Raw genomic sequence first — 125,097 nt, 5'->3', positions numbered from 1 at the left:
GGGCCAGGCATGAAAAAAGGCCTTCCGTTGAGCAATTTTGCTTTCCTTCCGTTTTCATGCCTTCAGACAAAAATGATGCCTCTAAATTCAATGTTCTGTCTCTTGATCCCACAGAGAAGTTAACTGTCAAGAACATTTCCTTCTCCTTACAGCCGCTCGAAACTTTCCCAGCTGTAGCAGGGCCTGGGCTTCTATTGCTTTTTATTTATTTATTTATTTATTTATTTTTAACGTTTATTTATTTTTGAGACAGAGAGAGACAGAGCATGAACGGGGGAGGGTCACAGAGAGAGGGAGACACAGAATCTGAAACAGGCTCCAGGCTCTGAGCCGTCAGCACAGAGCCCAACGCGGGGCTCGAACCCACGGACCGTGAGATCATGACCTGAGCCGAAGTCGGACGCTTAACCGACCGAGCCACCCAGGCGCCCCTTCTATTGCTTTTTAATTTCAGCATGGACATCACAAGGCTAGTGGTGAAACACACCCGACTATTGGGAGAGTAAAATGTTTCATTTTTCAAAGAACTGCACCTGAGGCACTGCTATTGTCATCTTGCTTCGCCAGGGATTTTCTGAGGCCTCCTGCTTTCGCCTTAGGGAACACAGATAAAACTTTAAAATTCGGGCTTTTTTTCTTTTCTTCTGGTTCCAAGAGGCCCGGCATTTGGAAGCCGAAATTAGCGCGGGTGCCATCTATGGCCACCACCAGGATCTCACATTACTTTCAGCCTGTCCCACTCATTCTGTGTCTCCATTTCCTGAAGGAACTTGAGGATACTGGAGCTTGTCCTTTCCTTGATGACGGCTGTCTTGGCCTCCAAGGAGAATGTTTTTTTTTGGCAAAAACTCTCAGAATTTTCTACCTCGCCCAGGTCACCTTTCTTCTTAGCAGAGCTCCTTAAGGAGATCCATCTACATGAACATAAGGGAAGGGAAGCAAAAATAATGTAAAAACAGGAAGGGGGACAAAACATAAGAGACTCTTAAAAATAGAGAACAGACAGAGGGTTGCTGCAGGGGCTGTGGGGGGGGGGGGCGATGGGCTAAAGGGGTAAGGGGCATTAAGAAATCCACTCCTGAAATCATTGTTGTGCCATATGCTAACTAACTTGGATGTAAATTAAAAAAGTAAATAAATTATTTAAAAAAGAAAAAAGAGTAACAGCCAACAGAAAGTGCCCCAGGTGCGTAATGTTTTCCACTTGGCACTTGTTCCCATGATCCCTAACTGTCTCACTAACAACACCAAATTCTAGCAAGGACATGGAATAAGAGGCACCCTCATTCATTGCTGCTGGGAATGAAAATGGTACAATGACTGTGGAAGGCAACATGGCAATTTCTTACAAAATGAAACATGCTCTTACCATATTACCATATGATCCAGCAATCATACTCCTTGGTATTTATCCAAATGAGTTGAAAACCTATGTCCCTGAAGAAACTTGCTCACTGATGTTTATGGCAACTTTATACATAATTATCAAAACCTAGAAGCAACCAAGATATCCTTCAGTGGGTGTTATGGACGGAGTGTTTATGCTCCCAAATTAGTATGTTGAAGCCCCAACCACCCATATGTTGGTTTTAGGAGGTGGGGGTCTTTGGGAGGTAATTAGGTTTTGACGAAGTTATGAGAGTCGAGTCCCCATAATGGAATTAGTATCCTTATAAGAGGAAGAGACACCAGAACTTTCTTTTTCCATCATGTGAGGATACAGCCAAAGATGGGCATCTGCAAGTCAAGAAGCAGACCCTCACAATGTACAAAGAACCAGATCCACTGACGCCTTGATTTTGGACTTCTCAGCCTCCAGAACTGTGAGAGATAAGTATTTTTTGCCTAAGGCCCCCAATCATGGTATTTTGTTGTAGCACCACAAGCTGACTGAGACAGTAGGTGAATGGATAAATAAACTATGGTACATCTTAAAAAAAAAAAAAAAAAAAAAAAGGAGGGGCGCCTGGGTGGCGCGGTCGGTTAAGCGTCCGACTTCAGCCAGGTCACGATCTCAAGGTCCGTGAGTTCGACCCCGCGTCGGGCTCTGGGCTGATGGCTCAGAGCCTGGAGCCTGTTTCTGATTCTGTGTCTCCCTCTCTCTCTGCCCCTCCCCCGTTCATGCTCTGTCTCTCTCTGTCCCAAAAATAAATAAACGTTGAAAAAAAAAATTAAAAAAAAAAAAAAAAAGGAGATAAATCTGCAAAAGAGTCAAGGGAAGTGAAAGCAAAAAGAGTTTGGGTACGTGGTGAAGAAATTCCTCCACATTTAACACCTCTTCCCCCCTACTCTCCTGTCTTAACTAAGACTTGGCTGTCTCTCATGGATGCTTCTGTTCTGTGGCCCTGCCCGGGGGAGGCTGTTCATAATCCCACATTTCATGTTCAAGCCAAGGATCTTCTTCATTTGCCTACACCAGCTTTCACCTTCCTCATTTTCAGGCTTTGCTGTCACACATTGAAGCCTTGGTGACGTCAGTACTTGTCCAGAGTCTTCCTCTCAGCCTTAAGCCCTGACAGTGTCACTCAATGTTCCCACCTCTATTTGTCCTTGTATAGCTTTTTAACTACCTCATTCTGGAAGGGCCCAGACTATATCCTTCGTATTCTTTGTTGCACGTTTTTACAACCTGCTACTTGGCCGTGGTTATTAAACAGGTATTGAATGAGAGCGATTGAGCTGATTATTATCTTATATTTGTCTCCTAAAGTAGAGATATCTAGCAAATTGGGGTAGACTAGTAATCTTCAAGCTGGGGTACCCTACTTTAGAGGTACACAGTTACACATAGCTTAAAGGAAATAAATGTCCAGATTCTCATATTCCACATATGCTTTTCTAAATTTATTTGCCTAAGACCAGCCTGTGATGGAAAAGTGTGTCAAAACCTCTAGGATATCAAGGATACTTGAAACACGGTGCCAGCACTAAGAGAGTGAGTGACTTTAACTGAATGGCCAGTCATTTTGCAAATCAAGTGGTTTCTGAATTTTTGTCCTCTGATTATTAATTTTTTGGTAATAGGTGGTTATGTGATTTTTTAAAACATATAACTTAAAAGGAATTTGAGGATTGAGTAACATTGTTAAAACAGAAGACGTTCATTCTTTTTTTTTTTTTTTTTTTACCAACTAACTTACCTGAAAATATTTTGTCAGCCCTCACAAATAAAAATGAAAATAGACATAGTAGTGATGCTGAATCTAGTAGCTTTAAGTAATATTTATTCTTGAATGCATGAACTAATTGGAAAAATTCATCTATAAAATGCATTCCCAATCATATATTTTTATCTTTGATATTTGTCCAGATTTATAATTTACGTCTATTACAATCAAGAGGAAACACATAAAAATTGTATTAATATCTAAACTCAGAAATAAATTTTTATCACTTGGAATTTTGTGGTTACAAAAATATTTAAGTAATATATACATTTTTGTTGCAGAATAATACACTAAAATAATGTATTAAATGCTTCCAAGCATAAACATACATGAGGATAAAGTTCTGTGGGGGAGTGAAGTAAAAATACAGGTTAAAGAGAAAAAAGAATTTTGTAGAATTTTTAACTTTAAAAATATCTTGTCTTTTAAAAACGTTTGATAGTGGGTGTCAAATTGCTTTGGCATTTAGGTTCCGTGGGATACATCTGAAAGAGTAAAGTACCAGTTTTATTTTAAATGTCAATATTATAATGTGTTGCAAGTTATATCACTTGCAACTGTTTAAATTGAAAGAATTTCTTTGACAGTCTTAAATGTCAATTAAAAAATGTGTCAGAGGGTATGTAGTTTTCCCAAATCCTTTCAGGATGCTCGTGAGTAAAGTGTTCAGGGGCACTGGGCCCTAAGCACATGGACCTCATGGGCATCTTCTTTGACTTTGGTATGAATGGTACCCCCCTTGCTGGTACCCCCAATATTGACTCTTGGAAGTTACTATTCAAATGGGATGAAGAGTTTACCCCTACAAATCTTAGAGGAGAAATAGCCAAAGTGAAGATTTCCCCTTTGCCTTTATTCACACACACACATCTTCACACGCGTTCTGAAATCTGACCGGTTAGGGCAGCACTGCCTCTCTCCCCAAAAAAGTGATCTCTCAGTTGTCAGCGGAGACAGAGAGGGGTTTGGTACAGCTCCCAAATGATACTGTGAAACTACGGAATAAAGTAAGTTAACCTGGGTCTGACAAATTGGGATCTGCTTATAGTATTGAGCTGTGGCACGTGTGAGTGCTTAAGCCACGTTCACCATTTGAACACTTGCCACTGAGCTATAATAATGCTCAGAAACTGCTACATGATTTCTGTATCCTCCCCCAAGAATGTGGGAGACTTCCCAGAATTTTTCCTATTTGGAGTTACACTGGGTGCATTTATCTTGATGTTTACTGTTTAATATATTGAATTTTCTGATATTTTGGGATTGAATGCTTTAAAAGTGGGTAAATGCCCAAGGGACTCATAGGCATTATTGTTTGGTTAATAAGTAATAAATGAATATTTAAAGTTTGCTAGGGATCTTTAAAATCAACGATTATGGCACACCCCATGACTCTGGACACTCTGCTGTGCTGTGGATTTAGAACAACCAGAAGGAATCAGAAGTGAGATTCCTTCTGAGGATGGATGTTGCTTATGCACAAATTAACTCTATTAGCAGTATAAAAAAGGAATGTAACTACAGATGCTTCAGAGACTAAAAAGGTAAGGAGAATGTCATGATAATGAATTTGAAAACAGATAAAATGTGCCAACTTTCAAGAAATATAAATTAGGGGAGTGTTGTCAGCAAGATGGTGGACTAGAGTTCCCAGCCCTCATTGTGTGCATGAGTCATAGTAACAATTTAAAGAATAAATAATTCTAAACACAAACAACTGCTTCTGAAGATACAAAAGAAGGAATATTATTCTACTTATTTTATGAAAATAGCAAAACTTTATTTATTTATTTAGAGAGACAGTGTGCAGTGGGGAGGGGCACAGGTAGAGGGAGGGAGGGGGAGAGAGAGAGAGAGAGAGAGAATCTTAAGCAGGCTCCATTCCAGTGCAGAGCCTGATGTGGGGCTTGATCTCTGAACTGTGAGATCATGACCTAAGCCAACATCAGTAGTTGGACGCTTAACCAACGGAGCCACCCAGGTACCCCTGAAAATAGTATAACTTTGATGCTAAAACTTCTTGAGGATGATAGCAGAATTGTACATTACAGGTGGATCTTGTTAATGAAGAGTTGCAAAACTCATAATCAAATTAGCAGCAGTCTGAATCTAACTATCTTTACAGACAAGACACTACCTCCAGAAAACTGGATTTCCTCCTCAAAAGGAAGGTATTTCAAGATAAGGAGTCTATTAATGTAATTCAATATATTAAAAGATTAACAGAGAAAATACGTATACTTATTAAAAGTCTTTAGCAATGAGGAGTAAAAGGGAACTTGCTTAACATGAAAAACTTAAGGTCATTTACAAATAACCTACGGCAAACATAATCAATTTTGAATTATGAATTACTAAAGGTCTTGAAATCAGGAATAATTCAGAGAATGCTGCTGTCACTACTTTTTTTCAACATGTCCTAAGTTCGTAACGTGAGAAATGGAAATAAAAATTTAAATAGTTGGAAAGGAAGAATGAAAAATGTCATCATTTGTGGATGACCTGAAGATTTCAGTAGCGACCCGTCTTCCTTTCAGCTTTAAGCCCTGACGCCATCACTCAATGTTCCCACCTCTATGTGTCCTTGTATAGCTTTTTAACTATCTCTTCTGGAAGGGATCCATTACATTGTTCTTATTCTTTGTTGCACATGTTTACAATATGCTACTTAACAGTTATTAAAGTTATTAAATGAGATCAATTGAACTTGATGACCTTGTATTTGTCTCCCAAATGAAGTGGGGTAAACTACTAATCTTCAAGCTGGGGTACCCTACCTCAGAGGTACACAGTTACAGAGAGCTTAAACGAAACAAAGTTCTAGATTCTTAATTTCCACGTATTCTTTCCTAAAACCCCCAAACAACCTATAATTTATAAAATAGACATAACTAAAATTTCTCTATTTTTAAAATCTGGATTATAATGTTGACTGGTTTTTTTTTGTAATGAAAATTAAACAGGATTCTGTGTATTATTTTCCCAACAGTGAAGTTGGGAACTTTCTCAGCTTCCAGGAGGCAGGCTCATGAAGGAATTCTGCTAATCTTAGGAACGTTCACAAGACCTTGGTCGGAAGAGGAGCCGTGGGTGAAAACAGCCTTCGTTCTGCTGGCACACATTACCTGCAGAAGCTTCTGGGGTGTAAGGGGAACAACGGTTGCAGGGCGGAATTCTGACACAGAAGCACACTTTACAGGTAGCAATCACTGTTGTTAATCAAATTCTTAGCAGTTAGTGCTTGGCAGCACTGGTGGCTGGTCTGGTTTTCTCACCAGACCAGTCCTGTGGCAGAGGTATCTGCAACGCCCTTGGAAGCTGAAACTTCATCTCCAGCCCTTCTAGGGGTTCTTAGGAGCCAGCTGACAGTTTGTATGAAGTAACTTTTCTGCTGAAATTAGCCTTAGGTGAGGCCACTTTGCAGTAAGTACCCCCCTAGCAAAACTTACTTTTACCTCTCTGTCTTTACCACACATGCTCATTTTATATAGTTGTGCTAATTGCGTTTAGACAGCATTGAATTTATACATCTTTTGCTTGTCTTAGGTTTTTATTTAAATTCTAGTATAGTGTAATGTTGGTTTCAGGAGTAGAATTTGGTGATCCATTGCTTACATACAGCACCCAGTGCTCCACGTGAGGGCCGTCCTTAATGGCCCATTCCCCACCCACCTCCCCTCCAGCAACTCAGTTTGTTCTCTATAGTTGCTTCCCTCTCTTTCTTTCCCCTTCCCCTATGTTCATCTGTTTTGTTTCTTTCCTTTTTAAAAAATGTTTCTTTATTTGTTTTTTGAAAGAGAGAGAGAGGGAGAGAGGGAATAAGCTGGAGCGGGGCAGAGAGAGAGGGGCAGCACAGAGCATATGTGGGGCTCAAAACCACAAACCACCAGATTATGATCTGAGCTGAAGTCAGACGCTTAACCGACTGAGCCACCCAGGTGCCCCCATGTGTTTTGCTTCTCAAATTCCACATATGAGTGAAATCATATGGTACTTGTCTTCCTCTGACTGATTTATTTCACTTAGTGTCATGCACTCTGGCTCCAGCCACATTGTTGCCTATGGCAAGATTTCATTCTTTCTGATGGTTGAGTAATATTCCATTGCACACATTTGCAACATCTTCTTTATCCATTCATCAGTCGATGGACATTTGGGCTCTTTCCATAATTTGGCTGTGATTGATAGTGCTGCTATAAGCAGCAGGGTACATGTGCCCTTTCACATCAGTATTAAAAATGATTATAGATTCACAGGAAGTTGCAGAGATAGTACAGAGATCTCATATACCTTTTATCCACTTTCTTCCAATGGTTGCATCTTACAGAATAATAGTACAGTATCAAAACTAGGATATTGCCACTGACACAAGGTGTGTGTAGAGCTCTTTGACATTTTATCACAGGAGTCAGACCCATTAACAATCACCACAATCAAGCTGCCGTACGTTTCCCTCACCACAAAGATCTCTGTCCACCCCTTTGTAGTCACGTCCCCTCCTCTTGTCCCACCATCCCTAAGTCTTGGCAATCACTAATTTGTTCTCCATCGCTACAACTTTGTAATTTTACACCTCCAGCCTTTAAAATAACTTTCTTATTTACAGGTAAGGTAAAAGAAAAATTTTAAAGTAAATTATAGGAAGAATCGTAAGATGAATAAAGTCTTCAGTTTCACACAGCTTTAATCCATTATAGCATGGAATGTATGTGAGACTATCTTGTTCATTTCCAGAGACAATCCTTTTTTTTTTTTATATCTAATAACAGACATATTGAGGAACCAATTGGTACTGCAAAGCATTTTTTTTTTTTTTCCAGTGAGTCACCTGTAGATTCTCATGAAATGTGTTTCACATGAACTTCTGGACGTTGCTTCTCTTGGCTTCTACTTCTCCATTTTCTCACCTTCTGCCTTCTTCACAGCACCCTGGTGTCTAAGGGTGTACATCATTCTTTCTGGTCAAAGTTGAGTGAATCCTTGTTTTTGAGATTTGATCCACTCATTTGTTTCATTATTCTGGGAAGATTTTCCTGATTATTAATGAGGTTGAACACCATTCTATAAGTCTGCAGGCCATTTGTATATCTTTTTTTTTTTTTTTTGGTGTGATTTATCTGCTCAAACGTATTTTTCATTTTCTATCTAGTTGTATTTTTTTTTCTATTGATTTACAAGAATTATTTACATATTCTGGATAAAACTCCCTTTTTGTTATATTTGCTGTAATATCTTCCACCTTATGTGGATTTGCTTTATTTTTTAATAACTTTTTAAAGTTTATTTATTATTACTGTCTTTTAATAATCTCTACACCCAACATTGGACTCAAGCTCACAACCCCAAGATCAAGAATTGCATGCTCCTCCCATTGAGCCAGCCAGGTACTCCTCTTTGTAAATTTTTTTTATTTGAAGTATTTATAGACTCTGAAGAAGTTGCAAAAATAGTACAGAGAGGTCCCATGTACCCAATTACACAGCTTTTTATTTTTCTTGACTCTATGTGTTGGTATCTGAACATTAGAAAACACAGCCTCCTCTCCCATTCTTCATGTTCTGGCCTGGTATAGAAGCCCCTCACTAATCAGCCTGGTTAGAGATTCTGGGGACCTCTCAAATTTTTTCTGTATATGCATCTTCTGTGACGTGTGTGTGTAGGTTCCCAGTATAAGACGTAGGGCTTGATAATTGTCATCAACCTATGACATGGTTCCATTAACATGGGGTAATTGGTGGGTGATTTTTGCTCATTTACTCATTTGTTTAACTGCAAGAACAGTACCAATTTCTCCACCTCTCCGTTATTCTCACATTTCTGAGTAATAAAAGGGATCTCAATTGTTTAATTTTTATTTTACTAGTACTTTTTAATTAAACACTTCATTTTATATTTATTTTGTTTAAGAGAGAGAGAGAGAAAGCATGAGCAGGGGAAAGTGTCAGGGGGGAGAAGGAGAGAGAGAATCTTAAGTAGACTTCATGCTCAGTGCAGAGTCAGATGTGGGGCTCTAGCCATGACCTTGGGATCATGGCTTGAGCTGAAATCAAGAGTCAGAAGCTCAACTGACTGAGCCACCCAGACACCCTAAGGGATTTCAATTGTTTTAGAAGCTTGTGATATATATGGCACTAGGAAGGAGGTACTAATACTTTATCTAAGACATAGGTTTTTAATCTTTGTTTTCTTCCCCTCTAGAATTCCTCTCTGATGTCACTATGATATATTCTTCATAAAATGTATCATGTAAGGATGTTGGTGGGTCAGGTTGCAGCTATGATGGCAGAGATAAAAGAGAAAGGAATACATTTTGGGGGATGTAAGCTCAAGAAAGTGTGAGACTAATTTCTCTTCCATGAAAAGTATCGAAACTTTCATTGTGAGTTTTCATATTAATTTCAGCAGTCCCTGTAGATGTCTCCACTGCGGCTGATGCTCACACTGCTATGCCAGCCATTGTCCACATTTTGAAGGGATGTCTTTATGTGGCTGCTGGATCATCTAGGTCCCACACTTTCACAGTGGACTATGTCGAGGTGGGAGAAGGCATGAGAAATGCCCTGTGTTCTTTTTGCTTCCTACTTTCGTTTGGTTTTCCATAGCAACAAGAAAGAAAGTAGAGGGACCACAAAATATATACTTCTTGGCTACCACCTTGACTTACTTTTTCCTTTAGCATGGAATATGTCTGGTTTCATCTTTAATAGAAGTTATACTGCAAATACCAAAAAAGTGCTATCATTGGCCATGTACCTGCTTGTGGGAGAATTTCCTAAGAAATGGAAAATGACTTTATACTGGGTATTCCCCGGGGGAAATAAAATACAGACCAGATAATTTTGAGGGTCTTTGAGGGTATATTGGGAATATTTAATTCTCTTGAGGGTCAGGGTTCAGGTCTGCCTTCCAGGTTAGCTTATCCCTTCCTTCCTACCACCGTATTGATTTATTACAATCATTTGTTTTTCTGAGACTATTCCAGGCCCCATTGTTAAATATGTCACATCTTAAATATAAGTTTAGTCTCACACCAGCGTTTTGAAGTAGTAAATTTTGAAGAAGTAGAAATCGATGTACAGAGATAGTGTGCCACTCTTTTAAGCACATGGTGTACATGGCCAAGAGCTGTTTTGTATTTATGAAATCTAAGTCCCAAGGAGGCTTTTACCAATATTGCTTTATATTATTTCAATGTCTGGGCACAGTGTGGCACATGACCAAGAATCTGTGTTGGACTGCAAGTGGCTGAAAATATGGCCTCCTGTCTCCCACCCCAGGATGACTATCTTGTTTTGTATAAGTTTGGAAAGCTGTTTAATAAACCTTGGGATCTTTCTCATTCTAAAGCTTGCAGTTCATCTTAGGCTTCTGGTATGGGTTGCATAGACCATAGTCTCTTGGAGAGGAGTTGATCCTCTCACAAGTACTAGGCTCTGGATGTTCTAACCCTAGATTCCCTGGACTCCTGTGAATTCAGTGGCATTGGGCTTTGTTGTTCCCCTGGCAGCAAATAAGGAAGTCACATTCTGTAAGTTTCTATGGAAATGTCAGCAATATATTTCTTCCTTTCTGTTTTTTTTAATGTGTGTTATAGATTTATTTGCATGGATTGCCTCACTACTGGAGGACATTTGGTGAAGTCATGGAGCTGGCTCATCATATGCCTACATTGGCCTTTCCACTTTTGGCTTTGTTGGGCTACAGTGTGCCTGCATTTCATCTCACCTGATTGCCTACCTTGTCTTCATGCTATCCTCAACAAATTTCTCTGCATTCAAGTAAAGCTACATCAGAATTGGAGTTTGTTTCTTCTTATGAAAGTATCCAGATTTGCTTGTTCTGGACACTTCATATATATGGGATTGTGCAATGCATACTAAAACCCACCAAACTATACATTTAAAACAGGTGAATTTTATGGCATATAAACTGGATCTCGATAAAGCTACTAAACAAATCTATCCAGATAAGAATGGGGAAATCTCAGGAAGCAACCGGAGTTAGGGTGCACTTTGGAAATTTAAAATAATAAATATGGAATGTATGCATTAAGTAGTATAATCTGGGTTTCAAAATAAGTGCTAAAAGCACAAAAGACACTAGGGTCCCAGGCAATAGGTAGTTCAATTCTAGCAGAAACTGTACTTTTCTTTCTGGCTGCTTAATTATTTAATCAATTTAACCAAGCTCGCCAATTCTTTTCTTGAAGACAAATCATCAAGGAAGTGAAAGAATACAGGTAACCCAGTGGCAGCACATCAGCTGGATGTTGGGTAAGTAGACTAATATTTATTACTAAGAGGCAGAGATCTTATCTAGAGAATAAATATATCATAGATATGTACTAGAATAGCTGGATATCCAGATTTATGATTTCTTATATTAAATAAACCCAGAATCTATAGATTTATGAGCATAGATTTCTGGAAATGTCTACATAAACTATACATCTCATTTGATCATTTCACATATAAAATTTTATTTTAATCTTACTCCAACTTTAGGAAATGGTAAATTTTTTAAATGAGGAAATGTAAGTAGAGACAGTGAGTAAACAGACACATGGGAGTAGGGTGCTATGGTCTAAATGTTTGTGTCTTCCTCAAAAGTTATACATTGAAACATAACTGTAGGTGATGGTTGGTGTTAGGGGGTTGGGTATTTGGGAGATGGTAGGCCAATGGGGCAGAGCCCTCATAAATGGAATTGGTACTCTTATTGAAGGAACCCCAGAGAGATATCTCATTCTATCTACCATGTAAGAACACAGCAAGAAGTCAGTGGTCTGCAACCCAGAAGAGGGCCTTCACCAGAACAGAGGGACCCCTCCACAACAATGCCGGCATACCGATCCTGAACTTCCAGCCTCCAGAACTGTGAAAAATAAATGTTTGTTGTTTACAAGCTACCAAGTATATGGTATTTTGTGACAGCAGTCCAAAGGGACTAAGACCAAGAGTAAAAGGCTGTATTTGAAATAAAGGGACCTATAACCATGAAGAAATTTGCCAACATTACTTTATATTGTTTCAGTGTCTGGGTTAGTATCTTGACATCTTCATCAAAAATTTGAATCAAGGAGTGCCTGAGTGGCTCAGTCGGTTAAACGTCCAACACTTGATTTCGGCTCAGGTCGTGATCTCGTGGTTTCACGAGTTCGAGCCTGACATCGAGCTCTGAGCTGACAGTGTGGATCCTATTTGGGATTCTCTCTCTCTGCCCCTCCCTCACTCATGCTGTCTCTGTCTCTCTCAAAAATAAATAAATTTAAGAAAAATTTGAATCAAACAGACTAGAGCTGAAAAATTGATTCCTTTCCTTTTTCAGAGAAAGGCTGTCTTACTTTGTTGTGTATTTTAGGAAAACTTAATATATCCTGGGATACTTCCCATTGTAAATTTTATCCATTGTAGGCTTCCATCCAGAGTTGTTTGAACCAAATTCTTTTGAACAGGAGTTGATCCTCACACCAGTGCTATACTGCAGATCTTAAACCCCAGATCCCTTTGCATTAGACAGTTTTTCTCCTGTTACAGATATCAAATAGGAAGTCACCTTCTGCAACCTGGTATGAAACTCTACAAACACTATCATTTTTTTCTTTTATAGGTTTTGGGAGGAAAAGCTCATAATAGTGGTTTATATCTGGGCACGTAACTAATCTTGAATCATTCACATGCACAGATTGGCCCATACTTAGCTGTAATGAGCCCTGTTTCAACCCACGGATTGTCTCCCCATTCCTTCACATCTTGTATTGACAATGGTTTATCTCCTTTCACATAAAGAATAATCACTAGCAATGTGAGAATTGGAGGGTTTTTTTCCCTTATAAAACTCTATATTTTTCCATATGTGGAAAGGAGGAAGCACAGAGAAAAATAGCTGTAAGGGCTGCATTTTGGAAACTTACAGTAATCCCAAGCAGGCTTTGCACTTTCAGTGCAGAGCCCAACCTGGGGCTCAATCCCACTTAATCTCAAACCATGAGATTAAGACCTGAGCCAAAAAAAAGTTGGACGCTCAACCCACTGAGCCACCCAGGCACTCCCACTTTCTTAATGATATATTATGCTTTCACTGTATTTCTTTGGCCCATAATTAGGCTTTTTTGTTTGTTTGCGTTTTGTTAGAAAGACAGGAGCTCTGATTTCCCACTTTTTGAGAGACTCACATTGGTTTACATTCCTTTAAATAAAGTACCAGCTACAGTATGTATTCTGTAATTTACACATGAATTTGTAGCACAAATTTCTTTACTTATTGGGATTATAAAAAAATGAAAACAAATTATAAGACGGTGTCACAGAAGTAGATAATTTATTCTACTTGACATCATGATATGAGCCACTCATTATTTGAAGGTTGAAAGCTCATCAAATTTACAGCTTCTTGTGATTAGGGTCATACATCTTTGGAGACCATCATAGAAATTCCCCCTACCACAACTTTGAAATCGTAGAAGCTATTCGTTTCCAAAAGTAAACTGCCCAAATTCTGACTGGAATTTCCTCAAATCTATCCACCAACTTGGAAAGAACTCGCATCTTACAATATTGTATCTTCTAGGCTGTTTACATGGTTTCTCCCTTCCAATTGTTTGTAGTAATTTCTGTGCATAAGTCTTGAACATCTTCCCTTAAATGGTTGTTTGAGTATTTGATTTTATTAATGGTATTATAAAGGGTATCATGTAAGCATTTCTAGTTTTTTGTTGTTAGTACAAATACAATTGATTTTTCTATAGTGTCCTGTGTCCAGTACAATGATACATTTGTTTTTTGACTCTGATAAAATATTGGTAGAGTTTCTGGTTTGCTTTATAAATTGTATGATATCTATGAGTGATAATTTTACCAATTTTTTTGCATCGCTTGAGATAATCATATGGTTTTCTTCCTTTGCTCTGCTAATCAGATGCTCAACACTGATGATTTTCTAGCATTAATTCTATATTGTATTCCTAAAATAAATGCTATTTGGCTGCCTTGTGTTTATTTATTTATAACTGGATTTAAGTTGGCAATACATTATTTAGGACTTTTGCACTTATGGTCATGATAATGATTATCTAGCAATTTATTCTATTATCTTTTCAGGATTTGACTTTTGGTATCAAGGATATACTGTTTTCGTATATTCCCAGCCATAATTGAATTCCTAGTCCTACTCAGGGAAGAGGGTTAACTCTGATGAGGCTGATTTATGTGGTTTTCTAATATATACATATGTTCCCTAAAATTAACATGAAATTATTGTTTACTTGGAACTTGATGCAGCATAGACTTTCAGCTGCACAGACATGTTCTGGAGCTTCCCAAATAATTAGGAATTACTGTTGCCTCAAAAATTGTTTCTCTTAGTGAAGTCTTCAATTCTTGCTCGAATCTTTTGCTCAGGATCAACAGTGATGACAGAGAAAAGGTACCAGAATATCTGACGGCACCTAAGACAGTTTTTGAAAAAAGGTTGGCAGGGTACCGAGTAAACAATCTGGATCCTTCAGCAAATAAGCTGATCAACACTGACAGGGTATGTGTGAGGGTGGAAGAAGTTCTAAGAAGAACACTTCTTAACCTTTCCAGGGTAAGCATGGCACTATATCAGATGGATGTTGACACGGAGTCAGAGAGAGTCTTAGAGTATAGTTGTCTCTAAGCTTCCAAGAAAGAAGCTTTAGAATTCTCTAAATACTGTGCTAACTGTAAAAATTGTGTAAGTAAAACAGTGTTAGCAGAGTTTGAAGTGAGGTAAGGGATAATGAGATATATGGATAAACTGAATATGAAAAAAATATTCAGAGACATGTACAATAGGAATAGAAAGACTTTCAAACTTAGAACAGGGAAAGAAAAAATGATAAAGGAGAAAGAAATAGTGCCATATTCCCAGAAAGAAAGAGCAAAGGGAAAAAAGGGATAATACTTAGAAATATCACTCTAATTGTTTAGCTTTTGGAAGAGTCTCTGTTAATTTGTTTTGCATTTCCAGGCTTGGAATGGCCACTCAAAATTAGTGCTTTGTATGTATGAATTAATTTAGAGAAAACAGTGTCTTCATAAGACTCAATTTTCCTGTTCATTTATATGATTTATCCTTCACTTTATTTTTCATAGTTACTGCATAGACGTTTTGAACATGTTTTAAAAGATGTATTACTAATTTCTTGGTTATATAACTCTTATGAATGGTATCATTAAAAATTCAAATGGATTTTTGCTGGTACAGATAAATGCAATTGATTTTTATTTATTAAATTTTTTAAATTTCTATTTATTTTTTTAGAGAGAGAGAGAGCATGAGCGAGGGAGGGGCAGAGAGACAGAGGGAGACACAGAATCTGAAGCAGGCTCCGGGCTCCAAGCTGTCAGCACAGATCCCGATGCAGGGCTTGAACTCACAAACCATGAGGTCATGACCTGAGCTGAAGTCAGACGCTCAACTGACTGAGCCACCCAGGCGCTCCTGCAATTGATTTTTATATATTCACCTGATACCTTGGAAATGGCTAGAGTTGATTTTTAGTTCTCATTGTTTTTCTGTAGTTTCTTTTAGATGTTCTCTGAACAGAATTATGCCACTGGTAAATAATTAACTACAGTTTCATATTTTCTTTCTATTCCTTTCCTCTTCATTTCATTTCTTGTGTGATTGCCCTCATTGGATCTCTAGCACAATAATAATATAAATAGTGTCCATCTTTATCTCTGGAGAACACTTTCAATATTTGAACCTTTAGTATGACATTTGCTACTGTTTAAGGCGATTCTATTTATATTTGTCTAAAAATGAAAAAAATAACAAATGGGTATTGAATTTTATCAGATTTTTTTTTTTTTGCATCAGTTGAGATAATCATGATTTTCTTCCTTTGTTCTGCTAACTGGATGACTAACTTTGGTAGACAGAATCATGGGTGCACAAAGATATCCATATCCTAATCCCTTCAACCTGTATTTGTTAGATTACACGGAGAAGTGGGAGTAGTGTTGCAGATGGAATTAAAGTTACTAATCATACGAATATAAAAATATGTAGATTATACCGAATTATCTGGCATGGCCTGATTTAATCAACAAGGGTCCTTCAGATGTGGAAGAGGGAGGCAAAATGAGAAAGACTTGAGCAGCCATCAGTGGCTTTGAGGATGGAAAGAGGCCAATCCAAAAAATGTGAGCAGACTCTAGAAATTGAAAAAGAACAGGAAATTGATTTTCCTCTTTCAGAACTTTCAGAAGGAATGAAACCCTGTCCATATGTTGATAATAGTTTCCAGAGACCCATTTTGGACTTCTGAAATCCCAAACTATAAGATAATATGTCTGTGTTGTTTTAAGTCACTGTTTATGGTAATTTGTTGCGAAGAAAATGGAAACTAATGTACTGACATTGATTTTCAAAGGTTGCTTTTTAAAAAACGTTTCTTTATTTTTGAGAGGTGGGAGGGGCAGAGAGAGAGGGAGACACAGAATCTGAAGCAGGCTCCAGGCTCTGAGCTGTCAGCACAGAACCTGATGATAGGCTCAAACCCATGAACCGTGAGATCATGACCTGAGCCAAAATCGGATGCTCAACCCAGTGAGCCACCCAGGCTCCCTTGATTGATTTCCAAATATTAACCTTGTCTTGTACTCCCAGAAAAAACTGAATTTTGTGATGTCTAATGTTTTGTATTTGTTACAGGAATTGCTTTGGTAATTTATTATTTATAACTTTTGCTTTTATGGTCATGATAATGATGATTTTGTAATTTTTCTTTCTTGTAATACCTTTTTCAGGCTTTGGCATCAGGGATATCCTGGCATCATAAAATTAGATTAAAAATCTTTCATTGGGTTTTCAACATTTGGGAAGAATCTGGCGAAGGTTGGTGTTTTCTTCCCTAAATTTTAGGTAGAAAGTCTTGGTGAAGCCATATGGGACTGCAGTTTTCTTATTGGGAAGATGGAATATTGTGAATTCAGTTTATCTAATAGATAAATGACAGTTCAAATCCATTGTTTCTTCTAGATAGACCTTTCTCTGTCTGGCCCCCTGAGTGGTCTTTGAGCAACAATGCCCTTATGATTCCTAGATGTCTTCTAGTTTAATGGGAAGAATTTGTGACACAGATTATGAAATCCTTCAAGAGCCTAAGGATCTAGCACAGGGGTACTATGACATGCTGGGTTTCTGAGGTCTTAGCAAAGCATCCTTTTTAGTCTCATTTCCATTTATACTTTACGATGTGCAACTAAAATAAATACTGATGATACTTTTGACATTTTGCCTGGAAATCTCCTTAGACAGATTTAACACTTCATTAAGTACATTTTTATATTCTTCATTACTCCAGGCAAGGGTTTCTTCACTTTTATGCTACTATATAGCAAAGTTTCCCTGTGCTCCAGTTTTTAATAACATTTTCCTCAGTTTCCTTTAAGTCCTCACCAACAAGCTGTAGTCTTGTCAGGTGTTGGCTAACTATCACCTCCAATCTCTTATGTTTTCTGAAACCTAGTGTCATACGTTTTAGGTTTTTGGTATCACAGCATCCCATTTCTGGTACCAAAATCCATATTTGATCATTTATTTCTGCATTAAAAAAAACACTGCAAAATACTAAGATATTATACAACAACCACTTCTGTATGCTTAAAGAATATGCAGGGGAGGCGTTTGGCTAAGGCACAAAAGAGATGTCTTCTCTCTTTCTCACTCTGGGGCTACACTTGGGCCATGTGAGTGGCTGAAGGCTGAAATCATTTGGAGGCTCTTCCAAACTTACTTCTTTTACTTCGTCCAGGATGATATTAAGAATTGGTTTCGGTAAGACTGTGGCCCATAATGCCTACACATGAACTTTTCTTCCATCTTGGACTCCTCTGTATGGTGGCCTTAGGGTAGGTAACACAGTGGAGATGGTTTGCCTTCTTAGATTCAACAGCTCATTAGGTATATTTCTTTACCACTAATTACTTTAGTGTATATTTCTACAGAACCATAATATAGTTTTTCATTTTAGTAACTTCAACAGTGATGCAATACTTTTATCTCTTCTAAAAAAATCACCCAATATCAGTATTTGACCCAATAAGATCCCTTATAAAATTGTATTCCTCTAGTAAATGATCCAGTCTAAGATTGTCTATTTCATTTCATTGTTATCTTAGTCTCCTTTATTATGGGCATTTTTTTTGACTTAAAAACATCTTTTTTGACATTGGTAAATGGAAGAATATATCTCTCTTCCCATTTTTGAAAAAGTATGAATTTCCTCACTAGGGTTTTAAAAAAATCATTCCTCATAATTAGATACAGGTTATACATTCCCCACCAGAGTACTCTGTAGGGGATATTGTGTCCTATTCAAGGTAAATGATGAACTCTTATGGGGCTAATTGATGTGGATTTCCAAAGCCTATATGTTGTCTACTAACACAATGAAATTAATCCAGAGTGAAGGCTTGATGCAGTACACACTTCTGGTTGAAAGAGGTGTTCTTGACGTTTTGGTATGAACTGATATCACCCCAGAATCTGTCCTTCTCATCAAAGTCTGTAAATTGTTTTTTAGACAATGGTGCCATATAGATGAACAGTAATGCCAGATAAAAGTTATCACAATGTCCAGGAAATTTGAGCAGGTTTTTGAATAAATAGTTGCCAGTGTGCAAAGTCAACATCCGGCAAGTGTGATGATCCAAACCTCATGTAAATGTTAGGATAGAGGCAGGTAAGCAGGAAGAAGGAGGCTTGATGCTATCTCAAGGTTAGCTTGGCACCATATTCAGAATGATACTGCCCTAAAACGTCAGGAGGGAAACTGTATAAATATGAGTGTTGTCAGATGTCCAGGAGGGTAGTGGGATGATCAAAGATTGAAGGATTAAGTGTGAGGGTTGAGGGGGGTGAGGAGGAGGAAAAAGGAGCCTCCTTTAAAGTATTCCAGGGTGTACCTGCCAAAGGTATTCAGAAAGGTGTTTCCCTACGATGTCTGGCAGGACACTTTCAAAGTGTCATTGTTTTCAGATTTCCAGGAAGGGCCTTTTGGATGCCTAGAATGTTGCACACCCAGTAACATTTAGGTAAAATAAAGGCAATTTGGTAGTGTTGTTTGGATGGGGTCAAAGGATGGTGGGAGCTACAGATTAATGGAAAATGACAAAGACATTCGGATTAGAAAGACATGTAGGCAGAAACAAGAAGAGCTTTGAAAATGGAAAGAATGGAAAAAACAAGAAAGACAGGAGTAACAACGAAGTATTCCTAGAAAGAGATAAAAATAAAGTGATAAATTTGGGAACGATCACTCCTCTGAATTTAGCTTCATAGGGGAGCATTCAGTGGTTTGCCCTGGGCTTTCCAGCATGGAGCAGCCATTCAGACTTGGAGGGAGGACCATGGGACAATGGTAGGAACTGGTATAAAACAGTAAGTGGGCTGATCCTGGAATGGGAAATGAAGGAGAAATAGGTGAAGATGTGGAAGTTCCTTTCGTTAATTAGGAAAAGCCAATGATGGGGAGAATTTGTGCTTAGCAGAGATCTTTCCTGTTAGCAAAATAATGAACAAAGACACATGGAAATTCTGGAAAAAACTTCCCTGGATTTTCATTACAGGAATTACCTGTGAGGTGTTGACGTACAGCTGAGTAAGGACTAGGCTTCACTTGTGCGTGCAGAGCTTGTGTCTTCCCACGTATGTCTGTTGCTTTTTGTATAGCTCTGTGTATACCCAGATTTATTTGATTATAGAGATTGGAGACAATTAATTACATTGTAGCTAAACATCATTGGAATTCTGTCATGGTTAATTTTGTTTATGGGATTCCTACCTGCCTAATGCTTCCTTGTCTATTTTAGATCCTAACTCACACGCAGTGCTTCAGGTTCTGCTTTCTGAGATGTCATCCACATCCACTGTCTTTTTGTTTCAGAGTATATCCCTCCCTGATATGTGAAGAAAAGCCCTCTCTGTTTGATTTATGCTTATTCTATAAATTTGTATTGCATTCATTGATGCATTTTTAACTCACATCTTTCAGGAGCTTACTAACTGCTTGGCACTCTTGGACGTCCTATGGAATAGTGTTGAACAAAGTAACCTTTGTTCCCTTAGGTCATATTGATTGAGAGAGGAGGCAGAAAACCAGCAAGGAGCAAATCAAGTGACAAGAAAATACCAGGTAGCGATAAATATTATAATGGGAATAGAATCATGTTATCTGACTGTAAGTTGAGGGGTATTTTAGTTCGAAGCCATCATAGACTTCCCTGAAGAGGCGATATTGAAAGTTGTTATTTAATGTTAATAGTGAAGGAGAGGAGTCACATGTATTGCAAAGAGTAGACACACACTGTGTCTGTATATGGTGCTTGGCCACACATTCAGATTTCTAATGCTAGAGAGTCTCTGTGCCCTCTGTGTGTCTCTCAGATCTTTGAAGCAGAAGAGGACAAGATCTTAACTTTGGTCCAAAGACCAAATCCTGCTGGGTCTCCATCACTCTGGGACTTCTTTTGAGCCCTGATCAGTCTGTGCCTTGTTAACTTTTATTTTTGTTGAGACTCCGTTGTGTGTCCTTGCCCATCACAGCCTGTGACTGCTGCAGGGATTCCCACTTCATGAGTGGTGTAGTTTGAGGGGTGAGGCATCTGGTTTTGGACTGAGTTCTTGATGCTTCTCTCTAGGGTCTGTCTTCAGGTTGAGGTGGCTTTTCTAATTTCATCTCAAGCCTGTCTCCCTTTCAAATATGCTCCAAAGTAGAGTGTACCCTGGTGACTGAAGCCAGGTTTGTGATCATTGGGCAAATCCAGGGATTAGAGCGCTGTGACCTCTAAATGCAGGAGTACTAAGGTGTCACAAATTTAAGATGACCCCATTACATATTTCTCAAATAGTTTCATATAAAAATTATAATTTTTTAAAAGTTTTTTTAAAGTTTATTTATTTATTTTGAGAGAAAGAGGATGGGTGCATTGATTTAATGGCTGCATTAATTAACCAACGTTAGTTTCATTTTCTATTGTCTCTCTCTTTGACTTTGGATTTTTCCACAAGAAATGCTTCAATCCAGAGAGATCATATCAGTGTTGCTTCACTGTGCGTGAGTGTCAGATGACAGTATCTGCATGTACACGAGGGAGGCCATCTGTGGAGGAATGTACAGCCTGACCTAGGTGGATGGATCTGAGAGCAGGCTGCCATAGGAATCCTAGGGCTGAGCAAGCTGTAGGCGTCCAACTTTTAATGTGTATGAAAGGAGCACTGCACGGTGAATAATCCCCCTAGGCTGGGTGTAGGGCTCCTCTGGCTTCTCAGCGAAGCTGGTAAGCATGGTGCCACTTGATCCTGTTATAAAGTGAGAGGAAGCCTGGAAGCAGGGTTCTTTTCTGGAAGATTTTAAAATGGGAAAGACTTGACCTGAAACCTGTGTCATAATCAAGGGACTAAAATGATCTTTCCAAAGGACCTCTGGCTGTGCTCTTGACTCCCCAGTGGTCTCTGTGAATATCAACATTGCCTGGCATTAACTAGCCCAGATTCTGATCTGGCAGTTCCTGATTGGTGCCCTCTGCCTATATAAGGTCAGGATGTGGAATGCTGAAGGCAGCGTCCTACCTTCTCCTGAGCTCCACGCTTTCTTATCTGTGCTCCCTGCTAATCAATTCACCAGCATGAAGCTCTTGGCGTTGCTGGTACTGGTGGCCGTTTCCACCTTCCTGGTTTCAGGCCATAAGTAAAGATTCTTACCTGAAAAGAAGGTCTGGGGCAAGAGTCCATCAACGTATATGCTCTGTGTGGGTGTGGGTTTGGAGGAGCTTAGAATGGTGGCCCCCACGTCCTCCACCTCACTGCCCTGTTCCATCCCCATTTTGACTGACCCCTCAAGATAGAGTGGACTCTCCCTTTAGGCTTTGGCAATCCAGTCAGGTCTTTGCTCAGTTTTAACCTTGGTGTTCAACGTCATTGTGAGTGTTTTAACATATGTTCAAGCATGTAATCAACAACAACAAAAACACCAAAAAAGAAAGTAATCAGAGTTTTATTTCAGGAGGGCAAAAAATGGTGATGTATTATGTCTTCTGTGGAGTTTTGTGGGTATTATGTTATCTGTGCATCTTTTTGCCCTCAACACAAGTAGAGAAGCCTAAGGTTCTTCAGTTATGGAAGCTTGCAATATTGTCTGTATTCTCTCTTGCCTCTATGTCCTATGCTGGTGTCCAACTCGTACCTATTTTTCTTTTTCTCTTACAGAGACAACCGATGATACATCTGAGGGTGCTACTGGTAAGTTTGTGTTTGCACTTCATGTCCTTCCTGTCATGACTATTTTCCATCCCTGTCTTGTGTCAGGAAGCCACAGAGGACAGAATATAGAGACTCAAAACAGGCGCCTGGGAAAGCCATGTTCCTCCTGTAAAGTTCATTGTGAACATAGAAAATCTGCTTATTTCTTATATGTCTTTAGACAATAAAAGTCTCTGGAAAGGACCAATACAAATTGTCAATTAATTATTAATTGTTCTCTAGGAAAAAATGTTAGGGAATGTGGTCTGAATTTGTGGTCTGGGAATTTGGGAGTTGCATGTAATGTCTTCCTGATTACCATAAATGGAAGGGGTATGCCATTGTGTAGTAGAGGGATTAATTAGTTTCATGATGCAGGAGACAGTGTAATTCCCAAAGGTGATGTAGAAATGAGGACAATAGGACCACATGGGAGTGTGGAATAGAGATTGAGGAATGTAGGGTGAAGTAGAAGAATGGCCTTACACTTTGTTCTTTGTAACTGCATGTATGTCTTATTCCCAAGCCGATGTGGGTTTTTTTCTCTGATCTGGAACTCAAATTTGTGGAAGAAATATCCTATTGTTTCTTGGGCTTCTTGCACAATGTCCTGTATGTCCTGTGCCATGTGTGTTGTGCTCATGCATACATGGGGAAGATTTCTCTTTTTGCCCTCCTCATTTGGGGATGGATTTGTTTTGTTTGGTAATAAGGGCATCGAGTGTGGTCAGACCTCATACACTGTGCCATATGTCCTACTTGCAAAGCCAGGGCCAATTAAAAAAAAATCCTCATTTGTGATTAAGTACCAAGACATTATGGTTCCAGTGTGGGTGTGGAGATAGAACTATCTACCTGTTGGGGTAAGGGTAACTCACAAATGTGGGGTCTGACTCTGGCTATTTGTAGGAGCTCTGGTGTAAGGTGTGGAGAGTGATGATTATCATCAATCTTGTCACATTTCCTTTGAACGTGAGGTGATTCATGGGGCATTTGCTCACATTTACTATAGCCAGAATACTACCAATGTCTCCTAGTAGGTCTAATGTGGTCTCTTAAATACTTCCGTAGTAGATAGAGTCCAACTGGAACAACAGGTGAGATAAATATAATCCAATTTGAGGCCTGAACTTGAGAGAAGAGATTGTACGTTATTCATAGAAAGGAGATACTATTGCTCTAATCTGAGATGCATAATCTTATTCTGTTTTTATTTCTTGATACATGATCTTCTTCTTCTTTTCTCCTGTACAGTTTATTCCACTACTCACACTGATTCATGTTGCAGTGGACACCAATCAGATCAAGTTAGCCCATAGAGGGCACCAGAAAGTCAGTCCACTAGAGGTTTCTTCTTGCCTCTGAGCCATGATCCCTGTGAATAGGAACACATATGCATTTGGTAACTTGTGCTTACCCCTCGGAGAAAGTATTTGCTTGTCTCTTAGTCTCATAGTCTTGTAGGCAAACCCCAAATTCTTTGTCCCACCAAAGGCAGGTCTAGGAAGAATGAGGCCAAAGGAAAGTGGGTAGCTAGGCTAAAAGCAGGACAAAACTGTTGACAATAGCAGAGCTGAATTCATGATGAGGAGGATACATCCAGGCTCTAGTGGGACAAATTTTGTTTCTGAGGAAGAGTCAAGTGTCTCAGATGGATCTTTTCCTTCTTCTTTTTTTTTTTTTTTTAAAGTTTATTTATTTAGAAAGAGAGAGACATAGGAAGTGTGAGAGGAGGAGAGGCAGAGAGAGGGGGAGAGAGGGAATCACAAGCAGGGCTCTGCATTCTCAGCGTGGAGCTCAGGTGGGACTCCAACTCACGAACTGTGAGATCATGACCTGAGCTGGAAGCAGAGCCGAAACCAAGAATTGGTCGTTTAATCTACCAAACCACCAAGATGCCCCTGGATATTTTCCTTCTAATTTCAGGTCCTGTTGAGGAATCCACAACCGATGATGCTGACACCAGTGCAGCTCCTGACAGCACAAATGCTGCTCAAACCACTACTTGGAGTAAGCCACTTATTATAGATGATACTTTCTTTTGGGGGCTTCTGGATTCCTTGGTTCCCTGTGATGCTGGCACATTCTACTTTGGGGTCAGGAAGGAGAAGCCATGAGAAAGCTCTGTTTTCATCATTCTCTAATTGTTCCTGGTTTTACAAATCAAGTCAACAGATATATCTCAGAGGAGCCCTTGTTTACTAATATTACCTGCATGTTCTTGAAGTGTTGGCTTTAATAGGGATATTTGTCTTTAGTAGAAAAGTATGGGAAGATAGGGGGTCGGGTGGCTGTTTACGTTTGTTTTTTATAGAAAAGTGTTTGTTTCTTTTCTTTTTTCTTTTTTTAACTTTATTTTTTTTATTTTTAAAAATTTACATCCAAATTAGTTAGTATATAGTGAAGCAATGATTTCAGTAGATTCCTTAATGCCCCTTACCCATTTAGCCCATCCTCCCTCCCACAACCCCTCCAGCAACCCTCAGTTTGTTCTCCATATTTATGAGTCTCTTTTGTTTTGTCCCCCTCTCTGTTTTTATATTATTTTTGTTTCCCTTCCCTTATGTTCATCTGTTTTGTCTCTTAATGTCCTCATATGAGTGAAGTCATATGATTTTTGTCTTTCTCTGACTAATTTCACTCAGCACAATACCCTCCAGTTCCATCCATGTAGTTGCAAATGGCAAGATTTCATTCTTTTTGATTGCCAAGTAATACTCCATTGTATATATATATATATATACCATATTTCTTTATCCATTCATCCATTGATGGAGATTTGGGCTCTTTCCATACTTTGGCTATTGTTGACAGTGTTGCTATAAACATGGGGGTGCATGTGTCCCTTCAAAACAGCACACCTGTATCCCTTGGATAAATGCCTGGTAGTGCAATTGCTGGGTCGTACGATAGTTCTATTTTTAGTTTTTTGAGGAACCTCCATACTGTTTTCCAGAGTGGCTGCACCAACTTGCATTGCCACCAACAATGCAAAAGAGATCCTCTTTCTCTGCATCCTCATCAACATCTGTTGTTGCCTGAGTTGTTAATGTTAGCCATTCTGACAGGTGTAAGGTGGCGTGTCATTGTGGTTTTGATTTGTATTTGCCTGATGATGAGTGATGTTGAGCATTTTTTTGTGTGTTGGTTGGCCATCTGGATGCCTTCTTTGGAGAAGTGTCTATTCATGTCTTTTTCCCATTTCTTCACTGGATTCTTTGTTTTTTGGGTGTTGAGTTTGATAAGTTCTTTGTAGATTTTGGATACTAACCCTTTATCTGATATGTCACTTGCAAATATCTTCTATTCTGTCCGTTGGCTTTTAGTTTTGCTGATTGTTCCTTCGCTGTGCAGAAGCTTTTTATTTTGATGAGGTCCCAGTAGTTCATTTTTGCTTTTGTTTCCCTTGCCTTTGGAGACAGGTTGAGTAAGAAATTGCTGCGGGCAAGATCAAAGAGGTTTTGCCTGCTTTCTCCTTGAGGATTTTGATGGCTTCCTGTCTTACATTGAGGTCTTTCATCCACTTTGAGTTTATTTTTGTGTATGGAGTAAGAAAGTGGTCCAGGTTCATTCTTCTGCATGTCGTTGTCCAGTTTTCCCAGCACCACTTGCTGAAGAGACTGTCTTTATTCCATTGTATATTCTTTCCTGCTTTGTCAAAGATTAGTTGCCCATATGTTTGTGGGTCCATTTCTGGGTTCTCTATTCTATTGCATTGATCTGAGTGTCTGTTTTCTGTCTTTTATTTTTTTTTAAGTTTATTTATTTTGAGAGAGAGAGAGAGAGAGAGAGTGAGAGAGAGAACGCAAGTGGGGAGGGGCAGAGAAAAAGAGAAAGAGAGAGAGAATCCCAGCAGGCTCCACATGGTTAGTGCAGAGCCTGATGTGGGGTTTGAACTCATGAACCATGAGATCATGACCTGAGCCGAAGTTGAATGCCTAAGCTCTGAGCCACCCAGGAGCCCCAGTTTTTGTTTCTTTTAAAAGTCTTTTCTAAAGGTAGACAACAGCTTTAAATGAGGTCTCCTTTGGTAGATGCTTTTAAACATTATTCAGGGTATCTCTGGTTATTTGGAAATCCATTGAGGACCAAGATAGTATAGTCTCTTATTCCTGGTTCATCTTTCCTATACTACTTTCACGTATCATCGATTATGAGATTTGTTGACTGTGAACATATGCAAGGTATTGTGGTGTAAAACTCAGCCTGGGCAGCTGAATGGATTATGTGACTGACTTTTGATTTCAGCTCAGGTCATGATCACATGAATTGTTAGATCAAGCCCTGCATTGGTCTCTATGCTGACAGCGTGGGGCCTGCTTGGGATTCTCTCACTCTGCCCCAATCCTGCTCATTTGCTCTCTCCTTCTCTCTCAAAATAAGTAAATAAACTAAAAAAAGAACTCACATAGAAATGTAATTTAAATCGTAGAGTCATTCTACTAAGGAAACACTGTAAAGATGAAGAAATGGAAAAGTTCCAATGAAAGACTTTCCCCTGAACAGATGGGAGAGGTTGCATGTGTACTTGAGGAAACTTTTTCAAACATTCCTTTATAGCCTTTCGGTGTCGGGGCCATTGCTTGGCACCTTGCACAACGGTGAGTAGTGGGCAGTGCATGGAGGAGAAAATGAGTATATATCCCTGGTGAGAAGGTGGCAGAGTTGCTCTGTTGAATTATCGAGGGAGAACTAGTACCTGTGGACCTACTTCCTGGGCTCTCTAGACTTCGAGCTTATGTGGGCTCCCAACCAGGCCTGCAAACCCCATTTGTGGGGGATGAACATCTCATGGCCATTTGACTCCATGGAATTCAGTGCCATTTGACATTTGTTGGTTTCCTTTCAGATTCCCCAAATGAAGCCACATTCTTCATCCTTTTTGAAACCTGCTTGACGATATATTTTATTCTCTTGCAGGCCTTCTGGAATTTATTAAGCGTATTTTGAAGCTATGATTGTGAGATGAAGTCTCCTGGATGTCCTGCATGTGATCCTGCTGGGCTCGGCCAGAATGTCCTTTCATTTGATTTACTCCAACCACGTACCATGCCTATCATGTCTCTCCTATCTCTAATCAGTTTGTTTGTTTTCAAATAAAATTAACATTGAGCAACATCAAAAATAGTATATTTTTTTTTTTAATTTTTTTTTTCAACGTTTATTTTTGGGACAGAGAGAGACAGAGCATGAACGGGGGAGGGGCAGAGAGAGAGGGAGACACAGAATCGGAAACAGGCTCCAGGCTCTGAGCCATCAGCCCAGAGCCCGACGCGGGGCTCGAACTCACGGACCGCGAGATCGTGACCTGGCTGAAGTCGGACGCCAACCGACTGCGCCACCCAGGCGCCCCAAAAATAGTATATTTTTAAGATGTTGGGAAGTGGTTGTCCCATGCTTTCATCAGTCCTTAGTGACAGATACCTGGAATTTTATTTAGTCCTTCCTGTGTCATTGTGAAATGGACTTTGTGTATGTCTACCCAATTTTTACACATAAGGCCCTCTTCTCGGGTGCATCAGTAGAGACTAGAGGTTTCTGTAACATGAATGCACTAATCAACATTTACTAGGCTTGAATATCCATTTTTGATTCCACCAAACTCTACTATTAACTGAGCCATAATTCTTCTCTTATCTGCAATGATGTAGCAGGTGAGAAACAGGAAAGCAGCCCTGCCATGTGGGAAGTGACCTGGCGGCATCAGGTTTGCAGTTCTTAGGGGCTGAGCTGGGTTGAGAGCCAGGACATGGTGTTATCTTGTTGGACACAAAGAAAGTTTCAGAAGACCAACAGCACACGAGGGCACTTAGTGTCTGTGATGAAAAGAGGCAAAAAGTAAGATCACTTCCCAGTTACGTTTCAGTACAGACAAAAGCAATATTAGTGTGCCAAACCCACAGTAGCACATGTCTCTTTTTCCTAGATAATGAATGACTGCTGCTTCATTACCAATCACTGCTTTTGCTTTTGCCTCATTAAGTCTCTTCTTCTAGAAAAGGTTTCCTAAGACACCCAATCCTAGCATACTTACGCTCCCTGACCTCATCCAGCCCAGGGCAGAGGCCTGCTTCCCCACAACATCCCCTCAATCACCTAACACAAGCCCAATTCCTTTTTAAGTGTTTCCCAACACCCTTGAACTGAAGCACCACTTTGCAATTCCCCTTGGTGTGTGCCCTTCCTCACTGTAGTGACAATGAACCCAAACTTCTCAGCTACAGCTGTGCTCCTGGCGGTTTTTGGCTGGAGGGCTTTGATACTTGAGCGCATAACTGGGATGGATATTGTGTATGAATGAATCACGGTGTCTTCATCCTTTCCGCTGTGGACATCTATCTAGTTTTAACCTGCAGCCCAGTTTTGATATGCTTGTAAATGGGAACATTTACTTATTTAATTTTTTTTAATGAATATAATTTATTGTCAAATTGGCTTGCATACAACACCCAGTGGCTTACATACAACACCCAACAAGTGCCCTCCTCAATGCCCATCACCCATATTCCCCTCTCCCCCACCTCCCATAAACCCTCAGTTTGTTCTCTGTATTTAAGCGTCTCTTGCGGTTTGCCCTCCTCCCTCTCTGTTGTAACTATTTATTCCCCCTTCTCTTCCCCCGTGGTCCTCTGTTCAGTTTCTCAAGATCCACATATGAGTGAAAACATGTGATGTCTGTCCTTCTCTGACTGACTTATTTCACTCAGCATAATATCTTCCAGTTCCATCCACATTGCTGCAAATGGCATGATTTCATTCTTTCTCATTGCCAAGTACTATTCTAAATGGGAAACTTTACACTCTCCTCGTTCTCATAGCAGTACTCTTAGCAGTGCTGAATTCAAGAAGAACAATGTGGCACTACTCCTAAAAGGAAATGATTGAGTTTGGTATATGACCCCCACTAAAACTTTTCTATTTTTTACTTTTTAAATGTTTATTTATTTTTGAGAGAGACAGAGACAGAACACAAGTGGGTTAGGGGCAGAGAGAGAGGGAGACACAGAATCCAAAGCAGGCTCTAGGCTCTGAGCTGTCAGGACAGAGCCCGACGCGGAGCTTGACCTCACAAGCTGTGAGATCATGACCTGAGCCGAAGTAGGACACTCAACCAACTGAGCCACCCAGGAGTGCCCCGTAAACTTTTGCATTTTTTAAAGATGATTCTGGTATGTCAATGGATAAGAGGTGAATAAGAGTATCCAAGATAAATAGGTGTTCCCTGATTGTTTGAGCTGGACTCTATGTGATTAGGAAATGTGATAGGCCAAGGGCACCTGGGTGGCTCAGTCAGTTACGGAAATGTGATAGGCCAAGAGGGATGGATAGACCTTTATAGACTTAGCTAACACCTTCTTTTTCATAATAGTTTGAGTCACATTTTTACAATCGTGTATTTTCATAGATTAGGTATCAATGTACATTCCCTTTATATCCACGGTATGTTAGCCATAATTTAAATTGCCATAATTTAAATAGCCATAATTAAATTGCCATAATTTAGTTAGACAAGATTTGGAGTTAATGACCATTGGGGGAAAATTAGCACACATTGTGATTATTCCTTCCTCAGATGAATAAACTACAAAGAATGAAAACCTGTAGTATCTGTAGAACAAGTGGAGGGTAGTTGAAACTGCCAGCTAATAGTCCCGGCCAAGTCCCATCTGCAAAATTCCTGAGAATTATGTCAGTTGGAGCAACAGAGATACTGGTCAGTATTTGCAACACACTGTCATGATTTTCAGATCATGCTAATCAGCAGGAAGTTCAGAGACTATTAGGAGTAGTTTGATTATGGAAAAATCATATTCCTCATGTAAAAATCCTGTTAGCCTCTTCTCACAAAGTCAACAGAGAGGTATCTGAATTTCAGCAGACCCTGAGCCGAAACTGTTAATGGATTGACTGAGAGTTGGCCTGAGGTAGTCCCTATAGGCCGATAGGTGGTGACAATTTATATGACAGGAGTTTCTGCCATCATACAAATGCTGGAATCTGGAATTTGGGGCTGAAATCAAGTAGGATTCCTTGGCAAAGTTGTCTTGGGTTTTGGATTTGAGAATTACTTGAGGCAGATTCTTCTCCTAGACTATTTGAAAACATAGTTGCTAGCTTGTCAGTGGTGTTTGATAAAACAAGACCCTGCACTGAAGAGCAGCAGGTAGTTCTGTGGGCATAAATATGGTTTTGTGTTGTATCCTGACTGATGTCAGGCAGTCAAATGTGTGATGGGCATCATGGGAAAGTTCTCTCATAGAGTGGTAATTTATTTTTAGGAGCACTCTAGCAGAAGAAATTCTGGGAAATTTCCATACAACATAAATGGTTTGTGTTGCCATTCTTTGGGTGGAAAATAGAAGTGTAAGGACATGACCTCATTCCTGAGTGGTTTGGGGCCAGAAGGATGGATGGATTGCCAAAGGGAGTTCTTGAGTTGAGGATCATGCTATTTGGAAATCAGTACCCAGCAGGCTGTGTGGATACTGTAACCCTGATGAAAGGGAGCAAGGTTAAGTTGGCCCAGTGAGTAGAGTTCAAAGGTCTTCAGCAGTGGACAAAGTGTTAGGCTCCTGTTCTAGAGAAGCATTTAGATATCCCAGTCTGTTGAGGTGCAGCCAACAGGTGTGAGTCTTGTCAGGCAGATGGCTTTAGGCAACTAAGAAGAAAAGCTACTTGTATGATGCACTCAGATAACAAAATGTGTTTGGGAATTTAAAGAGGAATTACAATCGTGAGGAAATGAAACAAACAAACAAACAAAAATGTTGGCTCAGAAAAGGATTGAAATGCTGACATAGCTCCCTAGATATACCTGGGTCCTCAAAGGAGAGGAAGAGGAAGCTCAGGTCAGGCACACCCCCTCCCCCCCGCCGTGAGCTAGAAAAGACACATTCCCCTTGAATTCAACAAAGGGAAATGATGTAAAGAAACAAAAATGCCTCCAATAATTACGGGAAAGAATTGGCTTAATAACAGCTGTGGGTGAAATTAGTTGATATGGGCAAGTGAATCACACTGAAGCTCTGCTGGTAGCTCCAGGTTTCTGTAATGGGTGTAAGTACGGTATTAACTGGGCACCTGTTCTTCTCTGGGATTTGTTTATCTTGTAAAGGAGCGATTAAATGGAGATGCCATTACAATTTGGAACACCCAATTCTTCATCACTTTGGGCCACAGGAATATATTTCCTCTCAAGTTACAAATCGTACTGCTATTAGGGACTTCTATTTAATGGACAGAGATGGTAAATGAAACATAACATTTTTGATGAAATCCAGGTTTTCAATTTTCTTTTTCTTGTTAGGGCTCATTTTGGTTTTCTTTCTATGAAATGTTAGCATTCCCTACATTGAAAAAGGTATACTTTTAGGTCTTTTTTTTTTTTAAATATGAAATTTATTGTCAAATTGGTTTCCATAAAACACCTAGTGTTCATCCCAACAGGTGCCTCAATACCCATCACCCACCCACTCCTCCCTCCCACCCCCCATCAACCCTCAGATTGTTCTCAGTTTTCAAGAGTCTCTTATGGTTTGGCTCCCTGACTCTCTAACTGTTTTTTTTTTTCTTCTTCCCCTCCCCCATGGTCTTCTGTTAAGTTTCTCAGGATCCACATAAGAGTAAAAACATATGGTATCTGTCTTTCTTTCTGTGTGACTTATTTCACTTAGCATCACGCTCTCCAGTTCCATCCACGTTGCTACAAAAGGCCATATTTCATTCTTTCTCATTGCCACGTAGTATTCCATTGTGTATATAAACCACAATTTCTTTATCCATTCATCAGTTGATGGACACGATATACTTTTAGGTCTTATTTTTCTTCTCTTTTTAAAAATAGTGTTTATTTATTTCTGAGAGAGAGAGAGAGAGAGAGAGCGCATGAGTGGGGAAGGGACAGAGAGAGAGGGAGACATAGAGTCTGAAGCAGGCTCCAGACTCCAAGCTGTCAGCACCGATGCAGGGTTCAAACTCACAAACTGTGAAATCATGACCTGAACTGACGTCTGACATTTAGCTGACCGAGCCACCCAAGTGCCCTTAGGTCTTCTTCTAGATGATTTATAATGTTAAGTTTTATGATCAAGTGTTTGATTTTTGTTTATGGTATGAGGTATGAATCGTGTTTTTTTTTAATCGTACAGGTATTTGTATTTTTTCCCAGCATAATTTGTTGAAAGACTTCTTTCTTCTATTGAGTAGTCTTAGCATTTTAGTCCCAAACAAAATAACTGTATATGAATGAATCAATTTTTATACTCTCTGTTTCACTCCATGGACCCATTTTTCTGTCTCTAAGTCAGTATCTCAGTGATTTGATTAATTTAGTTGGAAAAGTTTTTATATAGGTGGTGTGATTTTCTAACTTTGTTGTTTCCCAAGATGGTTTTGGCTATCTGTGAGTTTTTACTTTGTCATGTACATTTTGGAATCTGTCATTTTTTACAAAAAAGCCTGCCAAAACATTGATTGAGAATGAATTGAAGATATAAACTGATATCCTGATGTTGTTGCTCTTTGTAAGCCACGAATACTGTATATACATCTACATTTATTTCTATAGATCATTTTCCATCATCAATGTTTTGTAGTTTTCACTATCGAGGTCTGGCCCCCTTTTGGATAAATTTATTCGTAAATAAATACATATTTTGGTGCTGTTTTAGATAGTGTTGTAAAATGTTCATTTTTCAGTTGATCATTGCTAACACATGGAAAATAAAATTGATCTTTCTATATTAACTTTCTGTCTGTGATGTTAAATTACTTATGTTTTCTAGCAGATGTTTTTTGCCTGTGTGTGTGGTTGTACGTGTGCATCACCACATCATCTTCAAGTAAAGTCAGTGTTTCATCATTTCTGACCTTTTCACATGTCGTTTTCTGCTTCTCTCACCTGTTGGACTGCATAGGAACTTCTTAAAGATATCAGTTGGAGGGGATGAGAGCAGAGATCTTTAGCAATTTCTGATCCCTGATAGTAGGAGAAAGCATTCAGGGCCTCTCCATTGTACATATTATTAGTGGTAGCCTTTTGTAGATGCCATTTAGCCGATGAAGAAATTTCTTCAGTTTGGAGTTTACTGAGAGTTTTATCTCTCTCTCTCTCTCTCTCTTTATTTATTTATTTATTTATTTATTTATTTCGACCCTACCTGGAAGTTCTTTCTTCAGCGGTTCCCTTCACTCGACTCCTATAACTTTCTACTTTTTTTTTTTCCTTTTCTTCTCCTTTTTTCTTTTTCTAATTCTTAAGTTAGTTAACCTTTGTGATGAGTGGTGCCTTTAAGGCTTGCGTCCCAGCAGGTCTCGCTGTCCCCACTGCGGTAGCTTCCCAGTGGTTTCTAGTAGCTCCTTCTTTCCTTCTCCCCGCTGGTAGCTCCCAGCCAGTTCCATCAGTCCAGGGTGTTGTTTCTCAGTCCAGTGTGTTGTTTCCTGCCTGCAGGTGGCTTCCTGTTGCGGTTCAGCATGTCTCTGCTATGCAGTGGGCCACGTGCATAGTTTCTCCACCGAGATCTGAATTTTCAGCCTCAGAATCCTTCGTTCTCATTTATTCGTTCCTTGTGTACTCGGCTCCATCCTTAGCGGTATTGGCTGTTCTCTGTATCTGCTATTCCTGAATTCCCCTAAATTCTCTTTTATATTCCAAACTTTGTATATCTTTACAGTTCCGTTTCTAAATGTTCCTCATATGTCAATAAATAAGCTTTCTCTGTTCTATTTTCTGTATGCTTTACGCCTCCTGAATGGACCCTGACAGCTACAATTATCTTAAAAATGTTCATCTAAGGAAGGAGAGGAATCAATTCGGCCTGAAGATCTGTTATTGACAGAGCAGCTGTAATCATACGTGCTCACCACTAGAGGGGGATGCTTAATTACTTTTTACGGAACCAGTGGTTCCGCTTGTGTCTTGTGCCAGTCACAGAGTAACCACAGTTCGTTGCTAGTTCCTTGTTATCACTTGTGAGTGATTTTTTTCTAAGTTTATTTATTTATTTTGAGCGAGTCAGAGACAGGGCAAGCAGGGGAGGGGCAGGGAGAGAGACAGAGAAAGAGAGAGAGCTCCGCCATGCAGAACCCCAGATGGGCTGGAACTCATGAAACTGTGAGATCATGACCCTAGCCTAAACCAAGGGTGGGACGCTTAACCGACTTTGCTACCCTCAGAGATAAAATCCTGATGCCTCGTTGATAGCGTTTTTGGCCGAGTGGATTCTATGCACTTCCCGCCCTTGATTTGTAGCCACATGTGTTCTGACTCCAACCACCTACAAGGCTGTCACGTGTGGAAGGCCAGGTAACCCGCAAGGGGTCGGCAATTATGAAGACTTCGGATTCTGCTGCAAGATTGTAGGCCTTAGATGGTTGAGAACAGAGGAATTCCAACACAGGATTAACATTTTCATGATAATTTTTCTTGTTAAATTGGCTAACTTGTTTTTTCTTGTTAATAAATTATATTTATTTATTTATTGGCATTCCTCCACCCTTTATTCTTTTTTCTTTAATTGTCATGTTTGCTAACATACAGTGTCATTATGTATGTTACAGTACATGCAGTTGGCTAACATACAGGGTTACGTATGTTACAGTAACACACAGTTGGCTTCAGGAGTAGATTCTCGTGATTCATCACCTGCATACAACACCCAGTGCTCATCCCAACAAGTGCCCTTCTCAATGTTCATCTCCCATTTTCTCCACCCTCCCAAACCCCCACCCCCATCAACCCTCAGTTTGTTCTCTGTACTTAAGAGTCTCTTATGGTTTGCCTCCCTCTCTGTATCTTATTTTTCCTTCCCTTCCCATATGGTCATCTGTTAAGTTTCTCAAATTCTACATATGAGTAAAATCATATGATATCTGTCTTTCTCTGACTGACTTATTTCACTTAGCATAATACACTCCAGTTCCATCCACGTTGCTGCAAATGGCAGTATTTCATTCTTTTTCATCTAATTATGGCTAACTTCTTGAGGAAGGAGCTTGGGGAGACAGTGTATGTGCAAAGACAAAGTTTAGAAAGCTATTTCAGGCCACTCATGATGCTGACCCTGTTCCGGGAGAACAATGCAGGTGATGAGAAGCTGTCTGTTTCTGGATATATTTTGAAAGTGGAGCTTAAGGATTGCTGACAAGTTGGATACGGCTTGTGAAAGAACAGAGGAGTCAGGCATCATTTTGAAGGTTTGTACTTGAGCAACTGGAACATTAATGAAGGGAGCAAATCTTCACAGAACTGTATGTGTATTATGTACATTTAGGTAGAAGTTGATGTAGGCAGAAGAATGGCCTCCACGGTGGCTTCAGGCCCAATCCCCAAGAGGGTCAGTTATGATGAGATAACACACTGAAGAATATGTTGTGTTATATGACAAAAGCGTCTTTACAATAATGAAGGTTATTATACTTGATCTTGAAATAGGGAGATTACCCTGGATTATCCAGCTGAGCTCAATGTAATCACATGAGCCCCAAAGAACAAAAGAGGAAGACAGAGGTGGAAGGCAGAAATATTTGAGTCACAGAAATGGTTCAAAGTGCCTTTGTAGATTTGACAGGAAGGAGACCATTTGAGCAGGAAGTAAATTCTTCAACAACCCACATGACCTTGGAGGCAGGTTCTTCCCCAGGATCTCCAGAAAAGAGCAGAATTCCTCCTGCCTTGGTGGTTGCCTTGCAAGGCACTAAGCAGAGAATCCAGTTGAGCTAATTAGTGCCTTGAATTCTGATGCACAGAAATTGTGAGACGTGTATTGTTTTAATATGGTAATTTTGTGGTAATTTGTCACCATAGCAAGGGAACACTATCATATGAGGAAACTCAGAAGCAAGTGTTGCATGCATACAACTCTTAGCCAAGTGTCCTCTGGGCGGTGAGGTTTTCCCCAAGTACTTTTATTTCCTATTTCAGGCTCTGTTTGCTTCCCACTTATTGTCTGCATAGCTGGGGAAACGGACCTACTCACAAGAAAGTTATTCTGTTCCAGCTTTGGGTTAGTCATTTTTAAATAGCTGTGGCCAAACCTTTGTGGATTTGGTCCAGTCAATTTGTTGGTTGCCTGCCCATCAGCCCCTCCAGTGAACTGACAACTGCACTGTGCCTTTCTTGAACTACTCACGTTCTCCTTTCATGGCAGGTGACGGTCAAGTTTCTGCTCTCTCTCAGAACTTGATCCTCAATTTCGACCATTTCGGCCTTGTTTTCGGATTCTGTTGATCCCTTCTCTGGATCATTCTTTCTGTCAACACCTACCATTCAGTCTCTCAGCTGAATGCCTGCTCAGTACCAGGGTGTGGGGTCATACAGTGACATCCTCCTTGACCCACTGAAGTGAAACTGTCTGGTCATGCCTTCTCTATCTAATTGGGAGTCCTGCCTCGATGGGATTCAGGCCTATTCACTGACAAACAGGAAAAAGGTCTCTTAGACTCATATCTTTTGATGATGTAATTCTTCCTCTAGGATTTTGAGGGGTAGCTCTCCAAGCCTTCCCTGAAAACCTCCAAGGTGGCATGAAAGTGAAAACATAGTTCACCTTTAGGAGACCTCATTGTGTGGTGCCCACTTATAGACTGAACCCCACTGATCCACGCCTACCCTTGTGTAATCCCTTCCCTTTGAGTGGGTGGCATGGGTGACTTGAGTCTAACAGAGCATGACAAAGGCCATACGATGTCACTCCCTTGATTAGGCTTTGTTCACATATCGGAAAGACAGAATTTCCTGCTGGCTTTGAAGAAATAAACATTCACGTTACAAAGTGCTTATGGAGAGAACAACGTGACATTGGAGCTGCAGTTGACCTCTCAGACTTGAGGGTGGCCTCAGCTGAGGGTCAATAAGAAGCTGGGCTGTCAGTCATACAACTGCCAGGAAATGAATTCTGTCCACGACCATGTGACATTAGAATAAGATCCAGAGCTTCAGAAAGGAACAAGGCTTGGCTGCAACCTTGCTGGCGGCCTTGTGAGAGTCTGTGGAGAGGACCTGGTGTGTTAGTGCCTAAACTCCTGACCCATGGACTCTATGAGAATGTAATGTGTAATGTTTAAAGACACACTAAATTCATGATATTTAGTGATGCAGCAATAGAGAAGTAATATGATTGATTTCAGAGTCCTAAGTGTGTTCAGATGTAAGCTGATTTGAATATATGTATGAAGGGTTTTGCTAGCTTTGGAACAACATTCCCCTTTTTACCTGAGGTTGAGTATGGTGAATGTTGCCCACTGTCACCAGTCTTATTCAACATTGTACTGAAGGTCTAAGCCAGTTCAATAAGGCAGGAAACAGGAAAGGTGCATAAGGTTTGGAAGGGAGCAAATAATGTTACTACCATTTGTAAGGTACATTATTGTATGTATAGGTAATGGAAGATTATTAAATGGGATTACTAATAAAATTTAGCAACACAACTGCATATGAAGTCAATATACAAAAGCATTTTTCTTCCGTTTTTGGTTTTACCAGATGAAGAAATAAAAAAAATTATTTTCTTTATTTTTTTTTATAAAAAGAGAGGATACAAGATTTTAAAAATGTTTTATATATTTTTGAGAGAGTGCAAATGAGCGATGAGTAGAGAGAGAGGGACAGAGGATCTGAAGCCAGCTCATCTCTGACAGCAGCGAGCCCAATGTGGGGTTTGAACTCACAAACCCCGAGATCGTGACCTGAGCCAAAGGCGGATGCTGAACTGACTGAGCCACACAAGCACTCCCCAATTATTTTTATGTTAATTTATTTTTGAGAGCGAGAAAATGATGTGGGGAGGGGCAGAGAGAGAGGGAGACAGAGGATCCAAAGCAGGCTCTGTGTTGACAGCAGAGAGCCTGATGCGGGGCTCAAAATCAGGAACTGGGAGATCACGACCTGTGCTGAAGTCCAGACGCTTAACTGACTGAGCCCGCGGGCGCCCCTAAAAATTAATTTTAAATGAAATTATTATAGGTTCAAATGGATTAAATAGCTAGGAATAATGTCACATTTTTGCAGAATTTTCTGTTAAGAAACAGAAAAGACTGTTGCCATAATTTAAAGAAAAACCTCATAGCCGATAAATAGATCATGTTTATGGATTGAGGGCTCAATAATTTAAGAAAGCCAATTATTTTCAAATTGTATATACTTTCAAAACAACTTATAAAAATTCTATAAAATATTTTTGTGGAAATTGACTAATTTATAATTTATATGTATAGCGAAAGAAATCTTGGAAGAAGAAGAAACTTGGAAAACTTTCAGGGCTTATGAGCAGATATGAAGACCTATTATAAAGATTATCAAAAGACAAGACATAAGTGTTTACTGAATTCTTTGAAAAAAAGAGAATCCTCGTGCAGGGTCGGTGTAATGTAGGTTGGTGCAGCAGCTGTGTAAAATAGTGTGAAGTCTTCTCCAGATACTAAAAATACAAGTATCATAGTATCTGGCAAACCCACTTCTGGGAAGGGAAAAAACCCACTGTCTTGAATTCGTATTTGTACTCACATGCTCACTGGAGCCTTATGCAGAGTGGACAAGACATGGAACCAACTTAAGTGTCCATTGGTGGATGAATGGATAAATAAATGGGATATATACACAACTGGTATATTATTCAGCCATAAAAGAGAAGGAAATACTGCTATTTGTGACAACACGCGTGGACCTCGATAGCATTACTCTAAATGAAATAAGTCAAAGAGAAAGATAAATACTGTATGACCTCACTTGTAAGTGGAATCGTAAGGTGAAAATTGACCTCACAGATACAGAGAACAGATTGGTGGTGCCAGAGGCAAGGACAAAACGGGTGAAGGTGGTAGAAAGGCACAAACTTCCAGCTAAAGACGTTCTGGGGAATGATGTTCACCATGGTGACTACAGTTCACCATACTGTATGTGGGTCTGCAAGTTGCCAAACGAGTAGACCTTCAAAGTTCTCGTTACAAGAAAAAAAATTGTAACTATTTGAGGTGATACATGCTAACCAGATATATTGTGGTAATCATTTTGCATTAGATATTTATATCAAGCCCTTATGTTGTACCCCATGAAGTTACACAGTGTTATATTTTTTATGTCTCAATCAAACTGCAAGAAAAAACAGCCCGGGACACAACTACAGGAAAGTTCATTTTGGATGGTCGCTTCTGTGAACCATCACAGGTATGGCTAGTTGAAGATGGGAGGCCTTGACCCTTCCTGTCAGTTCTTACATGTCACCAAGTACTTCTAATTTCATTTTTCTCGGTTTGGCAAATGTGCAGTCAACGAGAGCTGTCTGACAGTTTTGTCAGGAGAGTGTTATTGCCCGAATCTTAGGAACCCACTGTCAAATACATGAAATGTGTTCCACCAAGAGTTGGTAGTTTAGCTGTATAGGATGAATTTCTCTTTTCTTGAGTGAGCCTACCCTACTTTACAAGTGACTATCCATGTGTCTCTCAGGTAGCTCCTTGTGCTTCTGGGGAAGCTGAATCTACCCAGGTCTTTAGGATGGAACCTGTGGCTGAAACCTAAGCAAACCAGGGAGCGAATCTCCAATCTTCAGTCACAGTTGATTGTTCAGGGATGGAGAGATTCGTGAGAGGCAAGTGACTTAGGTTGATCCAATCAGACTGAAGGTTAAAGTTTTTGTATTGAAATAAGGGAGGAGATCCACACTTCATGTTATCAGAGTTGGGGGAAGATTTGAGCCCAGGATTGAATGAAAGCCATTTCTAGGAGGACAAAAGACAAAACTCACTGAAAATAGAACCAATCATCAAAGAGCCAGAGGCAAGAAATGGAAAGAATAAAGTCCTTTGGTCCCACCACTTGAGCTATAAGCTCTAGCGTCATGTGAAGACAGCTGTCATTCTAACTTTCCCAGGCCCACGAGTCAATCATTTCCATTAATACTGTAGACACGTTGAGATATTTCTCCCCTGCATATCCAATTAAAAGCATTCTCCATGGCACCTGGGTGGCTCAGTCAGGTAAACGTCTGACTTTGGCTCAGGTCATGATCTCTCAGTTTGTGGGTTCAAGCCCCGTGTCAGGCCCTGTGCTGACAACAGAACCTGGAACCAACTTCAGATTCTGGGTCTCCCTCTCTCTCTGCCCCTCCCCACTTGCATTCCGTCTGTCTCTCTCAAAAGTAAACAAACATTAAAAAAAAAAAAAGCATTCTCCTTAGTCTGATGTTGTGGAGACTTTAGGCAATTATAAAAATACTAACCAGCACGTGGAAAAGTGACTGGAACGTGACAGGCGCATTTGCTTAAAAATTTTATTTATTTATTTATTTATTTATTTATTTATTTATTTATTTGCTTTGATGTGCAAGCAAAATGGTGTGTGTGTGTGTGTGTGTGTGTGTGTAAAAGATAATAGTTAATTACTCTTATGTGTAAAAATAGTAAAAGTTAGCAATAAAATTAACAATCATTTATATCCTCTAGTTAAGTGTGAATGTGGGCCCCACCCAGGGGCCTGAGCTTGTGTTCTAACAGGACCTAGTTTATCTTCCTGTTTCCTGTTCCATCCGTGTTCCTTCTTCAACACCTGCAAACACACAGTTCCTGTCTTAACAGAAGACCCCTTGACGTTGTCCCCTTTGAAACTGAGACACGCCATCATTTCAACTCTCTGTCCTATTTTGGCTCCTTTACAGGCATTCAGAAGGGGTAATAGCCACACCAGGATATCAAGGGGTTTTAAATATTTTTCTTCCTTGGATAAGACCTGGAAAGTTGGTCTTCTAGGATTAATCATGCCTTTCCACTCCCAGTTCTTCTCCCTGATGACACATGTGTGTCACCTTAAGAACACCTTAAAGTTGTTCTGAACGCATAGGCCTTCGAATTCGATGGAGAATTCCTGTTTGTTTTACTCTGCAATGGTTCCAAAGCAGAAATTTATACAGCACCTTGTTCAGTCATCATGGCCATGTCGTTTCCTGGTTTGTTACTGGCAGTTAGGCCCCCCTGAGGTATAGTCTCAACTTCATTCTGCTGCACCCTTAGCTCATTTCTCTCCTCCCATTCAGCAGGAAAGAGCAACTAACTGTCCCCTATGTTTGCAGGTAACAATCGTGGCTTTGATGTGCAAGCAAAATGGTTTTGTGTGTGTGTGTGTGTGTGTGTGTGTGTGTGTGTGTGTGTGAAAAATAATGGTTAATTACCCTTATGTGTAAAAATAGTAAAAGTTAGCAATAAAATTAATGATCATTTATATCCTCTGGTCTGTTCTTCTTTAGCTGAATCCTCCTAATGACCACTGCACAGACTGAAACCTTCCAATCTAATTTTAAGGCACTTTGGGCAGATGAAATACCATCTGACCTATCTCTCTGCCTCTGGGCAGGATCAACTCCTGCCGTGCAGAGCATATTCTTTCTTCTTTTGAAATGCTAGGATCCTCAAGGAGAGGGAATGAGTCCCAGGGTCCCCTCATACCGTTCCTTCGGAGGTCACTGAGCCCTATTTTCAAATTGCCTACCCTCTGCCTTTGGGTAAACAGATAAAGAGGAGTTCTCTGTCTTCCAGCAAGTTTAGTATATTTTGGAAGATAAATTGTATACAAATGGAAAACTTGGGAGCCATTTCTGGTGCCAGAACTATCTTAGAATTTATTTCTATGTATCAGAATGTCTTTCCATCTAGCCTGAATCTTTGTTGCTTTTGTTAAGCTTGCAAGATGGTGGAAGTAGTTTTTATAGTTCACTTGCGGCCATGAGATGAAATGGTGAAACTGGGGCGCCTGGGTGGCGCAGTCGGTTAAGCGTCCGACTTCAACCAGGTCACGATCTCGCGGTCTGTGAGTTCGAGCCCCGCATCAGGCTCTGGGCTGATGGCTCAGAGCCTGGAGCCTGTTTCCGATTCTGTGTCTCCCTCTCTCTCTGCCCCTCCCCCGTTCATGCTCTGTCTCTCTCTGTCCCAAAAATAAATAAACGTTGAAAAAAAAAAAAAAAAAAGAAATGGTGAAACTATCTCATGACTAAGTTAAAGATTCAAACAGTTAAGACCAGTAGATTCGAGATAATCTAATCTGATATCCTAATTCCTCATCTATTCGTTTCTCTGACAGGTAGAGTGCATCATCATCTTTTCATGGGCTTTTCTAGGCCTGCGGATAGAAAATAGACAAGACTGCTTTCCCACACGGAGCTTACATTGGATGAGGGAGACAGAGACAATAAGGAAACTATATAAGAATGTGAAATCATGTAAGATCTGTGGAGAAAAATGATAGCAAGAAAGGGGGATATGGATTGATGGGGGCTGGGCTGCTACGGGCGTAAGAGGAAGCGGATGAGGACTCTGAGGCTGAGAGATGGAAGCAGCCTTGTCCAGGGACAGACAGCAGGTGATAGCCATGGCGAGGCACGAGCCAAGGTTTCTTACTGACAGTCCTGTGTTCTTTCCTCTTTTCCTCCTGCATGTGCCAAGATCAGAAGGCACCCTTACGAAGGTTCTGTGTCCTGATCACACTGATGATAGTCGACAGGGGCAAAGACTGAGTAATGTGCTTTTCTCAAAATATAGCTACATTTATCTTTAGTTGATTATAGGGTAAAAATGAATTTATAGGTCAGTGGTGATTTTGTAAGAAGACACAATAAATGCTTTATTATGTATATGATTTTCAGTTGAGAAAGCACTCTTTACCTCTTTGATCTTCATGACAATCAATTGAGAGGGGAAAAAAACTGTTTTCACATCATTATTCCCATTTTGAACTGATAAGGAAATTGAGAGCCGTAGAAGGTAAGTGCTAAAGTTCAGTTGAAGGAGTTCACACATTAGTATGCATCCTCTGTAGCTGGGATCAAGTCATTCTGCCCTCGTCAATCCGTTTGAGATATGACTTGTGTACCAGGTAAGGCCCGTAAGGGTGTGAACCAGTGCAGCCATGTTGTCTGTTCACTTTCCTGCACAGATAGCATCTGTTTGCCTGTGATTGTTTCTCGGTGACCAAGGCTAGTTACAGTAATGTGTTTGGAAGGAGAAAGTTGTATTGAGGAATGGTCACTTCATATTGCACTAACCAAGTGAGGAAGAAGGAACAAAATCCACTTTGATCACTTATTCTGCAAAAATCTAAGATCCTATACAACAATCACTTTTGTATGCTTAGATTATCTGCAGAGGAGGAGTTTGGCTAAGGCACGAAAGGAATGTCTTGTCTCTTCTTGACTCTGTCTGGAGCCACACTGGGGACACCATGAGTGGCTAGAGGCTAAAGTCATTTGGAGGCTCTTTCAAACATGTTTCTTGTGCTTAGTCATGGATGCCATTACAGTGGAGATTAGTGGGGTCTGTAGACCAGAATGCCTATATGAACTTTTGTTGCAGCTAGGGACTTCTCAGAATGGTTAACAGAGTGGAGATGATTCCATCTCAAGATGGTTAACAGAGTGGAGATGAATAATCTCCTTTGTCAGATCCCAAAGTTCCTTAGGTATATTCCTTTACCATTAATTACCTTAGTGTAGATTCTACCACAGTTTTCCTCATGTAACCAGAGTAGAGTTTTTAATCTTGGTGAATTTAACACGGCTATAATCCTTTACTATCGTAAAAAATGTATCCACTATTAATACTTGACACAATAAAGTCCCTTATGTAATTGTATTCCTCTAGTATATGATCCAGTCTAAGATCACATATTTTATCTAATTACTTGGTGTCTTAATCTCCTTTCCTTTGGGCCAATGTTTCTGCTTTAAAAAAAAGTCTTGCATGGCATTGATAAGTTGAAGATCACTTGCCCTCCCGTTTTGAAAAAATACAAATTTCCTCGTTTGGGGTTTTTTAAATTGTCCCTCATAATTAGATTCAGGTTATACATTTCCCACCAGAGTGCTACACAGGGGGCATTATGTCCTACGCAGGGTAAATGATGAACTCTTATGATCCAATCCATGTGGATTTCTCCAAAGTCTATCTATTGTCTATACAAACACTGAAATTATTCTTGACTTAAACCTTGATGCAGTGCAGACTTCCTCTTGAAAGATGTGTTCTGAAGGTTTTGGTATGAATTAATATCACCTCAGAATCTGTTCTTCTCAAAAGAGGCCATAAGTCTTTCCCTCCCTCCCTCCCTTCCTTCCCTCCCTCTCTCTCTTCCTTTCTCCTTCCTTCCTTCCTTCCTTCCTTCCTTCCTTCCTTCCTTCCTTCCTTCCTTCCTCACTTTCCATCTAAAAAGGTGCCAATAGGTGAACAATAATTGCAGATAAAATTTATATCAGTGTCCTAGATATTTGAGCAGGTTTTTGAATAAATAGTTGTCAGAGTACAGAGTCAACATCTGGCAAGTGTGATGATCTCACAAGCCTGAGAATGTAAATGTTAGGGTAGAAGCAAGTGAGCAGGAAGAAGCAGTCTTGACAGTATTTCAAGGTCAGCTTGGCACCATATTCATACTGATACTGCCCTAAGGTGTCAGGAGGGAAACTGTAGAAACATGAGTATTGTCAGATGTCCAGGAGGTTAATGAGATGATCAAAGATGGAAGGAGTAAGTGTGAAGTTTTAGGGAGGTGAGGAGGAGGAAAAAGGAGGCTCTTTTAAGTATTTCAGGGTGCACCTGCCACTGTCTTCAGAAACGTATTTCCCTAGGATATCAGGGGTGACACTCTCAAAGTGTCATCGTTTTCAGATTTCCAGGAAGGGCATTTTGGATGCCTGGAATGTTGCACAGCCAGTGACATTTAACTAAAATAAAGGCAATTTAGTACTAAAGTTTGGATGGGGTCAAAGGATGATGGAAGCTACAGATTACTGGAAGATGACAAAGACATTCGGATGAGAAAGAAGTGTAGACAGAAACGGGAAGAGCTTCAGCAAAAGGGAAAGAGTGGAAAAAACAAGAAAGACAGGAGTAACAATGAAGTATTCCTAGAAGAGAAATAAAAATAAAGTGATAAATTTGGGAACGATCACTCCTCTGAATTTAGCTTCATAGGGGAGCATTCAGTGGTTTGCCCTGGGCTTTCCAGCATGGAGCAGCCATTCAGACTTGGAGGGAGGACCATGGGACAATGGCAGGAACTGATATAAAGCAGTAAGTGGGCTGATCCTGGAATGGGAAATGAAGGAGAAATAGGGGAAGATGTGGAAGTTCCTTTCATTAATTAGGAAGAGCCAATGATGGGGAGAATTCATGCTTAGCAGAGATCTTTCCTGTTAGCAAAATAATGAACAAAGACACATGGAAGTTCTGGAAAACACTTTCCTGGATTTTCATTACAGGAAGTACCTGTGAGGTGTTGAGGTACAGCTTAGTAAGGTGTAGGCTTCACCTGTATGTGTGGAAGTCATATTTTCCCCTAAATGTGCATGTTGTTTTTTGTGTAACTCTGCGTATATCCAGATTTATTTGATTAAAGAGATTGGAGGCACCAAAGTACATTTGTAGCTAAACACCATTGGAAATCTGTCGTGGTTAATTTTGTTTATGGGATTTCTGCCCGCCTAACTCTTCCTTGTCCATTTCAGATCATAACTCTAGGCATTTCTTGAGCTTCTGCTTTCCAAGATGTCATCCATATCCACTGTCCTGCTTTTCAGAGTATATCCCTCCCGAATATGTGAAGAAAAGCCCTCTCTGTTTGCTTTATGCTTATTTTATGACTTTCTATTTCATTCATTAATGCATTCTTAACTCACATTTCTCAGGAGCTTACTAACTGCTTGGCACTCTGGGAAGTCCTATGGAATATTGTTGAACAAAGTAACCTTTTGTTCCGTTAGATCATATTTATTGACAGAGGAGGCAGAAAACCAGACAAACGAAGAGCAAAGAAACAAAGAGTCAAGAAAATATCAGGTAGCCCTAAATATTATGATGGGAATAGAATCACGTTATCTGGCTGTAAGTTGAGGGGTACTTGAGTTTAGAAGCCATCAGACACTTCCCTGAAGAGGTGGTATTGAAGTTGAGACTGACTGGTAAGAACGTATGATAGCAGTCACATGTATTGAAAAAGAGTAGATTTCGGAGTTTCAGATTTCTAATGCTGGAGAGTCACTGTGCACTCTTTGTATCTCTCGGCTCCTTGAAGCAGAACAGGGAAAGATCTTCCCTTTGGTCCTAATACCAAATCCTCCCATCACCCTGGGACTTCCCTCAGCCTTCATCAGTCTGTGCCTTGTTAATCTTGTTTTGTTGAGACTCAGTTAGGTGTCCTTGCCCGTTGCAGCCCATGACTGCTACAGAGACTTCCACCTTCTGAGTGGTGTACTTTGAAGGGTGAGGGGTCTGGTTTTCGACTGAGTCCTTGATGCTTCTCTCTAGGGCCTGTCTTCAGGCTGACGCTGCTTTTCTGGTTTCATCTCAGGGCCTGTCTCCCTTTCAAATATGCTTCACAGAAGAGTATACCCTGGTGACTGGGGTCAGGTTTGTGATCATTGGGAAAATCTAGGGATTAGAGAGCTGTGATCTCTGTATGCATGAGTAGGAAGGTGTCACAAATTTAAGATGACCCCATTTCATCTTTCTCAAATATTTAATATAAACATCATAATCAAGATGATAGGTCTTCTTGAATAAAACATCTAAAAGCACACTGTGAATAAACTAAAACATCTGTGTTATTTTGGAAATCTTTGTGGTTTTAGAAAAGGTAAACATGTTAATATTTCTCATCTTGTATAAGTCCTTAAGTGATAAGAACATGAGACACACTCAATTAAACGAGTCGAGTAGGCAAATCCTGGAAGAGGGAATTCAAGTGGTCTACAAATGTATGCACGTGCTCAAATGTACTATAATCAGGAAGTGAAAATAAGCATAACAAATACTCCCACCAAAAGAGCACTGTGGTTCTCTTTTCTCTAGAAGCTTGCCAGCACTTCTTATGGCTTGTCTTTTTGATGTTTGCCATTCTAACAGGTGTGAGGTGATATCTCCTTGTGGTTTTGGTTTGCATCCCCTGATGATTTATAAGCCCTAGAGAGCTAATGCACAGTATAGCGATAGACGCAAGATAAACAACAATATTGTTATAGTCATCGGACTTGCTAAGAGAATAGAACTTAATTACTCCAACCTCTAAAAAGAAATGATAATTCTGTAACATGATAGAGGTGTTAATTAATGGTACAAGGCAATCATATTACAACATACAAATGTATCCAATTTACATGGTGTACACCTTAAATTTGCACAGGGTTGAATATCAAGTGTATTTCTTTTTTTTTTTTTTAATTTTTTTTTCAACGTTTATTTATTTTTGGGACAGAGAGAGACAGAGCATGAATGGGGGAGGGGCAGAGAGAGAGGGAGACACAGAATCAGAAACAGGCTCCAGGCTCTGAGCCATCAGCCCAGAGCCCGACGCGGGGCTCGAACTCACGGACCGCGAGATCGTGACCTGGCTGAAGTCGGACGCTTAACCGACTGCGCCACCCAGGCGCCCCTCAAGTGTATTTCAAGAGGAAAGTGGAAATAGATGTTCAATACTGTTCCATATGAAAGAGACTCTCTCACTGAGGGTATGTCACAGAAAGCATCCTTTGTATGAACAAGAACAGCCTTCAAAGTACTAGAACCGTTTAACTGCAAAGGAACCTTTAGAAGGTAGTGATTTCTCATTCTTTCCAGGTTTTCCAAGACATGTTCAGTACCTCTCCTTGGAGATCTGAATCACACTTGGTTGTGATGTGAATATGGAGTATTGGATTCGTTGCTGTATTGACTTAGTAGCTGGGGTGTGTGACTAGGGCAAATAGTTGGTTGTGTCTTGGTGCAGTGTTGGGCCCAACACAACAGCTGCCGAGAGACCCGCATGAATAATGGGTTTGCACCCACTGTTTCCTTTCCTGGCAACACACTTTCCAAGATGTAATCAGATTGATTCCTCAGCATCTTCAAGTCTTTGTTCACATATCACCTTTCCCTTCATTCCTGTTATGACTACCTCATCTGAAATTGTAACCTTGCTTCCTGTCTCCAAAGATACTTTCCTTTCTCTCTCCTGTATTATTACATATTAGGCCTTATCATTTTATAAACAATACACTGTTTTTTTCCTCCTTCTTCCCTCCCTTCCTAATGCCTTTCTTCCTTTCTCCTCCCTTCCTTCTTCCCCAACTTTCTCTTTCCCTACTTCCTTCCATTTCTTCCTTCCTTTCTGTTCACTTTTTAATGTATGAACTCCCACAGTTGCATGTATCCCATGGGATTTTTAAGCACTTTGTTCATTGCTGTTTCTCTATTGCGTAGCCCTCACTAAATATTTGTTGGATGAATGCATCGATTCAATGGCTGCATTAATTAAGCAACGTTAGTTTCATTTTCTATTGTCTCTCTCTTTGACTTTGGATTTCCACAAGAAATGCTTCAATCCAGAGAGATCATATCAGTGTTGCTTCACTGTGCGTGAGTGTCAGATGACAGTATCTACATGTACACGAGGCAGGCCATCTGTGGAGGCCTAGGTGGATGGATCTGAGAACAGGCTGCCATACCCTGGTTATTCCCCTTTGAGGAATCCTAGGGCTGAGCAAGCTGTAGATGTCCCTCTTCTAAAGTGTCTGAAAGGGGCACTGCAGGGTGAGTGATCCCCCCAAGGCTAGGTGTTGGGTTCCTCTGGCTTGTCAGCAGAACTGGTAATCGTGGTGCCATTTGATCCTCTTAGTTGAGAGGAAGCCTGGAAACAAAGTTGTTTTCTGGGAAATGTTTCCTATTGAAAAGTCTTGACCTGAAACCTGTGTCATAATCAAGGGACTAAAGTGATCTTTTCAAAGGGCCTCTGGCTGTACTGTTGACTCTCTAGTGGTTTCTCTCAGTACCAACATTGCCTGGCATTAACTAGCCTGGATTCTGATCTGGCAGTTCCTGATTGGTGCCCTCTGCCTATATAAGGTCAGGATGTGGAATGCTGAAGGCAGCGTCCTACCTTCTCCTGAGCTCCACACTTTCTTATCTGTGCTCCCTGCTAATCAACTCACCAGCATGAAGCTCTTGGCGTTGCTGGTACTGGTGGCCGTTTCCACCTTCCTGGTTTCAGGCCGTAAGTAAAGATTCTTACCTGAAAAGAAGGTCTGGGGCAAGAGTCCATCAACGTATATGCTCTGTGTGGGTGTGGGTTTGGAGGAGCTTAGAATGGTGGCCCCCACGTCCTCCACCCCACTGCCCTGTTCCATCCCCATTTTGACTGACCCCTCAAGATAGAGTGGACTCTCCCTTTAGGCTTTGGCAATCCAGTCAGGTCTTTGCTCAGTTTTAACCTTGGTGTTCAACGTCATTGTGAGTGTCGTTAAAATATGTTCAAGAATGTAATCAATAAAAAAATAAAGAAAAGAATGCAATCAGAGTTTTATTTCAGGAGAGCAAAAAATGGTGACGTATTATGTCTTTTGTGGGGTTTTGTTGGTTTTATATTATGTGTGTATCTTTTTGCCCTCAGCACAAGTAGAAAAGCCCAAGGTTCTTCAGTTATGACAGCCTGCAATGTTGTCTATAATTTCTCTTCCCTCTATGCCCTAAGCTGGTGTTTAATTTATGCCTATTTTTCTTTTTCTCTTGTAGAGACAACTGGCGCTGCAAGTGATAGCTCTACTGGTAAGTCTGTGTTTGTACTTCATGTCTTTCCTGCCATGACTGTTTTCCATCTCTGTCTCGTGTCACGCGGCCATGGAGGACAGAATGCAAAGCAGCTGCTTGGGAAAGCCACATTCTTGCTTGTAAAGTTCATTGTGACTCTAGAAAATCTGCTGACTTCTTATACATTTTTAGAGAATATAGTCTCTGGAAAGGACCAATGCAAACTGTAAGTGTTGTCTAGGAGAAAAGACAAGGGATTAATGGTCTGAATTTGTGGTGTGGGAATTTGGGGGAGTTGCCCGTAAAGTGTTCTTGATGACCATAATTTGAAGGGGTGAATATAGGGTCAGTGTGTAGAAGTGGGATTAATCAGTTTCAGGATGAAGAAAGACAATGTAATTAATTCCTGAAGGTGATATAGAAATGACAGCAGTAGGCCTGCATGGGAGTGTGGAATGGAGATTGAGGAATATAGGGTGAAGTTGATGAATGGCCTTGTGCTTTGTTCTTTGTAACGCATGCCTTAGTCCCATGCTGATCTGCATTTTTTTTTCTTATGTGAAACTGAAGGTTGTGTAAAAAAGCCCCAAGCGCATTTCTTGGGCTTCTCACAAGTGTCCTCTACATCCTATGCCGTGTGTGTTGTACTCATGCGTATATTGGGACGACTTCCCTTTTTGCCCTTCTCAGTTGGGGAAGGACTTGTTTCCTTTGGTAATAAGGGCATAGACTATGGTCAGACCTCATACACTGTGCCATACATCCTACCTGCAAAGCCAGGGCCAACTGAAAAAATATCATCTCAAGTGATTGAGGACTGAGACATTATCGCTGCAGTGTGAGTGTTGAGACTGAGGTATCTACTTGCTGGGGTAGGTGTAACCCACAAGTGTGGGGTCTGACCCTGGCGATTTGTCAGAAGCTCTGGTGTAAGGTGTGGAGAGTGATAATTGTCACCAAAATTGTCACATTTCCTTTGAACTGGGGTGTTTGGGGGGCATTTGCTCATGTTTAATGCAGTCAGAATAGTACCCTTGTCTCCCTTTATGTCTAATGTGGCTCTCCTAGTTACTTCTAGAATAGACGGAGTCCAACTTGAAGAACAGGTGAGACAAATATAATCCCCATTTAGGCCAGAACCTGAGAGAAGAGATTGGACTTCATTCAAAGAAAGGAGATACTATTGTACAAATCTGAGATGCATGAACTTCTTTTTTTTCCCCCGATACATGATCTTCTTCTTGTGTTGTTCTCCTATATAGTTTATTCTGCTACTCACACCGATTCATGATGCAGTGAAAACTAATCAGATCAAGTCATCCCATGGGAGAGAACCATAAAGTCAGCTCACTAGGGATTTCCTTTTGCCTGTGAACCATGATCCCTGTGAATAAGAACACATATGGATTTGGTATTTTGGGTTCACCACTAGGTGGAAGTATCTGCTCGTCTCTTAGTCTTACAGTCCTTGTAAGGAAACCCCAAATTCTTTCTGTCCCATCAAGGGAAGGGCTAGGAAAAATGAGTCTGGGAAAAGTGGGTAGCCAGGCGAAAGAGAGGACAAACTATTGACAATTGCAGAACTGAATTCAGAATGAAGAATGTACCTCCAAGTTCAAGTGGGACAAATTCCATTCCTGGAGAAGAGTCAAAAGTCTCAGCTGGATCTTTTCTGTCTTTTTAAGTTTTCTTTTAAGTTTATTTACTTAGAGAGAGTGGGAGAGAGAGAGAGAGGAAGCACCAGCAGGGGAGGGGAAGAGAGAGAAGGAGAGAGAATCCCAATGAGGCTCTGCACTGTGAGTGCAGAGCTCAAGTGTCTCGAATTCATGAATCTTGAGATCATGACCTGAGACAAAATCAAGAGAAAATTAAACCACTAAGCCACCAAGAGCCCCTGGATCTTTTTCTTCTAATTTCAGCTGCTGCCACCACAGCTGCCGCCACCACAGCTGCCGCCACCACTGCCGCTGCCACCACTGCTGCTCCTGCCACCACTGCTGCTCCTACTACCACTCCAAAGGGTAAGCCACTCATCTTTGTGCTTTCTTTTCGGGGCTCTTGATTCCTTGGTTCCCTATGATCCCGGCAGATTCTATTGTGTGGTCAGGAAGGAGAAGCCATGAGAGAGCTCTGTTTCCATCATTCTCTAATTATTTCTGGTTTTACAAATCAAGTCAGCAGATAGATCTCAGAGGAGCCCTGAGGTTGCAGCTTCTTGTTCACTAATATTACCTGCATGTTCCTGACATGTTGGCTTTAATAGGGAATTTTGTCTTTAGTGGAAATATTATTAGAAAGATAGGGGGCCAGGTGCCTGTTTATGTTTATTTTTTATAGAAAAGTGTTTGTTTCTTTTATTTTAAGTTTTTATGAAGTTTATGTATTTTGAGAGAGAGAGAAAGAGAGAATGCAAGTGTTGGAGGAGGTGGAGGGGGAGACTGAGAGAGAGAAAGAGAGAGAGAGAGAGAGAGAGAGAGAGATTGAGAATCCCAGCAGACTCCATCCTTTCAGTGCAGAGCCTGATGTAGGGCTCAAATTCACGAACTGTGAGATCATGACCTGAGCTGAAGGTGAACACCTAAGCTCTGAGCCACCCAGGTGTCCCAGTGTTTGTTTCTTTGAAAGACTTTTCTAAACGTAGACAACAGCTTTAAAATGAGGCCTCCTTGAAGCAGACACTTTTGAGCATTATTCAGGGTATTCCTGGGAATTTGGAAAGCCATGGAGGACCAAGATAGTACAGTCTTCCTATTCCTGGTTCATCTTTCCCCTCCTTCTACTTTCATGTATCATCGATTATGAGATTTATTGACTGTGAACATATGCAAGGTATTGTGGTATAAAACTCACATACAGGGTGCCTGGGTGGCTTGTTGTGTCAAGCGATGGACTCTTGGTTTTGGCTCAGGTCACAGTCTCACGAATTCTCTCTCTCTGCCTCAATCCTGCTTGCTTGCACTCTCCTCTCTTAAAACAAACAAACAAACAAACAAACAAACAAACAAACAAACAAACAGTTTTTTTCATTAATTTTTTAAAATGTTTATTTTTCTGAGAAAGAGAGAGAGATAGTGAGGGAGGGATAGAGAGAGAGGTAGACACAGAATCCAAAGCAGGCTCCAAGCTCTGAGCCGTCAGTAGAGAGCCCAATGTGGGGCATGAACCCACGAACCATGAGATCATGACCTGAGCCAAATCCAGATGCTTAACCAACTGAGTCAGCCAGGTGCCCAAGCAATCAATGAAAAAAAACTCACATAGAAATGTAATTTATATATGAGTCATTCTACCAAAGAAACACTGTAAAGATGAAGAAATGGAGAAGTTCCAATGAAAAACTTTCCCCTGAACAGATGGGAGAGGTTGCATGTGTACTTGAGGAAACTTTTTCAAATATTGCTTTATAGCCTTTCAGTGTCGGGGCCATTGCTTGGCACCTTGCACAACGGTGAGTAGTGGGCAGTGCATGGAGGAGAAAATGAGTATATATCCCTGGTGAGAAGGTGGCAGAGTTGCTCTGTTGAATCATAGAGGGAGAACTAGTACCTGTGGACCTACTTGCTGGGCTCTCTAGACTTCGAGCTTATGTGGGCTCCCAACCAGGCCTGCAAACCCCATTTGTGGGGGATGAACATCTCATGGCCATTTGACTCCATGGAATTCAGTGCCATTTGACATTTGTTGGTCTCCTTTCAGATTCCCCAAATGAAGCCACATTCTTCATCCTTTCTGAAACCTGCTTGACGATATATTTTATTCTCTTGCAGGCCTTCTGGAAATTATTAAGCGTATTTTGAAGCTATGATTGTGAGATGAAGTCTCCTGGATGTCCTGCATGTGATCCTGCTGGGCTCGGCCAGAATGTCCTTTCATTTGATTTACTCCAACCACGTACCATGCCTATCATGTCTCTCCTATCTCTAATCAGTTTGTTTGTTTTCAAATAAAATTAACATTGAGCAACATCAAAAATAGTATATTTTTAAGATGTTGGGAAGTGGTTGTGCAATGCTTTTATCAGTCCTTAGTGACTGATTTTATTTAATCCTTCCTGTGTCACTATGAAATGGACTTTGTGTATGTCTACCCATTTTTACACATAAGGCCCTCTTCTCGGGTGCATCAGTAGAGACTAGAGGTTTCTGTAACATGAATGCACTAATCAACATTTACTAGGCACCAGTGTCCATTCTGGGTTCCATCAATCTCTGCTATTAACTGAGTCATAATTTTTCTCTTATCTGCAATGATATAGCAGGTGAGAAACAGGAAAGCAGCCCTGCCAATGGGAGTTGGCCTAGTGGCAACGGGTTGGGAGTTATGGAGTTATTAGGGGCTCACCTGAGCTGAGAGGCAGGACACGGTGTACTCCTGTTGGACATAAAAAGTCATAGAAGTCCAACAGCAGACAAGGGCACTCAGTGACTGTGATGAAAGGAGTCAAAAATCAAGATCACTTTATAGTGGGGCACCTGGATGGCTCAGTTGGTTAAGTGTCTGACTCTTGATTTTGGTGCAGTTCATGATCTCAGGGTCACAAGATAGACCTCACACCACTCAGCAATAATGGTAGAGCCTGCTTGAGATTCTTTCTCTCCTTTTCTCTCTGCCCCTCCCCTGCTCTCTCCCTCTGTCTCTCTTTCTGTCAAAAACAGATCACTTCCCAGGTATGTTTCAATACAGACAAAAGCAATGTTAGTGTGGCAAGCCCACAATCGCACATATCCCTTTTTCCCAGTTAATTTGTGACTGCTGCTCTATTACCTATCACAGCTTTGCCTTATTTTTCTCTTCTCCTTATAGAAAAGATTTCTTAAGATAACCAATCATAGCATACTCATGCCCCTTGACAGCATCCAAACCAGGGCAGAGGCCTGCTTCTCTACAACTTCCTCCAAACCACCTAATACAAGCCCAAATCTTATATAACTTTTTTCTAACACCCTTGAACTGAGACACCTCTCTGCAATTCCCCTTGATGTATGCTTTCCCCCACAGCGGTGACAATGACCCCAAACTTCTCAGCTACAGCTACTCCTGGTGGTTTTTGGCTGTTAGGCTTCAATACCTGAATGCACAATCAGGATGGATATTACACATGAATGAGTCAAGTTGTCTTCATCGTTTCAACTGTGGGCATCTGCCCAGTTTTCCCACACTTACTAAATGGGATTCTTTAAACTTGTCCTAGTTCTTACCAGCAGTACACTAAGCAGTGCTCAATTCAAGAAGAACAACATGTCAATATTCTGATAAGGAAATGATGGTGTTTAGAATTTGATTTGAACTAAATCTTTTTGATTTTTAAAAAACGATTCTGGAATGCCAGTGGATCAGATGTACAGGAGACTGTTGAAGATTAAATAGGTGTATTCGGATTGTTTGAGCAGGATTCGGTGTGATCAAGGCTATTTGGGAGGTGCAATAGGCCAAGTGGAATGGGTAGGCCTAATAGAGTTAGCCAACACCTTCTTTTCCACAGTAGTTTGAGTCTCCCTTGCACTACAGAATTTTCATAGAGTAGAGCTCAGTGTATGTTTACCATATATCCATAGGGATATCTGAGTATATTAGAAATTGTCACAATTTAGTTAGGTAAGGTCTGGAGTTAATGAGCATTAGGGGAAAATTATCACATACTGTGAGTATTCCTTCCTCAGAGGAATAAACTACAAAGAATGAAAACCTTTAGTATCCATAGAAGAACTGGAGGGTAATTGAAATGGCTAGCTAATATTCCAGGCCATGTCGCATCTGTGAAATTCCTGTGAATTGTGTCAGTTGGAGCAACAGGATATTGCCCAACTCTGCAACATGTTGTCATATTTTTCAGATCATGCTAATAAGTAAGAAGGTCAAAGACTATTAGGGCTAGGCTGGTTATGGCAAAATCATGCTCCTCACGTAACGGTCCTGTTAGCCTCTTCTCACAAGGTCAGCAGAAAGATATCTGAATTTCAGCAGACCTGAGCCCAAACTGTTGGTAGATTGACTGAGAATTGGCTCCAGGTAATTCCTATGAGCCCATAGGATGTGACTATATGATAGAAGTTTCTGCCATCACCTATATGCTGGAATCTGGAATTTTTGGCTCAAACCAAGCAGGATTTCTTGCAAAGTTGTCTTGGGTTTTGGATTTGAAAACTACTTGAAGGAATAGATCCTTCTCCCAGACTATTTGAAAAATGGTTGCTAGCTTGTCAGTGGTGTTTGATAAAACAAGCCCTCTCACTGATGAGTATCAAGTGATTCTGAGGAGACAAATACCTTGGGCTTTCTGTTGTGTCCTGGATGATGCCATACATACAGTCGAATATGTATTGGCAGCTCGGGAGAGTTCCCTCATAGAGTGGCAATTTATTTTAAGGAGCATTGTAGCAGAAGAAGTTCAGGGAAAGTACCACACAAAACAAACAGGCTGTGTTGCTACTTGTTTTCAGAAAAAAGAATTGCAAGGATATCCCTGACCTCATTCCTGAGTGGTCCTGGGCATGAAGGATTGAAGGACTACCCATAGAAATTCTTGAGTTGAGGCCTATGTTGCTCTTTGGAAGTCAGTTGGTTCTTGATTTTTAAAAATTATTTAAGTTTATTTATTTATTTGACAGAGAGAGAGAGAGAGTGAGTGAGTCCCAAGCAAGCTCTGTTCTGGCAGCACAGAGCCTGATGTGGGGCTTGAACTCACGAATGGTGAGATCATGACCTGAGCTGAAATTAAGAGCTGGATGCATAACCAACTGAGCTACCCAGATGCCCCTGGAAGTCAGTTTTCAGCAGTCTGTGTTCATACCACAACCCTGATGAAAGAGAGCAAGGTTAAGTTGGCCTAGTGAGTGGAATTCAAAGCTCTTCATTTAGCAGTGGACAAAGTGTTAGGCTCCTGTTCTAGAGGAGCATTTAGATATTATAGTCTGTTGGGCTGTAACAAAGAGTTGCATGTATTGTCAGGCAAATGGGTTCCAGGCAACTAAAAAAAACAGCTACGTGTATAATGCACCCAGATAAGGAAATGTCTTTGTGAATTTAGTAGAGGAATTAAAATTGTGAGGATATGAAACAAACAAAACCGTTGTCTAAGAAAAGGATTGAAATGTTGACATAGCTTTCTCCATATATCTGGGCCCTGAGAGGAGATGCCTGCGGAAGCTCAGGTCAGGCCCCATGAGCTAGAGAGGACACATTCCCCTTGAATTCAACAAAGGCAAATGATATTAACAAGAAAATGTATCCAATATTTGCAAGATAGGTTTGGCTTAATAACAGCTGTAGGTGAAATTAGTTGATATGGGCAAGTGGATCACACTGAACCTCTCCTGGTAGCTCCAGGATTCTGTAACTGGGTGTAAGTACTGGTGCTAACTGGGCACCTGTTCTTCTTTGGGAGTTGCCTATAATGTAAAGAAACAATCCTAAAGATACAATGAAAGTTTTGAATAATTGATTCTTCATCAATTTGGCCCACGGGAATATACTTCTTCTCAGGTTACAAACTTTACTGCTGCTAGGAAGTACTATGCAATGAACAGAGATGGTAAATTAAACATAATGTCTTTTGATAAAATATAGTTTTTCAATTTTCTTTTCCTGTTAGGACTTCTTTTGTTTTCTAAGAAATGTTAGCATCTCCTAAATTGAGACAGATACACTTTTAGGTCCCCTTCTGAATGATTTATATTGTTAGGTTTTACGACTGAGTCTTTGATTTTTGTGTATGATATGATGTATGAATCATGGTTTATTTCTTTTATGTTACAGGTAGTTGTACTTTCCCCCAAACATACTTTGTTGAAAGACTTTCTTCTGTTGAAGACTCTTAGCATTTTTGTGAAAAATGATTAATTGTATATGTGTGGGTATATATTTAGATTATCTGTTCTGCCTCATGGACCGGACCCATTTCTCTTCCTTGAAGTCAATATCTAGTGATTGGATTAATGTAGCCATGAAAGTTTGTAAATCGGGTGGTGTGATTTTCTAATTTTGCTCTTTCTCAAGATGGTTTTGGCTACCGGTCAGTTTTTGTGTTTTTTAAATGTAATTTTTTATCAAGTTAGCTAACTTACAGTGTATACAGTGTGCTCTTGGTTTCAGGAGTAGATTCCCATGATTCATCGCTTAATACAACACCCAGTGCTCATCCAAACAAGTGCCCTCCTCAATGCCCATCACCATTTTCCCCCCTTCCCTGCACCTCCCATTAACCCACAGTTTGTTCTTTGTATTTAAGAGTCTCTTATGGTTTATCTCTCTCTCTGACACTGTTTTTTCTCCTTCCCTTCCCCCATTGATCTTCTGTTAAGTTTCTCAAATTCCACATATGAGTGAAAACATATATCTGTCTTCCTCTGACTGACTCATTTCACTTAGCATAAATTCCATCCATGTTGTTGCAAATGGCAAGATTTCATTCTTTCTCATTGCCAAATGCTATTCCATTGCATATATAAACTATGTCTTCTTTATCCTTTCATCAGCTGATAGACATTTGAGTTTTTTCCATAATTTGGCTATTGTTTAAAGTGCTTTTATAAACATTGGGATAGATGTACCCCTGTAAATCAGCACTCCTGTATCTTTTGGATAAATTTCTAGTAGTGTTATTGCTGGGTCATAGGGTAATTTTATTTTTAATTTTTGAGGAAACTCCACATTGTTTTCCAGAGCAGCCACAACAGTTTGCATTCCCACCAGTGGTGCAAGAGGGTTCCCGTATCTCCACATCCTCCAACATCTGTTGTTTCCTGAGTTTTATACTTAGCCACTCTGACTGCTGTGAGGTGGTATGTCAATGAGGTTTTGATTTGTATTTCCCTGATGATGAGTGACTTTGAGCATCTTGTGTCTGTTGGCCATTTCGATGTCTTCTTTGGAAAAGTGTCTATTCATGTCTTCTGTCCATTTGTCTCTGGATTATTTTTTTTTCAGGTGTGGAGTTTAGTAAGTTATAGATTTTGGATACTAACCCTTTATCCAATATGTCTATTGTAGATGTCTTCTCCCATTCTACTGGTTGCCTTTAGATTTGCTGATTGTTTCATTTGCAGTGCAGAAACTTTTTATCTTGAGGTTCCAATAGTTCATTTTTGCTTTTATTTCCCTTGCCTTCGGAGACAAGTTGGGTAAGAAGTTGCTGCGGCTGATGGCAAAGAGCTTGTTGCCTGTATTCACCTCTATGGTTTTGATGGTTTCTGTCTCACATTTAGGTCTCTCATCCATTTTGAGTTTAGTTTTGTGTATGGTATAAGAAAGTGGTCCAAGTTGATTTTTCTACATGTTGCTGTCCAGTTCTCCCAGCACCATTTGCTAAAGAGACTGTTTTCCATTGGATACTCTTTCCTTCTTCGTCAAAGATTAGTTGGCCATACATTTTGGGTATAATTCTGGGTTCTCTATTCTACTCCGTTGGTCTATGTGTCTGTTTTTGTGTCAGTATCATACTGTCTCTATGATTACAGCTTTGTAATAGAGGCTAAACTCGGGGACTGTGATGCCTCCTGCTTTGGTTTTCTTTTTCAACATTACTTTGGCTATTCAGGGTCTTTTGTGGTTCCATACAAATTGTGGGATTGTTTGTTCTAGCTTTGAGAAGAAGGCCGCTGCAATTTTGATTGGGATTGCATTGAATGTGTAGATTTCTTTGGGTAGTATTGACATTTTAACAATATTTTTCTTTCGCTCCATGAGCATGGAATGTTTTTCCATTTCTTTGTGTCTTCTTCAATTACTTTGATAAGCCTTCTATAGTTTTCAGCATACAGATCTTTTTCATCTTTGGTTAGGTTTATTCCTAGGTATTTTATGGTTCTTAGTGCCATTGTAAATGGGATCAACTTCTTGATTTATCTTTCTGTTGCTTCATTATTGGTTTATAGAAATGCAACCTATTTCTGTACATTGATTTTGTATCCTGTGACTTTGCTGAATTCCTGTAGCGGTTCTAGCAGTTTTTGGTGGAGTCTTTCTGATTTTACATGTAGAATATCGTGTTGTCTGCAAAGAGTGAAAGTTTGACTTCTTTGCCAATTTGGATGTGTTTATTTCATTTTGTTGTCTGATTGCTGAGGTTAGGACTTCCAACACTATGTTAAACAACAGTGGTGAGAGTGGACATCCCTGTCGTATTCCTGATCTCAGAGGTTTTGCCCATTGAAGCTGATATTATCTGTGGGTTTCATATATGGCTTTTATGATGTTAAGGTGTGTTCCTTCTATCATGACTTTCTTGAGTTTTTTTTTTAAGAAAGGATGCTGTATTTTGTCAAATGCTTTTTCTGCATCTATTGACAGAATGATATGGTTCTGTTCCTTTCTTCTATTAATGTGACATATCACACTGATTGATTTGTGAATATTGAACCAGCCCTGCAGCCCAGGAATGAATCCCTCATGATTGTGGTGAATAATTCTTTGGATATACTGTTTAATTTGATTTGCTAGTATCTTGCTGAAAATTTTTTATCCATGTTCATCAGGGATATTGGCCTGTAATTCTCCTTTTTAGTGGGGTCTCCGGGATGGGAGTCAAGTAATGCCGGCTTCATAGAATGAGTATGGAAACTTTCCTTCATTTGTCTATTTTTTGGAACACCTTGAGAAGTATAGTATTAACTTTGCTTTAAATGTCTTGTAGAATTCCCCTGGGAAGCCATCTGGCCCAGAACTCTTAATTGTTGGGAGATTTTTGATAACTGACTCAATTTCCTTGCTGTTTATGGGTCTGTTCAAATTTTCTATTTCTTCCCATTTGAGTTTCGTTAGTGTATGCATACCTAGGAATTTGTCCATTTCCTCCAGGTTGCCCAGTTTGTTGGCATATAATTTTTCAAAGTATTCTCTAATAATTGTTTGTATTTCTGTGGTGTTGGTTGTGATCTCTCCTCTTTCATTCATGGTTTTATAAATTTGGGTTCTCTCTCTTTTTGAGAAGTCTGGCTAGTGGCTTATCAATTTTGTTTATTCTTTCAAAATACCAGCCCTTAGATTCACCAATCTGTTCTATTGGTTTTTGTTTCTTTTTAATTCTATATTGTTTACTTCTGCTCTAATCTTTACATTTCTCTTCTTCTGCTGATTTTGGGGTGTCTTTGCTGTTCTGCTTCTAGTTCCTTTAGGTATGACGTTAGGTTCTGTATTTGGGATTTTTCTTGTTTCTTGAGATAGGCCTGCATTGCAATGTATTTTCCTCTTAGGACTGCCTTTGCTGCCATTCAAAGGGTTTAGACTGTCATGTTTTCATTCCATTTGCTTCCATATACTTTTAAATTTCTTCTTTAATTGCCTGGTTGACCCGTTCATTCTTTAGTACGATGTTCTTTAACCTCCATGCTTTCGGAGACTTTCAAAACTTTTTCTTGTGGTTGATTTTGTTTCATAGCGTTGTGATCTGAAAATATGCATGGTATGATCTCAATTCTTTTATATTTATTGAGGGCTGTTTTGTGACCCAGTATGTGATTTATCTTGCAGAATGTTCCATGTGCCCTCCAGAAGAATGTGTATTCTGTTGCTTTTGGATGAAAAGTTCTGAATATATCTGTCAAATCCATCAGGTCCAGAGTATCATTCAAGGCCATTGTTTTGTTACTGATTTCCTGACTAGATAATCCGTTCTTTGCTGTAAGTGGAGGCTAATTCTCCCCTCGCGGTCTAGGAGTTTCTTATCTCTCTTTTTCTCAGCTTCATCATTTTCCATAATTTTATCTTCTCTTTCACTTATTCTCCCCTCTGCTTTCTCTGTCCTTGTTATCACTGTGTCTACTTCATTTTGCACCTCATTATTGCCTTTCTTAATTTGTCATGACTATTTCTTAGTTCCTTGCTCTCTGCAGCAATAGAGTCTCTGTTTTCTTCTATGGTTTTTTCAAGCCCAGCTTATGGACTATTACTCTAAATTCTTGATCAGATATATTGTGTATATATGTTTTGAGGAGTTCTCTAGTTGTCATTTATTCCTGGAATTTCTTTTGAAGAGAATTCTTCTACTTCATCATTTTGGCTAGTTTTCTGTCCTTTATGTGTTTTAATAGCTTGTTATGTGTCCTGCACCTGCAAGCACTACCAGCTTAAAAAAGAATTCATACACTCTCCAGGGCTTGGCCCTTCAGAAGGTGTGTTTGGTGTGTGTGTTGTGTGCACTCTGTTGTTGTGACTCTGGTTGCTTTATCTCCCTACTTGTAGTGGTGGTTTGGACCTTCCACCAGGGGTGCTTTCATTTGTTCATGGTAGTAACCCTGGAAAAAATTTTAAAAGGGGGGGGGTGGGGGATGAAGCCTTATCTCATACAAAGAGTGAAGTGACAGGTGTGGAGGAAAGGAATAAAAAAAAAAAAAAAGACCAGGTAGTGGATCAGAGAAACTATATGGGTTAATAAGAGAGACTAAGAGGAAGAAATAGAAGAAAAAACCCCAATATATGTATTATATTATATTATATTATGACATATATATGTATAGTTATATAATATAGTTTTATATATTTTATGTAATATATATTATATATTGTATATAATACATAATATACAATATATACATAATAAGAATTCACTAAGCATTAAATCTGAAAATGGAAAACCAGTAGACTAATATCTGATGGTGTCTTGGAATCGGTGGCTGTGCTGGTCTGGAGGAGGGGCCATCTGGTTTGGTCAGTATCAATATTGCTCTGTAGACATGCAGTTACCAGGCACGGAGGGCCATGGTTTGGTGTAGGCAGGTCCCGCCTCCACTGTGGGAGAACTGTCCATTCCCTGAAGCCCCACCTTGTTGGTGATAAGGAGAAAAATGGCAACACCTTGGTCTGTCCTCCCTGGACTGGGTGACCAAAACGACTCTCTTCTAGCCATCCTCATAGTGCCACGTGGGCATGAGTGGGTCTGTTTGTCCTGCTCCACAGTCTCCTGCACCTCCCAGGTGCTCAGCTGGGATTCAAACCAGCCCCGGATTTAAAGGATGCCTCTCTGCTGGCCCTGGGTCTGGGGTAGTGCCATTCCACTCAGTCAGCTGACAAAGGCCTCTGGCTGGCCTGTAGGGTCTTTTATCCTTGGAGCGTCTTTATACCTTCTTGCTGGAGCACTCGGTGGAGGGGACTGCTCTCTCTGATTTCACCTCTGAGCTTGCTACCGAGCCTGTGGTTGACTCCCTTCCTCCCTGCACGCATGTACAGGGTGGCAGGCCCCAGTCTGGATAAAGACCTACCCTGGATCTTGTTAAAAATTGGTTCTTTCTCGGTTTTTTCATTCCCCAGTCCGTGGTTTTTCTTTTATCCAAATACAATCCTACACTCCCACAGACTCTCTTTCTCTTCCTTTTGTCTCTCCACAGAAGAGGATTCCTCCCCTCCATGCCTATGCCACCTGTTTTATCTCTCCCAATTCACAATCATGCAACTATGACCTGCCAAGTTGTCCCCATGAGCCCCTGGAGAGGTTTCTGTCACTCTGTAGCCTGGATACCTGGAATTCCAAGTCTTCTGGCTTCAATATTGCTGTGTTTGAGGGAGGAGGGAACTTCAGGTCCTCCTGCTTCTCTGCCATGTTGACTCCTCCTCATTTACTTTCTTCTACCTGTCAGTTTTTAGTTTGTCATATACATTTTGGCAACTGTGAATTAAAAAAAAAATCCTACAGAAAAGTTGATTGGGATTGAATTGAAGATATAGATAGATTCATACCTTTTGGTCATTGGTTTTTCTAAAACATGAACATAATATACCTACATTTATTTATGGTGATTTGATTTCTGTTATCAATGTTTTGTTGCTTTCACTGTAGAGTTTGGGCACATATTTGGATAAATTTATCCATAAATAAATGCTTATTTTTCATAAATGCGTTCATTTTCCAGTTGATCATTGCTGACATGTGGATATAATAATTGATCTTCCTATATTTGACTTTCGGTCTTATGACGTTACTTGAAGTTATTTATTTTTTCTTGTAAACTTTTTTCGCGTGCATGGGTGCATATGGTTATATATGTGTGCCATCATGTTATCTGCAAGGAAAGTCAGTTTGCTTCATTATTTCTGAGCTTTTTATATGTCTCTTCCTGTCTTTTGAACTGGTTAGAACCTTTTTCTTGTCTTTTGAACTGGTTAGAACCTTTATAAAGATTATATAGAGGTGATAAGAGCAGAGATCTTTACCAAATTCTGATCGCTGATATTAGGGGAAAGCATTCAGGGCTTCTCCACTGTATATATTATTAGTTGTAACATTTTATAGATGCTATTTAGCAGATGAAGAAATTTCTTCTATTCCTAGTTTACTGAGAGTTATTTTCTTCTCTCTCTCTTTTTAACATGACAATGTTTTGATTCTTTTTTTAAAAAAAATTTTTAACGTTTTATTTATTTTTGAGACAGGGAGAGACAGAGCATGAACAGGGGAGGGTCAGGGAGAGGGAGACACAGAATCTGAAACAGGCTCCAGGCTCTGAGCTGTCAGCACAGAGCCTGACATGGGCCTCGAACTCACGGACCGCGAGATCATGCCCTGAGCCGAAGTCGGCCGCTTAACCGACTGAGCCACCCAGGCGCCCCTGTTTTGATTCTTTAAAATAATTTACGTGTACCAATTGAGAAGATTACATGTGTTTTCTCATTTATTCTTTTGAATTGTTGGATTACACTAGTTGACATTCAAATGTTACTGCACCTTGCATTCCTTGGATACACTCTACCTGCTGTTTGTTCTTTTGTCTATATTTCGTTCAAGCTATTTGTTTTGTCTACCTAGTGTGTGACTATAAGAGGCTGTATTCATGAGACTATTGGTATGTGATTTTATGTATTTTAGTCTTTTTGTCAGGTTTGGGATCAACGTTATGGTAGCCTCATGAAAACAACCTGGGAAGTTTCTCCTTTCACATTTTCTAGGAGGGGTGTTTGTTTGTTTCTAAATACAGAACTAGTATAAATTCTTCCCTGGGTGCTTGTTGAAAGGTACTAGGGACGACTTCTGAGGCTGGAGGTTTTCCTTGTGAGAGGTTCCTAATTACAAATTCCGTTTCTGGAGTAAGATGTGGTGCCCTAGCAGTTGTGTCAGCAGGTCTTGCTGTCCCCACTGTGGTAGCTTCCCAGAAGCTCCTTCTCTCCCTCTCTCCACTGGTAGCCTCCCAGTCAGTTCCATAAGCCCCAGTGAGTTCTTTCCTGCCTGTGGGTAGCTTCCCGTAGCAGTTCAGCATGTCTCTGCTATGCAGTGGGCCACGTCCATATTTTCTCCACCAAGATGTGAATTCTAAACCTCAGAATCCTTCTTCTGAATTTGGGACTCAGCTCCAGTTCCAGCAGTGGTGGCTGCTCTCTGTATCTGCTACTTCTGAATTTCCATTGAGTTCTTTTTTATATATTCCAAATGTTGCATATCTTTACATGTTCTATTTCTATATGTTCTTCACATAATAACAGGTCAACGTTTCTTATTCTAATTTCGTACGCTTTATGTCTCCTGAATGGACCCTACAGCTGCAGGTGTCTCAAATTTTTCATCTAAGGAAGGAGAGGAATCAATTTGGCGTAATATTTGTTATTGACAGAGCAGTTGTAACCACACATGCTCACCACTAAAGGGGGATGGTTGATTACATTTGTGGAACCGTGTCCTGTGGCAGTGGGTCCATCCAGGATTCCAGAGTGGTCTCACTTATGTCTTATGCCACACAGTCACAGAGCAACCACAGTTCATTGCTAGTTACCAGTTATCAGTTGTGAGGATTAAATTTTTAAGAAAATTTTCCTAGTGTCAGAAATAAAATGCTGATGCCTCACTATTAGTGTTTTTAGCTGACTCCATTCTTTCCTCTTCCTGCCCCTGCTTTGTAGCCACACGTACTCTGACTGCAACCACCTATGAGTCTGTCTTGTGTAGAAGGCCTGGTCAGGTAGAGCTTGTTGGCAACCATGAAGATGTCAGATTTTGCTGAGAGATTTTAAACCTTAGAGGACTGAAAGCAGAGGAATTACATGACAGGAAGTAACATTTTCACATGACACTTATGGCTAATTTGTTAAAGATGGAACATGGGGAGACAGTGTGTGTGCAAAGACAAAGGATAGAAAGCTATTTCAGGCCACCTATGCTGCTGACCGTGCCCAGGACAACAATTGAGGTGATGTGAAGTTGTTTGTTTCTGGGTGTTTTGAAGGTTGAGCTTAAGAATTGCTCTCTAGGGGCGCCTGGGTGGCGCAGTCGGTTAAGCGTCCGACTTCAGCCAGGTCACGATCTCGCGGTCCGTGAGTTCGAGCCCCGCGTCAGGCTCTGGGCTGATGGCTCAGAGCCTGGAGCCTGTTTCCTATTCTGTGTCTCCCTCTCTCTCTGCCCCTCCCCGTTCATGCTCTGTCTCTCTCTGTCCCAAAAATAAATAAACGTTGAAAAAAAAAAAAAAAGAATTGCTCTCTAGTTGGGTATGGGTTGTGAAAGAAAAGAAGAGTGAGGCATAGTTTGAAGGTTTGTACTTGAGCAACTGGAACAATAGCAATGCCATTAATGAAGGCGGACGGTCTTCTCAGAGATATACACACACACACACACACACACACACACACACACAGATATTTTATATATGTAGAAGGTGAGGTAGGCAGAAGAACGACCTCCAAAATGATCAGAGGTCCTAATCCCCAGGACTGTATATATAAAGAGATAACACATTGATGAATATGTTGTGTTATAGGACAAAAGGGAAATTTCAGTAATGAAGGTTACTATAGTTGATCTTAAAATGGGAAGATTGTCCTGGATTGTCCAGTTGAGCCCAATGTAATCATGTGAGCCCCAAAAAGCAAAAGAGGAAGGCAGAGGTAAAAGGTAGAAATATTTGAGTAACATAAATGGGTCAACGTGTCTTTGTAAATTTGACAGGAAGGGGACCACTTGAGTGGGAAGTGAATTCTTTAACAACCTGAATAAACTTGGAAGCTGGTTCTTCCCCAGGATCTCCAGAAAGGAACATAATTCCTTTTGCCTTGTAAGACCTTAAGCAGAATCCAATTGAGCCAAGTAGTGCTCTGAATTCTGATCCGCAGAAATGATAAGATGCATACTGTTTTAAGATGATAATTTTGTGGTTATTTGTTACTGCAGCAATGAAAAACTATCATATGAGGAAACTCAGAAGCAAGTATTGCAAACAACCCTTAGCAAAGTGTCCTTTGGGGCTGTGAGGTTTTCCCCGGGCATTTTTATTTCCTATTTCAGGCTCTGTTTGCTTCCTACTTATTGCCTACAGAGCTGGGGAAATGGACCTAATCACAAGAAAGGTTATTCTGTTCTGGCAAAAAGCAAGTCGTTTTTATCTTTTATTAATTTTTTTAATGTTTATGTATTTTTGAAGGAGAGAAAGAGACACAGAGCATGATTGGGAGAGGGGCAGAGAGAGAGGGAGACACAGAATCCGAAGTGGGCTCCGGGCTCTGAGCTGTCAGCAAAGAACCTGATGCGGGTTTGAACTTATAAACTGCGAGGTCATGACCTGAGCCGAAGTCAGATACTTACCGACTGACATACCCAGATAAGTCATTGAAAACATTTTTAAAAATCTTTATTTTTGAGAGGGAGAGACAGAGTGTGAGTGGGAGAGGAACACAGAGAGAGAGGGAGACACAGAATCTGAAGTGGGCTCCAGGCTCTGAGCTATCAGCACAGAGCCTGACACAGGGCTTGAACTCATGAAGTGTGAGATCATGACTTGAGCCAAAGTCGGATGCTTACCAACTGAGCCACTCAGGTGCCCCAGGTTAGTCGTTTTTAAATAGCTGTGGCCAAACCTTTGTGGATTTGGTCCAGTCAATTTGTTGGTAGCCTGCCCATCAGCCCCTCCAGTGAACTGACAACTGCACTGTGCCTTTCTTGAACTACTCACGTTCTCCTTTCATGGCAGGTGACGGTCAAGTTTCTGCTCTGTCTCAGAGCTTGATCCTCAATTTGGACCATTTCAGTCTTGTTTTCGGATTCTGTTGATCCCTTCTCTGGATCATTCTTTCTGTCGACACCTACCATTCAGTCTCTCACCTGAATGCCTGCTCAGTACCAGGGTGTGGGGTCATACAGTGACATTCTTCCTTGACCCACTGAAGTGAAACTGTCTGGTCATGCCTTCTCTATCTAATTGGGGGTCCTTCCTTGAGGGGATTCAAGCCTATTCACTGACAACTATGAAAAAAGGTCTCTTAGACTCACATCTTTTGTTGATGGAATTCTTCCTCTAGTGTTCAGGTATAGCTCTCCAGACTCTCCCTGAAATACTCCAAGGTGGCATGAAAATGAAAACATAGTTCACCATTAGGAGATTTCATCGTGTGGTGTCCACATTGTAGACTGAACCCCACTGATCCACACCTGCCCTTGTGTAATCCCTTCCCTTGGAGTGGATGGCATGTGTGACTTGACTCTAACTAATAGGGCATGAGAAGGCTCGTATGATGTCACTCCTTTGGTTATGCTTTGTTCATACATTGCAGGGACAAAATTTCCTGCTGGCTTGGAAAAACCAAACATTCATGATATAAAGTGCTTATGGGAGAACAAGGTGACTTGGAACTACAGTTGACCTCTCAGACTTGAGGGTGGCCTCAGCTGAGGGGCAGTAAGAAGCTGTGCTCTCAGTCATATAACTGCAAGGAAATGAATTCTGTCAACGACCACGTGATGTTAGAATAAGATCCAGAGCTTCAGAAAGGAACAAGTTTTGGCTGAAACCTTGCTGGCGGCCTTGTGGGAGTCTGTGGCGAGGACCTGGTGTTTTCGTGCCTAAACCTCTGACCCATGGAAACTATGAGAAAATAAATGTATAATTTTTAAAGACACACTAAATTTGTGATAATTAGTGATGCAGCAATAGAGAAGTAATATGATTGATTTCAGAGTCCTAAGTGTGTTCAAATGAAAGATCATTTGAGCATATGTGCGAAGAGTTTTGTTAGCTTTGGAATAACATTTCCCTTTTTACCTGAGATTGAGTATGGTGAATGTTGCCCACTGTCACCAGTCTTATTCAACATTGTACTGAAGGTCTAAGCCAGTTCAATAAAGCAGGAAAAAAAAAAATAGAAGAGGTTTAAGGCTTGGAAAAGAAGAAATAAAATTAACATCATTTATAAAGAACATTTAACATATAGAAAATTGAAGATAATTACTTGGGATTAGTAATAAAATTTAGCAACATAACTGTATATGAAGTAAATGTATCAAAGCATTTCTCATTCTTTCTTTCTTGGTTTTACCAGAAATAACAAAGTAAAAATTAATTTTTAAAAAACATTTATTTATTTTTGAGAGAGACAGAGATAGAGCAAGCATGGAAGGGACAGAGAAAGGGGCACAAACAGAGGATCCAAAGCAGGCTATGCACTGACAGCGGAGAACCTGATGCAGGGGTCGAACTCACAAAACTTGAAATCATGACCTGAGCCAAAGTTGGATCCTCACTGACTGAACCACCCAGGTGTCCCCAAATTAATTTTTGATATGAAATTATTATCAGTTCAAATGGATGAAATATCCAGGAAGAAATCTAATAAAACTTTCCCAGACATCTCCATTAAGAAATAGAAAATATTATTGACATAAATTAAAGAAAACATCAAATCCAAGAAATAGATCATGTTTATGAATTGAGGACTCCATAATGTGAATAAGCCGGTTATTTTAAAATTGTACGGGGGCGCCTGGGTGGCTCAGTCGGTTAAGCGGCCGACTTCGGCTCAGGTCAGGTCATGATCGCGGTCCGTGAGTTCGAACCCCGCGTCGGGCTCTGTGCTGACAGCTCAGAGCCTGGAGCCTGTTTCAGATTCTGTGTCTCCCTCTCCCTGACCCTCCCCCGTTCATGCTCTGTCTCTCTCTGTCTCAAAAATAAATTAACAAAAAAAAATTAAAAAAAATTGTATGTACTTTCAAAACAACTTTATAAAAAATCCTATAAAGTATTGTTGTGGAAATGACAAATTTATTTTATAATTTACATGTATAGCAAAAGAAGTCTTGGAAGAAGAAGAAATTTTCAAACCTTTCAAGGCTTATGACCAGATATGAAGACCTATTGTGAAGATTATCAAAAGAGAAAACATAAGTGTTTACTGAGTTCTTGGAAAAAAGAAAACTTGTGTAGCATTGGCGGAATGTAAATTGGTGCAGCCGCTATGTAAAAACAGTGTGACGTTTTCTCAAAATACTAAAAATAGAACTATCATATCATCTGGGAAATCCACATCTGGGTATTTTTTGGAAGGAAAAAAAATCACTATCTTGAAAAGGTATTTTCACTCCCATGTTCACTGGGAGCCTATGTAGAACAGACAAGACATGGAAACAACGTAAGTGTCCACTGGCGATGAATGGGTAAAGGAAATGGGAGATATACACAAATGGTATATTATTCAGCCATTAAAGAGAAGGAGATCCTGCTATTTGTCACATGTATGGACTTTGACAGCCTCACACTAAATGAAATAAGTCAGAGAGAGAAAGATAAATACTGTATGATCTCCCTTGTATGTGGAATCATAAAATGAAATATCAAGCTCAAAGATACAGAGAACAGATTGGTGATGCCAGAGGCAAGGATATAATGGGTGAAGGTGGTTAAAAGGCACAAACTTCAAGCTATAAGATAAAGAAGTTCTGGAGAATAATGTACAACATGGTGACTATAGTTCACCATACTCTATGTGTTCACCATATGTATCCACCAGTTGCCAAACGAGTAGGCCTTAAAAGTTCTCATTACAAGAAAAAAAATTGTAACTATGTGAGATGATGGATTTCCACCACCCCTATTGTGGTAATCATTTAGCAATGTACACATATATCAACCCATTATGTTGTATACCTTAAACGTACACAGTGTTATGTTATTTATTTCTCAATAAAACTGTACTAATAAACAACACTAGACATACCTCCTGGAAAATTCACTTTGGATGGTCCCTTTTTGAAAAAAATATTTTATGTTTTTTATTGTACTTTTTAGAGAGACAGAGTGCGAGTAGGGAAGGGACAGAGAAAGGGGGAGACACAGAATCTGAAACAGGCCCCAGGCTCTGAGCTGTCAGCACAGAGCCTGACGCGGGACTCGAACTCACAGATTGTGAGATCATGACCTGCGCTGAAGTTGGATGCTTACTGACTGAGCCCCCCAGGCATCCAGTTGGATGGTCACTTCTGTGAACCACTCATAGGTTGGCTATTTGAAGATGAGGGCCCTTGGCCCCTTCTGTTAGGTCTTAGACATGTCACGTAATACTTCTAATTTTGTTTTCCTCTTTTTGGCAAACGTGCAGCCAATGAGACTTATCTCGCATTTTTATCAGGAGAAAGTTATTTTTTAAACGTTAGGAATGCACTGTGAAATACATAAAATGTCTTCTGTCTATAGATGGTAGTTTAGCTCTATAGGATGAATTTCCTTTCTCCTGTGTGACTCTAGCCTGCTTTACATATGAATTATCCACGTGTCTCTCAGGTAGCTCCATGTGCTTCTGGGGAAGCTGAATCTACCCATGTCTTTAGGGTGGAACCTGTGGCTGAAACCTAAGCAAACCAGTGAGTGAATCTTCAATCTTCAGTCACAGTTGATTGTTCAGGAATGGAGGGATTCGTGAGAGGCCAGTGACTTAGGTTGATCCAATCAGACTGAAGCCAAAAGCTTTTGTATTGAAATAGGGGAAAGAGATTCATGCTTCATGTTGTACATAGTGGGAAAGATTTGAGGCCAGGACTGAGTGGAAGCCAATTCTAGGAGGATGAAGGGCAAAACTCACTGAAAATAGAACCAATCATCAAAGAATCAGAGGCAAGAAATGGAAAGAATAAAGTCCTCTGGTCCCACCATTGGGACTATAAGTTCTAGCTATATGTAAAGACAACTCTCTCTCTAACCTTCCCAGGCCATGAGACAATCATTTCCATTAATATTGTAGACAGTTTGAGATATTTTCCCCCTACATATCCAATTAAAAACGTTCTCCTTAGTACAATGTTGTAGAAACTTTAGACATTTATAAAATTGCTAACCGGGATGTGGAATAGTGACTGGAACGTGATAGGCACATTTGTCTTACAGTTGTTTTTTTGTTTTTTATCAGTAATAATAGTTAATCATCATTATGTGTAACAATAGTAAAAGTCAGCAATAAAATGAATGATCATTTATATCTTCCAGTTACTCAACTGGAATTACTCACAATGAATGTGGGCCTGACCATGGGACCTGAGCTTGGGCTATGTTTTTTAAAAATAATTTCTAGCTTTTTGTGTGTCTTGCGTCCACGAAATACAGCCAGACCAACACTAAACCATCCTACACATCTAGAAAACTGATTGGAGGATTAACACAACAATCTGCACAACCTGAACCACAGAATTCAGCAGGTACACAACATGAAGAGCTGAACCTGGGGAGCAAGAAGCCCCGAAAGGTAGGGAACCCCTTTTGCGGGTGGAAAGAGGACGGAGACTGGGGAGGAGGGGAGCATACAGGAAAAGCACCCCTCCCCAAAAGCAGCTGGAGAGAAAGTGGAAAATTGGAAACAGCCACAGGGACTAGACTAAAAAGGGAGAAAGGAGAAAGGAGAGGGTTTAAATTGCATTAAGACTGTAAACAAGGGGAGCACAAAGGCTGCAAGTCCGCACGCAGCTCGATACCTGGAGGTGCTCGGGTGGGAAAGGTGAATCCCCAGGAACAGAGTGGGGTCCAGGAGCTTCTTGGGCCACACGGGGAAAAGCGGTTCCACTGCTGGAACGACATTTGGTAGAGCCTGTTGAAGCCACCTGGGCCCAGCAGACCCCGGAAGGCAGCCACATTCGCTGGTGTTGGGGCAAGGTTGTTGAGGGTGAAGCCTGGTGCCAGATGTGTGTTGCGATTTTCCATGGTCCCTGAAACGCTGAGGCTACACTGTCTCGTGATTTTTTGGGGGGGCCGGCTGGCACCTGGCTGCAGTCTCGAGGGAAACCGGCAACAGCAGGATCCAGCGGGTGTTCCTGGGTGCAGCCGACATTCAGCCATTGCTCATTCGGCCATCGCTTGGTGAGACCCTCTCACAAGGGGCGAAGCGGGTCAAAGCCGCAGTCCTTCGGAAGTCAGGGGCCGGGGGAAACAGCCGCATGTGAGACAAAACTTGGGATAGAGGTACTGCCTGGAGCCTGGTCACGGAGAGTGGAAAAGCGGGGAGTGGACGAGAGCTGAAGACGGAAGAGCGGTGCGTGACTACTGATCTGGGAGAACAGACCAGGTGGCTGGGTGGTGCCATTTTTCACCACTCCGCTGCATGCGCATACGCACCTACCAGCCCCGCAACAATCCACCCCAGTAGGCTAGTAGCGCCATCTAGTGGACAGCGGAGCTGTTACACTGAGCCCTACCCACTGGGCCAACTTTGCTCTGCAAGAACACGAACCTCACTGCCAGCTTAATCTATAGACTATAAAGAGCTACAAAGACTGACTTCTAGGGGAAAACGAAGTACTTCAGTCCTACTTCAATCTGTTAGCAAGTTCATCTATTCAATTTTTTTTCTCTCTTTTTCCTTTTTCTCTTTTACAATTCTTTTCTTTTTCTTGAATATGTAAAGAAAAAACCTCATTTTTATTTTCAATTTTTATTAAAAATATCTGTCTTTAATTTTTATTACTATATTTTTTACTTTTGTGTAAATTTTTTCAAATTCTACTTTACTTCCATCATTTTATTTTAGTCTACTTCAGTGTACTCCCCTTTTCAAATTTTCAAACAATTTCCTATTTTTCTTTTTCTTTTTTTCTCTTTTTCATTTATTTTCTTTTTCTTGAATGCAGAAAGAGAAAAATTTCATTTTTACTTTCAATTTCTTTTAAAAATATTTTCATTTACCTTTTATTACTATATTTTTTGCTTTTATGTAAATTTTTTCAAATTCTATCTTACTCCCACCATTTTATTTCAGTCTACTACAGTGTAGTCACTATTTCAAATTTTCAAACGATTTATTTTTTTTGTCTTTTCATTTTTATCTTTTTTCTCTTTTTTGTTTTTCTTTTTTCTTAAATACAGAAAATGAAAAAAATTCATATTTCTTTTTAATTTTTATTAAAAATATTTTTCCATAATTTTTTTCTACTATATTCTCTACTTTTGTGTATTTTAGTCTCCTTTAGTGTATTCATTTTTTCAAATTCTCAAACGATTTCCTTGTGTTTTTCGTTTTTCGCTCCTCCCCCCCTTTTTTGTTTTTGTTTTTTTTTTTTTTTTGTTTCTCTAATCTGTCGAATCACTTTCTACACCCGGACCAAAACACACCTAGGATCTAGCATCATCTATTCGATTTTTGTGTGGGTGTGTTTTTAGTTTTTAATTTTAATATTTTTTTAATTTTAATTTTTTTAATTTCAATTTTTCTACCTCATTAATTCCTTTTCACCCTTCAAAATGACAAAACAAAGGAATTCACCCCAAAAGAAAGAGCACGAAGAAACGACAGCCAGGGATTTAACCAACACAGACACAAGCAAAATCTGAACCAGAATTTAGAATCACGATAATAAGAATACTAGCTGGAGTCGAAAATAGATTAGAATCCCTTTCTGCAGAGATAAAAGAAGTAAAAAATAGCCAGAATGAAATTAAAAATGCTATAACTCAGCTGCAATCACGGATGGATGCAGCGGCGGCAAGGATGGCTGAGGCAGAATAGAGAATCAGCGATATGGAGGACAAACTTATAGAGAATAACGAAGTAGAGGAAAAGAGGGAGATTAAGGCAAAAGAGCACGATTTAAGAATTAGAGAAAGCAGTAACTCATTAAAAAGGAACAACATCAGAATCATAGGGTTCCCAGAGGAGGAAGAGAGAGAAATAGGGGTAGAAGGGTTATGTGAGCAAATCATAGCGGAAAACGTTCCTAACCTGGGGAAAGACACAGACATCAAAAATCCAGAAAGCACAGAGGACCCCCATTAGATTCAACAGAAACTGACCATCAAAAGGCATATCATAGTCAAATTCACAAAATACTCAAGCAAGGAGAGAAACATGAAAGCAGCAAGGGAAAAAAAGTCCCTAACCTACAAGGGAAGACAGATCAGGTTTGCAGTAGACCTATCCACAGAAACCTGGCAGGCCAGATATATCCTGGTGGGATATATTCAGTGTGCTGAACCAGAAAAACATGCAGCCAAAAATTCTTTATCCAGCAAGGCTGTCATTCAAAATAGAAGGAGAGATAAAAAGTTTGCCAGACAAACAAAAATTAAAGGAGTTTGTGACCACTAAACTAGCCCTGGAAGAAATATTAAGGGGGACTCTCTGAGGGGACAAAGGTGAATATATATATATATATGTGTGTATATATATATATACACATATATATATATACACATATATATACCAAAAGCAACAAAAGATTAGAAAGGACCAGAGAACACCACCAGAAACTCCAACTATACAAGCATCATAATGGCAATAAATTCATATTTTTCAGTACTCACTCTAAACATCAATGAACTCAATGCTCCAATCAAAAGACATAGGATAACCGAATGGATAAGAAAACAAGACCCATCTATAGGCTGTTTACAAGAGACCCACTTTAGACCTAAAGACACCTACAGATTAAGAATAAGAGGATGGAGAACCATCTATCATGCTAATGGTCAACAAAAGAAAGCCGGAGTAGCCATTCTTGTATCAGACAATCTAGACTTTAAAATAAAGACTGCATCGAGAGATGCAGAAGGGCATTATATCATAATCAAGGGGTCTATAGACCAAGAAGACCTAACAATTGTAAACATTTATGTGCCAAATGTGGGACACCCAAATATATAAATCAATTAATCTCAAACATAAAGAAACTCATCGATAGTAATACCATAATAGAAAGAGACATCAACACCCCACTCACAGCAATGGACAGATCATCTAATCAAAAAATTAATAAGGAAACAATGGCTTTGAATGACACATTGGACCAGATGGACTTAACAGATATATTCAGAACATTTCATCCTAAAGCAACAGAATATACATTCTTCTCAGTGCACATGGAACGTTCTCCAGAATAGGCCATATACTGGGACACAAATCAGCCCTAAGTAAGTACAAAAAGATTGAAATCATACCATGCATATTTTCAGACCACAAGGCTATGAAACTTGAAATCTACCACAAGAAAAAATTTGGAAAGGTAACAAATACTTGGAGACTGAAGAACATCCTACTAAAGAATGAATGGACCAACCAAGAAGTTAAAGAGGAGATTAAAAAGTATATGGAAGCCAATGAAAATTCTAACACCACAACCCAAAATGTATGGGACACAGCAAAGGTGGTCATAAGAGGAAAGTATATAGCAATCGAGGCCTTCCTAAAGAAGAAAGATCTCAGATACAAAACCTAACCTTACACCTTAAGGAGCTGGAAAAAGAACAGCAAATAAAACCCAAAACCAGCAGAAGACAGGAAATAATAAAGATCAGAGCAGAAATTAATGCTATCGAAACCAAAAAAACCCAGTAGAACAGATCAATGAAACCAGAAGCTGGTTCTTTGAAAGAATTAACAAAGTTGATAAACCACTAGCCAGTTTGATCAAGAAGAAAAAGGAAAGGACCCAAATAAGTGAAATCAAGAATGAAAGAGGATAAATCACAACCAACACAACAGAAATAAAAACAATAATAAGAGAATATTATGAGCAATTATATGCCAACAAAATGGGCAATCTGGAAGAAATGGACATATTCCTAGAAACATATAAACTACCAAAACTGAAACAGGGAGAAATAGAAAATTTGAACATATCCATAACCAGTAAGGAAATCGAATTAGTAGCCAAAAATATGCCAAAAAACAAGAGTCCAGGGCCACATTGCTTTCCAGGGGAATTCTACCAAACATTTAAGGAAGAGTTAACACCTATTCTCTTGAAACTGTTCCAAAAAATAGAAATGGAAGGAAAACTTCCAAACTCTTTCTATGAAGCCAACATTACCCTGATTCCAAAACCAGACAGTGACCCCACTAAAAAGGAAAACTATAAACGAATTTCCCTGATGAACATGGATGCAAAAATCCTCAACAAGATATTAGCCAACTGGCTCCAACAATACATTGAAAAAATTATTCACCACTACCAAGTGGGATTTATACCTACGATGCAGGGCTGTTTCAATATCGGCAAAACAATTAACGTGATTCATCACATCAATAAAAGAAAGGACAAGAACCACATGATCCTCTCAATAGATGCAGAGAAAACATTTGACAAAATACAGCATCCTTTCTTGATAAAAACCCTTAAGAAAGCAGGGCTGGAAGGATCATACCTCGAGATCATAAAAGCTATATATGAACGACCCAACGCTAATATCATCCTCAATGGAGAAAAACTGAGAGCTTTCCCCCTAAGGTCAGGAAGAAGACAGGGATGTCCACTCTCTCCAGTGTTAGTCAACATAGTATTGGATGTCTTAGCCTCTGCAGTCAGACAAAACAAAGAAATAAAAGGCATCCACATCATCCAGGAGGAGGTCAAACTTTCACTCCTCACAGATGACATGATACTGTATATGGAAAACCCAAAAGATTCCCAAAAAACTGCTAGAACTGATTCATGAATTCAGCCAAGTTGCAGGATATAAAATCAATGCACAGAAATCGGTTGCATTCCTATACACCAACAATGAAGCGACAGAAAGAGAAATCAAGGAATTGATACCATTTATGATTGCACCAAAAGCCATAAAATACCTAGGAATAAATCTAACCAAAGAGGTGAAAAATCTATATGCTGAAAACGATAGAAAGCTGATGAAAGAAATTGAAGAAGACACAAAGAAATGGAAAAAGATTCCATGCTGCTAGGTAGGAAGAACAAATATTATTAAAATGTTGATCTACCCAAAGCAATCTACATATTCAACGCAATCCCTATCAAAGTTCTTCACAGAGCTAGAACAAATAATCCTAAAATTTGTATGGAACCAGAAAAGATCCCGAATAGCCAAAGCAATCTTGAAAAAGAAAACCAAAGCAGGAGGCATCACAATCCCAGACTTCAAACTATACTACAAAGCTGTAATCATCAAGACAGTATGGTACTGGCACAAGAAGAGACACTCCGATCAATGGAATAGAATAGAGAACCCAGAAATGGACCCACAAACATTTGGGCAACTAATCTTTGACAAAGCAGGAAAGAATATTCAATGGAATAAAGACAGTCTCTTCAGCAAGTGGTGCTGGGAAAACTGGACAGCAACATGGAGAAGAATGAATCTGGACCACTTTCTTACACCATACACAAAAATAAACTCAAATGGATGAAAGACCTCAATGTATGACAAGAAGCCATCAAAATCCTCGAGGGGAAAGCAGGCAAAAACCTCTTTGATCTTGCCCACAGCAATTTCTTACTCAACACGTCTCTGGAGGCAAGGGAAACAAAAGCAAAAATGAACTACTGGGACCTCATCAAAACAAAAAGCTTCTGCACAGCGAAGGAAACAATCAGCAAAACTAAAAGGCAACCGACAGAATGGGAGAAGATATTTGCAGATGACGTATCGGATAAAGGGTTAGTATCCAAAATCTACAAAGAACTTATCAAACTCAACACCCAAAAAACAAAGAATCCAGTGAAGAAATGGGAAAAAGACATGAATAGACACTTCTCCAAAGAAGACATCCAGATGGCCAACCAACACATGAAAAAATGCTCAACATCACTCATCATCAGGGAAATACAAATCAAAACCACAATGAGATGCCACCTTACACCTGTCAGAATGGCTAACATTAACAACTCAGGCAACAACAGGCGTTGGTGAAGATGCAGAGAAAGAGGATCTCTTTTGCATTTTGGTGGGAATGTAAGCTGGTGCAGTCACTCTGGAAAACAGTATGGAGGTTTCTCAAAAAACTAAAAATAGAACTACCGTACGACCCAGCAATTGCACTTCTAGACATTTATCCAAGGGATACAGGTGTGCTATTTTGAAGGGACACAAGCACCCCATGTTTATAGCAACACTGTCAACAATAGCCAAAGTATGGAAAGAGCCCAAATGTCCATCGACGGATGTATGGATAAAGAAAATGTGGTATATATATATATACAATGGAGTATTACTCAGCAATCAAGAAGAATGAAGTCTTGCCATTTGCAACCACATGGATGGAACTGGAGGGTATTATGCTAAGTGAAATTAGTCAGTCAGAGAAAGATAAAAATTGTATGACTTCACTCATATGAGGACGTTAAGAGACAAAACAGATGAACATAAGGGAAGGGAAACAAAAATAATATAAAAACAGAGAGGGGGACAAAACAAAAGAGACTCATAAATATGGAGAACAAACTGAGGGTTGCTGGAGGGGTTGTGGGAGGGGGGATGGGCTAAATGGGTAAGGGGCACTAAGGAATCTACTGAAATCATTGCTTCACTATATACTAACTAATTTGGATGTAAATTTTAAAAAAATAAAAAATAAAGGTAAATAAAAAATAAATAAATAAATGAACATTTCAAAAAATAAATAAAATAAACATTAAAAATTTTTTAATTAAAAAATAATTTCTAAAAAATGTTTATTTTTGAGAGAGAGAGTGCAAGGAGGTGAGGGACAGAGAGAGAAGGTGGGGGAGGAATGCGGTTCAGAAGCAGGCTCTGTGCTGATAGCAGAGAGTTTTTTTTTTTTAATTTTTTTCAACGTTTTTTAATTTATTTTTGGGACAGAGAGAGACAGAGCATGAACGGGGGAGGGGCAGAGAGAGAGGGAGACACAGAATCGGAAACAGGCTCCAGGCTCCGAGCCATCAGCCCGGAGCCTGACGCGGGGCTCGAACTCACGGACCGGGAGATCGTGACCTGGCTGAAGTCGGACGCTTAACCGACTGCGCCACCCAGGCGCCCCGTAGCAGAGAGTTTGATGCAGGGTTCAAACTCAGGAACCTGGAGATCATGACCTGAGCTGAAGCTGGATGCTTAACCAACCGAGCCAACCAGGCACCCCTGAGCCTGGGTTCTAAAAGGACCTTGTTGACCTTTCTCTCTCCTGCTGCCTCAGTGTTTCTTCTTCTTCATCAACACCTAGAAATACACAGTTCATGTCTGAACAGAGGACCCCTTCTCTTGACTTGGTCCTCTTTGAAATTGGGACATCCCACATTTCTCTTGTTTGTCACTAAAACCCTCTCTCCTATTTGGGCTCCTTCACCTGAACTCTGAAGGAGTATAGCCTTTCTGAGGGAGGAAGGGGTTTCAAATAATTTTCTTCCTTAGATAAGACCTGGAAAATTGGTTGTCTGGGATTGATCACCCCTTTCCACTCCCAGTCCGCCTTGTATATGTCAAGTATATGTTACTTTGAGAACATTTCTCAGTTGCCATGAATCCCTCAAGTTATGAATTCATAGCCCTTTGGATTCTATGGAGAATTCTTGTTCATTCCTTCCCTTCCACTATGTTCATCTGTTTTGTTTCTTAAATTCCACATAGAGTGAAATCATATGATATTTGTCTTTCTCTGATTGACTTATTTCACTTAGCATAATACACTCTAGTTCCATTCACATTGTTGCAAATGGCAAGAATTCATTCTTTTTGATTGCCAAGTAATATTCCACCGTATATACATATACAACGTATATTGTATATATACAATGTATATATTCCATTGTGTGTGTGTACACACACACACACACACACACACGTATATACAACATCTACTTTATACATTTGTCAGTCCATCGACATTTGAGTTCTTTCTATAATCTGGCTGGTTTTTAAAAAAAATTTTTTTAATTTACATTCAAGTTAGTTAGCATATAGTGCAACAATGATTTCAGGAGTACTTTCCTTAATGCCCCTTACCCATTTAGCCCATCCCCTCTCTCACAATCCTTCTAGTAACCTTATGTTTATTCTCCATACTTAAGAGTCTCTTATGTTTTGTCCTCCTCCCTGTTTTTATATTATTTTGTTTCCCTTCCCTTGTGTTCATCTGTTCTGTATCTTACAGTCCTCATATGAGTGAAGCCATATGATATTTATCGTTCTCTGACTGACTAATTTCGCTTAGCATAATACCCTCTAGTTCCATCCACATAGTTGCGAATGGCAAGATTTCATTCTTTTTTATTGAATCTGGCTGTTTTTGATAGTGCTACTCTAAATATTGGGGTGCATGTGCCCCTTCGAATCAACACTTTTGTATCTTTTGGATAAACACCTAGTAGTGCAATTGCTGGGTCATAGGGCAATTCTATTTTTTACTTTTTGAGGGACCTCCATTCTGTTTTCCAGAGTGGCTGCACCAGCTTGCATTCCCACCAGCATTCCCTTTCTCTGCATCTCCACCAGCATCTTTTGTTTCCTGAGTTGTTAATTATAGCCATTCTGACAGGTGTGAGGTGGTATCTCATTGTGGTTTTGATTTGTATTTCCCTGATGATGATGCCATCTGGATGACATCTGGATGTCTTCTTTGGAAAAGTGTCTATTCATGTCTTTTGCCCATTTCCTACCTTGATCGTTTGTTTTTTGGGGATTGAGTTTGATAAGTTCTTTATAGATTTGGAGTACTAACCTTTTATCCAATATGTCATTTGGAAATATCCTCTCCCATTCCGTCAGTTGCCTTTTAGTTTTGTTGATTGTTTCCTTTGCTATACGGAAACTTTCCATCTTGATGAGATCCCAATAGTTCATTTTTGCTTTTGTTTGTCTTGTCTCCAGAGACATGTCCAGCAAGAAGTTACTTCGGTCAAGGTCAAAGAGGTTGTTGCCTGTTTTCTCCTCTAGGATTTTGATGGTTTCCTGTCTTAAATTTAGGTCTTTCATCCATTTTGAATTTATTTTTGTGTATTCTGTAAGAAAGTGGTCCAGGTTCATTCTTCTGCATGTCACTGACCAGTTTTCCCAACACCATTTGCAGAGACTGTCTTTTTTCCATTGGTTATTCTTTCCTGCTTTGTTGAAGATTAGTTGGCCATACATTTGTGGGTCCATTTCTGGGTTCTCTATTCTATCTCACTGATCTATGAGCTTGTTTTTGTGCCAGTACCATACTGTCTTGATGACTTCAGCTTTGTAATACAGTTTGAAGTCTGGAAGTCTGTAATACAGTTTGAAGTCCAGCTTTGGTGTTCTTTTTCAACATTACTTTGGCTATTCGGGGTCTTTTGTGGTTCCATACAAATTTTAGAATTGTTTGTACTTGAGGAAAATTTCTCAAATATTGCTTTATAGCCTTTCAGTGTCGGGGCCATTGCTTGGCACCTTGCACAAGGGTGAGTAGTGGGCAGTGCATGGAGGAGAAAATGAGTATATATCCCTGGTGAGAAGGTGGCAGGGTTGCTCTGTTGAATCGTAGAGGGAGAACTAGTATCTGTGGACCTACCTCCTGGCCTCTCCAGACTTTGAGCTTATCTGGGCTCCCAACCAGGCCTGCAAGCCCCATTTTTGGGGGATGAACATCTCATGGCCATTTGACTCCATGGAATTCAGTGCCATTTGACATTTGTTGGTTTCCTTGCAGATTCCCCAAATGAAGCCACATTCTTCATCCTTTTTGAAATCTGCTTGACGAATATTTTATTCTCTTGCAGGCCTTAAGGATTTGCTTGGGAAAATTTTTAAGACGTGATTGTGAGATGGAAGTCTCCTGGATGTCCTGCATGTGATCCTGCTGGGCTCGGCCAGAATGTCCTTTCATTTGATTTACTCCAACCACGTACCATGCCTATCATGTCTCTCCTATCTCTAATCAGTTTGTTTGTTTTCAAATAAAATTAACATTTGAGCAACATCAAAAATAGTACATTTTTAAGATGCTGGGAAGTGGTTGTCCCATGCTTTCATCAGTCCTTAGTGACAGATACCTGGAATTTTATTTAGTCCTTCCTGTGTCATTGTGAAATGGACTTTGTGTATGTCTACCCAATTTTTACACATAAGGCCCTCTTCTTGGGTGCATCAGTAGAGACTAGAGGTTTCTGTAACATGAATGCACTAATCAACATTTACTAGGCTTGAATATCCATTTTTGATTCCACCAAACTCTACTATTAACTGAGCCATAATTCTTCTCTTATCTGCAATGATGTAGCAGGTGAGAAACAGGAAAGCAGCCCTGCCATGTGGGAAGTGACCTGGCGGCATCAGGTTTGCAGTTCTTAGGGGCTGAGCTGGGTTGAGAGCCAGGACATGGTGTTATCTTGTTGGACACAAAGAAAGTTTCAGAAGACCAACAGCACACAAGGGCACTTAGTGTCTGTGATGAAAAGAGGCAAAAAGTAAGATCACTTCCCAGTTACGTTTCAGTACAGACAAAAGCAATATTAGTGTGCCAAACCCACAGTAGCACATGTCTCTTTTTCCTAGATAATGAATGACTGCTGCTTCATTACCAATCACTGCTTTTGCTTTTGCCTCATTAAGTCTCTTCTTCTAGAAAAGGTTTCCTAAGACACCCAATCCTAGCATACTTACGCTCCCTGACCTCATCCAGCCCAGGGCAGAGGCCTGCTTCCCCACAACATCCCCTCAATCACCTAACACAAGCCCAATTCCTTTTTAAGTGTTTCCCAACACCCTTGAACTGAAGCACCACTTTGAAATTCCCCTTGGTGTGTGCCCTTCCTCACTGTAGTGACAATGAACCCAAACTTCTCAGCTACAGCTGTGCTCCTGGCGGTTTTTGGCTGGAGGGCTTTGATACTTGAGCGCATAATTGGGATGGATATTGTGTATGAATGAATCACGGTGTCTTCATCCTTTCCGCTGTGGACATCTATCTAGTTTTAACCTGCAGCCCAGTTTTGATATGCTTGTAAATGGGAACATTTACTTATTTAATTTTTTTTAATGAATATAATTTATTGTCAAATTGGCTTGCATACAACACCCAGTGGCTTACATACAACACCCAACAAGTGCCCTCCTCAATGCCCATCACCCATATTCCCCTCTCCCCCACCTCCCATAAACCCTCAGTTTGTTCTCTGTATTTAAGCGTCTCTTGTGGTTTGCCCTCCTCCCTCTCTGTTGTAACTATTTATTCCCCCTTCTCTTCCCCCGTGGTCCTCTGTTCAGTTTCTCAAGATCCACATATGAGTGAAAACATGTGATGTCTGTCCTTCTCTGACTGACTTATTTCACTCAGCATAATATCTTCCAGTTCCATCCACATTGCTGCAAATGGCATGATTTCATTCTTTCTCATTGCCAAGTACTATTCTAAATGGGAAACTTTACACTCTCCTCGTTCTCATAGCGGTACTCTTAGCAGTGCTGAATTCAAGAAGAACAATGTGGCACTACTCCTAAAAGGAAATGATTGAGTTTGGTATATGATCCTCACTAAAACTTTTCTATTTTTTACTTTTTAAATGTTTATTTATTTTTGAGAGAGACAGAGACAGAACACAAGTGGGTTAGGGGCAGAGAGAGAGGGAGACACAGAATCCAAAGCAGGCTCTAGGCTCTGAGCTGTCAGGACAGAGCCCGACGCGGAGCTTGAACTCACAAGCTGTGAGATCATGACCTGAGCCGAAGTAGGACACTCAACCAACTGAGCCACCCAGGCGTGCCCCGTAAACTTTTGCATTTTTTAAAGATGATTCTGGTATGTCAATGGATAAGAGGTGAATAAGAGTATCCAAGATTAAATAGGTGTTCCCTGATTGTTTGAGCTGGACTCTGTGTGATTAGGAAATGTGATAGGCCAAGGGCACCTGGGTGGCTCAGTCAGTTACGGAAATGTGATAGGCCAAGAGGGATGGATAGACCTTTATAGTCTTAGCTAACACCTTCTTTTTCATAATAGTTTGAGTCACATTTTTACAATCGTGTATTTTCATAGATTAGGTATCAATGTACATTCCCTTTATATCCACGGTATGTTAGCCATAATTTAAATTGCCATAATTTAAATAGCCATAATTAAATTGCCATAATTTAGTTAGACAAGATTTGGAGTTAATGACCATTGGGGGAAAATTAGCACACATTGTGATTATTCCTTCCTCAGATGAATAAACTACAAAGAATGAAAACCTGTAGTATCTGTAGAACAAGTGGAGGGTAGTTGAAACTGCCAGCTAATAGTCCCGGCCAAGTCCCATCTGCAAAATTCCTGAGAATTATGTCAGTTGGAGCAACAGAGATACTGGTCAGTATTTGCAACACACTGTCATGATTTTCAGATCATGCGAATCAGCAGGAAGTTCAGAGACTATTAGGAGTAGTTTGATTATGGAAAAATCATATTCCTCATGTAAAAATCCTGTTAGCCTCTTCCCACAAAGTCAACAGAGAGGTATCTGAATTTCAGCAGACCCTGAGCCGAAACTGTTAATAGATTGACTGAGAGTTGGCCTGAGGTAGTCCCTATAGGCCCATAGGTGGTGACAATTTATATGACAGGAGTTTCTGCCATCATACAAATGCTGGAATCTGGAATTTGGGGCTGAAATCAAGTAGGATTCCTTGGCAAAGTTGTCTTGGGTTTTGGATTTGAGAATACTTGAGGCAGATTCTTCTCCTAGACTATTTGAAAACATAGTTGCTAGCTTGTCAGTGGTGTTTGATAAAACAAGACCCTGCACTGAAGAGCAGCAGGTAGTTCTGTGGGCATAAATATGGTTTCATGTTGTATCCTGACTGATGTCAGGCAGTCAAATGTGTGATGGGCATCATGGGAAAGTTCTCTCATAGAGTGGTAATTTATTTTTAGGAGCACTCTAGCAGAAGAAATTCTGGGAAATTTCCATACAACATAAATGGTTTGTGTTGCCATTCTTTGGGTGGAAAATAGAAGTGTAAGGACATGACCTCATTCCTGAGTGGTTTGGGGCCAGAAGGATGGATGGATTGCCAATGGGAGTTCTTGAGTTGAGGATCATGCTATTTGGAAATCAGTACCCAGCAGGCTGTGTGGATACTGCAACCCTGATGAAAGGGAGCAAGGTTAAGTTGGCCCAGTGAGTAGAGTTCAAAGGTCTTCAGCAGTGGACAAAGTGTTAGGCTCCTGTTCTAGAGAAGCATTTAGATATCCCAGTCTGTTGAGGTGCAGCCAACAGGTGTGAATCTTGTCAGGCAGATGGGCTTTAGGCAACTAAGAAGAAAAGCTACTTGTATGATGCACTCAGATAACAAAATGTGTTTGGGAATTTAAAGAGGAATTACAATCGTGAGGAAATGAAACAAACAAACAAACAAAAAAGTTGGCTCAGAAAAGGATTGAAATGCTGACATAGCTCCCTAGATATACCTGGGTCCTCAAAGGAGAGGAAGAGGAAGCTCAGGTCAGGCACCCCCCCCCCCCCCCACCGTGAGCTAGAAAAGACACATTCCTCTTGAATTCAACAAAGGGAAATGATGTAATGAAACAAAAATGCCTCCAATAATTACGGGAAAGAATTGGCTTAATAACAGCTGTGGGTGAAATTAGTTGATATGGGCAAGTGAATCACACTGAAGCTCTGCTGGTAGCTCCAGGTTTCTGTAATGGGTGTAAGTACGGTATTAACTGGGCACCTGTTCTTCTCTGGGATTTATCTTGTAAAGGAGCGATTAAATGGAGATGCCATTACAATTTGGAACACCCAATTCTTCATCACTTTGGGCCACAGGAATATATTTCCTCTCAAGTTACAAATCGTACTGCTATTAGGGACTTCTATTTAATGGACAGAGATGGTAAATGAAACATAACATTTTTGATGAAATCCAGGTTTTCAATTTTCTTTTTCTTGTTAGGGCTCGTTTTGGTTTTCTTTCTATGAAATGTTAGCATTCCCTACATTGAAAAAGGTATACTTTTAGGTCTTTTTTTTTTTTTAATATGAAATTTATTGTCAAATTGGTTTCCATAAAACACCTAGTGTTCATCCCAACAGGTGCCCTCCTCAATACCCATCACCCACCCACTCCTCCCTCCCACCCCCCCATCAACCCTCAGATTGTTCTCAGTTTTCAAGAGTCTCTTATGGTTTGGCTCCCTGACTCTCTAACTTTTTTTTTTTTCTTCCCCTCCCCCATGGTCTTCTGTTAAGTTTCTCAGGATCCACATAAGAGTAAAAACATATGGTATCTGTCTTTCTTTCTGTGTGACTTATTTCACTTAGCATAACGCTCTCCAGTTCCATCCACGTTGCTACAAAAGGCCATATTTCATTCTTTCTCATTGCCACGTAGTATTCCATTGTGTATATAAACCACAATTTCTTTATCCATTCATCAGTTGATGGACACGATATACTTTTAGGTCTTATTTTTCTTCTCTTTTTAAAAATAGTGTTTATTTATTTCTGAGAGAGAGAGAGAGAGAGAGAGAGAGAGCGCATGAGTGGGGAAGGGACAGAGAGAGGGAGACATAGAGTCTGAAGCAGGCTCCAGACTCCAAGCTGTCAGCACCGATGCAGGGTTCAAACTCACAAACTGTGAAATCATGACCTGAACTGACGTCTGACATTTAGCTGACTGAGCCACCCAAGTGCCCTTAGGTCTTCTTCTAGCTGATTTATAATGTTAAGTTTTATGATCAAGTGTTTGATTTTTGTTTATGGTATGAGGTATGAATCTTGTTTTTTTTTAATCGTACAGGTATTTGTATTTTTTCCCAGCATAATTTGTTGAAAGACTTCTTTCTTCTATTGAGTAGTCTTAGCATTTTAGTCCCAAACAAAATAACTGTATATGAATGAATCAATTTTTATACTCTATTTTACTCCATGGACCCATTTTTCTGTCTCTAAGTCAGTATCTCAGTGAGTTGATTAATTTAGTTGGAAAAGTTTTTATATAGGTGGTGTGATTTTCTAACTTTGTTGTTTCCCAAGATGGTTTTGGCTATCTGTGAGTTTTTACTTTGTCATGTACATTTTGGAATCTGTCATTTTTTACAAAAAAGCCTGCCAAAACATTGATTGAGAATGAATTGAAGATATAAACTGATATCCTGATGTTGTTGCTCTTTGTAAGCCACGAATACTGTATATACATCTACATTTATTTCTATAGATCATTTTCCATCATCAATGTTTTGTAGTTTTCACTATCGAGGTCTGGCCCCCTTTTGGATAAATTTATTCGTAAATAAATACATATTTTGGTTTTGTTTTAGATAGTGTTGTAAAATGTTCATTTTTCAGTTGATCATTGCTAACACATGGAAAATAAAATTGATCTTTCTATATTAACTTTCTGTCTGTGATGTTAAATTACTTATGTTTTCTAGCAGATGTTTTTTGCCTGTGTGTGTGGTTGTACGTGTGCATCACCATATCATCTTCAAGTAAAGTCAGTGTTTCATCATTTCTGACCTTTTCACATGTCGTTTTCTGCTTCTCTCACCTTTTGGACTGCATAGGAACTTCTTAAAGATATCAGTTGGAGGGGATGAGAGCAGAGATCTTTAGCAATTTCTGATCCCTGATAGTAGGAGAAAGCATTCAGGGCCTCTCCACTGTACATATTATTAGTGGTAGCCTTTTGTAGATGCCATTTAGCCGATGAAGAAATTTCTTCAGTTTGGAGTTTACTGAGAGTTTTATCTCTCTCTCTCTCTCTCTCTCTCTCTCTCTCTCTCTCTCTTTATTTATTTATTTATTTCTTTATTTCGACCCTACCTGGAAGTTCAGCGGTTCCCTTCACTCGACTCCTATAACTTTCTACTTTTTTTTTTTTCCTTTTCTTCTCCTTTTTTCTTTTTCTAATTCTTAAGTTAGTTAACCTTTGTGATGAGTGGTGCCTTTAAGGCTTGCGTCCCAGCAGGTCTCGCTGTCCCCACTGCGGTAGCTTCCCAGTGGTTTCTAGTAGCTCCTTCTTTCCTTCTCCCCGCTGGTAGCTCCCAGCCAGTTCCATCAGTCCAGGGTGTTGTTTCTCAGTCCAGTGTGTTGTTTCCTGCCTGCAGGTGGCTTCCTGTTGCGGTTCAGCATGTCTCTGCTATGCAGTGGGCCACGTGCATAGTTTCTCCACCGAGATCTGAATTTTCAGCCTCAGAATCCTTCGTTCTCATTTATTCGTTCCTTGTGTACTCGGCTCCATCCTTAGCGGTATTGGCTGTTCTCTGTATCTGCTATTCCTGAATTCCCCTAAATTCTCTTTTATATTCCAAACTTTGTATATCTTTACAGTTCCGTTTCTAAATGTTCCTCATATGTCAATAAATAAGCTTTCTCTGTTCTATTTTCTGTATGCTTTACGCCTCCTGAATGGACCCTGACAGCTACAATTATCTTAAAAATGTTCATCTAAGGAAGGAGAGGAATCAATTCGGCCTGAAGATCTGTTATTGACAGAGCAGCTGTAATCATACGTGCTCACCACTAGAGGGGGATGCTTAATTACTTTTTACGGAACCAGTGGTTCCGCTTGTGTCTTGTGCCAGTCACAGAGTAACCACAGTTCGTTGCTAGTTCCTTGTTATCACTTGTGAGTGATTTTTTTCTAAGTTTATTTATTTATTTTGAGCGAGTCAGAGACAGGGCAAGCAGGGGAGGGGCAGGGAGAGAGACAGAGAAAGAGAGAGAGCTCCGCCATGCAGAACCCCAGATGGGCTGGAACTCATGAAACTGTGAGATCATGACCCTAGCCTAAACCAAGGGTGGGACGCTTAACCGACTTTGCTACCCTCAGAGATAAAATCCTGATGCCTCGTTGATAGCGTTTTTGGCCGAGTGGATTCTATGCACTTCCCGCCCTTGATTTGTAGCCACATGTGTTCTGACTCCAACCACCTACAAGGCTGTCACGTGTGGAAGGCCAGGTAACCCGCAAGGGGTCGGCAATTATGAAGACTTCGGATTCTGCTGCAAGATTGTAGGCCTTAGATGGTTGAGAACAGAGGAATTCCAACACAGGATTAACATTTTCATGATAATTTTTCTTGTTAAATTGGCTAACTTGTTTTTTCTTGTTAATAAATTATATTTATTTATTTATTGGCATTCCTCCACCCTTTATTCTTTTTTCTTTAATTGTCATGTTTGCTAACATACAGTGTCATTATGTATGTTACAGTACATGCAGTTGGCTAACATACAGGGTTACGTATGTTACAGTAACACACAGTTGGCTTCAGGAGTAGATTCTCGTGATTCATCACCTGCATACAACACCCAGTGCTCATCCCAACAAGTGCCCTTCTCAATGTTCATCTCCCATTTTCTCCACCCTCCCAAACCCCCACCCCCATCAACCCTCAGTTTGTTCTCTGTACTTAAGAGTCTCTTATGGTTTGCCTCCCTCTCTGTATCTTATTTTTCCTTCCCTTCCCATATGGTCATCTGTTAAGTTTCTCAAATTCTACATATGAGTAAAATCATATGATATCTGTCTTTCTCTGACTGACTTATTTCACTTAGCATAATACACTCCAGTTCCATCCACGTTGCTGCAAATGGCAGTATTTCATTCTTTTTCATCTAATTATGGCTAACTTCTTGAGGAAGGAGCTTGGGGAGACAGTGTATGTGCAAAGACAAAGTTTAGAAAGCTATTTCAGGCCACTCATGATGCTGACCCTGTTCCGGGAGAACAATGCAGGTGATGAGAAGCTGTCTGTTTCTGGATATATTTTGAAAGTGGAGCTTAAGGATTGCTGACAAGTTGGATACGGCTTGTGAAAGAACAGAGGAGTCAGGCATCATTTTGAAGGTTTGTACTTGAGCAACTGGAACATTAATGAAGGGAGCAAATCTTCACAGAACTGTATGTGTATTATGTACATTTAGGTAGAAGTTGATGTAGGCAGAAGAATGGCCTCCACGGTGGCTTCAGGCCCAATCCCCAAGAGGGTCAGTTATGATGAGATAACACACTGAAGAATATGTTGTGTTATATGACAAAAGCGTCTTTACAATAATGAAGGTTATTATACTTGATCTTGAAATAGGGAGATTACCCTGGATTATCCAGCTGAGCTCAATGTAATCACGTGAGCCCCAAAGAACAAAAGAGGAAGACAGAGGTGGAAGGCAGAAATATTTGAGTCACAGAAATGGTTCAAAGTGCCTTTGTAGATTTGACAGGAAGGAGACCATTTGAGCAGGAAGTAAATTCTTCAACAACCCACATGACCTTGGAGGCAGGTTCTTCCCCAGGATCTCCAGAAAAGAGCAGAATTCCTCCTGCCTTGGTGTTTGCCTTGCAAGGCACTAAGCAGAGAATCCAGTTGAGCTAAGTAGTGCCTTGAATTCTGATGCACAGAAATTGTGAGACGTGTATTGTTTTAATATGGTAATTTTGTGGTAATTTGTCACCATAGCAAGGGAACACTATCATATGAGGAAACTCAGAAGCAAGTGTTGCATGCATACAACTCTTAGCCAAGTGTCCTCTGGGCGGTGAGGTTTTCCCCAAGTACTTTTATTTCCTATTTCAGGCTCTGTTTGCTTCCCACTTATTGTCTGCATAGCTGGGGAAACGGACCTACTCACAAGAAAGTTATTCTGTTCCAGCTTTGGGTTAGTCATTTTTAAATAGCTGTGGCCAAACCTTTGTGGATTTGGTCCAGTCAATTTGTTGGTAGCCTGCCCATCAGCCCCTCCAGTGAACTGACAACTGCACTGTGCCTTTCTTGAACTACTCACGTTCTCCTTTCATGGCAGGTGACGGTCAAGTTTCTGCTCTGTCTCAGAGCTTGATCCTCAATTTGGACCATTTCAGTCTTGTTTTCGGATTCTGTTGATCCCTTCTCTGGATCATTCTTTCTGTCAACACCTACCATTCAGTCTCTCAGCTGAATGCCTGCTCGGTACCAGGGTGTGGGGTCATACAGTGACATCCTCCTTGACCCACTGAAGTGAAACTGTCTGGTCATGCCTTCTCTATCTAATTGGGAGTCCTGCCTCGATGGGATTCAGGCCTATTCACTGACAAACAGGAAAAAGGTCTCTTAGACTCATATCTTTTGATGATGTAATTCTTCCTCTAGGATTTTGAGGGGTAGCTCTCCAAGCCTTCCCTGAAAACCTCCAAGGTGGCATGAAAGTGAAAACATAGTTCACCTTTAGGAGACCTCATTGTGTGGTGCCCACTTATAGACTGAACCCCACTGATCCACGCCTACCCTTGTGTAATCCCTTCCCTTTGAGTGGGTGGCATGGGTGACTTGAGTCTAACAGAGCATGACAAAGGCCATACGATGTCACTCCCTTGATTAGGCTTCGTTCACATATCGGAAAGACAGAATTTCCTGCTGGCTTTGAAGAAATAAACATTCACGTTACAAAGTGCTTATGGAGAGAACAACGTGACATTGGAGCTGCAGTTGACCTCTCAGACTTGAGGGTGGCCTCAGCTGAGGGTCAATAAGAAGCTGGGCTGTCAGTCATACAACTGCCAGGAAATGAATTCTGTCCACGACCATGTGACATTAGAATAAGATCCAGAGCTTCAGAAAGGAACAAGGCTTGGCTGCAACCTTGCTGGCGGCCTTGTGAGAGTCTGTGGAGAGGACCTGGTGTGTTAGTGCCTAAACTCCTGACCCATGGACTCTATGAGAATGTAATGTGTAATGTTTAAAGACACACTAAATTCATGATATTTAGTGATGCAGCAATAGAGAAGTAATATGATTGATTTCAGAGTCCTAAGTGTGTTCAGATGTAAGCTCATTTGAATATATGTATGAAGGGTTTTGCTAGCTTTGGAACAACATTCCCCTTTTTACCTGAGGTTGAGTATGGTGAATGTTGCCCACTGTCACCAGTCTTATTCAACATTGTACTGAAGGTCTAAGCCAGTTCAATAAGGCAGGAAACAGGAAAGGTGCATAAGGTTTGGAAGGGAGCAAATAATGTTACTACCATTTGTAAGGTACATTATTGTATGTATAGGTAATGGAAGATTATTACATGGGATTACTAATAAAATTTAGCAACATAACTGCATATGAAGTCAATATACAAAAGCATTTTTCTTCCGTTTTTGGTTTTACCAGATGAAGAAATAAAAAAAATTATTTTCTTTATTTTTTTTATAAAAAGAGAGGATACAAGATTTTAAAAATGTTTTATATATTTTTGAGAGAGTGCAAATGAGCGATGAGTAGAGAGAGAGGGACAGAGGATCTGAAGCCAGCTCATCTCTGACAGCAGCGAGCCCAATGTGGGGTTTGAAGTCACAAACCCCGAGATCATGACCTGAGCCAAAGGCGGATGCTGAACTGACTGAGCCACACAAGCACTCCCCAATTATTTTTATGTTAATTTATTTTTGAGAGCGAGAAAATGACGTGGGGAGGGGCAGAGAGAGAGGGAGACAGAGGATCCAAAGCAGGCTCTGTGTTGACAGCAGAGAGCCTGATGCGGGGCTCAAAATCAGGAACTGGGAGATCACGACCTGTGCTGAAGTCCAGACGCTTAACTGACTGAGCCCGCGGGCGCCCCTAAAAATTAATTTTAAGTGAAATTATTATAGGTTCAAATGGATTAAATAGCTAGGAATAAAGTCACATTTTTGCAGAATTTTCTGTTAAGAAACAGAAAAGACTGTTGCCATAATTTAAAGAAAAACCTCATAGCCGATAAATAGATCATGTTTATGGATTGAGGGCTCAATAATTTAAGAAAGCCAATTATTTTCAAATTGTATATACTTTCAAAACAACTTATAAAAATTCTATAAAATATTTTTGTGGAAATTGACTAATTTATAATTTATATGTATAGCGAAAGAAATCTTGGAAGAAGAAGAAACTTGGAAAACTTTCAGGGCTTATGAGCAGATATGAAGACCTATTATAAAGATCATCAAAAGACAAGACATAAGTGTTTACTGAATTCTTTGAAAAAAAGAGAATCCTCGTGCAGGGTCGGTGTAATGTAGGTTGGTGCAGCAGCTGTGTAAAATAGTGTGAAGTCTTCTCCAGATACTAAAAATACAAGTATCATAGTATCTGGCAAACCCACTTCTGGGAAGGGAAAAAACCCACTGTCTTGAATTCGTATTTGTACTCACATGCTCACTGGAGCCTTATGCAGAGTGGACAAGACATGGAACCAACTTAAGTGTCCATTGGTGGATGAATGGATAAATAAATGGGATATATACACAACTGGTATATTATTCAGCCATAAAAGAGAAGGAAATACTGCTATTTGTGACAACACGCGTGGACCTCGATAGCATTACTCTAAATGAAATAAGTCAAAGAGAAAGATAAATACTGTATGACCTCACTTGTAAGTGGAATCGTAAGGTGAAAATTGACCTCACAGATACAGAGAACAGATTGGTGGTGCCAGAGGCAAGGACAAAACGGGTGAAGGTGGTAGAAAGGCACAAACTTCCAGCTAAAGACGTTCTGGGGAATGATGTTCACCATGGTGACTACAGTTCACCATACTGTATGTGGGTCTGCAAGTTGCCAAACGAGTAGACCTTCAAAGTTCTCGTTACAAGAAAAAAAATTGTAACTATTTGAGGTGATACATGCTAACCAGATATATTGTGGTAATCATTTTGCATTAGATATTTATATCAAGCCCTTATGTTGTACCCCATGAAGTTACACAGTGTTATATTTTTTATGTCTCAATCAAACTGCAAGAAAAAACAGCCCGGGACACAACTACAGGAAAGTTCATTTTGGATGGTCGCTTCTGTGAACCATCACAGGTATGGCTAGTTGAAGATGGGAGGCCTTGACCCTTCCTGTCAGTTCTTACATGTCACCAAGTACTTCTAATTTCATTTTTCTCGGTTTGGCAAATGTGCAGTCAACGAGAGCTGTCTGACAGTTTTGTCAGGAGAGTGTTATTGCCCGAATCTTAGGAACCCACTGTCAAATACATGAAATGTGTTCCACCAAGAGTTGGTAGTTTAGCTGTATAGGATGAATTTCTCTTTTCTTGAGTGAGCCTACCCTACTTTACAAGTGACTATCCATGTGTCTCTCAGGTAGCTCCTTGTGCTTCTGGGGAAGCTGAATCTACCCAGGTCTTTAGGATGGAACCTGTGGCTGAAACCTAAGCAAACCAGGGAGCGAATCTCCAATCTTCAGTCACAGTTGATTGTTCAGGGATGGAGAGATTCGTGAGAGGCAAGTGACTTAGGTTGATCCAATCAGACTGAAGGTTAAAGTTTTTGTATTGAAATAAGGGAGGAGATCCACACTTCATGTTATCAGAGTTGGGGGAAGATTTGAGCCCAGGATTGAATGAAAGCCATTTCTAGGAGGACAAAAGACAAAACTCACTGAAAATAGAACCAATCATCAAAGAGCCAGAGGCAAGAAATGGAAAGAATAAAGTCCTTTGGTCCCACCACTTGAGCTATAAGCTCTAGCGTCATGTGAAGACAGCTGTCATTCTAACTTTCCCAGGCCCACGAGTCAATCATTTCCATTAATACTGTAGACACGTTGAGATATTTCTCCCCTGCATATCCAATTAAAAGCATTCTCCATGGCACCTGGGTGGCTCAGTCAGGTAAACGTCTGACTTTGGCTCAGGTCATGATCTCTCAGTTTGTGGGTTCAAGCCCCGTGTCAGGCCCTGTGCTGACAACAGAACCTGGAACCAACTTCAGATTCTGGGTCTCCCTCTCTCTCTGCCCCTCCCCACTTGCATTCCGTCTGTCTCTCTCAAAAGTAAACAAACATTAAAAAAAAAAAAGCATTCTCCTTAGTCTGATGTTGTGGAGACTTTAGGCAATTATAAAAATACTAACCAGCACGTGGAAAAGTGACTGGAACGTGACAGGCGCATTTGCTTAAAAATTTTATTTATTTATTTATTTATTTATTTATTTATTTATTTATTCATTTGCTTTGATGTGCAAGCAAAATGGTGTGTGTGTGTGTGTGTGTGTGTAAAAGATAATAGTTAATTACTCTTATGTGTAAAAATAGTAAAAGTTAGCAATAAAATTAACAATCATTTATATCCTCTAGTTAAGTGTGAATGTGGGCCCCACCCTGGGGCCTGAGCTTGTGTTCTAACAGGACCTAGTTTATCTTCCTGTTTCCTGTTCCATCCGTGTTCCTTCTTCAACACCTGCAAACACACAGTTCCTGTCTTAACAGAAGACCCCTTGACGTTGTCCCCTTTGAAACTGAGACACGCCATCATTTCAACTCTCTGTCCTATTTTGGCTCCTTTACAGGCATTCAGAAGGGGTAATAGCCACACCAGGATATCAAGGGGTTTTAAATATTTTTCTTCCTTGGATAAGACCTGGAAAGTTGGTCTTCTAGGATTAATCATGCCTTTCCACTCCCAGTTCTTCTCCCTGATGACACATGTGTGTCACCTTAAGAACACCTTAAAGTTGTTCTGAACGCATAGGCCTTCGAATTCGATGGAGAATTCCTGTTTGTTTTACTCTGCAATGGTTCCAAAGCAGAAATTTATACAGCACCTTGTTCAGTCATCATGGCCATGTCGTTTCCTGGTTTGTTACTGGCAGTTAGGCCCCCCTGAGGTATAGTCTCAACTTCATTCTGCTGCACCCTTAGCTCATTTCTCTCCTCCCATTCAGCAGGAAAGAGCAACTAACTGTCCCCTATGTTTGCAGGTAACAATCGTGGCTTTGATGTGCAAGCAAAATGGTTTTGTGTGTGTGTGTGTGTGTGTGTGTGTGTGTGTGAAAAATAATGGTTAATTACCCTTATGTGTAAAAATAGTAAAAGTTAGCAATAAAATTAATGATCATTTATATCCTCTGGTCTGTTCTTCTTTAGCTGAATCCTCCTAATGACCACTGCACAGACTGAAACCTTCCAATCTAATTTTAAGGCACTTTGGGCAGATGAAATACCATCTGACCTATCTCTCTGCCTCTGGGCAGGATCAACTCCTGCCGTGCAGAGCATATTCTTTCTTCTTTTGAAATGCTAGGATCCTCAAGGAGAGGGAATGAGTCCCAGGGTCCCCTCATACCGTTCCTTCGGAGGTCACTGAGCCCTATTTTCAAATTGCCTACCCTCTGCCTTTGGGTAAACAGATAAAGAGGAGTTCTCTGTCTTCCAGCAAGTTTAGTATATTTTGGAAGATAAATTGTATACAAATGGAAAACTTGGGAGCCATTTCTGGTGCCAGAACTATCTTAGAATTTATTTCTATGTATCAGAATGTCTTTCCATCTAGCCCGAATCTTTGTTGCTTTTGTTAAGCTTGCAAGATGGTGGAAGTAGTTTTTATAGTTCACTTGCGGCCATGAGATGAAATGGTGAAACTGGGGCGCCTGGGTGGCGCAGTCGGTTAAGCGTCCGACTTCAACCAGGTCACGATCTCGCGGTCCGTGAGTTCGAGCCCCGCATCAGGCTCTGGGCTGATGGCTCAGAGCCTGGAGCCTGTTTCCGATTCTGTGTCTCCCTCTCTCTCTGCCCCTCCCCCGTTCATGCTCTGTCTCTCTCTGTCCCAAAAATAAATAAACGTTGAAAAAAAAAAAAAAAAAAAAGAAATGGTGAAACTATCTCATGACTAAGTTAAAGATTCAAACAGTTAAGACCAGTAGATTCGAGATAATCTAATCTGATATCCTAATTCCTCATCTATTCGTTTCTCTGACAGGTAGAGTGCATCATCATCTTTTCATGGGCTTTTCTAGGCCTGCGGATAGAAAATAGACAAGACTGCTTTCCCACACGGAGCTTACATTGGATGAGGGAGACAGAGACAATAAGGAAACTATATAAGAATGTGAAATCATGTAAGATCTGTGGAGAAAAATGATAGCAAGAAAGGGGGATATGGATTGATGGGGGCTGGGCTGCTACGGGCGTAAGAGGAAGCGGATGAGGACTCTGAGGCTGAGAGATGGAAGCAGCCTTGTCCAGGGACAGACAGCAGGTGATAGCCATGGCGAGGCACGAGCCAAGGTTTCTTACTGACAGTCCTGTGTTCTTTCCTCTTTTCCTCCTGCATGTGCCAAGATCAGAAGGCACCCTTACGAAGGTTCTGTGTCCTGATCACACTGATGATAGTCGACAGGGGCAAAGACTGAGTAATGTGCTTTTCTCAAAATATAGCTACATTTATCTTTAGTTGATTATAGGGTAAAAATGAATTTATAGGTCAGTGGTGATTTTGTAAGAAGACACAATAAATGCTTTATTATGTATATGATTTTCAGTTGAGAAAGCACTCTTTACCTCTTTGATCTTCATGACAATCAATTGAGAGGGGAAAAAAACTGTTTTCACATCATTATTCCCATTTTGAACTGATAAGGAAATTGAGAGCCGTAGAAGGTAAGTGCTAAAGTTCAGTTGAAGGAGTTCACACATTAGTATGCATCCTCTGTAGCTGGGATCAAGTCATTCTGCCCTCGTCAATCCGTTTGAGATATGACTTGTGTACCAGGTAAGGCCCGTAAGGGTGTGAACCAGTGCAGCCATGTTGTCTGTTCACTTTCCTGCACAGATAGCATCTGTTTGCCTGTGATTGTTTCTCGGTGACCAAGGCTAGTTACAGTAATGTGTTTGGAAGGAGAAAGTTGTATTGAGGAATGGTCACTTCATATTGCACTAACCAAGTGAGGAAGAAGGAACAAAATCCACTTTGATCACTTATTCTGCAAAAATCTAAGATCCTATACAACAATCACTTTTGTATGCTTAGATTATCTGCAGAGGAGGAGTTTGGCTAAGGCACGAAAGGAATGTCTTGTCTCTTCTTGACTCTGTCTGGAGCCACACTGGGGACACCATGAGTGGCTAGAGGCTAAAGTCATTTGGAGGCTCTTTCAAACATGTTTCTTGTGCTTAGTCATGGATGCCATTACAGTGGAGATTAGTGGGGTCTGTAGACCAGAATGCCTATATGAACTTTTGTTGCAGCTAGGGACTTCTCAGAATGGTTAACAGAGTGGAGATGATTCCATCTCAAGATGGTTAACAGAGTGGAGATGAATAATCTCCTTTGTCAGATCCCAAAGTTCCTTAGGTATATTCCTTTACCATTAATTACCTTAGTGTAGATTCTACCACAGTTTTCCTCATGTAACCAGAGTAGAGTTTTTAATCTTGGTGAATTTAACACGGCTATAATCCTTTACTATCGTAAAAAATGTATCCACTATTAATACTTGACACAATAAAGTCCCTTATGTAATTGTATTCCTCTAGTATATGATCCAGTCTAAGATCACATATTTTATCTAATTACTTGGTGTCTTAATCTCCTTTCCTTTGGGCCAATGTTTCTGCTTTAAAAAAAAGTCTTGCATGGCATTGATAAGTTGAAGATCACTTGCCCTCCCGTTTTGAAAAAATACAAATTTCCTCGTTTGGGGTTTTTTAAATTGTCCCTCATAATTAGATTCAGGTTATACATTTCCCACCAGAGTGCTACACAGGGGGCATTATGTCCTACGCAGGGTAAATGATGAACTCTTATGATCCAATCCATGTGGATTTCTCCAAAGTCTATCTATTGTCTATACAAACACTGAAATTATTCTTGACTTAAACCTTGATGCAGTGCAGACTTCCTCTTGAAAGATGTGTTCTGAAGGTTTTGGTATGAATTAATATCACCTCAGAATCTGTTCTTCTCAAAAGAGGCCATAAGTCTTTCCCTCCCTCCCTCCCTTCCTTCCCTCCCTCTCTCTCTTCCTTTCTCCTTCCTTCCTTCCTTCCTTCCTTCCTTCCTTCCTTCCTTCCTTCCTTCCTTCCTCACTTTCCATCTAAAAAGGTGCCAATAGGTGAACAATAATTGCAGATAAAATTTATATCAGTGTCCTAGATATTTGAGCAGGTTTTTGAATAAATAGTTGTCAGAGTACAGAGTCAACATCTGGCAAGTGTGATGATCTCACAAGCCTGAGAATGTAAATGTTAGGGTAGAAGCAAGTGAGCAGGAAGAAGCAGTCTTGACAGTATTTCAAGGTCAGCTTGGCACCATATTCATACTGATACTGCCCTAAGGTGTCAGGAGGGAAACTGTAGAAACATGAGTATTGTCAGATGTCCAGGAGGTTAATGAGATGATCAAAGATGGAAGGAGTAAGTGTGAAGTTTTAGGGAGGTGAGGAGGAGGAAAAAGGAGGCTCTTTTAAGTATTTCAGGGTGCACCTGCCACTGTCTTCAGAAACGTATTTCCCTAGGATATCAGGGGTGACACTCTCAAAGTGTCATCGTTTTCAGATTTCCAGGAAGGGCATTTTGGATGCCTGGAATGTTGCACAGCCAGTGACATTTAACTAAAATAAAGGCAATTTAGTACTAAAGTTTGGATGGGGTCAAAGGATGATGGAAGCTACAGATTACTGGAAGATGACAAAGACATTCGGATGAGAAAGAAGTGTAGACAGAAACGGGAAGAGCTTCAGCAAAAGGGAAAGAGTGGAAAAAACAAGAAAGACAGGAGTAACAATGAAGTATTCCTAGAAGAGAAATAAAAATAAAGTGATAAATTTGGGAACGATCACTCCTCTGAATTTAGCTTCATAGGGGAGCATTCAGTGGTTTGCCCTGGGCTTTCCAGCATGGAGCAGCCATTCAGACTTGGAGGGAGGACCATGGGACAATGGCAGGAACTGATATAAAGCAGTAAGTGGGCTGATCCTGGAATGGGAAATGAAGGAGAAATAGGGGAAGATGTGGAAGTTCCTTTCGTTAATTAGGAAGAGCCAATGATGGGGAGAATTCATGCTTAGCAGAGATCTTTCCTGTTAGCAAAATAATGAACAAAGACACATGGAAGTTCTGCAAAACACTTTCCTGGATTTTCATTACAGGAAGTACCTGTGAGGTGTTGAGGTACAGCTTAGTAAGGTGTAGGCTTCACCTGTATGTGTGGAAGTCATATTTTCCCCTAAATGTGCATGTTGTTTTTTGTGTAACTCTGCGTATATCCAGATTTATTTGATTAAAGAGATTGGAGGCACCAAAGTACATTTGTAGCTAAACACCATTGGAAATCTGTCGTGGTTAATTTTGTTTATGGGATTCCTGCCCGCCTAACTCTTCCTTGTCCATTTCAGATCATAACTCTAGGCATTTCTTGAGCTTCTGCTTTCCAAGATGTCATCCATATCCACTGTCCTGCTTTTCAGAGTATATCCCTCCCGAATATGTGAAGAAAAGCCCTCTCTGTTTGCTTTATGCTTATTTTATGACTTTCTATTTCATTCATTAATGCATTCTTAACTCACATTTCTCAGGAGCTTACTAACTGCTTGGCACTCTGGGAAGTCCTATGGAATATTGTTGAACAAAGTAACCTTTTGTTCCGTTAGATCATATTTATTGACAGAGGAGGCAGAAAACCAGACAAACGAAGAGCAAAGAAACAAAGAGTCAAGAAAATATCAGGTAGCCCTAAATATTATGATGGGAATAGAATCACGTTATCTGGCTGTAAGTTGAGGGGTACTTGAGTTTAGAAGCCATCAGACACTTCCCTGAAGAGGTGGTATTGAAGTTGAGACTGACTGGTAAGAACGTATGATAGCAGTCACATGTATTGAAAAAGAGTAGATTTCGGAGTTTCAGATTTCTAATGCTGGAGAGTCACTGTGCACTCTTTGTATCTCTCGGCTCCTTGAAGCAGAACAGGGAAAGATCTTCCCTTTGGTCCTAATACCAAATCCTCCCATCACCCTGGGACTTCCCTCAGCCTTCATCAGTCTGTGCCTTGTTAATCTTGTTTTGTTGAGACTCAGTTAGGTGTCCTTGCCCGTTGCAGCCCATGACTGCTACAGAGACTTCCACCTTCTGAGTGGTGTACTTTGAAGGGTGAGGGGTCTGGTTTTCGACTGAGTCCTTGATGCTTCTCTCTAGGGCCTGTCTTCAGGCTGACGCTGCTTTTCTGGTTTCATCTCAGGGCCTGTCTCCCTTTCAAATATGCTTCACAGAAGAGTATACCCTGGTGACTGGGGTCAGGTTTGTGATCATTGGGAAAATCTAGGGATTAGAGAGCTGTGATCTCTGTATGCATGAGTAGGAAGGTGTCACAAATTTAAGATGACCCCATTTCATCTTTCTCAAATATTTAATATAAACATCATAATCAAGATGATAGGTCTTCTTGAATAAAACATCTAAAAGCACACTGTGAATAAACTAAAACATCTGTGTTATTTTGGAAATCTTTGTGGTTTTAGAAAAGGTAAACATGTTAATATTTCTCATCTTGTATAAGTCCTTAAGTGATAAGAACATGAGACACACTCAATTAAACGAGTCGAGTAGGCAAATCCTGGAAGAGGGAATTCAAGTGGTCTACAAATGTATGCACGTGCTCAAATGTACTATAATCAGGAAGTGAAAATAAGCATAACAAATACTCCCACCAAAAGAGCACTGTGGTTCTCTTTTCTCTAGAAGCTTGCCAGCACTTCTTATGGCTTGTCTTTTTGATGTTTGCCATTCTAACAAGTGTGAGGTGATATCTCCTTGTGGTTTTGGTTTGCATCCCCTGATGATTTATAAGCCCTAGAGAGCTAATGCACAGTATAGCGATAGACGCAAGATACACAACAATATTGTTATAGTCATCGGACTTGCTAAGAGAATAGAACTTAATTACTCCAACCTCTAAAAAGAAATGATAATTCTGTAACATGATAGAGGTGTTAATTAATGGTACAAGGCAATCATATTACAACATACAAATGTATCCAATTTACATGGTGTACACCTTAAATTTGCACAGGGTTGAATATCAAGTGTATTTTTTTTTTTTTTTTTAATTTTTTTTTTCAACGTTTATTTATTTTTGGGACAGAGAGAGACAGAGCATGAATGGGGGAGGGGCAGAGAGAGAGGGAGACACAGAATCAGAAACAGGCTCCAGGCTCTGAGCCATCAGCCCAGAGCCCGACGCGGGGCTCGAACTCACGGACCGCGAGATCGTGACCTGGCTGAAGTCGGACGCTTAACCGACTGCGCCACCCAGGCGCCCCTCAAGTGTATTTCAAGAGGAAAGTGGAAATAGATGTTCAATACTGTTCCATATGAAAGAGACTCTCTCACTGAGGGTATGTCACAGAAAGCATCCTTTGTATGAACAAGAACAGCCTTCAAAGTACTAGAACCGTTTAACTGCAAAGGAACCTTTAGAAGGTAGTGATTTCTCATTCTTTCCAGGTTTTCCAAGACATGTTCAGTACCTCTCCTTGGAGATCTGAATCACACTTGGTTGTGATGTGAATATGGAGTATTGGATTCGTTGCTGTATTGACTTAGTAGCTGGGGTGTGTGACTAGGGCAAATAGTTGGTTGTGTCTTGGTGCAGTGTTGGGCCCAACACAACAGCTGCCGAGAGACCCGCATGAATAATGGGTTTGCACCCACTGTTTCCTTTCCTGGCAACACACTTTCCAAGATGTAATCAGATTGATTCCTCAGCATCTTCAAGTCTTTGTTCACATATCACCTTTCCCTTCATTCCTGTTATGACTACCTCATCTGAAATTGTAACCTTGCTTCCTGTCTCCAAAGATACTTTCCTTTCTCTCTCCTGTATTATTACATATTAGGCCTTATCATTTTATAAACAATACACTGTTTTTTTCCTCCTTCTTCCCTCCCTTCCTAATGCCTTTCTTCCTTTCTCCTCCCTTCCTTCTTCCCCAACTTTCTCTTTCCCTACTTCCTTCCATTTCTTCCTTCCTTTCTGTTCACTTTTTAATGTATGAACTCCCACAGTTGCATGTATCCCATGGGATTTTTAAGCACTTTGTTCATTGCTGTTTCTCTATTGCGTAGCCCTCACTAAATATTTGTTGGATGAATGCATCGATTCAATGGCTGCATTAATTAAGCAACGTTAGTTTCATTTTCTATTGTCTCTCTCTTTGACTTTGGATTTCCACAAGAAATGCTTCAATCCAGAGAGATCATATCAGTGTTGCTTCACTGTGCGTGAGTGTCAGATGACAGTATCTACATGTACACGAGGCAGGCCATCTGTGGAGGCCTAGGTGGATGGATCTGAGAACAGGCTGCCATACCCTGGTTATTCCCCTTTGAGGAATCCTAGGGCTGAGCAAGCTGTAGATGTCCCTCTTCTAACGTGTCTGAAAGGGGCACTGCAGGGTGAGTGATCCCCCCAAGGCTAGGTGTTGGGTTCCTCTGGCTTGTCAGCAGAACTGGTAATCGTGGTGGCATTTGATCCTCTTAGTTGAGAGGAAGCCTGGAAACAAAGTTGTTTTCTGGGAAATGTTTCCTATTGAAAAGTCTTGACCTGAAACCTGTGTCATAATCAAGGGACTAAAGTGATCTTTTCAAAGGGCCTCTGGCTGTACTGTTGACTCTCTAGTGGTTTCTCTCAGTACCAACATTGCCTGGCATTAACTAGCCTGGATTCTGATCTGGCAGTTCCTGATTGGTGCCCTCTGCCTATATAAGGTCAGGATGTGGAATGCTGAAGGCAGCGTCCTACCTTCTCCTGAGCTCCACACTTTCTTATCTGTGCTCCCTGCTAATCAACTCACCAGCATGAAGCTCTTGGCGTTGCTGGTACTGGTGGCCGTTTCCACCTTCCTGGTTTCAGGCCGTAAGTAAAGATTCTTACCTGAAAAGAAGGTCTGGGGCAAGAGTCCATCAACGTATACGCTCTGTGTGGGTGTGGGTTTGGAGGAGCTTAGAATGGTGGCCCCCACGTCCTCCACCCCACTGCCCTGTTCCATCCCCATTTTGACTGACCCCTCAAGATAGAGTGGACTCTCCCTTTAGGCTTTGGCAGTCCAGTCAGGTCTTTGCTCAGTTTTAACCTTGGTGTTCAACGTCATTGTGAGTGTCGTTAAAATATGTTCAAGAATGTAATCAATAAAAAAATAAAGAAAAGAATGCAATCAGAGTTTTATTTCAGGAGAGCAAAAAATGGTGACGTATTATGTCTTTTGTGGGGTTTTGTTGGTTTTATATTATGTGTGTATCTTTTTGCCCTCAGCACAAGTAGAAAAGCCTAAGGTTCTTCAGTTATGACAGCCTGCAATGTTGTCTATAATTTCTCTTCCCTCTATGCCCTAAGCTGGTGTTTAATTTATGCCTATTTTTCTTTTTCTCTTGTAGAGACAACTGGCGCTGCAAGTGATAGCTCTACTGGTAAGTCTGTGTTTGTACTTCATGTCTTTCCTGCCATGACTGTTTTCCATCTCTGTCTCGTGTCACGCGGCCATGGAGGACAGAATGCAAAGCAGCTGCTTGGGAAAGCCACATTCTTGCTCGTAAAGTTCATTGTGACTCTAGAAAATCTGCTGATTTCTTATACATTTTTAGAGAATATAGTCTCTGGAAAGGACCAATGCAAACTGTAAGTGTTGTCTAGGAGAAAAGACAAGGGATTATGGTCTGAATTTGTGGTGTGGGAATTTGGGGGAGTTGCACGTAAAGTGTTCTTGATGACCATAATTTGAAGGGGTGAATATAGGGTCAGTGTGTAGAAGTGGGATTAATCAGTTTCAGGATGAAGAAAGACAATGTAATTAATTCCTGAAGGTGATATAGAGATGACAGCAGTAGGCCTGCATGGGAGTGTGGAATGGAGATTGAGGAATATAGGGTGAAGTTGATGAATGGCCTTGTGCTTTGTTCTTTGTAACGCATGCCTTAGTCCCATGCTGATCTGCATTTTTTTTTCTTATGTGAAACTGAAGGTTGTGTAAAAAAGCCCCAAGCGCATTTCTTGGGCTTCTCACAAGTGTCCTCTACATCCTATGCCGTGTGTGTTGTACTCATGCGTATATTGAGACGACTTCCCTTTTTGCCCTTCTCAGTTGGGGAAGGACTTGTTTCCTTTGGTAATAAGGGCATAGACTATGGTCAGACCTCATACACTGTGCCATACATCCTACCTGCAAAGCCAGGGCCAACTGAAAAAATATCATCTCAAGTGATTGAGGACTGAGACATTATCGCTGCCGTGTGAGTGTTGAGACTGAGGTATCTACTTGCTGGGGTAGGTGTAACCCACAAGTGTGGGGTCTGACCCTGGCGATTTGTCAGAAGCTCTGGTGTAAGGTGTGGAGAGTGATAATTGTCACCAAAATTGTCACATTTCCTTTGAACTGGGGTGTTTGGGGGGCATTTGCTCATGTTTAATGCAGTCAGAATAGTACCCTTGTCTCCCTTTATGTCTAATGTGGCTCTCCTAGTTACTTCTAGAATAGACGGAGTCCAACTTGAAGAAGAGGTGAGACAAATATAATCCCCATTTAGGCCAAGAACCTGAGAGAAGAGATTGGACTTCATCCAAAGAAAGGAGATACTATTGTACAAATCTGAGATGCATGAACTTCTTTTTTTTCCCCCGATACATGATCTTCTTCTTGTGTTGTTCTCCTATATAGTTTATTCTGCTACTCACACCGATTCATGATGCAGTGAAAACTAATCAGATCAAGTCATCCCATGGGAGAGAACCATAAAGTCAGCTCACTAGGGATTTCCTTTTGCCTGTGAACCATGATCCCTGTGAATAAGAACACATATGGATTTGGTATTTTGGGTTCACCACTAGGTGGAAGTATCTGCTCGTCTCTTAGTCTTACAGTCCTTGTAAGGAAACCCCAAATTCTTTCTGTCCCATCAAGGGAAGGGCTAGGAAAAATGAGTCTGGGAAAAGTGGGTAGCCAGGCGAAAGAGAGGACAAACTATTGACAATTGCAGAACTGAATTCAGAATGAAGAATGTACCTCCAAGCTCAAGTGGGACAAATTCCATTCCTGGAGAAGAGTCAAAAGTCTCAGCTGGATCTTTTCTGTCTTTTTAAGTTTTCTTTTAAGTTTATTTACTTAGAGAGAGTGGGAGAGAGAGAGAGAGAGGAAGCACCAGCAGGGGAGGGGAAGAGAGAGAAGGAGAGAGAATCCCAATGAGGCTCTGCACTGTGAGTGCAGAGCTCAAGTGTCTCGAATTCATGAATCTTGAGATCATGACCTGAGACAAAATCAAGAGAAAATTAAACCACTAAGCCACCAAGAGCCCCCGGATCTTTTTCTTCTAATTTCAGCTGCTGCCACCACAGCTGCCGCCACCACTGCCGCTGCCACCACTGCCGCTGCCACCACTGCTGCTCCTGCCACCACTCCAAAGGGTAAGCCACTCATCTCTGTGCTTTCTGTTTGGGGCTCTTGATTCCTTGGTTCCCTATGATCCCGGAAGATTCTATTGTGTGGTCAGGAAGGAGAAGCCGTGAGAGAGCTCTGTTTCCATCATTCTCTAATTATTTCTGGTTTTACAAATCAAGTCAGCAGATGGATCTCAGAGGAGCCCTGAGGTTGCAGCTTCTTGTTCACTAATATTACTTGCGTGTTCCTGACATGTTGGCTTTAATAGGGAATTTTGTCGTTAGTAGAAATATTATTAGAAAGATAGGGAGGGGGCCAGGTGACTGTTTATGTTTATTTTTTATAGAAAAGTGTTTGTTTCTTTTATTTTTAAGTTTTTATGAAGTTTATGTATTTGACAGAGAGAGAAAGAGAGAATGGAAATGTTGGAGGAGGTGGAGGGGGAGACTGAGAGAGAGAGAAAGAGAGAGAGAGAGATTGAGAATCCCAGCAGACTCCATCCTTTCAGTGCAGAGCCTGATGTAGGGCTCAAATTCACGAACTGTGAGATCATGACCTGAGCTGAAGGTGAACACCTAAGCTCTGAGCCACCCAGGTGTCCCAGTGTTTGTTTCTTTGAAAGACTTTTCTAAACGTAGACAACAGCTTTAAAATGAGGCCTCCTTGAAGCAGACACTTTTGAGCATTATTCAGGGTATTCCTGGGAATTTGGAAAGCCATGGAGGACCAAGATAGTACAGTCTTCCTATTCCTGGTTCATCTTTCCCCTCCTTCTACTTTCATGTATCATCGATTATGAGATTTATTGACTGTGAACATATGCAAAGTATTGTGGTATAAAACTCACATACAGGGTGCCTGGGTGGCTTGTTGTGTCAAGCGATGGACTCTTGGTTTTGGCTCAGGTCACAGTCTCATGAATTCTCTCTCTCTGCCTCAATCCTGCTTGCTTGCACTCTCCTTCTCTCTCAAAACAAACAAACAAACAAACAAACAAACAAACAAACAGGTTTTTTTCATCAATTTTTAAAAATGTTTATTTTTCTGAGAGAGAGAGAGAGCTAGTGGGGGAGGGATAGAGGATAGAGAGAGAAGTAGTCACAAAATCCAAAGCAGGCTCAAGCTCTGAGCTGTCAGTAGAGAGCCCAATGTGGGGGATGAACGCATGAACCATGAGATCATGACCTGAGCCAAATCCAGATGCTTAACCAACTGAGTCAGCCAGGCGCCCAAGCACTAAATTAAAAAAAATTCACATTGGGGCGCCTGGGTGGCTCGGTCGGTGAAGTGTCCGACTTAGGCTCAGGTCATGATCTCACGGTCCGTGAGTTCGAGCCCCGCATCGGGCTCTGGGCTGACAGCTCAGAGCCTGGAGCCTGCTTTGGATTCTGTGTCTCCCTCTCTCTCTGCCCCTCCCCTGTTCATGCTCTGTCTCTCTCTGTCTCAAAAATAAATAAACGTTAAAAAAAAATGAAAAAAATAAAATAAAAAAAAATTCACATAGAAATGTAATTTAAATATGAGTCATTCTACCAAGGAAACACTATAAAGATGAAGAAATGGAAAAGTTCCAATGAAAGACTTTCCCCTGAACAGATGGCAGAGGTTGCATGTGTGCTCAAATAATCAATGTCCTGAGGAAACTTTTTCAAATATTGCTTTATAGTCTTTCAGTGTCGGGGCCATTGCTTGGCACCTTGCACAAGGGTGAGTAGTGGGCAGTGCATGGAGGAGAAAATGAGTATATATCCGTGGTGAGAAGGTGGCAGAGTTGCTCTGTTGAGTCATAGAGAGAAAACTAGCACCTGTGGACCTACTTCCTGGGCTCCTGGGCTCTCTAGACTTCCAGCTTATCTGGGCTCCCAACCAGCCCTGCAAACCCCATTTTTGGGGGATGAACATCTCATGGCCATTTGACTCCATGGAATTCAGTGCCATTTGACATTTGTTGGTCTCCTTTCAGATTCCCCAAATGAAGCCACATTCTTCATCCTTTTTGAAACCTGCTTGACTATATATTTTATTCTTTTGCAGATTTTACGGGTTTGATTGGGAAACTTTTAAAGTTCCTATTGTGAGATGGAAGTCTCCTGGATGTCCTGCATGTGATCCTGCTGGGCTCAGCCAGAATGTCCTTTCGTTTGATTTACTCCAACCACGTACCATGCCTATCATGTCTCTCCTATCTCTAATCAGTTTGTTTGTTTTCAAATAAAATTAACATTGAGCAACATCAAAAATAGTATATTTTTAAGATGTTGGGAAGTGGTTGTCCCATGCTTTCATCAGTCCTTAGTGACAGATTTTATTTAGTCCTTCCTGTGTCATTGTGAAATGGACTTTGTTTTGAGATCATGACCTGAGACAAAATCAAGAGAAAATTAAACCACTAAGCCACCAAGAGCCCCTGGATCTTTTTCTTCTAATTTCAGCTGCTGCCACCACAGCTGCCGCCACCACAGCTGCCGCCACCACTGCCGCTGCCACCACTGCTGCTCCTGCCACCACTGCTGCTCCTACTACCACTCCAAAGGGTAAGCCACTCATCTCTGTGCTTTCTTTTCGGGGCTCTTGATTCCTTGGTTCCCTATGATCCCGGAAGATTCTATTGTGTGGTCAGGAAGGAGAAGCCATGAGAGAGCTCTGTTTCCATCATTCTCTAATTATTTCTGGTTTTACAAATCAAGTCAGCAGATGGATCTCAGAGGAGCCCTGAGGTTGCAGCTTCTTGTTCACTAATATTACCTGCATGTTCCTGACATGTTGGCTTTAATAGGGAATTTTGTCTTTAGTGGAAATATTATTAGAAAGATAGGGGGCCAGGTGACTGTTTATGTTTATTTTTTATGGAAAAGTGTTTGTTTCTTTTATTTTTAAGTTTTTATGAAGTTTATGTATTTTGAGAGAGAGAGAAAGAGAGAATGCAAGTGTTGGAGGAGGTGGAGGGGGAGACTGAGAGAGAGAAAGAGAGAGAGAGAGAGAGAGAGAGAGAGAGAGAGAGATTGAGAATCCCAGCAGACTCCATCCTTTCAGTGCAGAGCCTGATGTAGGGCTCAAATTCACGAACTGTGAGATCATGACCTGAGCTGAAGGTGAACACCTAAGCTCTGAGCCACCCAGGTGTCCCAGTGTTTGTTTCTTTGAAAGACTTTTCTAAACGTAGACAACAGCTTTAAAATGAGGCCTCCTTGAAGCAGACACTTTTGAGCATTATTCAGGGTATTCCTGGGAATTTGGAAAGCCATGGAGGACCAAGATAGTACAGTCTTCCTATTCCTGGTTCATCTTTCCCCTCCTTCTACTTTCATGTATCATCGATTATGAGATTTATTGACTGTGAACATATGCAAGGTATTGTGGTATAAAACTCACATACAGGGTGCCTGGGTGGCTTGTTGTGTCAAGCGATGGACTCTTGGTTTTGGCTCAGGTCACAGTCTCACGAATTCTCTCTCTCTGCCTCAATCCTGCTTGCTTGCACTCTCCTCTCTTAAAACAAACAAACAAACAAACAAACAAACAGTTTTTTTCATTAATTTTTTAAAATGTTTATTTTTCTGAGAAAGAGAGAGAGATAGTGAGGGAGGGATAGAGAGAGAGGTAGACACAGAATCCAAAGCAGGCTCCAAGCTCTGAGCCGTCAGTAGAGAGCCCAATGTGGGGCATGAACCCACGAACCAAGAGATCATGACCTGAGCCAAATCCAGATGCTTAACCAACTGAGTCAGCCAGGTGCCCAAGAAATAAATGAAAAAAAACTCACATAGAAATGTAATTTATATATGAGTCATTCTACCAAAGAAACACTGTAAAGATGAAGAAATGGAGAAGTTCCAATGAAAAACTTTCCCCTGAACAGATGGGAGAGGTTGCATGTGTACTTGAGGAAACTTTTTCAAACATTCCTTTATAGCCTTTCGGTGTCGGGGCCATTGCTTGGCACCTTGCACAACGGTGAGTAGTGGGCAGTGCATGGAGGAGAAAATGAGTTATATCCCTGGTGAGAAGGTGGCAGAGTTGCTCTGTTGAATCATAGAGGGAGAACTAGTACCTGTGGACCTACTTGCTGGGCTCTCTAGACTTCGAGCTTATGTGGGCTCCCAACCAGGCCTGCAAACCCCATTTGTGGGGGATGAACATCTCATGGCCATTTGACTCCATGGAATTCAGTGCCATTTGACATTTGTTGGTTTCCTTTCAGATTCCCCAAATGAAGCCACATTCTTCATCCTTTTTGAAACCTGCTTGACGATATATTTTATTCTCTTGCAGGCCTTCTGGAATTTATTAAGCGTATTTTGAAGCTATGATTGTGAGATGAAGTCTCCTGGATGTCCTGCATGTGATCCTGCTGGGCTCGGCCAGAATGTCCTTTCATTTGATTTACTCCAACCACGTACCATGCCTATCATGTCTCTCCTATCTCTAATCAGTTTGTTTGTTTTCAAATAAAATTAACATTGAGCAACATCAAAAATAGTATATTTTTAAGATGTTGGGAAGTGGTTGTGCAATGCTTTTATCAGTCCTTAGTGACAGATTTTATTTAATCCTTCCTGTGTCATTGTGAAATGGACTTTGTGTATGTCTACCCAATTTTTACACATAAGGCCCTCTTCTCGGGTGCATCAGTAGAGACTAGAGGTTTCTGTAACATGAATGCACTAATCAACATTTACTAGGCACCAGTGTCCATTCTGGGTTCCATCAATCTCTACTATTAACTGAGTCATAATTTTTCTCTTATCTGCAATGATATAGCAGGTGAGAAACAGGAAAGCAGCCCTGCCATGTGGGAGTTGGCCTAGTGGCAATGGGTTGGGAGTTATGGAGTTATTAGGGGCTCACCTGAGCTGAGAGCTAGGACACGGTGTACTCCTGTTGGACATAAAAAGTCATAGAAGTCCAACAGCAGACAAGGGCACTCAGTGACTGTGATGAAAGGAGTCAAAAATCAAGATCACTTTATAGTGGGGCACCTGGATGGCTCAGTTGGTTAAGTGTCTGACTCTTGATTTTGGTGCAGTTCATGATCTCAGGGTCACAAGATAGACCTCACACCACTCAGCAATAATGGTAGAGCCTGCTTGAGATTCTTTCTCTCCTTTTCTCTCTGCCCCTCCCCTGCTCTCTCCCTCTGTCTCTCTTTCTGTCAAAAACAGATCACTTCCCAGGTATGTTTCAATACAGACAAAAGCAATGTTAGTGTGGCAAGCCCACAATCGCACATATCCCTTTTTCCCAGTTAATTTGTGACTGCTGCTCTATTACCTATCACAGCTTTGCCTTATTTTTCTCTTCTCCTTATAGAAAAGATTTCTTAAGATAACCAATCATAGCATACTCATGCCCCTTGACAGCATCCAAACCAGGGCAGAGGCCTGCTTCTCTACAACTTCCTCCAAACCACCTAATACAAGCCCAAATCTTATATAACTTTTTTCTAACACCCTTGAACTGAGACACCTCTCTGCAATTCCCCTTGATGTATGCTTTCCCCCACAGCGGTGACAATGACCCCAAACTTCTCAGCTACAGCTACTCCTGGTGGTTTTTGGCTGTTAGGCTTCAATACCTGAATGCACAATCAGGATGGATATTACACATGAATGAGTCAAGTTGTCTTCATCGTTTCAACTGTGGGCATCTGCCCAGTTTTCCCACACTTACTAAATGGGATTCTTTAAACTTGTCCTAGTTCTTACCAGCAGTACACTAAGCAGTGCTCAATTCAAGAAGAACAACATGTCAATATTCTGATAAGGAAATGATGGTGTTTAGAATTTGATTTGAACTAAATCTTTTTGATTTTTAAAAAACGATTCTGGAATGCCAGTGGATCAGATGTACAGGAGACTGTTGAAGATTAAATAGGTGTATTCGGATTGTTTGAGCAGGATTCGGTGTGATCAAGGCTATTTGGGAGGTGCAATAGGCCAAGTGGAATGCGTAGGCCTAATAGAGTTAGCCAACACCTTCTTTTCCACAGTAGTTTGAGTCTCCCTTGCACTACAGAATTTTCATAGAGTAGAGCTCAGTGTATGTTTACCATATATCCATAGGGATATCTGAGTATATTAGAAATTGTCACAATTTAGTTAGGTAAGATCTGGAGTTAATGAGCATTAGGGGAAAATTAGCACATACTGTGAGTATTCCTTCCTCAGAGGAATAAACTACAAAGAATGAAAACCTTTAGTATCCATAGAAGAACTGGAGGGTAATTGAAATGGCTAGCTAATATTCCAGGCCATGTCGCATCTGTGAAATTCCTGTGAATTGTGTCAGTTGGAGCAACAGGATATTGCCCAACTCTGCAACATGTTGTCATATTTTTCAGATCATGCTAATAAGTAAGAAGGTCAAAGACTATTAGGGCTAGGCTGGTTATGGCAAAATCATGCTCCTCACGTAACGGTCCTGTTAGCCTCTTCTCACAAGGTCAGCAGAAAGATATCTGAATTTCAGCAGACCTGAGCCCAAACTGTTGGTAGATTGACTGAGAATTGGCTCCAGGTAATTCCTATGAGCCCATAGGATGTGACTATATGATAGAAGTTTCTGCCATCACCTATATGCTGGAATCTGGAATTCTTGGCTCAAACCAAGCAGGATTTCTTGCAAAGTTGTCTTGGGTTTTGGATTTGAAAACTACTTGAAGGAATAGATCCTTCTCCCAGACTATTTGAAAAATGGTTGCTAGCTTGTCAGTGGTGTTTGATAAAACAAGCCCTCTCACTGATGAGTATCAAGTGATTCTGAGGAGACAAATACCTTGGGCTTTCTGTTGTGTCCTGGATGATGCCGTACATACAGTCGAATATGTATTGGCAGCTCGGGAGAGTTCCCTCATAGAGTGGCAATTTATTTTAAGGAGCATTGTAGCAGAAGAAGTTCAGGGAAAGTACCACACAAAACAAACAGGCTGTGTTGCTACTTGTTTTCAGAAAAAAGAATTGCAAGGATATCCCTGACCTCATTCCTGAGTGGTCCTGGGCATGAAGGATTGAAGGACTACCCATAGAAATTCTTGAGTTGAGGCCTATGTTGCTCTTTGGAAGTCAGTTGGTTGTTGATTTTTAAAAATTATTTAAGTTTATTTATTTATTTGACAGAGAGGGAGAGAGAGTGAGTGAGTCCCAAGCAAGCTCTGTTCTGGCAGCACAGAGCCTGATGTGGGGCTTGAACTCACGAATGGTGAGATCATGACCTGAGCTGAAATTAAGAGCTGGATGCATAACCAACTGAGCTACCCAGATGCCCCTGGAAGTCAGTTTTCAGCAGTCTGTGTTCATACCACAACCCTGATGAAAGAGAGCAAGGTTAAGTTGGCCTAGTGAGTGGAATTCAAAGCTCTTCATTTAGCAGTGGACAAAGTGTTAGGCTCCTGTTCTAGAGGAGCATTTAGATATTATAGTCTGTTGGGCTGTAACAAAGAGTTGCATGTATTGTCAGGCAAATGGGTTCCAGGCAACTAAAAAAACCAGCTACGTGTATAATGCACCCAGATAAGGAAATGTCTTTGTGAATTTAGTAGAGGAATTAAAATTGTGAGGATATGAAACAAACAAAACCGTTGGCTAAGAAAAGGATTGAAATGTTGACATAGCTTTCTCCATATATCTGGGCCCTGAGAGGAGATGCCTGCGGAAGCTCAGGTCAGGCCCCATGAGCTAGAGAGGACACATTCCCCTTGAATTCAACAAAGGCAAATGATATTAACAAGAAAATGTATCCAATATTTGCAAGATAGGTTTGGCTTAGTAACAGCTGTAGGTGAAATTAGTTGATATGGGCAAGTGGATCACACTGAACCTCTCCTGGTAGCTCCAGGATTCTGTAACTGGGTGTAAGTACTGGTGCTAACTGGGCACCTGTTCTTCTTTGGGAGTTGCCTATAATGTAAAGAAACAATCCTAAAGATACAATGAAAGTTTTGAATAATTGATTCTTCATCAATTTGGCCCACGGGAATATACTTCTTCTCAGGTTACAAACTTTACTGCTGCTAGGAAGTACTATGCAATGAACAGAGATGGTAAATTAAACATAATGTCTTTTGATAAAATATAGTTTTTCAATTTTCTTTTCCTGTTAGGACTTTTTTTGTTTTCTGTCTAAGAAATGTTAGCATCTCCTAAATTGAGACAGATACACTTTTAGGTCCCCTTCTGAATGATTTATATTGTTAGGTTTTACGACTGAGTCTTTGATTTTTGTGTATGATATGATGTATGAATCATGGTTTATTTCTTTTATGTTACAGGTAGTTGTACTTTCCCCCAAACATACTTTGTTGAAAGACTTTCTTCTGTTGAAGACTCTTAGCATTTTTGTGAAAAATGATTAATTGTATATGTGTGGGTATATATTTAGATTATCTGTTCTGCCTCATGGACCGGACCCATTTCTCTTCCTTGAAGTCAATATCTAGTGATTGGATTAATGTAGCCATAAAAGTTTGTAAATCGGGTGGTGTGATTTTCTAATTTTGCTCTTTCTCAAGATGGTTTTGGCTACCTGTCAGTTTTTGTGTTTTTTAAATGTAATTTATTATCAAGTTAGCTAACTTACAGTGTATACAGTGTGCTCTTGGTTTCAGGAGTAGATTCCCATGATTCATCGCTTAATACAACACCCACTGCTCATCCAAACAAGTGCCCTCCTCAATGCCCATCACCATTTCCCCCCCTTCCCTGCACCTCCCATTAACCCACAGTTTGTTCTTTGTATTTAAGAGTCTCTTATGGTTTATCTCTCTCTCTGACACTGTTTTTTCTCCTTCCCTCCCCCCATTGATTTTCAGTTAAGTTTCTCAAATTCCACATATGAGTGAAAACATACATCTGTCTTCCTCTGACTGACTTATTCACTTAGCATAAATTCCATCCATGTTGTTGCAACTGGCAAGATTTCATTCTTTCTCATTGCCAAATGCTATTCCATTGCATATATAAACTATGTCTTCTTTATCCATTCATCAGTTGATAGACATTTGAGTTTTTTCCATAATTTGGCTATTGTTTAAAGTGCTTTTATAAACATTGGGATAGATGTGCCCCTGTAAATCAGCACTCCTGTATCTTTTGGATAAATTTCTAGTAGTGTTATTGCTGGGTCATAGGGTAATTTTATTTTTAATTTTTGAGGAAACTCCACACTGCCTTCCAGAGCAGCCGCAACAGTTTGCATTCCCACCAGTGGTGCAAGAGGGTTCCCGTATCTCCACATCCTCCAACATCTGTTGTTTCCTGAGTTTTATACTTAGCCACTCTGACTGCTGTGAGGTGGTATGTCAATGAGGTTTTGATTTGTATTTCCCTGATGATGAGTGACTTTGAGCATCTTTTCTTGTGTCTGTTGGCCATTTAGATGTCTTCTTTGGAAAAGTGTCTATTCATGTCTTCTGTCCATTTGTCTCTGGATTATTTTTTTTTTCAGGTGTGGAGTTTAGTAAGTTATAGATTTTGGATACTAACCCTTTATCCAATATGTCTATTGTAGATGTCTTCTCCCATTCTACTGGTTGCCTTTAGATTTGCTGATTGTTTCATTTGCAGTGCAGAAACTTTTTATCTTGAGGTTCCAATAGTTCATTTTTGCTTTTATTTCCCTTGCCTTCGGAGACAAGTTGGGTAAGAAGTTGCTGCGGCTGATGGCAAAGAGCTTGTTGCCTGTATTCGCCTCTATGGTTTTGATGGTTTCTGTCTCACATTTAGGCCTCTCATCCATTTTGAGTTTAGTTTTGTGTATGGTATAAGAAAGTGGTCCAAGTTGATTTTTCTGCATGTTGCTGTCCAGTTCTCCCAGCACCATTTGCTAAAGAGACTGTTTTCCATTGGATACTCTTTCCTTCTTTGTCAAAGATTAGTTGGCCATACATTTTGGGTATAATTCTGGGTTCTCTATTCTACTCCGTTGGTCTATGTGTCTGTTTTTGTGTCAGTATCATACTGTCTCTATGATTACAGCTTTGTAATAGAGGCTAAACTCGGGGACTGTGATGCCTCCTGCTTTGGTTTTCTTTTTCAACATTACTTTGGCTATTCAGGGTCTTTTGTGGTTCCATACAAATTGTGGGATTGTTTGTTCTAGCTTTGAGAAGAAGGCCGCTGCAATTTTGATTGGGATTGCATTGAATGTGTAGATTTCTTTGGGTAGTATTGACATTTTAACAATATTTTTCTTTCGCTCCATGAGCATGGAATGTTTTTCCATTTCTTTGTGTCTTCTTCAATTACTTTGATAAGCCTTCTATAGTTTTCAGCATACAGATCTTTTTCATCTTTGGTTAGGTTTATTCCTAGGTATTTTATGGTTCTTAGTGCCATTGTAAATGGGATCAACTTCTTGATTTATCTTTCTGTTGCTTCATTATTGGTTTATAGAAATGCAACCTATTTCTGTACATTGATTTTGTATCCTGTGACTTTGCTGAATTCCTGTAGCGGTTCTAGCAGTTTTTGGTGGAGTCTTTCTGATTTTACATGTAGAATATCGTGTTGTCTGCAAAGAGTGAAAGTTTGACTTCTTTGCCAATTTGGATGTGTTTATTTCATTTTGTTGTCTGATTGCTGAGGTTAGGACTTCCAACACTATGTTAAACAACAGTGGTGAGAGTGGACATCCCTGTCGTATTCCTGATCTCAGAGGTTTTGCCCATTGAAGCTGATATTATCTGTGGGTTTCATATATGGCTTTTATGATGTTAAGGTGTGTTCCTTCTATCATGACTTTCTTGAGTTTTTTTTTTTAAGAAAGGATGCTGTATTTTGTCAAATGCTTTTTCTGCATCTATTGACAGAATGATATGGTTCTGTTCCTTTCTTCTATTAATGTGACATATCACACTGATTGATTTGTGAATATTGAACCAGCCCTGCAGCCCAGGAATGAATCCCTCATGATTGTGGTGAATAATTCTTTGGATATACTGTTTAATTTGATTTGCTAGTATCTTGCTGAAAATTTTTTATCCATGTTCATCAGGGATATTGGCCTGTAATTCTCCTTTTTAGTGGGGTCTCCGGGATGGGAGTCAAGTAATGCCGGCTTCATAGAATGAGTATGGAAACTTTCCTTCATTTGTCTATTTTTTGGAACACCTTGAGAAGTATAGTATTAACTTTGCTTTAAATGTCTTGTAGAATTCCCCTGGGAAGCCATCTGGCCCAGAACTCTTAATTGTTGGGAGATTTTTGATAACTGACTCAATTTCCTTGCTGTTTATGGGTCTGTTCAAATTTTCTATTTCTTCCCATTTGAGTTTCGTTAGTGTATGCATACCTAGGAATTTGTCCATTTCCTCCAGGTTGCCCAGTTTGTTGGCATATAATTTTTCAAAGTATTCTCTAATAATTGTTTGTATTTCTGTGGTGTTGGTTGTGATCTCTCCTCTTTCATTCATGGTTTTATAAATTTGGGTTCTCTCTCTTTTTGAGAAGTCTGGCTAGTGGCTTATCAATTTTGTTTATTCTTTCAAAATACCAGCCCTTAGATTCACCAATCTGTTCTATTGGTTTTTGTTTCTTTTTAATTCTATATTGTTTACTTCTGCTCTAATCTTTACATTTCTCTTCTTCTGCCGATTTTGGGGTGTCTTTGCTGTTCTGCTTCTAGTTCCTTTAGGTATGACGTTAGGTTCTGTATTTGGGATTTTTCTTGTTTCTTGAGATAGGCCTGCATTGCAATGTATTTTCCTCTTAGGACTGCCTTTGCTGCCATTCAAAGGGTTTAGACTGTCATGTTTTCATTCCATTTGCTTCCATATACTTTTAAATTTCTTCTTTAATTGCCTGGTTGACCCGTTCATTCTTTAGTACGATGTTCTTTAACCTCCATGCTTTCGGAGACTTTCAAAACTTTTTCTTGTGGTTGATTTTGTTTCATAGCGTTGTGATCTGAAAATATGCATGGTATGATCTCAATTCTTTTATATTTATTGAGGGCTGTTTTGTGACCCAGTATGTGATTTATCTTGCAGAATGTTCCATGTGCCCTCCAGAAGAATGTGTATTCTGTTGCTTTTGGATGAAAAGTTCTGAATATATCTGTCAAATCCATCAGGTCCAGAGTATCATTCAAGGCCATTGTTTTGTTACTGATTTCCTGACTAGATAATCCGTTCTTTGCTGTAAGTGGAGGCTAATTCTCCCCTCGCGGTCTAGGAGTTTCTTATCTCTCTTTTTCTCAGCTTCATCATTTTCCATAATTTTATCTTCTCTTTCACTTATTCTCCCCTCTGCTTTCTCTGTCCTTGTTATCACTGTGTCTACTTCATTTTGCACCTCATTATTGCCTTTCTTAATTTGTCATGACTATTTCTTAGTTCCTTGCTCTCTGCAGCAATAGAATCTCTGTTTTCTTCTATGGTTTTTTCAAGCCCAGCTTATGGACTATTACTCTAAATTCTTGATCAGATATATTGTGTATATATGTTTTGAGGAGTTCTCTAGTTGTCATTTATTCCTGGAATTTCTTTTGAAGAGAATTCTTCTACTTCATCATTTTGGCTAGTTTTCTGTCCTTTATGTGTTTTAATAGCTTGTTATGTGTCCTGCACCTGCAAGCACTACCAGCTTAAAAAAGAATTCATACACTCTCCAGGGCTTGGCCCTTCAGAAGGTGTGTTTGGTGTGTGTGTTGTGTGCACTCTGTTGTTGTGACTCTGGTTGCTTTATCTCCCTACTTGTAGTGGTGGTTTGGACCTTCCACCAGGGGTGCTTTCATTTGTTCATGGTAGTAACCCTGGAAAAAATTTTAAAAGGGGGGGGTGGGGGATGAAGCCTTATCTCATACAAAGAGTGAAGTGACAGGTGTGGAGGAAAGGAATAAAAAAAAAAAAAAGACCAGGTAGTGGATCAGAGAAACTATATGGGTTAATAAGAGAGACTAAGAGGAAGAAATAGAAGAAAAAACCCCAATATATGTATTATATTATATTATATTATGACATATATATGTATAGTTATATAATATAGTTTTATATATTTTATGTAATATATATTATATATTGTATATAATACATAATATACAATATATACATAATAAGAATTCACTAAGCATTAAATCTGAAAATGGAAAACCAGTAGACTAATATCTGATGGTGTCTTGGAATCGGTGGCTGTGCTGGTCTGGAGGAGGGGCCATCTGGTTTGGTCAGTATCAATATTGCTCTGTAGACATGCAGTTACCAGGCACGGAGGGCCATGGTTTGGTGTAGGCAGGTCCCGCCTCCACTGTGGGAGAACTGTCCATTCCCTGAAGCCCCACCTTGTTGGTGATAAGGAGAAAAATGGCAACACCTTGGTCTGTCCTCCCTGGACTGGGTGACCAAAACGACTCTCTTCTAGCCATCCTCATAGTGCCACGTGGGCATGAGTGGGTCTGTTTGTCCTGCTCCACAGTCTCCTGCACCTTCCAGGTGCTCAGCTGGGATTCAAACCAGCCCCGGATTTAAAGGATGCCTCTCTGCTGGCCCTGGGTCTGGGGTAGTGCCATTCCACTCAGTCAGCTGACAAAGGCCTCTGGCTGGCCTGTAGGGTCTTTTATCCTTGGAGCGTCTTTATACCTTCTTACTGGAGCACTCGGTGGAGGGGACTGCTCTCTCTGATTTCACCTCTGAGCTTGCTACCGAGCCTGTGGTTGACTCCCTTCCTCCCTGCACGCATGTACAGGGTGGCAGGTCCCAGTCTGGATAAAGACCTACCCTGGATCTTGTTAAAAATTGGTTCTTTCTCGGTTTTTTCATTCCCCAGTCCGTGGTTTTTCTTCTATCCAAATACAGTCCTACACTCCCACAGACTCTCTTTCTCTTCCTTTTGTCTCTCCACAGAAGAGGATTCCTCCCCTCCATGCCTATGCCACCTGTTTTATCTCTCCCAATTCACAATCATGCAACTATGACCTGCCAAGTTGTCCCCATGAGCCCCTGGAGAGGTTTCTGTCACTCAGTAGCCTGGATACCTGGAATTCCAAGTCTTCTGGCTTCAATATTGCTGTGTTTGAGGGAGGAGGGAACTTCAGGTCCTCCTGCTTCTCTGCCATGTTGACTCCTCCTCATTTACTTTCTTCTACCTGTCAGTTTTTAGTTTGTCATATACATTTTGGCAACTGTGAATTAAAAAAAAAATCCTACAGAAAAGTTGATTGGGATTGAATTGAAGATATAGATAGATTCATACCTTTTGGTCATTGGTTTTTCTAAAACATGAACATAATATACCTACATTTATTTATGGTGATTTGATTTCTGTTATCAATGTTTTGTTGCTTTCACTGTAGAGTTTGGGCACATATTTGGATAAATTTATCCATAAATAAATGCTTATTTTTCATAAATGCGTTCATTTTCCAGTTGATCATTGCTGACATGTGGATATAATAATTGATCTTCCTATATTTGACTTTCGGTCTTATGACGTTACTTGAAGTTATTTATTTTTTCTTGTAAACTTTTTTCGCGTGCATGGGTGCATATGGTTATATATGTGTGCCATCATGTTATCTGCAAGGAAAGTCAGTTTGCTTCATTATTTCTGAGCTTTTTATATGTCTCTTCCTGTCTTTTGAACTGGTTAGAACCTTTTTCTTGTCTTTTGAACTGGTTAGAACCTTTATAAAGATTATATAGAGGTGATAAGAGCAGAGATCTTTACCAAATTCTGATCGCTGATATTAGGGGAAAGCATTCAGGGCTTCTCCACTGTATATATTATTAGTTGTAACATTTTATAGATGCTATTTAGCAGATGAAGAAATTTCTTCTATTCCTAGTTTACTGAGAGTTATTTTCTTCTCTCTCTCTTTTTAACATGACAATGTTTTGATTCTTTTTTTAAAAAAAATTTTTAACGTTTTATTTATTTTTGAGACAGGGAGAGACAGAGCATGAACAGGGGAGGGTCAGGGAGAGGGAGACACAGAATCTGAAACAGGCTCCAGGCTCTGAGCTGTCAGCACAGAGCCCGACATGGGCCTCGAACTCACGGACCGCGAGATCATGCCCTGAGCCGAAGTTGGCCGCTTAACCGACTGAGCCACCCAGGCGCCCCTGTTTTGATTCTTTAAAATAATTTACGTGTACCAATTGAGAAGATTACATGTGTTTTCTCATTTATTCTTTTGAATTGTTGGATTACACTAGTTGACATTCAAATGTTACTGCACCTTGCATTCCTTGGATACACTCTACCTGCTGTTTGTTCTTTTGTCTATATTTCGTTCAAGCTATTTGTTTTGTCTACCTAGTGTGTGACTATAAGAGGCTGTATTCATGAGACTATTGGTATGTGATTTTATGTATTTTAGTCTTTTTGTCAGGTTTGGGATCAACGTTATGGTAGCCTCATGAAAACAACCTGGGAAGTTTCTCCTTTCACATTTTCTAGGAGGGGTGTTTGTTTGTTTCTAAATACAGAACTAGTATAAATTCTTCCCTGGGTGCTTGTTGAAAGGTACTAGGGACGACTTCTGAAGCTGGAGGTTTTCCTTGTGAGAGGTTCCTAATTACAAATTCCGTTTCTGGAGTAAGATGTGGTGCCCTAGCAGTTGTGTCAGCAGGTCTTGCTGTCCCCACTGTGGTAGCTTCCCAGAAGCTCCTTCTCTCCCTCTCTCCACTGGTAGCCTCCCAGTCAGTTCCATAAGCCCCAGTGAGTTCTTTCCTGCCTGTGGGTAGCTTCCCGTAGCAGTTCAGCATGTCTCTGCTATGCAGTGGGCCACGTCCATATTTTCTCCACCAAGATGTGAATTCTAAACCTCAGAATCCTTCTTCTGAATTTGGGACTCAGCTCCAGTTCCAGCAGTGGTGGCTGCTCTCTGTATCTGCTACTTCTGAATTTCCATTGAGTTCTTTTTTATATATTCCAAATGTTGCATATCTTTACATGTTCTATTTCTATATGTTCTTCACATAATAACAGGTCAACGTTTCTTATTCTAATTTCGTACGCTTTATGTCTCCTGAATGGACCCTACAGCTGCAGGTGTCTCAAATTTTTCATCTAAGGAAGGAGAGGAATCAATTTGGCGTAATATTTGTTATTGACAGAGCAGTTGTAACCACACATGCTCACCACTAAAGGGGGATGGTTGATTACATTTGTGGAACCGTGTCCTGTGGCAGTGGGTCCATCCAGGATTCCAGAGTGGTCTCACTTATGTCTTATGCCACACAGTCACAGAGCAACCACAGTTCATTGCTAGTTACCAGTTATCAGTTGTGAGGATTAAATTTTTAAGAAAATTTTCCTAGTGTCAGAAATAAAATGCTGATGCCTCACTATTAGTGTTTTTAGCTGACTCCATTCTTTCCTCTTCCTGCCCCTGCTTTGTAGCCACACGTACTCTGACTGCAACCACCTATGAGTCTGTCTTGTGTAGAAGGCCTGGTCAGGTAGAGCTTGTTGGCAACCATGAAGATGTCAGATTTTGCTGAGAGATTTTAAACCTTAGAGGACTGAAAGCAGAGGAATTACATGACAGGAAGTAACATTTTCACATGACACTTATGGCTAATTTGTTAAAGATGGAACATGGGGAGACAGTGTGTGTGCAAAGACAAAGGATAGAAAGCTATTTCAGGCCACCTATGCTGCTGACCGTGCCCAGGACAACAATTGAGGTGATGTGAAGTTGTTTGTTTCTGGGTGTTTTGAAGGTTGAGCTTAAGAATTGCTCTCTAGGGGCGCCTGGGTGGCGCAGTCGGTTAAGCGTCCGACTTCAGCCAGGTCACGATCTCGCGGTCCGTGAGTTCGAGCCCCGCGTCAGGCTCTGGGCTGATGGCTCAGAGCCTGGAGCCTGTTTCCGATTCTGTGTCTCCCTCTCTCTCTGCCCCTCCCCGTTCATGCTCTGTCTCTCTCTGTCCCAAAAATAAATAAACGTTGAAAAAAAAAAAAAAAAAAGAATTGCTCTCTAGTTGGGTATGGGTTGTGAAAGAAAAGAAGAGTGAGGCATAGTTTGAAGGTTTGTACTTGAGCAACTGGAACAATAGCAATGCCATTAATGAAGGCGGACGGTCTTCTCAGAACTACACACACACACACACACACACACACACACACACACACACACACAGATATTTTATATATGTAGAAGGTGAGGTAGGCAGAAGAACGACCTCCAAAATGATCAGAGGTCCTAATCCCCAGGACTGTATATATAAAGAGATAACACATTGATGAATATATTGTGTTATAGGACAAAAGGGAAATTTCAGTAATGAAGGTTACTATAGTTGATCTTAAAATGGGAAGATTGTCCTGGATTGTCCAGTTGAGCCCAATGTAATCATGTGAGCCCCAAAAAGCAAAAGAGGAAGGCAGAGGTAAAAGGTAGAAATATTTGAGTAACATAAATGGGTCAACGTGTCTTTGTAAATTTGACAGGAAGGGGACCACTTGAGTGGGAAGTGAATTCTTTAACAACCTGAATAAACTTGGAAGCTGGTTCTTCCCCAGGATCTCCAGAAAGGAACATAATTACTTTTGCCTTGTAAGACCTTAAGCAGAATCCAATTGAGCCAAGTAGTGCTCTGAATTCTGATCCGCAGAAATGATAAGATGCATACTGTTTTAAGATGATAATTTTGTGGTTATTTGTTACTGCAGCAATGAAAAACTATCATATGAGGAAACTCAGAAGCAAGTATTGCAAACAACCCTTAGCAAAGTGTCCTTTGGGGCTGTGAGGTTTTCCCCGGGCATTTTTATTTCCTATTTCAGGCTCTGTTTGCTTCCTACTTATTGCCTACAGAGCTGGGGAAATGGACCTAATCACAAGAAAGGTTATTCTGTTCTGGCAAAAAGCAAGTCGTTTTTATCTTTTATTAATTTTTTTAATGTTTATGTATTTTTGAAGGAGAGAAAGAGACACAGAGCATGATTGGGAGAGGGGCAGAGAGAGAGGGAGACACAGAATCCGAAGTGGGCTCCGGGCTCTGAGCTGTCAGCAAAGACCCTGATGCGGGTTTGAACTTATAAACTGCGAGGTCATGACCTGAGCCGAAGTCAGATACTTACCGACTGACATACCCAGATAAGTCATTGAAAACATTTTTAAAAATCTTTATTTTTGAGAGGGAGAGACAGAGTGTGAGTGGGAGAGGAACACAGAGAGAGAGGGAGACACAGAATCTGAAGTGGGCTCCAGGCTCTGAGCTATCAGCACAGAGCCTGACACGGGGCTTGAAC

General features: G+C 40.4%; 2 protein-coding genes and 1 long non-coding RNA gene across 13 annotated transcripts; all 3 read left to right on the top strand.

Moving 5' to 3' along the window:
* Positions 1-6,419: 6,419 nt before the first annotated feature.
* On the top strand, positions 6,420-82,755 carry LOC147579116 (uncharacterized). 6 transcript variants are annotated; one of them, XR_015253558.1, is made up of 7 exons: positions 10,774-11,075; positions 11,377-11,440; positions 16,946-17,033; positions 20,268-20,334; positions 22,407-22,439; positions 24,366-24,449; positions 82,549-82,755. It is a non-coding gene; the product is annotated as an uncharacterized LOC147579116 (long non-coding RNA). The 6 variants fall into 6 exon arrangements; XR_015253557.1 differs by lacking the exons at positions 10,774-11,075; positions 11,377-11,440 and adding an exon at positions 6,420-6,574; XR_015253556.1 differs by having other exon boundaries at positions 10,781-11,440.
* On the top strand, positions 49,237-52,276 carry LOC147579117 (uncharacterized). Of its 4 annotated transcripts, none has more exons than XM_086713160.1 (3): positions 49,237-49,400; positions 49,956-49,988; positions 51,905-52,276. In XM_086713160.1, exons 1-3 carry the CDS (start codon positions 49,296-49,298, stop codon positions 52,091-52,093), a joined length of 327 nt encoding a protein of 108 aa, XP_086569286.1. In that variant the 5' UTR covers positions 49,237-49,295; the 3' UTR covers positions 52,094-52,276. The 4 variants fall into 4 exon arrangements, with proteins under 4 accessions (XP_086569286.1, XP_086569288.1, XP_086569285.1 ...); XM_086713162.1 differs by having other exon boundaries at positions 49,281-49,437; XM_086713159.1 differs by having other exon boundaries at positions 49,281-49,400; positions 51,890-52,108.
* A 21,485-nt stretch (positions 82,756-104,240) lies between the features above and the next one.
* On the top strand, positions 104,241-109,499 carry LOC147579115 (uncharacterized). Of its 3 annotated transcripts, XM_086713163.1 has the most exons (4): positions 104,241-104,397; positions 104,916-104,948; positions 106,852-106,879; positions 109,355-109,499. In XM_086713163.1, the coding sequence occupies exons 1-4, from the start codon at positions 104,256-104,258 to the stop codon at positions 109,482-109,484; spliced, it is 333 nt and encodes a 110-aa protein (XP_086569289.1). In that variant the 5' UTR covers positions 104,241-104,255; the 3' UTR covers positions 109,485-109,499. The 3 variants fall into 3 exon arrangements, 2 of the variants coding, with proteins under 2 accessions (XP_086569289.1, XP_086569290.1); XM_086713164.1 differs by lacking the exon at positions 106,852-106,879 and having other exon boundaries at positions 109,342-109,499; XR_015253554.1 differs by lacking the exon at positions 106,852-106,879 and having other exon boundaries at positions 104,263-104,426; positions 109,342-109,443.
* The last annotated feature ends 15,598 nt before the right edge of the window (positions 109,500-125,097 follow it).

The sequence above is a fragment of the Puma concolor genome, chromosome B4, assembly GCF_028749965.1.
Source record: "Puma concolor isolate L17-30 chromosome B4, mPumCon1.1.hap2, whole genome shotgun sequence".
Taxonomy (NCBI): Eukaryota; Metazoa; Chordata; class Mammalia; order Carnivora; family Felidae; genus Puma; species Puma concolor.
This window is presented reverse-complemented; position numbering and strand designations above follow the sequence as displayed.

What these genes read in the sequence shown, in the direction of transcription:
- LOC147579117 (XM_086713159.1), top strand. Translation starts at nt 49,296, where the DNA reads ATGTGGAATGCTGAAGGCAGCGTCCTACCTTCTCCTGAGCTCCACACT. An exon ending in TGAAGCTCTTGGCGTTGCTG is followed by an intron (nt 49,401 to 49,955) that starts GTACTGGTGGCC and finishes TTTCTCTTGTAG; the next exon opens with AGACAACTGGCGCTGCAAGT. An exon ending in TGCAAGTGATAGCTCTACTG is followed by an intron (nt 49,989 to 51,889) that starts GTAAGTCTGTGT and finishes TTCTAATTTCAG; the next exon opens with CTGCTGCCACCACAGCTGCC.
- LOC147579115 (XM_086713163.1), top strand. Translation starts at nt 104,256, where the DNA reads ATGTGGAATGCTGAAGGCAGCGTCCTACCTTCTCCTGAGCTCCACACT. An exon ending in TGCAAGTGATAGCTCTACTG is followed by an intron (nt 104,949 to 106,851) that starts GTAAGTCTGTGT and finishes TTCTAATTTCAG; the next exon opens with CTGCTGCCACCACAGCTGCC. An exon ending in ACCACAGCTGCCGCCACCAC is followed by an intron (nt 106,880 to 109,354) that starts TGCCGCTGCCAC and finishes TGCTGCCACCAC; the next exon opens with AGCTGCCGCCACCACAGCTG.